Here is a 126,263-nt window from a genome sequence, read left to right as displayed (position 1 = left end):
ATGCCAACAGACCTATGCTCTGCAGTTCGTGCTACACATTAACTATTTCTGTGTGGTTCAAAGCACTGTAACGTCTACCATGCATTTCACTTTGAAGGTGGTGTTAACTGTTATAAACTTAATTTTTAAGTGTAATTTGAGTGCAAATAATTGTGATCTCCCTAAAGTCAAAAAAGTTGATGAAGATCATGTAGAAAAAGAATGCACCTTTCAAAGAATGACTCCCCCACATCCTCCTTTGCTACCCACCGTCGAGCTATTTCTTCCTCCTTTGGAGAATATAATAAATCTTCATCATGTAACATTTTCTTATGACCTGTTTATATACTTTATAGTTGTTTTGTTACTTATATTTATATTATTCAAATGATTTTTTTTTCTATCTGTGAAAAGTGTTTCGTTATCTCAGGTTGAGATGACATACACTGTAATTTTCCAGTTAAGTTTCACAGAAAAAAATTTAAATTAATGCCATAATTTTAAGATATACTATTTAAGGATATTTATTTATCTCTCTCTTTTTTAACTGTCTGATCCTGTCATTTCCTTTTTCTACTGGGGTTTTAGTCTCTTTTCACTCCTTAATTTTCTAAACTGAAAAAAAAAAGCATTATTTAGCTATAATTGACATACAATAAGTGGCACACATTTAAAATATTTAACTTGATGAGCTTTGACATATGCTTATGTATAACAGTCACATCTATTCCCCCCCCCACATGAAAAGATGCATAATTTCACCTAAAATTAGAAATGCCAAATACTAACACAATTTTTCACCTTTCAGATAGGAAAAATTCAGGAGCTTTTCTATACACATTATTAATGAGAAAGAACAGGACACTCTCAAACTTTTTACATAGCACTACAAAATGAGGTAATCTATTAGGAGGATATTGGCAAATTGCATGTGCATTTATTCTTCGTTCCAGCATTTTTACTTCTAGGAATTTACCCTGAAGATATACCTCCCCAAAAATAAAAGTTTGTTGAATACAGCATTACTGGTAATGGTAAAATATTAGGAATGATCAAAATGGCCATGCATAGGAACCTGGTTGAATAAACAAGATGGAGTGTTGTGCAGTTCTAAAAGTGAATTTTAATAAAAACAAATGAACCTCACTAGATATCAAATTGGCAACATGATCAGAAAAAAGGAGAATTAAGGTATCTTTGTAGTACAGTAATGTGACTGCATCTTTGGTGTGATTCTGTAACCAGGTTTTTTCTTGGGTGCTGTTGAGACACAGCTCCCCCAAGAGAATGCTGTGGGTTCTTGGCCTCCAATGTCTTAAAGAATAAGTGATGGGACCACTGCAGTTGCGCCGTATGCTCATAAAAGTAAATATCAGACCCAAGAAGTGTTGCAGAAAGGTGATTTTATTTAGGTAGAGAAAAGAGAAGAAAAGAAGAAGAGAAAGACTTCCATGAAGTGTGTGGAAGGGGATTCCAGAGGGCAAATCCCAGAGCAGAAAGGGAGCTCCCACCATGTGGGAGGGGATTCCAGAGAGCTGGAAATCCACTGTGGGAGAAGGAGCAGGGGAATTTATCCTGGGAGAAATGCCCATCTTCCCAATTTCCTCTGGCCAATGAAAGGAGTTTCTTTAAACTTCCGCTGGGGTGATTGACTCTTAGTTTCTTCCTGTGCCCACAAAATTCAAACATAAACCGTTAACTCTCCTGGATGGAGAGAGATGGGAGGAGAACATGGCGCTGGGAAATTCTTGCCCTTAAAACTATGCCCGCTCGTGGACCCGGAAAGAGAACACATTCCCTTGAGATACTGTAAGGACAAAAAAACTGCGAACAACTAATGAACTTATAATGACTTTAGCATAATAATTATAATCCTAGTTTATATGAAATTCAGGGAAGAGCAAATGTGTGAATATATTGATATTCTCAGAATTGAGGTTCTCCCTATTGGAGAAGAGAGATGTAAATATGAATTAAGGGAAGGAGAGGAAGAACTTGATGGCATTGTTTTGAAACAGGAGTTGTTAGTATCAACTCATGATTTTTTAAAAATATATTTCCTAGTTTTCTCCATTGAAAAGGCATGGAAGCAATGACACATGAGTAACAATAAACACACCTATTCCCCAGTGTCAAGAACTGTACAGAGTCTGAGATTTTTATCCTACTTGAAACCTGCCAAGCCAGCCGGCCACAGTTTCATAAGTACTGGCAGAACACAAGGAACTCCTGGGTCAGGAAAAAAGGTCTTTATTATTCATGGCAATAGAGTTTCCAGAGTATCAGCATTTGCTCCTGTTCCCCAACCTCAATTCCCACAGGACAACATGAAAAGGACCAGGTGACGTCTGCTCACGCAATAGGTTCTGTTATAGAAAAGAAGCCCTGAACTTAGCCGAATCCTGTAGAATGGGAAGACTGTCTGACATTTGCCCCAAAGAGAGACATTATCTTGATTACACTGGACAGTAAACAAACCTGGCCTTTGATCTGAAGAAAAACATTGTCTCTATCTTCCAAGGCTGTTCACTTCACAAACGCCCTGGAAAAGGAGTCCAGAACAAAGAGCTGGGACTCCCTCCCTCACAAGATAGACAGAAATGAGAGCAACCTGCACAGAATCGTCTCTTTCCCAACACCCAGATCTTGGTGTCTAAATACCACTTCTTACTTTTAAATGAATACATAAATAATTTTTAATGAATTTATTTGATAAATAGTTGATTATAAATTTGGGGCAGGGAAAGTTCAAGATGAGTTTGAAATATTGTATTGGGTTGGAAAGCAAAAGAATCCTGAAAAATTGATGGAAACGTTCAAAGGAATATTGGAGTCAGAACAATTTAAGCATCAAAAAGAATAACTATGGAATGGATTTTAACACATTACATAGAAAAAGAATCCAGGAGGCAATAGTGATCCTTTATAAAGGTAGAGGGAGCTCATCCTTAGAAGAATGCCAGCTAATAATATAAAAGCAATGAGAGAACGGGAAAATAGGTATGAATCTTCCTTGGACATCAGAACTCCTGGTTAAAAAGTTATTGAGGAACACAGACTCAAAACATCACTCCAAAGTTTGTTTATTGATTACAAATGGGAAAACTTATCATTACAGTGGAGAAATCCAGCAACGCCACCTTAACCAAGGGATTAAACTTACCATTGCCAATGACGAGGCAAGTTGACATTATATGCAACCTGAAGGAATGCACTGAAAGCAATATCACCTATGTAATATTCATATTAAAAAATGTTTTGCCTGAAACAGTCATGAGGAAACTATAAGATAAATCCAAATTGTGGGCCAAGCACGGTAGCTCACTCCTGTAATCCTAGCACTGTGGAAAGCAAGGTAGATCACTTGAGCCCAGCAGAACAAGGCCAGCCTGGCCAACAGAGCAAAACCCCATCTCTAATAAAAAATGCAAAATAAATTAGCTGGGTGTGGTGGCACATGTCTGTAGTCCCAGCTACTGGAGACGCTGAGGAGAGAGAATTGCTTCAGCCTGGGAGGCAATGGTTATAGCATTCCAACCTGGGTGACAGAAACCCTGTATATTAAAAAAAAAAAAAAATCCAAATTGTGGACTATTCTACAAAACAACTGTCCTAGACTTTTTATAGATGTCAATACCAAGACCAGAAAAAAAAAAAAAAAAGAACTGGTAGTATGTTTAAGATGAAAGATTAAAGAGACATGAAAACTAAATGCACAAATAATTATTGATTGGCTTTTAGGTTTTTTTTAACGACTAAAATATTAGTGAAAAATTTGGAATTTGAAAATGTGGACCATTTATTAGATAACACTAATGTGTCAGTAATATGATAATAATATTGTGGTTATATAACAGAACATCCTTCTTCTTTGGAAACATGCTAAAGTATTAGGAATAAAACAACGTGATCTCTGTAACTTATTTTCAAATAATTTGGAAAAATGGAGAGTATGAATTTAAAAAATGCTCATTGATGAATTCTAGGTGAAGGGCACATCAAGGGTTCATTTCACCTTCTCTGTAGGTTTGCAGTTTTTCAAAATAAAAAAGTTGAGTAAAATTTAATAAATCACATTCCCTGGTCATCTTTTCAGCCTGTATTATTGATCACTTGCAAGCATTCAGCCCACTATTTTTAGGATCATTTAAATTACCTCTTTGGAAACATTTGCCTATTTTCTTTTTCTTTTCTTTCTTTTCTTTTTTTTTTTTTTTTTTTTTTTTTGAGGTGGAGTTTCGCTGTTGTTACCCAGACTGGAGTGCAATGGCACGATCTCGGCTCACCTCCGCCTCCTGGGTTCAAGCAATTCTCCTGCCTCAGCCTCCCGAGTAGCTGGGACTACAGGCATGTACCAGCATGCCCAGCTAATTTTTGTATTTTTAGTAGAGACAGGGTTTCACCTTGTTGACCAGGATGGTCTCGATCTCTTGACCTCATGATCCACCCGCCTCAGCCTCCCAAAGTGCTGGGATTATAGGCGTGAGCCACCATTGCCTATTTTCTTATTTTTGTTATGAAGTATATTAAAACTGTCCATGGAATTCTGCTATGGGAGCACATGACTTTGACCTAGGGTAGATAATACCCTTTATTTTGAATCAATGTTTTGTTTAAAATCTGGAATTCCTAGGCTGTCCACATTGAGATTATACCTTAACAGATTTTTAGATCCTTCACCTGGTCCATAACTGATAACACATAGATAAATCTAAATTAGATTTATCTATTAATTTTTCATGTATTTTCAATCACTGAAATTAATATGCTTTTTTGTCTATTCATGTAGTTACCAGTTTATTCTATAGTCATTAGAATTCCCAAAATAGCTTAGGAACAAGCAGTATCTTCAAGTATGTCCCTGCCTATTCCTGCTTTCCAGTATTTATAAGTCGTTAAACCCATCCAGTTCTACGTTTCCTTTTGGAGGCCTCTATTAATCACAATTCTATTTCCAGAGACTTTTTGTTTATGTCTCCAGGACTTTTTACACCTTTTAAATAGTCTACCCGCATCATCTTTTCTTATTGTAACAGCGATGGGAAATTTAGTGACAGGCTTTTTGCTTAATAAAACTAATTATTTCCATTGTTTCTGTGCATCCTTATTCATACCTGTCCCCAAAATTAATATGTGAACCAGATGTGATAACCTTGAATAAACCGTGCTGTCTTTCCTCCACAGAAGGCATTTGCTTAAAGTTACCGAATTCCCTTTAGTCCATTAAAGATCAGAACACTGATTTTTTTTTTTTCCTGTGCAACCACTTAATTGGAAAGCCTTATTTCCTCTTAGGTTTCCTCTCATTTCCTTTTATTCTCAGTTATGTGAACACATCATCCTTATTTTTACAACTTCACTGTATCATTAATTACATTTGGATCATGACAGAATAAAAGATACTTAACAAAGGCACTGCATCTTTGTAGCATTTCACTGTCTATTCCTACCTCCTACGCAGGTTCTTACACATTCTTATGCTTATCTTTCATCTGTGTGATGCCATTAAAAGGAGAGTGAAGGGTGATACCATGCATTAGGAGGCAGCATTACCGTTAGCAGCTCAAAAAAACCACACGTCATTTAATAGCATGTTCAAAACACACTCCTGTACTCTAAGACAGACTTGTATCCTTTAAACGAAGACATTAGAGGTTTCGCCATTGGTGCTTATGCCACTTAGTGAATCCCTAGTTCCTGAAGAGGGAGGTATATGCCAGGCCCCAGAAAGAATAGAGCAAAGAAAGAGCTCTTTACGCCTATTTTGTTCTAAGGGTTTGCACACAGAAAGAATTTGAATCCAAGAAAATAAAACTTTTATTTTTTTTGAGGTGAAGTCTTACCCCGCGGCTCAGGCTGGAGCGCAATGGCATGATCTCTGCTCACTGCAACCTCCACCTCCCAGGTTCAAGCAATTTTCCTGCTTCGATCTCCCAAATAGCTGGGATTACAAGCATACATCACCATGCCTGGATAATTTTTGTATTTTTAGTAGAGACGAGGTTTCACCATGTTGGCCAGGCTGATCTCACTACTGACGTCAAGTGGTCCTCTGCCTTGGCCTCCCAAAGTGCTGGGATTACAGGCATGAGCCACTGCACCTGGCCCCAAGCAAATAAAACTTTATCTAACTATCTGCCTACCATCCTATTTATCTATCATTCTATACACAAATTATTAAATGTTTCTGATGAAAACACCTGAATATTCATTCAGGGGTCCAGGAAATGGCAAGAGTGTAGCAACTGGATTTTAGATGCTCCTGCTATGTTCCAGAGAGATAGCAGTGGGACAGCCTGAGACAGGGCAGAGCTTGGTACATCAGAGCTGAAAGCTAACTCCTAAGAAAGTGGCCAGGATTGCTAACCCTGAGGGATGCTGAAAATCTAACAAGATGCCTCATTTGGTTAGGAAGATAGAACAAGAACCAAGTGATACAGGGCATTAAAAGCATTTTTAATGGATGATGCAGTGATTTGCATTTGATAACACTCATTAAATATTTGCTAAATAAATAATATGAATGAGGAAAAGTCAGAAATGCTAAATTGTTGTAACCCTGCCATTATACCGCTCAATGTCTGGAAGGGTACACATGTATAGAGAATTACCAGGAAGAACAGTCGTACCAGAATCCTATCATGAGCAGAGTTAAGCAGGTAAAAACATTTCTTTCCTGTCTACATTACATAGGCTGGTGTGTACCCAGAAGCTCTGTCTTCCTTATTCCTTCTCAGCCACCACCTCACCTCCCACTCATTCCTGCCTCCCCCTGCCAGGTGACCCACCATTCTGGTGTCTTTTGTAGGTAAGGTCTTGTGAGGTGTACTTTCTGTTCCATATTCCAATGCAATGGTGAATCCTCAAATTCTTTAGAAAGGTGAACCTAACTAAAAAACAAAACTCTTTTTAGATAATTAAAAATAGCTCTAACCCATTTATAAGCTAAAAGACCCCTCCTAAATAATGATATGTAAATAAAAATAGAGAAGCCTGCTCTGCCAATTACAAAAACTGAAGAAAGTTAGTCTTTCTAGGTAAAGTAGTAATGACTAGATTAAGATAGTGCTATCATTTTAAAAATCTAGACATTCTATGTGCAAAGCAGGTTCACTGTGCACTAGTTGTTACTTCAGCCCACTGCATCTCGGGCTGCACTTGTACTACTTGTGGGAGTCCAGTGAGATGAACACTCACACATGTTAAGAAGTTACATGCAGGCTGGGTGCCACGGATCATGCCTATAATGCCAGCACTTTGTAAGGCTGAGGTGGGTGGATCACCTGAGGTCAGGAGTTTGAGACCAGCCTGATCAACATGGGAAAACCCCCATCTTTACTAAAAATACAAAAATTAGCCAGGTATGGTAATGCACACCTGTAGTCCCAACTATTCAGGAGGTTAAGGTAGGAGAATCTCTTGAACCTGAGAGGCAGAGGTTGCAGTGAGATGAGATCACACAATTGCACTCCAGCCTGGGTGACAGAGTGCGACTCCATCTCAAAAAAAAAAGAAAGTTACATGAAGCTGATTTATTAGTCACAGATAGTCAGCAAAGGACAACAAAACCTCAGGATTCATGATGAGCCAGTCCCCTAAGACTCAAGAAAGCTGCCCAAAGCTGATGGAGTCTCATCTCCATGTACCCCACTTAAAATGCAGCTGAAGGACCCCAAGATGCAGCCCCCTCTGGATTTTATACCCTGGCAACTACAGAATACACTGGGCTGAAGTGTTGGGGGGGTGTTCTGTTTCTAGGGACACCTGAGCTGTTGTGGCCAATTCCTCTTTATCTCAGGCTGCTGCATTCCCAGCAGTCTACAGTTATTCTTGAGAACTATCTTGTGAGAAAGGAGGGAGAAGTGGGCCAGTCCAAGGCCACCTGGAGAACTTTCCTGACTACATATGTCCTGTCCTGAGGGTAGAAAAACACGAGTAAGTCCAGTGTGTCAAGTGTACTCAAGTATTAATACTCCATTGCATACTTTGACCCATGCTATATCTTCTCTCTAGGGAAGAGAGCACATAAATGGTCACTACATTAAAGCTGCAAGGGTGCAGGAGTGTTGGAATGGACACCTGTAGCCACTGGAAGTGCCAGAGAATAAAAAGAACTTCAGAAATTCTCTAAGGACTCACACTCCATTTCATTTTTCTGTTCAACACTAGATTCCATTAGTGCAATATCCTTGCCAGGGGTCCCGCAACCTCTACTGATGAACCCCTTTAGTGACATAGAGCTCCATCACACTGGTGCATCTTCTTTTATATGGTGTTAGATGCTGTCTCTGCCCCTCTCATCCCCAACTTTAGGAGGGAAGCATTTATTCTTCTACCCAGCTGGGAATGATGATAGCTGTGATTCTCAGCTGAGTTCCTCACCACTAACTTCCTTCAGCTGAAGATAATCACCTTGCCCAAAGTTATGCCTCTTTGCTAGTTTAAATCACAGGTTAAGAGGATACAAGGACCTGTCTCTCTTTCTTCCACTCAGAACAACTCTGCAGGACCATCCCATCTGAAGTCCATGGGATCAGATGCGGTCTTTGTTGAGACTACATTACGATTTGACTGTTCCCTCTGCCCCGTCCTTCACTCCCCCATAGTTATTGATCCTAAGTTTATTGTGATCAATAAACTTTCTATATGGAAATCTCTATCGCAGAGTCCGCTTCTTAAAAAAACCCAACTTGCAGTATATATTAAGTATAAATCTGCCTTCATATGAAGTCTACTCATCCTAATTCTAACTTCAGGATATATACTGAATAAGACAATCTCTCTTCCACATAGTGGCATTTAAAATGTTTGAAGACAATTATTAGATATGTGACTTCTGGTGAAAGTGCCAACCTTTAGAGTTTGGGTGAAGAGAAACCAGAAAATGCATAAGAGCTATAGTCAGAAAAATGTGGTGCCTTGGAAACTATGTCTGCATCAGAGCTGCCAAGCAGTGCTAGAGATGATTTCCACCCACAGGGCCTACTGGGTGGAATTGTTCTTAGGCCATTTGCCATCACCATTCCTGAAAACACCCTATATCCGTTTTCCATTTCTACATTTTAAAAATTGCCACAAACTTAGCAGTCTTAAACACACTCATTTACTAGCTCACCGTCTTGTAGGCCAGAAGTCCAGGCAAGCTCAACATGGTTCTCTGTTTATGGTTTTACATGGCAAAACCAAAGATTCAGCAGGACTAACTTCTTATCTGAAAGGTCTGTGGAAAAATCTTCTTCCAAGCTTATCCAAGTTGTTGGCAGAATTTAGTTCCTTGCAGTTGTAGGATTGAGGTACCCTTGCCAGCAGTCAGCCAGTGGCCACTCTCTGCTTCTAGAAGCTGCCCCTCCATCTCCAAATCAGCAATGCCCCATAGAGTTCTTCTCAAGAGCATCTCTCTAATTTTCTCCTTGCCATTACCTGGAGAAAGTTCTCTGCTTTTCGGGGCTCATGCAATTAGATCTTTCTCACCCAGATAATCGCCCTATCTTAACATCAGCTGTGCCATATAATATCAGATCATTACAAGACCGATACTTCAGCACATTCTCAGGTTCTGAGGATTAGGAAAGAATGTCCTTTGGCGCCATTTTAGAAATCCTGCTGACCAGTGCCCTGAAAATGCCAGCCAAGCTTTTTACATTTATTACCCTGGTCAGCCCTGTTCCTCTCACCACATCAGTATGATCTTTTCCACCCTCTTTTCAAACCTCCATCCCCTACCTGCCCTCTCATATTTAGCAGATGATCCTGCCTCCCATTTCACAAACCCAAAAATAGAATCCAGCTGTCTTAGTTTCCTAGGGTTGCCATACCAAATAATACAAACTGGGTGGCACAAAATGACAGAAATTTATCTTTTCACAGTTCTGGAGGCTAGAAGCCCTAAATAAAGGTGATGAAAGGGCCATGCTCTCTAGGAAGGTTCTTGGGAACAATGTGTTGCATGCCTGCTCCTAGCCTTTGGTGCTGCCAACAATCATCGGGATTCCTTGGCTTACAGATGCATCACTCCAGGGTCTGCCGTTGCTGTCTTAAGGCACTGTCTCCCTGTGCCTTCCCACTGACGTCCCTTTATGTGTGTATGTCTCTCTTCTCCTCTCTCATAAGGACACGTGTTATATTGGATTAGGATGTTGGGTACCAGCCCCAACCCTGTTCATGGATGCCCAAGCCTTGGTGGTGATGAGGGATTGAGAAAGTAAATAAAGATAAAGACACAGAAATAGAATTTCACAGCATGGGTCCAGGGGACCAATGCAAAGTGTGAGGACCGCATTGGCCCCGAGTTCTTGTTTCCACAGATTTTTATTAGGTGTACACATTCGTTAATTGAGGGGTGGAAATCAGGGGAGCCCTTGAAACTATTGTGGGGCAAGATAGCCAGGGCGAGAAGAATGCATCATTAGAATACAATGAAACAGGAGGTTCTTCTAAGAGAAGCTAATCTAGTACACCAGGTTTTACCACTGATCATTATCGATATGCAGCTACACCTGAACGCAGAGGTAGGACGCCGCCAGGTCTGACCAAGCAAAATGCATCAAGGGGCTTTTATCTCCTGAGCACTGTGGACATAGGGCAAACAAGATTACCCCATATTCTGAGAATATAGGCAGAGCAGGAGGTGTTCCACTCTCTCCACCTGCAAGGCCTGACTGCCTTGCCAGCTCCCATCAGCAAAGATCCTCCCACATCTTGTGAGCAGAGATCACCGACTTTTCCCGGGTGCTTATACAAGGCATCTTTACAAGACCCCTGTGCAGAACCATGTTGGAAAGGAGTTCGTGAGACCAAGGCAGTGTTTTCCTGCCTTTCAACCACACCGCGCCTGTGCCACGGTTAATGGGGCACTCTCAGACGATCTAACTTTAGGCCTCCCATTACCGCTTTTACTCGTGCTTTTACAAGCTACAAGCTGTTCTCTTTTGTGCTGTGCTTTTCATTCACTATTGTTTATTTCAGGGTATAAACTTCAGTGTACCGCGAACTCTATAAGCTAATAAGCAAATCAAACTTATATTTGTTTAATCAGTAACAGTAAAGACAAAGTATGTCTGCCCCTGGTCATCTGGGCCCACCTTAGGGCCCACACTAATTCACTGTGACTTCATCTTAACTTGATTACATCTGCAAAGATACTCCTTCCAGGCCGGGCGCAGTGGCTCAAGCCTGTAATCCCAGCACTTTGGGAGGCCGAGGTAGGTGGATCACAAGGTCAAGAGATCGAGACCATCCTGGTCAACATGGTGAAACCCGTCTCTACTTAAAAATATACAAAAAATTAGCTGGGCATGGTGGCATGTGCCTGTAATCCCAGCTACTCAGGAGGCTGTGACAGGAGAATTGCCTGAATCCAGGAGGAGGAGGTTGCCGTGAGCCGAGATCGCGCCATTGCACTCCAGCCTGGGTAACAAGCGTGAAACTCCATCTCAAAAAAAAAAAAAAAAAAAAAAAAAGATACTCCTTCCAAATATGGTCACATCCAGGTACCAAGGGTTAGGATTGCCACGTATATTTTGAGGGGACATGAACCAACCCATAATGCCACCTGACTAGAAGACTCCATTTTCTACCATTTAACTTAGAAACCTTCACACCTGCCCTGTTTGTTGTCCACAGGATACCAGAGAGCAGCATCCTCTCTTCTCTGTAAGACAACTCATTTTTCTTTATGTTCAGCCTCTTCCTCTCTGTTAATTAATAGATTATCCTCACAGTCATTTTAACCTTATTCAAGCCTCTGACATTATAATAAGGGAAGGGAGGGAGGGATAGAAGAAAGAAGGAAGAAATCTGCCTTAACACGATATTAACCCATAACTAATTCTCTTTTGATGCAAACTTTGCAAAAGAGCTATTTCTGCTCTTTGCCTGCACTTCCACCCCTCCAACTCACTCTCCCAGCTATTTCAGTACAACTCCCCACCACCACTACTCCATACAATCAGCACTCAACAATGACCTTTTTGTGCCTAAATTCAGAGGACATATTTCAGGCTTCATCATCCTTGACGTTCTAGCAGAAACATTAGATTCCCTTTGCTTCTGTGATTTCAGTCCTTTCTTTCTCTGGCCACTTCTCTGTGTCCTTTCCAGGCATATATTCTTCTATCCTGCCATTAAATATTGCTGTCCTTCAAGACTCACTCCATTCATAAAGGCAACAACAAAAACAACTAAGACTCATTCTTGGCTATCCATTCTTCATAGCACAAACCAGGGTGAATTTTACAAAATATCTCATCATATCATTATGTCAATCCCCTACTTAAAACTTTCCAGTGACTTAATTTTGTTGCACTGAAGATAAAGGCCATAATCTTTAAGGTGGCATATATAATCTGGCCCCTGCTTGCCACATGTATACCTAGAGACAGAAGTTGGAAGAAGAGAAAGAATTTTTAAAGATGTACCAGGAATTTCTATTATTGAAAAGTCAAAAAAATTAGGACGTGGGGAAAAGAGAATGCTTTTACACTATCATTGAAAATGTGCGTGAGTACAATCTCTGTGGAAAACAGAATGGAAATTTCTCATAGAACTGAAAATAGAATTACAATTCAATCCAGCAATTCCACTTGTAGGTATCTATTCAAAGAAAAGAAGTCATTATATCAAAAAGATACTTGCATTCAAATGTTTATCACAGCACTATTTGCAATAGCAAAGTCATGGAATCAACCTAAGTGTTAATCAATGGATGATTAAATAAAGAAAATGTGGTATATATACACCATGGAATACTATGCAGCCATAAAAAATGAAATCACGTGTTTTGCAACAATATGGATACAGTTGAAGGCCATTAAGTGAAGTAACTCAGAAAATCAAATACCACAACTTCTCATTTATAAGTGAGAGCTAAGCAGTGGATTCTGTACTAGCCCATTCTCACTCTGCTATAAAGACATACCTGAGACAGGGTAACTTATAAAGAAAAGAAGTTTGCCCGGGTGCAGTGGCTCACGCCTGTAATCCCAGCACTTTGGGAGGCCAAGGCGGGTGGACCACGAGGTCAAGAGATCGAGACAATCCTGGTCAACATGGTGAAACCCTGTCTCTACTTGAAATACAAAAAATTAGCTGGGCATGGTGGCACGTGCCTGTAATCCCAGCTACTCAGGAGGCTGAGGCAGGAGAATTGCCTGAACCCAGGAGGCGGAGGTTGCGGTGAGCCGAGATTGCGCCATTGCACTCCAGCCTGGGTAACAAGAGCAAAACTCCGTCTCAAAAAAAAAAAAAAGAAGTTTAATCACTTCACAGTTCTGCAAGCTGTACAGCCTTCTTCTGAAGAGAAGGCCTCAGTAAACTTACAATCATGATAGAGGGCAAAGGGGAAGCAGGCAAGGTCTTCACATGGCTCGCAGGAGAGACAGAGTGAAGGGGTAAGTGCTGCACACATTCAAACAACCAAATGTCATGAGAACTCACCATCATGAGAACAGGAAAGGGGAAATCCAACCTCATTATGCAACCACCTCCCACCAGGTCCCTCCCCCAACATTGGGAATTAGAATTCAACATGAAATTTGGGTGGGGACACAAAGCCAAACCATATCAGGTATACATGGACACTGACAGGGAGTAGTAGACACCAGGTACTCCAAAAGCAGGAAGTGTGGGAGAATGGTGAGGATCTAAAAATTACCTATTGGGTACAATGTTCACTATTTGGGTGATGGGTACATTAAAAGCCTAGACTTTACCACTACACAGTATATCCATGTAACAAAACTGCACACACACACCCTGAATGTCTAAAAAAGAAAAAGAAAACAGGTGCCAAGAATTCTCAGACAATTCTACTGAATGAGGTTTTTTTCCTAACCACCTTTCAAGTAGCAATGCTCTAGAATTTCCAAGAGGGTGACAGACCACAGAAGAAAGTAAAATCAGGAGATTTATGAGAGACTGGTAGGTTTGATGGATCCTAATTCACTCCTTTAGCCACAATGTGTTTGTTACATCTGGTGCACAGAAGACAGAAATGTATATGGTACTTGAGTAGTGTACGATGGTAGCCACTTTAACCCTGTTGTTCATATTGCAATTCAATAATTTGCCTGCATCTTTTACACTTGAATGGCTGCTAAGCCTTTTTGCTTTCCTTTCCTGATCTATTATAATTATTTTTAAAATGTGTGCAATAATACATACACATACTTTTTCTATTTTGAATTAGGTTTCCAGACTCCAGAAATTTTATAAGAGCCAATACATTTCCAATTTTTCATCCACTGCAATTTTAGTGAGCATACCTTCCCTATTTGCATTAATGTCATTTATTAAATTAAATAGAACTAGGTTAAGTATAGAAACCTGTAGCAAGCCAGTGAAAATAGGTCTCTCAAACTTCAGGTCAATATTGAATTGACCCAGGATATTTCCTTCAGAAGCAAGCATGATCCAGGATCCAGCCATTCAATATATATGGATGCTTGAGGTCAAATGATGTACTATCTAATAGATTCTAAAGCTTCTTGACATTATTTGACCTCAGAAAGCTTTAGAATCTAATAGAGGAGACCAGTTAACACATGATGCATTAAAAAATAGTACCAATATTCTATGAGCCTAGAACTAAGGTGGTTTGTTCTTTTTTAAAAAAGGTATTTATATCTCCAAGGCAAAGTCTAAAAATCATTATGGAAACCATTATTGATAAAGGTCAGAAAGGATAAGGATACCTAAAATTACTGAAAAGGTATGGCTCTGTCCTGATTTATCTGGTAGCTGTCAATTTTCATTTAAAAATCTCTATTGTGAAATGCAGAAAATTATGGCAATAATAATAACGGAATGTGCTTCTTCTAGTCCAAGGTGAGACCTGCAGTTGTGCACTAAGATAGCATTTTCTCCTAACTCTGGGACTTTGCAGTACCAATGATCGCATTTTTATATTGCATCATCAACCTCTCCCTCTATACTGGGTGATCATCTCAAAATACACGTTGCAAATATTTTCTCTTCTTTTCCTTATCAGTTGCTATAAGGAACTTTTGAAACAATCCAATTAATATACAAACATAGGCCAGGCCCAGTGGCTTACGCCTGTAATTCCAGCCCTTTGAGAGACTGAAACAGATGGATCAGCTGAGGTCTGAAGTTCGAGACAAGGCTGGTCAACATGATGAAACCCTGTCTCTAATAAAAATACAAATGCTGGGCGTGGTGATGGGTGCTTGTAGTCCCAGCTACTCAAGAGGCTGAGGTAGAACTGCTTGAACCCCGGAGGCAAAGGTTGCAGTGAGCTGAGATTGCACCACTGCACTCCAGCCTGGGCAACAAGAGCAAAACTCCAACTCAAAAAAAATGCATATCACACACACACACACACACACACACACACACGCACACACACATCAAAACATGGCCAGAGTCTTTTAGTGGTAAAAGTTTTCATATAAAATGAATTATTCTGTTATGAGGTATAAGTTGTCATTCTCTAGAATAAATTTAAACGTATAGAATATTTTGTTGCCAAGAAGTAGCTATGGATAAATCCTACTTTAAGAATACATATGTAAATGAATACTTATTTTGAACATGTAATTGAATAGTGATTTATAACATCATAAACTTTTCACACAAAACATTTGTAATGTTTACTACTGACTTCTTTTTCAACTTTTATTTTACATTCGGGGGGTACATGTGCAGGTTTGTTAGCTGAGTATATTAGGTGATACTGAGGGTTGGGATACGAATGATCCCACTACCCGGGTACTGAGCACAGTATCCAACAGTTTTTCAACCCTAGCTCCCTGCCTCCTTTCCCCCTCTAATAGTCCTCAATGTCTATTGTTGCCATCTCTATGTCTATGAGTACAGCATTTTAGCTCCCACTTGTAAGTGAGAACATGGACTTTTCACAAAATCTAAAGTCAGAAGAAAAACTTACCTAGTAGTTTCAAACAAAAGATAAATTATTATAGTAAAAAAAGTAGCAATTATCTGATTTACAAAATAACTTCTCTATATAAAATATTTGTAATGGTCCTTTTTTAAAATGTAGGCTACTTTTATACCCTTAAATGATCAAATATTTTGCAAAACCACTTACATATATCTGAGAATGGCACTCTGAAATAGATAATAATTGGAAATGTTTACCCACTAATTCAGTTGTCATTCTTCAAATCAATCTGGGTTTTTTTTTGTTGTTTTTTAGAGAGGGCGTCTTGCTATGTTGCCTAGGGTGACCTTGAATTTCTGGGCTCAAGGTATCCTCCCACTTCAGCCTCCCAAGTTGGGACTATAAATCATTCTTTTACACATTTACATTTGAATACATTTTTATTATAAAAATAATATATATTTATTGTTTAAAAAGTAACATGGAAAAGTACAAGAAAAAAATAAAATCATTCATAATTTTACTTACAGATATAATCATTTTAAGATTCAGTGCATATCCTTCCAATTTCCCAATTTTTGCATAGCAACACAAAACTGAATATACACTTTTATCACCTGAATATTTACTAAAGTCTAAATCATAAATATTTTCTTATGCCATTAAGCACTGTATTTATACTTCCTTTTAATAAACATATATTGGATCATTGGATGAATGAACTTTAACCTATGTAGGTAGTTATACTAATTTTGGACATTTATACCTTTCATTTGTTTTTTTGCTATAATAATGTACTGCAATGAACATCATGACCCTCATTTTTTATCATTTCCTTGAGATTAATTTTTGAATCAAAAGATATGAACATTTTCAGATTCTTGATGCAGTAGACTTAAGAACACAGGTAGAGTATAGACCAGGGGTAAGGCACCTTATTGAAAACAGGAATTAAGTAAAGGTCTGTATGCTAAGAGATGGGGCCTCCATCATTCACCCTCTTAAGCCACTTGGCAGCCAGGAAGACATTCGTGATTGGAGAAATGGACCCAAGAGAACAGATCTGCAGATAATGACATTTAGAGGTCCTACAGTGAGTAGCCAAGTCCCAGCTAACTACCCTAAAGTTTAAAATTAATCTATTACCATTTGTCATTAATCTGTAATCTATAACCTATGGGAGCTCACATTTTAAACTACTACGCTCCAGTTTCTCTGTTTATTCTCCTTTAATGGTTCCCCTTACCATTCTGGCCAGTTCTGACTTAAGAACAGTCTAGAGTGAGAAGTCACACATGCGTCATTTTTCCCACGATGGGAAAACCACAGGCCACAGAACGGTTCACTGAAATATGTAATTCCCTGGAGTAGAGACTCTCTCTCGGGGTCAAGGATATTTTAAAGCAAATATATCTCCCCCCACCCCCTCAAAGAGAATAGAGTCACAGTAGACAAGTTAGAGTCCACCTTTTATTCATTCTTGTACCTCCAAGGACTAGAACTCAGCCTGGCACATAGCAGGTGATAATACATGTTTGGACGGATGGATTAATGTATAATGTATATGGCTTCTTTAGGCTGAATTCAACTTCCCATTAAGCACAGACAACTAACTTGTCTCTGTTACCCACTCATTTTCGTGTCTTCCACAGAGCAGCCAGAGCCTCAGAGACCCTTGAGAGTTTCCTCCACTCCTCCCATGTTTGTGGCCTTGGAAGCTGCAGGTGGTAGCCTCCTTCACTGGGGGCGGCGCCTGGACGCCGGTGTCCCTGGCCGAGGCGGCCTCGCTGTCCTGGAAGGGAGGGCGAAGAGCTGCATCCCGCACTAGGCGGCGAAAGAGCGCAGCGCCTGGCGACCGGGTCCCGAGACGCTCGACGGCTCGCCCCGGGAGCGGAGACGGGCTGTGTGGTTGGGCCAGTGGAACAGACCGGGGATACCCAGACGTGGTAGAGGTGACAGCCTGGACTTCGCGACCCCTGGCAGAGGTGAGCGCCCACCTGTCCCGGGCCCCGACAGCTAGGAGTGGCCGCGCCGCCCGCCAGTGCGCGGGGCTCCGAGACCGGCGGGGGAGCAAGCGGACGAAGGAGGGGCCGCAGTCGCTGACACTGCCGCCTTCACCCCTCAGCTTCCGCGCGTCGGAGCCTGGCAGCTCCAGGTTCCCCGCGGCGCCGGGGCTGAGACCCGGGTGACCTTCACCGCCCCTGCAGCGAGTCACCAGTGGGCATGTTTCAGGTGGGCAGATCCAGCATCCCCAAACCTGCCCCCCGCAGCCTGGAGGACCTGGACTCCGTGCAGCGCGTCCTGTTACACAGGTCAGTGCAGGGCCCCGGGGCGCGGGGCAAGACCGCCCTCCTGTCCGGGGGATGACGGCCAGGGAGGGGCCGCTTTTCTTTCTGGGGTCTTTCGGGAAGCATCTGACTTGGGATTCTCCTTAGTGCGGCACCGGCCGCGAAGGGTCGTTGGGACCTGCTCCCCACCCTTTCCAGAATCCCGTGCCAGCGATCCACCCGGTCCCGCCGCCGAGACTGGTCCCGTGCGGATCTCGGTCACCCATCTCCTCCGGAAAACGCTACTTTATGAACAAGAGAAAGAAACGTTAAGCGAAGCTGTCTCTTAAACACCTCCTGGCTTCCACCAGGATGCTGAGAGTTTTGTTTGAACTTTAGTTGTGACTGGAATGGAAAAGAGCTGCTTTTTTTTTTACACATCTAATTCTACCCCACCCCCTCCCACACACGCGCGCGCATGCGCTCGCGCCCACACACCAACAACTACACAAAAGAAATTTAAGAGTTTCTCTAGAAAGAATGAGAACCCCAACTTTCCGTAAGCTGCTTGTGCATTAATATTAACTGATGATACTTTGGTCCAACCTTATCCTTTATGCAAAATAGACTAACAAATATTAAATCCCATGGTTATAGTGATGGGTTTATAGAAGAGAAAAAATAGTCCACTTGAAGAGCAAATTGTCTTTCAATTTTAAGAGAGGATGGATGAAATGCCAGGCAGTTAATGCTGCTTTAGCTCAAGGAAGGCCTTGCCTTCACAAGGCGCTGTAGGAGAAAAAAACTCTTTTAGAAATATAGCTAAAGTATCTCTTGAATACATTTGTGGCGAGAAAGATGAAGTGGCTCTTAGTATCTGTCAGGGGGAAGTTTATGTGAGCCCTCTCATCTGTAAACGTTTCAAGTGACCCTTTTAAGTCTTTGTACAAAACCATATGAGCTGTAGAAATCCTGTTCTATTGGAAGTGTGAGTAAAAAAGAAAGACTGTGCAAGGGAGAAATCGGGTGTCTGCGATTTCAGAGCTGTCTTCTGAAACCTGCAATTTTCTGCAGTTGGTTTCCCCCAACCTCCAAAGAGCCCCTGCCATATAAAATAAAAATATTTTTAAATGAGTGGTGAAAAGAGTATTCTGCTAAATTCCCAAAGACAATTCCGTCTGCATTTGATAAAATTACAGTTCAAGAATAAATCCCAAGAAGCATTAACTAAAAACTCATTCACAGCATGACTTTGGGAAAACCGGGAGGGGTGCTAATTTTAAAAGCTTAAGACCTTGCTGCAACAGAATTTCTTCGTATTTCTCATGTTTCAAATGGCAAGTGCCAAAACATTTCAAACTGATTAACACTTTAGGGTTTCAGATCCAAAGCACAAACCCATCCGAATGAACCAGGCAAACGAATATGTTTAAGCTATAGTCATCAAGACTGAGATGATTATTTCGGAAGTAGTGGAATATTTCTAGAATAAACCTGCTCAGTATTCAAATGAAAAGCTACTTTATCTGAATTGCAAATAACTGCTCCCATATGCCGGAGGAATCAATGGAATCTGGAACTATAAATGTGTTTGTCAGTATCATGGCTAACAGTGCTTTCTTTTCAACATTATACAAATATATTTTTGCTACTACAATGCATTATTCTTATTAGTGGTTATTTATTATTTAATGTTTTCAAGCCCACATTTAAAAAGCTTAGACATCTGAGAGGTTTCTCTTTCATTTAATGAAGCTGTATTTCACACAAGCTCACATCTAATTAAATATTTTTTGCTTGTATATATACAGATTTGTTTAGACATAATATTATAGAAATTAGGGAGATTTGATAACCCTTAAATCATACTTGTACTTATCATAGTTCTCATGAACTCTATCAATGTATGGCCTATTTTAAAAGTATTACTGTTACAAAATTTTTATGTTTTTTCTTTAAAACATCCATTGTAAATCATCCACAAAATTTTGACAATTGCATTAAAAAGACTAGTAGCCATGGGCCATGGAAAATTCATAGACAAGATAAAATAGCAGACTATTCTATTTTATTTTAACATATTACTTTAAAGGGTAAATTTTCTGAGTGTGTACTTTTTGAAATTACTTGTATATTTTCCATTGCAAATAAGATTTTTTAAATGTAAAGCATTAAATTGCTGTGCTTTTGAAAAAGATACTTCAGCCAAACCAAAATTGAAGCAAAGCTGCAAACTTTTCTCTGCATGAGGTGCTAACTTCAAAATGTCAATACTAAAATAACAATAACTCAGCAAAATAAATTTAGCTATTCTGGTTTTTGAAAAAAGTTACACATAGGTTGTCTGAGTCAAGGAAAAGCATCAGTATTGCATTTCTCACTTTTGCTTAAGTAAGTTATTTTTTTGTCATCTTGATTATAACAAATAACCAAACAATCCTCTTAACACTCAGTATTTTGCAAATATTTTTTACAAACATATGCACAAGACTTTAATAATTTCCTTGAAGTCCTATTTCTTCTGTTGCAAACTAGTTGTGTAACTTGGCAAGACTTTTGTTTGTATTTTCCCCTGTTCTTTCTGTAATATAAAGGGATAATACCCACCTCATAAGGTGTTGGTGTAAATTTCTGATGATATGGAAGTGCTCTACAAAACTAAAGTTCTGTCAGTTATATAAGGATTATGTTAACAACAGTTCTATAATAAAAAACTAAAACAAAACACAAAAGGATAGCTATTCCTAAAGGTTCTGAGAAGATTCAGCCAAGTAACTTTGCCCAAGGCCCAATAGCTAATGAATGGTGCTGGTCCAGGCTAGAGTGTTGTTTTTTTGGCACCTAAGCCAGTGGAGAGAGTGAACTAGAGGTTAGTCTCAAAATTTTTGATGACCCAAATTTGATACTCTTGCCAAAGCTGAAAACATACATATTTAAAATACTGCAACTATCCACAATTCTCAGGGGGTATACCCAATTAAGTAATATTTCTGTTAATAAAAGAGTATGTAATATATTTTAAGATCTAAAAATAAAAATTAAAATGAATAATTATAAAACCAAACGTTTTTGAAAATATATAGTACACACTGCTCTATTTCTTAAGGTATAAGGTACTAGATTTCAAGGGTTATCGCATTTGATTTTCAGCAACCCTATATAGTAGGCAGAGATTATTATTGTTGCCTTCAGATGAGAAACTTTGTCTACTTTCACTTGGTTATTGGTGCCAAAAATCAGGATGAGAGCTTGGATCCCATGACTGCAGAATGCATGGCACTTACAGATTATCAAGTATTTTTTATAGTCAATGGCAAATTATTGTAGGATTTAAGAGTGCTGTTAATTTTTTTTTAGGTGCTACTTAGGGTATTTGGCCCTCTCTTATAAACTGTGATTTTTTGGTAATTCTCATGTCTGCCTTTTGTTTTCTACTTTCCTCTTCATCAGCAGATTGTCAGCCATCAACAGTTTCCAGGGTGGTTGTATTCCTGGTTTAACGGGGTCTTCTTTCCTTCTGATTGGCAGCTATTGATCTATAGTGGTAAAACAGTTTGCCAAATTCATTGTAATTTATAAATGAAGATATAAAATGGAAATAAATAGGAGTAAGTGAATTGGGTTTTGGGCTTGAGCTTTGGCCATCTATTTTAGTTTTCCTTGTGCTTCTGGATTCTCATCTGTACTCCATTACTATTTAAATGTGGAATATATGATCTTATTGCAGGTAAGTTCCATGCATTTTAACAAGTAATTCAACTTTTATAGAAGAAAATGAGAACTTTAATCCATAATGCAATTCTGTACATTTAGGATTGCTGAAATGTTATTTTGATATATTTTAACTCTATCTGAAATTTGAAATCTTCTACATAATAAAGTCTCAGTTTCTAAATGCTATTTTGTTGGTCTATCAAGTTATTTATTCATATTTTTAAAAAATTATGGTTGTCACTATTACAACATAGTCCATAAAGTATTATTATTTCTGTGTCCACAATTAAAACAATATTAATTAGTTTTTAACAAAACTCTTACATAATTTTTACCATGTAGTTTAAATTTTTTTAATGAATATGACCTCATGTGGCCCTATTTTCATTTACTTCTCATTGCTAGCTTCTATTACTACTAGAGAAAGAGTTCCTGAACCTGCTAACGATACTAAATATTTAATTATGTCCTTATCTGGTGTATTTTGTGTCAGAATTGTATTGCTTGCCTAATCAAGATGGTAATATATGGAAGTAAGAATGTTATGTCTCATATGCATTAAATTAAGTCTATTTGGGCTTCAGAAGATGGCTGGTCATTTTGTAGTGGAAAAGAGAAAATGAAAATATACCCCAGTCTAAATCTTTTAAGTCTTCTTACAATTGCTAATTAGGAAAGAGAGTATTCATCTAAAGGCCCTGAAAATGGTATCCTATTCCTTTCCTTTCTTCATCCTTTCCAAAATATCTAAGCTTATTAAATATTAGTAAGGTGAGTAGAAACATGATATGTAAATTTAGAAATATGACTAATTGATACTACAACCTGAAAATTAAAATAAGGATAAAAATGATCGCTATGATTTCTTCCTTGATGAAAGATCAAGCAAGGTGGTAAATTTTGTGGTTGCTCAGTTTAATCCATTAAACTAAGACATGGAAGTAAATTAGTCAAGGAAGTTGACGTAACTCGGGACATAGCTAAGTTCCTAGAAGATATATTTTCATTTGGCATTTTTTGCTTCAGTTCAATCTTGTGACAGATGAAAGACTGAAGAGAAAAAAAAAGATCCAGTCAGGTTCTCGAGGAGAACCTAAATTATATAGGAATACATCTATCAGTTGGTGGCAATGATAGATGTATTCCTATATAATTTAGGTATAAGACAGACTGACATTAGTTATAACAGAATTTTATGGGATAGATTATGAGGAAAGAGTAGAAAAAGGAGTTCTTACTGAGGTAGGAGATGTGTCTGGGAAGGTTTTTGGGAAAAGGTGCTATTTGAATTGGATCTTGAAAAAAGATGTAGTATTTCAACAGATGAATTTTAGATAAGTATCATTTCACAGTAAGAGAACTGTGTAAGAAAATAAGATAAAATAGCTGCTTTATTGACACTTTGTGTGCTTGGTATTTTGCATGCATTAACTCATTAGATTCCAAACAGTCCTGTGAAGTTCCATTCTCTGAAATTACAGATAAGGAAAGTGAAGCCTGTAGAGGTCATTTGCTCAAGGTTATTTGAATGATTCTAGAGCAGGGAGAGGAGAGAGGTCTGTCTCCCAGGCTCAAATTCAGGGGGTGGAAGTGAGTTCCTGCCTATTCAGGGAATGACCAATGGGTCTGTATGCATAAAGCACAGAACTGAGGGAAAGTCTAGGGCAGTTTCCCAGGTTTGCTGAATCACTGGGGGCACTTGTTTAAGAGAGAGATTTCCAGGCTCCTCTCCTGGAGATTCTGATCCTGTTGATGTAGACCAGGGCCTCAAAGTCTCTATAACAAGCTCCAGTTGATTCTTTTGAATAGGCAAGTTGATCAGCTTGATTAACTTAAGATGTAGCATGGAATAAAGCATCTAATTCTGAATTGGTGTTCAGTTGTTTGTAGAATTGGAGAAAAAAATTGCAAAGAAACTACATAGTTTGGACTTTATTCAAGGAGGTGTTATGCAAGGTTTATGAGGCAGGGTATGAAATTATTAGATGCTTACCAAAAACTGGAGGAAAAATTTGTAGAAAGAAAATGTGGCATTTTGTGAAAATTTGTAAATGTCCTTTTTAAATTTATTTTATTTCTCACTTCCAATAAGTTGCTTTTAAAATAAGGAAAGATTAGCTTATTAAAGAGCTACCTAAAGCACTTTTTATTTTGGAATAGAATCTTAAATCATTTCTAATGTTTAAGATTGTGGTGAAAGTAAGCCTGTATATTTTACCATGAAATCTAAAATAATGATTATGGTGACTCCAGCTTTTTAAAATAATACTGTTTCTGTGATTTTAAAAGTTAATACATTTTTTGTTGGATCTTAATGATAGTCGAAATATTTGCTTCCCTTCCTTCCTGTCTCCACTTTCTTCAAACTTCTGACCCCATTACTTCCTCCATCACTTTCAGCTGGCAAGGTTGCAGCCTACTTACCAGACAATAAACACTATCACATGCAGACTGCCTCAGCTTCCTGCCTGAAACTGGCAAGTCATCATCTACATCACACCCTTCGTTGGCTCTTCCCTAAAGTTTTAGAGAAGAGGTGTCCAGGGAGGTCATATCCCTCCATCTGTGCCTTGGATGCTAGCCCCTCCTACTACCTCAAGGACCCCGTTACCAGAAACGGGTCTCAATCCAGATGCCGAGAGAGAGAGAGTTATTGCCCCAAATTCTTTCTTGGGTAAGGAAGAATTTCTTATAGTAAATTGAATGCAAGTTTATTAAGAAAGTAAAGGGAAAAAAAGGACTACTTCATAGGCAGAGCAGAAGCATGGGCTGCTTGATTGGGTATACTTAGTTATTTCTTGATCAAGGGGTGAATTATTCTTGAGAAAGAGGTGGGCAATACCCAGAACTGAGGGTTCTTCTCTTTTTTAGAATATATAGGGTAACTTTCTCACATTGCCATGGCGTTTGTAAACTGTCATGGTGCTGATGGGAGTGTCTTTTAGCAACTAATGCTCATTATCCTCACTGCTCACTATATGCAAATCATAATTAGCATATAGTGAGCAGTGAGGATGACCAGAGTTCACTTTTGCAGCCATCTTAGTTTTGGTAAGTTTTGGCCAACTTCTTTACTGCAGCCTGTTTTATCAGCAAGGTCTTTGTGACCTGTATCTTTTGCCAACCTCCTGTCTTATCCTGTGACTAAGAATGCCTAACCTGCTGGGTATGCAGCCCAGTAGGTCTCAGGCTTATTTTACCCAACCCCTATTCAAGATGGAGTCGCTCTGGTTCAAATGCCTCTAACACTCCTTTGACCCCTTTGTGAACTCCTTTCCTGTTCTTCAACTTTTAGACCTCTTTTAAGGAAAAAACTCTTGTGGATTTCCAGGGATGACTTGTTGTTTAATTATAATTTTAAATAAATGAGGTATCAGCTGGGTTTTATAGACCCTGTATAAGATGAAAACAATTTTATGAATTAATACAAATAAATTACAACATTCAATAGCTGTTATAACACTATAAAAAGCACATTTAGAAATAATGCAACTAAAACCATGAAACCTAGGAGATTCAAATGTACATAGTTTAATGTGACAACTACAACTAAACTTCAGCTTAAAAGTATAAGCTGCAAACTGCAGCTTGTCTGGCTGTGAGGGAGGTAAAATATACTCTGCTGGCATATTGACCATTTAGGTTGAATATACTTAAAAAACAGCAAGTGCCTTTGTGCTGTTTCTTAAAAGCAACAGATGAAGCTCCCATGTGAAAGACACCCTCCTTATACTAGAAAAATGTAACATTCTTATTCTCAAAGGCATGAAGTGAAACCAAGAGAATTCTGTAAAATAACTTATCTTTTAAACTTCCCAATTTAGTTTAGTTGCATTTTCACAACTAACTATTCTTTGTCCAATCCAGTATATAATTTAACCGACTTGAACTACTTCTTTGGGTCTTCACTTCTTTATGAGGGCTCCCCTGCCATGTAAAACTTGGATTCTAGAGCAGAGAGAGAAGTGTGCCTGCCAGGCTCAAATTCGCCAGTTGGGAGGGGGTTCCAGCCTATTCAGGAAATGGTCAGTGGGCCTGTATGCATGAAGAACAGAACTGAGGGAAAATTTAGGGCAGTTTTTCAAGTTTGCTGAATCACTGGGAGCATTTGTTTAAAATAGAGATTTCCAGGCCCCTCCCCTGGAGATTCTGATCTTGTTGATGTGGAGCAGGGCCTCAAAATATGTATAACAAGTTCCAGTTGCTTTTTTGTTGTTAATCTATTTTATGTAAGTTTAATTCTCAGGCCCAGCTGGGACCCTAAGAAGATGGAAGTAGAGTTTTTCTGTCCCTGCAAGAGCTACAATCCAGATTCCTTTGAGTTCTCTATGCATCCCCTACTGGCCATGTGATGACTCATCTCCCATTACTCTTTCTCTGTTGGAACCATGCCATAATAACAACATAAATTAATAATTTTTCTAATAAATTTGTTATGGCACCACATATACCACTTTGTTTTTTTCTGGGTATTCCATTAGAATCTTGTATTTATTGTAATACTTATTACTATAATTACCCATTAGAGAATACCCAGCACCCAGCCATTGAGATCATAAAATAACACTATATCCTTTTTTTACATGCTGCAACATGAACATTTTCCCCATGCTTTACTCTTTGAACACATTCTAGTTAAAATCATAATATTCATCACATTTTATATACAAGTATATTTAACTTTTCCATTATTCAATATTTTAAGATTGCTTTCAGCTTTTCATGTTTATGAATTTTATAAATTTGTGTCCTTTATTTTCCCAGGGTAGATCTCTAATAGTTGAATTACTGGGTTCTGCGGGAGGAAATTTCATGTAATGATTATTGACAGGTTCATTACTTGGTTGGCTTTTTGACTGCTAGCCATGTAACGATTAGTGAGATGCATAACTTCCCCAAAGCTCAGTTTCCCTATATTAATATAGAGAAAATATTTTGTGAATGTTCAGCATTGTATATGAATAAAGTACGTAAGCAGAGCAAAGTCTGACTCTCAATCAATGCTATTATTTTGTACTTAAAAAATACTTGATGAATAAAACAAGAAGGCAATATTAGAGAAAAAAAGAGTGAAAAGACATGAACAAAACCTCGAAGAAATGTGGGATTATGTAAAAAGACCTAATCTACATTTGATTCATGTACCTGAATGTGACAGCGAAAATGAAACCAAGTTGGAAAACACTCTTCAGGATATTATCTGGGAGAACTTATCCAACCTAGCAAGTCAGGCCAACATTCAAATCCAGGAAATACAGATACCACCACAAAGATATTCCTCAAGAAGAGCAACCCAAAGGCACATAATCGTCAGATTCACCAGGGTTGAAATGAAGGAAAAAATGCCAAGGGCAGCCAGAGAGAAAGGCCGAGTTATCCACAAAGGGAAGCCCATCAGACTCACAGCAGAAAACTTTGGCAGAAACCCTACAAGCTAGAAGAGACTGGGGACCAATATTCAATCAACATCCTTAAAGAAAAGAACTTTCAACCCAGAATTTCATATCCAGCCAAACTAAGCTTCATAAGTGAAGGAGAAATAAAATCCTTTACGGACAAGCAATTGCTAAGAAATTTCGTCACCACCAGATGAAATCTTTGTGGTGGTCTCTGTATTTCCTGGATTTGAATGTTGGCCTGACTTGCTGGGTTGGATAAGTTCTCCCAGATAATATCCTGAAGAGTGTTTTCCAACTTGGTTTCATTTTCCCTGTCACATTCAGGTACATGAATCAAACGTAAATTAGGTCTTTTCACATAATCCCACATTTCTTCGAGGTTTTGTTCATGTCTTTTCACTCTTTTTTTCTCTAATATTGCCTTCTTGTTTTATTCATCAAGTATTTTTTAAGTACAAAAATAATAACATTGATTGAGAGTCAGCCTTTGCTCTGCTTACGTACTTTATACCAGACCTGCCTTACAAGAGCTCCTGAAGGAAGTGCTAAACATGGAAAGGAACAACAAGTACCAGCCACTGCAATAACATACCAAATGGTGGAGACCATTGACACAATGAAGAAACTGCATCAACTAATGGGCAAAACAACCAGCTGGTATCAAAATGGCAGGATCAAATTCACACATAGCAATATTAACCTTAAATGTATATGGGCTAAATGCCCCAATCAAAAGACATAGACTGGCAAATTGGTTAAAGAGTCAAGACCCATCGGTGTGCTGTATTCAGGAAACCCATCTCACATGCAAAGACACAGATAGACTCAAAATACAGGAATGGAGGAAGATTTACCAAGCAAATAGTGAGCAAAAAAAAAGCAAGGGATGCAATCCTAGTCTCTGATAAAACAGACTTTAAACCAACAGAGATCAAAAGAGACAAAGAAGGGCATTACCTAATGGTAAAGGGATCAATGCAACAAGCAGAGCTAACTATTCTAAATATATATGCACCCAATACAGGAGCACCCAGATACATAAAGCAAGTTCTTAATGACCTATAAAGAGACTTAGACTCCCACACAATAATAATGGAGAGTTTACCACTCCACTTTCAATATTACACAGATTGAGACAGAAAAGTAACAAAGATATCCAAGACTTGAACTCAGATCTGGACCAAGCGGACCCAATAGACATCTACAGAACTCTCCACCCCAAATCTACAGAATATACATTATTCTCAGCACCACATCACACTTACTCTAAAATTGACCACATAATTGTAAGTAAATCACTCCTTAGCAAATGCAAAAGAATGGAAATCATAACAACCAATCTCTCAGACCACCGTGCAATCAAATAAGGACTCAGGATTAAGAAACTCTCTCAAAACCACACAACTACATGGAAACCAAACAACCTGCTCCTGAATGACTACTGGATAAATGATGAAATGAAGGCGGAAATAAAGATGTTCTTAGAAACCAATGAGAACGAAGACACAGTGTACCAGAATCTCTGGGACACATTTAAAGCAGTGTCTAGAGGGAAATATATAATACTAAATGCCCACATGAGAAGTGAGAAAAGATCTAAAATTGACACTCTGTCATCACAATTAAATGAACTAGAGGAGCAAGATGAAATGAACTCAAAAGCTAGCATGAGACAAGAAATAAATAAGATTAGAGCAAAGCTGAAGGCGATAGAGACACAAAAAAACCTTGAAAAATCAATGATTCCGCAGACAGTTTTTTTGAAAAGGTCAACAAAACAGATAGACTAATAAAGAAGAATCAAACAGATGCAATGAAAAATGACAAAGAGGATATAACCACTGATTCCACAGAAATACAAACTATCATCAGAGATTACTACAAACACCTGTATGCACATAAACCAGTAAATCTAGAAGAAACTGATAAATTCCTGGACACTTACACCCTCCCAAGACTAAACCAGGAAGAAGTTGAATCCCTGATTAGACAATAACAAGGTCTGAAGTTGAGGCAGCAATTAATAGCCTGTCAACCAAAAAAAGACAAGGACCAGATGGGTTCACAGGCGAATTCTACCAGAGGTACAAAGAGGAGCTGGTACCATTCCTTCTGAAACTATTCCAAGCAATAGAAAAAGAGGGTATCCTTCCTAACTCATGGTAGGAGACCAATATCATCCTGATACCAAAATCTGGCAGAAAGGCAACTAAAAAGAAAATTTCAGGCCAATATCCATGATGTAAAAATCTTCAATAAAATACTGGCAAACCAAATCCAACAGCACATCAGAAAGCTCATCCATCACAATCAAGTCAGCTTCATCCTGGGGATGCAAGGCTGGTTCAACATATGCAAATCTATAAATGTACCATCACATAAACTGAACCAAAGTCAAAAGCCACATGATTATCTCAATAGATGCAGAAAAGGCCTTCAACAAAATTCAACAGCCATTTATGCTCAAAATTCTCAATAAACTAGGTATTGATGGAACACATCTCAAAATAATAAAAGCTATTTATGACAAATCCACAGCCAATATCATACTGAATGGCAAAAACTGGAAGCATTCTCTTTGAAAACTGGCACAAAACAAGGGTGCCTTCTCTCACCACTCCTATTCAACATAGTATTGGAAGTTCTGGCCAGAGCAATCAGGCAAGAAAAAGAAATAAAGGGTATTCAGTTAGGAAAGGAGGAAGTCAAATTGTCTCTATTTGCAGATGGCATGATTGTACATTTAGAAGACCCCATTGTCTCAGCCCAAAATCTCCTTAAGATGATAAGCAACTTCAGCAAAGTCTCAGCATACAAAATCAATGTGCAAAAATCACAAGCATTTCTATAAACCAATAACAGGCAAACAGAGAGCCAAATTATAAGTGAACTGCCATTCACAATTGCTACAAAGAGAATAAAATACCTAGGAATACAACTAACAAGGGATGTGAAGAACCTCTTCAAGGTGAACCACAGACCACTGCTTAAGGAAATAAGAGAGGACAGAAACAGATGGAAAAACATTTCATGTTCATGATTAAGAAGAATCAATATTGTGAAAATGGCCATACTGCCCAAAGTAATTTATAGATTCAATGCTATCCCCATCAAACTACCATTGACCTTCTTCACAGAACTGGAAAAAACCCCTCTAACTTCACATGAAACCAAAAATGAGCCTGCATATCCAAGACAATCCTAAGCAAAAGGAACAAAGCTGGAGGCATCACGCAACCTGACTTCAAACTATATAACAAGGCTACAGTAATCAAAACAGCATGATACTGGTACCAAAACAGAGATATAGACCAATGGAACAGAATAAAGGCCTTGGAAGTAACACCACATACCTGCAACCATCTGATCTTTGACAAACCTGACAAAAACAAGCAATGGGGATAGGATTCCCTGTTTAATAAGTGGTGCTGGGAAAACTGGCTAGCCATGTGCAGAAAGCTGAATCTGGACCCCTTCCTTACACCTTATACAAAAATTAACTCCAGATGGATTAAAGATTTAAACATGAGGCCTAACACCATAAAACCCCTAGAAGAAAACCTAGGCAGTACCATTCAGGACGTAGGCACAGGCAAGGACTTCATGACTAAAATACCAAAAGCAATGGCAACAAAAGCCAAAATAGGCAAATGGGATCTAATTAAACTTAAGAGCTTCCACACAGCAAAAGAAACAAACATTAGAGTGAACCGGCAACCAACAGAATGGGAAAAAATTTTTACAATCTACCTGTCTGACAAAGTGCTAATATCCAGCATCTACAAAGAACTTAAAATTTATAGCAACAAAACAAACAACACCATCAAAAAGTGGACAAAGGATATGAACAGACACTTCTCAAAATAAGACATACATGAATGAGGCCAACAAACATATGAAAAAATGCTCATCACTGGTCATTAGAGAAATGCAAATAAAAACCACATTGAGATACAATCTCACACCAGTTAGAATGGCGATTATTTTAAAAACTGGAGACAACAGATGCTAAAGAGGATGTGGAGAAATAGGAACGCTTTTACACTGTTGATGGGAGTGTAAATTAGGCAACCATTGTGGAAGACAGTGTGACAATTCCTCAAGGATCTAGAAATAGAAATACCATTTGATCCAATATCCAACCTGGGTATATACCCTAAGGATTATAAATTGTTCTGTTATAAAGACACATGCACATGTATGTTCATGCACTTGTATGTGGCACTGTTTACAATAGCAAAGACTTGGAACCAACCCAAATGCCCATCAATGATAGACCAGATAAAGAAAATGTGGCACATATATACCATGGAATACTATGCAGCCCTAAAAAAGGATGAGTTTGTGTCCTTTGCAGGGACATGGATGAAGCTAGAAACCATCATTTTCCACAAGCTAACACAAGAACAGAAAAATAAATACTGCATGTTCTCACTCATAAGTGGGTGTTGAACAGTGAGAACGCATGAACACAGGGAGGGGAACATCACACACCGGCCTGTTGGGGGTGGGGGGCTACGGGAGGGATAGCAGGGGGTGGCAGGGTTGGGGAAGGATAACATTAGGAGAAATACCTAACGTAGGTGACAAGGGGATGGATGCAGCAATCCACCATGGCATGTGTATACCTATGTAACAATCCTGCACTATCTGCACATGTACCCCAGAACTTAAAAGTATAATAAAAAAAAATACTTCATGTAGGTATTCATAAATGACAGGTAGATTTTACCAGTTTACACTTCCAACTCTAGTAATGAGAACACTTAATTGGATTATAAAATTTTGAGTTAGAAGATGAACATGAAATTGATTCCACGGTATTGCCACTCATTGTGGCCCTCTACAATACACACTTGGGAAAACTGAAGATTTGCAATTGGGAAACAATATAAAACCAATTAGAAAACCAAAGAAACAATGGAGCGAGTTTACATTAACACCTAGATGGCATTGCTTAAAAGCGTTTATTACTTGCATGGATGAGGCCCTAAGGAAAGGTAAAGTGCGGTTGCCTTCACCTGGAAGGAAATCCAGGCTGACCAGCAGCTGTTCGGCATTAGAAAGAAACACAGGACAAAGAGCAAACTGGGAATCCAGCACTGGAAGAAAAAGGGGAAAATCCAGGGGATCTCCGTCTGTTTTAACAAGTTATGCTGCTCCAAGGAAAAGCATTCTGGGGAGCGTAAGCGGTGAAGTTTTTGCTCTTTCTATTTTTCTAAATGAGACGCCTTCCTCAAAGTTTCAGCTCATTGGCTGCTTCCAATCCGCCTTGTTTTGTCTGGGAAGCTTCTCCGTCTCCCTGGCAACCCGAGCTACCACCAATAGCAGCTAAGGATTGGTGGTCACATGGCCTCTGTCCCTTTCCCAAGCAGAGGCAACATGGCGGCCTCAGCAAGCTGTAGCTGCGAGATTTGAATTATTCTACCAGTAGCCGTTGCATCCCTGACGATGGCCGCTGTGGCTTCGTGCGATTCGCGTCGGAGCCCAGACGAGCTCCCTGGAAACCCCTCTTCACAAGAAGAAGACGAGGACTGTGATTCTGAAGATCGGGTCAGCGACTCGGGTTCATATTCCTCAGCGAGTAGCGATTATGAGTAAGGTTCTCAAAGAGGGACGATTAAGCCCATCCCTTCGATCCAAAGAATATACACGCGGTCTGGGGGAACTGCAAAGATTTTGGCGTGGTTGGAATCGAGTGACCGAGGTTCTATAATAAGTGGGATTGAACTGCACCACGTTTCGCTGTATGGTGGTGTAAGGAGAAATGAGGATGCCAGTCTTTGCTACTATAGGTTTTTTTAAAAAATGATTCTTAGATGAGGAGAATCTCCTCTTTCTGGTCATAGGGTCTGTCTAGGCCATAGGAGGATGTATCTGTAACAGTGTTCAAAAACTCTTTGTTCCAATTGCAGTGTCTTCTTGCTTCTTTGGTGTGATCTTTGTGACTTAATCTCATTAGTATTTGAAGTGGAGAGACACCCCACTTTATAAAACAACTGTTTTATAAGGCAGTTGTTTATGTAGATTTTTTTCTGTTATGGAAATGGATAGCTATATAACAGAAGGAATGCCCACCCATAGTCTCACCATCAAGGACAACCTCTCAGCACTTCTGGATATGTCTGCTGTATTTTCCTATGCATTTCCATGGTTTTCTTGTTTTCCATTTTACGCTATAATTTAATTTTTAAAAATATTGATACCTAAAGGTTTTCACTTTTTTATTACTAATGCCATGAAAAGGTCATTTTGATTCAAAGTACTCAGTGCTACATCATTTTTAAGAAAATCTATCCCTTACTACTATGGATTAAGAATTAGAAAAGTCAATTAGCAGTAGTAGCTTGAAGTGAATGACTAATCGTGAAACGGTTTTGAGGCTAAAATGTCAACTAACCCAGTAATGGACAACCATATCTGGGCAGTTTTAGGATAACATTTTATGTGTATTTAGGAACAACAGTTAACAAATAATTTATGTGTGTGTAGAAGTAACAGTTATTTGGCAATTGTTTTTACCTAACAGTATATTAAAGATTTTTATCATTGTCTTTAAAAGTATGGTGGAGAAACCTCCTTAATATATTCTTGAAGACTTAAACAAATTTTAAAATATCATAGTTTTTTGTAATCTGTTGTGGGCATTTAAAAAATAATTTAAAAATTCATGATTATTACACAACACTGCTGGAAAGAAATATGAATTACAAAGAACCTTATTTGGCCTCGGTATGTTAAACCATAGACAGTTGAAACAATAGACAGTATACGCTGTCTATGGTTTCACATACCAAGGCCAAATAAGAGTAAAACTTTAATCAAGTTTTACTCTTGGCATCTCCAATTTTAGAGTCACATACTTTTAGCCCAGAGAGAATCAATAATTCCTATGTGGTTGCACAGCTGCATATTGTCAGTGTGAGAATTCAATATGCCTGATGTTTAATGGGCCACCACGACTTTGATGGGATTAAAATAGTGATCTTTGTTTCCTAGGAAATGACCAATCTGAGGACCTTGTGATAGGAAAACTTGTCACTTCAAAGTATTTTATTATTCAAAATATATGTATATCTGTGTTATATTTTAGCTTTAAAAAAATCATTAAGCTTTTCACATGTTACTAATCACACCAAATATTTTAGTGTGTTTATCCTCTTAATAATAAAAGTATAGCAAATCCCTATCATAACATGTTTTGCTGGTCTGTATTTCAAGTCCTACCAAGTTTCAGATTTTAAGTCTGTCCCTTCTTGATCTGTAGGACATGAGGATTAATTTGCTGATGACCTTACCAGAAAGGCTTATGTTCTGTTCTTCCCTTATGGTGTTAGATGTTTGCTTTTCTAAGCTACAGTCATCATTAAAAGAAGTGGCCTTCCCAACTTGTACAGAACCACTCTTTAATCAAAGGCACAGGAATGCCAACCTTAGTCTTTCTCATCAAAGCAAAGACATGAATTTCCTATTGTATTTCATGGACTACATGAAACTTATTAAGGAAGTCGTACTATGATTGATTCACATAAAATATCCTAAATTTTCAAGGTTTCAGGGTATGGGCATTTTTGGAATATACTGTTTCATACATGCTTTATACCTGAGCTGCATGTGATTGTCAATGTGGAATTTAAAAGTTTATCATCTGTGAGATGAAATTACATTACGGTAAATTCTGGTAGAGTTCTTGTAATAGGTTTGTTTTGGGTTTGTTAAAGAAGAAGAGTTTATATTGCTGCAGTATGTCTTAATTTGGCACATGTGTATGTCCCGTGGGAGACCTCAGAGATAATATTGGTGGGTTGGTTGGGTTGAGGGAGTCATTAGCAAGTTTATTAAGATAATGGAAATCATACATTCACATGCAACAGTGCCAAGTTACTAGGTAACGTGCCTAGTTCATGTTACCCAGAAGTTGTCAATTTTATGACTTGGATTTTTCATTTTTCGAAGTGAATTTTTTGTTGTTGTTATGTCCATTTTAAAACTGGCTGATAGAGAGAAACAGGAATAATTTTAAATGAGATAAATTAGCTGTTAAAAGCAAGGAAATTTCTACCCAAAACACAAGGATTGTCTGGAAAAGAAGGGAGATATTTCCTTTAAATTTTTTCTGGGACTTTAAAAATAGCTTCATTGAAGGATAATTAATATACAAAAAAAAACTGCACATATTTTAAGTATAGAATTTTATGTTTTGACATGTACACATTTGTCAAGATAATGAACCATAAACCATTTCGCCTGAGTCTCCCCGTATGCCTGCTGAAGTCCATTTATGCCTCTTTTGATAACCATTTTATCTGTTTTTCATTACTCTACAGCAGTTTGTAGTTTCTAAAGTTTTGTAAAGATGGAATTGTACGTATGAATGTTCTTCTTTGCCTTCTTTTACTCAGCATAATTACTTTGAGATTCATCCGTGTTGTTGCCCCCATTGATAGTTCATTCCTCAGCCAGCTATGGTGGCTCACACCTGCAATCTTACCATTTTGGAAGGCCAAAACAGGAGCATTCTTGATACCAGGAGTCGGAGACCAGCCTCAGCAACATAGTGAAACCCCATCTCTAAAATAAAAGATTAAAAAATTAAACAGGTGTGATGGTATATGTCTGCTGTAGTCTTGCAACTTGGGAGGCTAAGGTGGGAGGATCACTGAAGCTCAGGAGTTCAAGGTTGCAGTGAGTTGTGATCACATCATTGCACACCATCCTAGTTGACAGAGCAAAACCCTGTCTGATGGGGGACAAAAAAGTCCTTTTTTTTTTTCTTTGTATACCAAAGCCCTATCACCATTGTAGACTAAAGACCTATTCTGAGCTGGGCTCATACCTGTAATGCCAGCACTTTGGGATGCTGAGGCGAGTGGATCACCTGAGGTCAGCAGTTCAAGACCAGCCAGACCAACATGGTGAAACCCCATCTCTGCTAAAAATACAAAAAAATAGCCAGGAGTGGTGGTGTATGCCTATAATCCCATCTACTCGGGAGGCTGAGGCAGAAGAATCACTTGAACCCAGGAGGCGGAGGTTGCAGTAAGCCAGAATCACTACATTGCACTGCAGTGTAGTCTCAAAAAAAAAAAAAAAAGGAAAGGAAGAAAACCTAGTCTGTACAGTAAAGCTATACCATAAAATATTTTGCTGCTCTATGGTTTTTGTTTTGCCACAGTTACATCATATCTCCAACTCGATGTGTAGAAATGCCCAAATTTCTCTCTTTCTTGAATTTTTGACATGGGAACCTGCTACTTGTGAAGAATCAAAATATATTTCATTTAAATTGGATGCCATGCTGTTAGCATCCAATTTAGGATAATATTTCTTACTTTTTCTTCTGCTCTGAAACCTTATTCTTTTTACTTTTAATATAGATTAAAAAGACACATGGTATATAACTAGGGTTTATGATGAAAAAATGTTAATTCCCTGCTGTCATCTCTACTTGCAGCTCAGTGTCTGAAGAGAATTCATTGTCTCCCATTTCTCCTCTAAAGCTGCCCATCTCATTTACTGACATCACTGTCTCCTGACTCTTGTCTCAGATCTGACATCTCCAGTACTATTGACTTCCTTCACTGGTTTTTTCCCTTCTCCCTTCTCACAGGCACTGCCTTACTTAAAAGGCTTGCCTCTTGCCTCTTGCTTGTTTCCCATGCCAGTGGAGTTGCCTCCTAACTAATCTGCATGCCTCTGATTTCTCCTGTTTCTGGTCTATCTTCCATACCAGTTCTAAATCATTTTTCTACTCTACTCAAAAGTTTGGTGGCCTTCCAAATAAATTCTAGGTTCCTTAAGGTGATTTTAAAACTCTTTTAGAACTGTCCCAAGTCTTTCCTATCTCATTTTTATTGATCTCCCGGTCCATTATTGAAAAGGTTATCCACTCATTCTCAAACTGACCATGTGCTTTCACACCTACACCTTTATGTACTTTGTTCTCTCTGTTTGAAATACCCTTTCTTCCTATCTCTACTTGTCAAAATCATTCAAGGTCCCACTTAAGTGCTACCTTTTCCTAGAATCTTTTCTGATCCCTCTTAGACTCTTTCTCCATCCTGTGCTCTCCTGTAGCAGTCTTTATTCCTGAGTGTTGGCACTTGCATTTCAGCCCTTTGATTAGCTCTCTGTCCCACTTGACATCTTTAAAAGTACAGTAAAGTCCTATCACAAAATGTTTTGTTGGTGTATGATTTTTGCTCTGCTAGGGTTAGATTGTATCACTAACTTAGTGATGCATGGGAATGACCCATTTCACTGAGGGGGCTGGTGGTAAGAAATGTGACCTGGGAAATGAGGTCACTATTAGATGTATTACCTGAAGTGAATGAACAGTTATGCATTTATTGACTGATCCCTTTGCCTTCTCTGACATGCTCAACAGTTATTCTAATGTTGACTGGCCAGAAGAGCTTCAGCCCATCTGAGACTCCCTACCCCTAAGCTGCTGTATCATCTAGGATATATTTTAGTGATTGAAATTCATGGTGTTTCTTTAGAAAATGATCAGAAGACTATCAAGAGTACAAACGAGATATCATTGGTAGACAGAACACAGAAAAGAAAACAGAGAAGCATGGGCAGGCCAGTGCTTACTGAACAAGTGCCAAATGGAATCCATATTAATTTGTCACCATGTTTTTTTATTCTGTGTGGTTTTTCTCTGTTCCTAGAATTGTCCTTTTTACCTATTAGCACCACAAAACTATATGTGTTGCCACTAGTGTGCTTTGCCCACTAAGATAAAAAGAAAAAAGTATAATGTATCAGATTTGGAATAGTAACAAATGTCTATTTTCCTTAAATAAAAAATGTGGCAGTAGGACTGGCTGTTCTATAACTCTTTTCTTGTGGTAGTTAAGGAAATTGCTGTACTATTGCAAATGATGAAAAATGCTGGCATTAATGCAATAAAGACCTGAGAGCTTCAAATAACTGTTAGAGGGTATTAAAAGATTTAGTGGTGACCTAGATATTCTTGAATACATCAGGAATGAGAAAATTATTAGCATTATCTGAAGTTCATTTTCTTTAATATATTTATGTTACGGCTTATGTAAGTGAACTTGCTTATTTGCAAATTAACAAGTCTTTCTTTGGGAAGGACTCTACTTATGTTTAGCACATCATTTAGGCCCTTGAACACCAATGAAAGTGCCCTAGAACATTGCAGGCAGGCCATAAACATACAGTTATTCTGCTTAAATCAAAGCAGAATAAACAAAGCAAGACTTATTGAAAGAAAATTTAAAAACATTTACCCAATGAGAATTCTGCAGCTTTTACCATAGGGTCTTAGGAAATGTGGAAGGAGTATTTATATTTGTGCTGAAATATGACCCATGTGTCACAAAGATCTGAATTAAAACTGTTAGATTTAATTCCTTTCATTATTTTTTTATTTTTGGTTAAGTTTAGATTTACACAAGAGTTCCAAGCTTTCCATAAATCCTTCACCCAGTTTCCCCTGATGTTAACATCTTACACAACTATTACACATTTGTTGAAACTAAGACATGTACATTGGTCAATTCTATTAACTCCAAACTTCATTTGGCTTTCACCACTCTTCCGTTAATGTTCTTTTTATATTCCAGCTTTCAATTCAGAATATTGTATTGTGTGCTTAGTCTTCTCTGGTCTGTAACAATTTCTTAGTCCTTTCCTGTACTTCATAACCTTGATCACTTGGTTATGTGAGGTGGTGTCTTCTAGGTCTCTTCCCCGGAAAGTTACTGTCTTTCCCTTTCCATACTTTGTTCTCTGGAATAATATAGTCACCAAGTCTATACTCAAGGGGAGGAGGGATTAAATTTTATCTCCTGGAGTGGGAATTATCTATACGTATTAATTTCTTTAATTTGGGGAAGTTGTAATGAAAGGTTAGGTTTTTGTGTTATTTTTGCTGTTGTTATTGTGGTTAATACATCCCCTTCTAGTAGTACTAGAAGAACTAGTTTGGTACAACAATTGTTAGAATTCTATTTCTTAATATACTAATCATTTATCCTCTTTTTAAGAAACTGACACAATAATTGTACATATTTATGGGGTACAATGTGATGTTTCCATACATGTATATATACATTGCGTAGTGATTAAATCAGGGCATTTGACATATTTATCACCTCATACGTTTACCATTTCTTTGTGATGAGAACATTCAAACATCCTCTGTTCTAGTAATTTTGAAATATACACTGTAATATTGTTAACTATAGTCTCCCTACTGTGCAGTAGAACACCAGAGCTTATTTCTCCTATCTAACTATAATTTTGTACTCGTTAACCAATCTCTTGATGCTTATCTACCTAGGAACTTATCCTCTGGAGTAGGAATAAGGAAACTTCCAGGAATATTGAACTGTAGGGTCCTTAAAAGCAGTGCCTAGCTTTGATTCTCGTGTCACTAGCACCTAACCTAAAACCTGGCAAACTGAGATCATTAGAGACATCTTCATTTAATGCCAGAAACACATTCATTTAATGCAGAAACACGAGAGTTATATCTAGTAAAGGCAAGAGGAAGGGAAGTGACATTTATTTGGAACGTAACTATGTTGTCAGGAACATTATTATATTTTCTATTGACAACAGTCCTATGAGGTAGCTGTAATCTGTTTTCAAAAAGAGGAAAACTAAAGCAATTGATCATTCTTAGGAAAGTTAAAATCATAATAGAACAAAATTTGAACTCAGCTCTTCATAATTTTTCAGTTTGTTTGCTTTTCAGTATAAGTTGCCCTTCTGTGTGGAGTCTCTTAATGTACATTTCCCTGTCTCTGCCTCTTTATTTTCCTTTTAGTTTCTTCCTCTTTTTTAAAACTGTCTTTCTTAAAATGATGTATTTTTACATTAAAATTATATTACATTTTTACATTTAAAATACATTAAAATGATATCTTTTAAATGATGTATATTTTAAAAATCTAGACATTAAGAGAATAGATCCCACATATTGCTAGTGATAATATGAATTAGTATACTTTTTTGGGTAAAGACCTATATATACACACATGTGTATATGGATGGTTCCTATAACTTTGTGGTGGAAAAACAAGAACTGAACACAAAGCTTATCAGTAGGTGAATGACCAAATGTCCTACATCCTTGATTTGGAAATCACGCAGCCACTGGTGATTTCTAAGCTGTATTGTTAAGGGAGAAATTATAAAGTTAAGTATATACCTTTATGTAGGTATAATTCCACTTTTTCAAAACAGTGACAGAATAACCCTATATATGTTTTTATATGCTTATAAAAGCATGGATTTTTACAGTGTTTATGTGAGAGGGAGATAGTAAGAGAAAGTGACTTGTATTAAGATTGTGTTCCCATTTATGACAGTAGTCTGCACATGCACAAAAGGACGCATGAAAGTACAGTCCCCAGCTAGAAATCTGCAACATTAATCCCTCCCTCTCATCTCCTCACCTAATCAGTCTCAAAGTTCTGGTGATTTTCAAGAGTCTCTCAAATGTTTTTTCTACTTCCCATCTCTTCTACTATTGCTTTGTCATTTTTGCCTCAACTACTGAAACAGCCCCCCGACTAGTCATCCTGCCTTGAGTCTGGTCCATCTCAAATCCACCAACCATTTGCTTGCCAAAGTAGGCCTATCCAGGGATATTTAACATGTAAACTCTCTGCTTAAAACTCTTTGTTGATGCCTTCCTACCTGAACTACGAAAGCCAAACCTGTTAGGGTGATCTAAAAAGCCTGGCAAAACTAGACTTCACCACTTCTGTCATTCCCCATCTTTCACATTTGCTCTGGCAACTGCGGACGACGGCCAGTAGTTCTCCATGTAGGCAGTAGGGACCATCCTCAGGTCTCTGCTTATGCTGTTACTCCTGTTTGAAATCCTCTTCATGGCTTTCCTTTCAGCTCCCCGTCTCTTTTCCTCCCCAATTTATCCTTTAAAACTGATTTCTGGGGTCTCCCTGATCTCCCCTCAACCTCCAGCTAGGCTATGCTAGGTGACTCTCTTGTATGCCTCTGTCTTATACTTACCCTATGTATGGTCACAAATTATTTCTCACTTTCTCTTTACTAAGCAAGGGCAGGAACTGACGTTCTCATCATTATAATTCTGCTACTTACTACAGTCCCTGGTGCTGTTCAATCACTCCACAATTGAATGCCAAGATGCTATCCCCCTTAGCCCCCACCTGCATGGATCTTTGAATCATAACCAAGAGTGGTTTCACATTCAAATTTTAGGGATTGAAATGAATCATCTTCATATTTAGCAAATGGAAAAAAATATTCTTTTTACATGTCTCTAATACAAATAACTTACCAGATTAAAAGGGTGAGATAATAAGGCTGATACACTTTATTCATTGTTTAAATTGATATATATTTTGGTAAGAAATTAATGTGCAATCATGGTATTTACACTCTAGCAATTAAAACTAAAGTAGCTTTGTAATCTAAATGATTATGGTGGGGATATAGTTATTTACATTCTCAAGAGTAGAACTGCAGACTTGTTTAAATATTGATTCTGTGGGTACAGATAGGTATGGTTGAAATAAGCAATACTTGGTTCATAATCTGTATAATAAGTGATGCTTAGTGCCTATGATGATACCATATACTGGGAGCCAACAAGTCCCAAAGAAATATTAGTTTTGATATTTTGAGCTTGTTAGGCCTTTTAAAAAATGATTCATATATAGTTAAAAATTCTGTACTAATGACCAGCCACAGACCATGGCAGTAGTTAGTTTGAGTTGAGTAATAGAATAGTATATTCTGGGGGCTAATTTTCAAAGTATTTTGAAAGAGACATTTGACATTTAGTTAAAAGAACTGGAGTTGTTAATAAACAGTGCAGAAAACAGAAATGTCTTCTGATTTAATGATTACAACACAAATTAGACCCTTTCAGGCCAGGATATTACAGCTCATGTTTCTGGAAAGACTCTGTACACATTCATTTTTCTACTATGAGTAGTTTCACTTTAAAGAATAACAGTTGAAAAGGTAAACAGTTCATAACATTGAACAGGGTAGAGTTTAGATTTGTTACCATGAGTATTTTTGCCTCTTATGCTATTTTAACCATTTTAATAGCAGTAATTTTGATTTTTTTCCAGCAGCATACTTCTCAGTCAAAAATATTTTTTTAATCATATAATATATGCTTTGGTTTTCCTACTATAATTTTTCATAAAAAGGAGTTTTATGGAAATTATAGACTGTAAAGTGATCATTACTATATTAGCTGTGATTATAAACTGTTTGTTTTCAGGACAGATTTTAGTTCCTGGTGAAGTAAATGTTTCTTTTTGAAAACTTATTTAAAAGTCTGTTAAAGCTGGTAGGCTTTAGCTTTCATTTTAACCTGACAGCCATCCTCAATCATTTATATGCAAATAATGTATTTTCATGTACAGTTTCCAATTGACATGCTTCTGTGGGTATAATTGCATAATCAACTGCTAATGCAAATTATCACTCAGTGAAATTGTTTAAAGTAAGCAATAACCATACAGTGATTGAATTAATTTTTTTCAACTCACAGATTCTATAAGGGAACCACCTCTTTTTTCATTGGTTTTCCTTTCTATTGCTATGCCTTTTTTATTCCTTCTCCCCCAACTCTCATTCTTCAAAGCTCTACAGAAAAAGCATCCTACAGGAAATAATGTTGAGGCTCACAATAAATTAGAAATAGTAAGGATAATTTGAAACAATAAAGAAGTTTCACCCTTTCCTATCCCTGCTCCCCAGCCCCTACCCTCACCCCCATGCCAGGATAACATACCTATTTTTTTTATATTGGACTGCCATTATCTTTTCTCTCTTTTGTAGTGATCTTGAGCCTGAATGGCTGGACAGTGTGCAGAAAAATGGAGAGCTGTTTTATTTGGAACTGAGTGAGGATGAAGAAGAAAGTCTCCTTCCTGAGACACCAACTGTGAACCATGTGAGGTTCAGTGAAAATGAGATTGTCATTGAAGATGATTACAAGGAAAGAAAAAAGTATGAACCCAAACTCAAGCGATTTACCAAAATTTTAAGAAGAAAAAAGCTTTTACCCAAGCGCTGTAAGAAAAAAAATAGCAACAATAATGGGCCTGTATCCATTCTAAAGCATCAGTCCAATCAGAAGACAGGAGTCATTGTCCAACAGCGGTACAAAGATGTGAATGTTTATGTAAACCCCAAAAAGCTAACTGTCTTCAAAGCCAAAGAACAGCTCAAGCTTCTAGAAGTGCTGGTTGGAATTATTCATCAGACCAAGTGGAGCTGGAGAAGAACTGGAAAGCAGGGTGATGGAGAGAGGCTTGTAGTCCATGGCCTGCTACCAGGGGGATCTGCTATGAAGAGTGGTCAGGTACTCATTGGTAAGTGTTGCTGGTACACGTTCATAGTTGTTTACAGAGATACATGACTAATGATGACACCTTGCAGGAAATGTGACAAAAGCTATTATATACAGTCTCCACAGATTAAGAGCTGATTAACGATGTTTGGTTCAGTCGTGAAATGGTTATGAATGGTGCACCAGAAGGCACAGTATTCTTAAAATAGCCAGTTCAGTGTGTTGAATACATGTGTGCCTTCTTCAGGCCAAGAAATCGCTTACCTAATTTTCAAGTTTTGAATTATGTAATTTTATTTCATCTTGGTTATATTTTCTGACAAGAAAAAAAACAGTAGATTATAGAGTGATAATTTAGGTTTGAATGGCTATATCCAGTAACAGGATACAAAAATATATAATTTATGAATAAAAATACTTTTAAATTGTATGTTTGCACTTGGGTACACTAAGTTCTTGGAGTGGTTTTCAACTGTTTCATTTGGCATATTTAGCACAGTGGTGTTATACACAAATTTCCTTTTAAGGGCATGTGTCATAAAATATCCCTCCAATTTTCAAGAAAAAAAATCCACAAGTTATTCTGAATATATATTAAGATGAGGATTAAGTAGCAGTCTTATTACTTAAAGATAAATGAGTCAAATGTGAGGATATATTATTACTAAAATTTAAAAGTAATAACAGTTCTAAAAGCTAACAGTCTTTTAAGTTTACTTAGCATAAGAGATTTAGATGAAGAACATTTACCGATATTCCCAGCTTTAAATCTGACTTTCATTTGTTTGTTCACTGATATGACAGTTTGTTTTTTTAGCATCTGCTAAGTGCCAGGAACACAAAGATTACTTTACTGATCCAATTATTTCTTGAAAGGAGCTATGTTTTAGTGGAAGAGATGGGTCACGAATAGGCAGGCAGTTTTTCACCGTGTGATAAGTGTCATCATAGGGGTTTACAAGGAGGATCATATTGAATCTTTTAGGAAGGACATCTGTGGCAAAGTATGTGTTCCAGAATGGTCTCAACAGGATCTGCATATGTTCTTAAAATGTACTGTTGATACTCCTCCCATGGACAGTTGTACTCTGTGTCACTGAATCTGGGTGGGCCAGTTACTACGGCTTAATGGGTGCCATGTGACTCAAGAGGTTGGATCATAAAAGGTGATGTAGCTTCTGCCTCATTATTTTGGGGATGCTTGCTCTTGGAACCTAGTCATCATTGTGTGAAGAAGCCAGGACACCAGTGATCCAATTGATAGCCCCAGCTGAAGCCCTTGCCACCAGGTGTGAGTGATAAGCCTTCAGGGTGACTCCAGCCCCAACCACCATCTGGCTGTAACTGCATGAGGAACCTCAAGTGAGAACCACAGCTGACCCCAGTTAACCCCAGAACCAGGAGAGATAATGAATGATTGTTTTTTTAAGCCTCAAAATGGTTTGGATAGGCCTGGCATAGCATAGCGACGTACACTTATAATCCTAGCACTTTAGGAGGCCGAGGTGGGCAGAGCACTTGAGGCCAGGAGTTTGAGACCAGCCTGGCCAACGTGGTGAGACGTGGTGTCTACTAAAAATACAAAAATTCCTGTACCTGGTGGTGCATCCCAGCTACTTGGGAGGCTGAAACACAAGAATCACTTGAACCTGGGAGGCAGAGGTTGCAATGAGCCAAGATTGCCACTGCACTCCAGCCTGGGGGACATAGTGAGACTTTGTCAAAAAACAAAATTGTGTGGATGACTTGTTTTGCAGCAGTAGGTAACTGGAACAGGGGCTAATACATACTTACATTCCCTTGGGTCTTCAACTTTCCTTCTAGTGAAATGATAGGATTGAACTAAATATCTCTAAGGTTTGTTCTTTTAATTCTATAAAAGGATCCAGAATTCATTTAACATGCTCCCCTTTCAGTGGTATTTCCTGTAAGTTGGTAGTTAGATCTTGAGGCCTCTTCAAGCATATTTTATAGGTGGTCTGTGTACTTCCATCAGGAGCAACATATTATCTGTTGTTTTTCTTTTTGTGATAGTAACAGCTATTGATAACCATTGCCTAGATCCATCAATTCATTAAGGGACTGCAAAATGGTGATATTCCAATTCTGTCAGTCTTTCTTGATGCTTCAGTTAAAATATTTTCATAAAAACAAGCTCCCCCTCACCTCTGTTTGGTAACCTTGACACATGGTTCAGACAGGAAAGGCAGGATAAATATTGATTTTTCTTCATTTAACAGTTCTCACAAAAAATGAGTTGATATCATTATTCAAGGACTTCTGGAATGGTAGATAGGAAGGAACCTTAATTCTCTCCAGTTTAGTGCCCACATACTATAGATGAGGGATTGAGACTGAAATTCGAAAAAAAGTATAACAAAACTTACTGTTAGTAAATGGATTGGCAGAAAACATTGAGTTTTGAATATGTAAAATGGGAATATGGTAACTTTGTCAAGTAATATAGTAACTATATAGAAATACAGTAACTTTGTCAAAAACCAGATTCCCTTTCCCTGAAGTCAAATTTGGCTTGATTTAAAGGATCAATTTAAATTCACAATCTGATTACATTCTTCTGTCCCATACATGTTTCCCATTTCTTCTGTCCATAAATCCCTGCCTCTAACAAACAAGGCTGATTTATTTTTTTCCTAACTGACCTCCAGATGCACCTTGTATGTCCATCTTTGTTCTTTAGCATTCATGGTTCCTTTTGGTACATCACAAGTATTTCTTTTTTTTTTTTTTTTTTTTTGAGAAAAGGAAAGAAAAAAATGAGTAAAGGAGAAGAAGAAAGAGGAAGAGAAAGAGGGAGGGTGAACGGAAATATTGCTTTATTCTGCAAAAAAAAAATGGGTATTAATAATGGCCAATCAATGTTTTATTTAAACCTATGAGTAGGTGTGATGTGGTATTGACAAGAATGTATATTTTGTGTATTTGAAGTGGAGAGCTCTATAAATATTTATTGTTTACTTGTTCCGGATCTGAGTTAGAGTCCTTGATATCCTTATTAATTTTCTGTCTCATTGAATCTAAGTCTCTATGTATCTGGGTGTTAGAATTGTTAGCTCTTGTTGCATTGATCCTTTTACCACTATATCTTTGTTGCTTTAAAATCTATTTTATCTGACACGAGAATTGCAACTCCTGCTTTTTATTTATTTATTTATTTATTTATTTATTTATTTTTGCTCTCCATTTGGTTGGTACATCTTTCTCCATCCCTTTGTTTTGAGTCTTTGTGTATCCTTGCATGTGAAACAGGTCTGGATGTAACATGCCATTGGGTTTTGGCTGTGTCTTTTGATTGGGGGATTTAGTCGATTTAAGTTTAGGGTTACTGCCATTTGATGTTAACTGGCTGTTTTATCCATTCGTTGATGTAAATTCTTCTTTATGTTGGTGCTCTTTACCTTTTGGTATACTTTTAGAAAGGCTAATACTGGTTGTTTCTTTCTGTGTGTAATGCCTCTTTCAGAAGCTCTTGTAAAGCAGGCCTGGTGGTAATAAAATCTCTGAGTACTTGCTTGTTCATAAAAGATTTTATTTTTCCTTCAGTTGTGAAGCTTAGTTTGGCTGGATATGAAATTCTGGGCTGAAGGTTCTGTTCTTTGAGGATGTCGAATATTGGCCCCCACTCTCTTCTGGCTTGTAGAGTTTCTGCTGAGAGATCTGCTGTAAGTCTGATTGGCCTGCCTTTATGGGTAACCTGACCTTTCTCTCTGGCTGCCCTTAGTATTTTCTCCTCCGTTTCAGCCCTAGTGAATCTAACGATTATGTGCCTTGGGGTTGCTCTTCTTGAGGAATATCTTTGTGGTGTTCTCTGTATTACATGGGGTTGAATATTGACCTGCTTTGCTAGTTTAGGAAAATTTTCCTGAATAATATCCTGAAGGGTATTTTCCAGCTTGGATTCATTCTCTCCTTCGCATTCAGGTACACCTATCAAACGTAAATTTGGTCTTTTCACATAGTCCCACATTTCTTAGAGACTTTGCTCATTCCTTTTTATCCTTTTTTCTCTAATCTTGTCTTCTTGTTTTATTTCATTAAGTTGGACTTTGACCTCTGATATCCTTTCTTCTGCTTGAACAATTCGAGTGTTTAAACCTGTGCATACTTCTCGGAGTTTCTGTATTGTATTCTTCAGTTCCATTAATTCACTTATATTGCTCTCTAAGTTGTCTATTCTCAATAGGATTTCATCAAACCTTTTTTCAAAGTTCCTGGTTTCTTTACATTGGGCTACAACATGTTCTTTTAACTCACAGAAGTTTCTTATTATCTATTCCCTGAAGCGTGATTCTGTTATTGGGATGCACTCCTTCTCCATCAAGCCTTGTTCCATTGTTGATGTGGAACTGTGATCATCTTTAGAGGGAGAGGCGTTCTGATTTTGAGTATTGTCAGCCTTTTTATGCTGGTTTCTTCCCATCATTGTAAATTTATCCTCCTGTCGTCTTTGAAATTACCAACTTTCAGATTAGGTCTCTTGAGTGGACGTCCAAGTTATTAGTTCCCAGGGCCAGAGCAGCGGCATTAAGACTGATGGTGCTTTTCTGCCCAGGATTCTCCTGTCTGGCTTCCTTCTTGTGTCCGTAATAGGTGACTCTGACTTCCCAGGGCTCCAAACCTCGGTCAGAAGGGGAACTAGTCTCGTTTACTCTGTGCTGAGAGCTGCCGCACCGAGGTGCCGGCGAAACCGCTGCGCCGGCCACAAGAGTCGCGCTGGCGACCCATGTGATTCCTCCACTGGGGATCTTCTGCTCTGTGAGCGACCAGAATTTGTCTGAAAGTGTGGCGTCCTCTAGTTCTCTGCGCTTTCACTGAGAGCTGCAATCCCGAGATGTTAGCGATAGGCCATCTTGGATCGTTCTCCCATCACAAGTATTTCTTTGCATTATTAAGATAGGGCATTCATCTTCTATTGCTGCTGGGATACATTACCACAAACTTAGTGGTTTTAAAAAATACAAATTTATCATCTTTCAGTAATGTATGCTGGAAGTCTAAAATAGTTCTTCTTTATGAAAATCAAGGTGTCCACAAGACTACCTCCTTTTGGAGGCTCCAGGGAAGAATCACATGATTCTTTGACTTGTGGTCCTGTCCTCCATCATCAAAGCCAGCAGCGTAGCATCTTCCAGTCTCTCTTATGCCGACCCTGACACTTCTGCCTTCCTCTTATAAAGACCTTTATTATTACCTCAGGACCACTCAGATAATCCAGGATAATCTTCCAGTCTTTTAAGTTAATTACCTCTGCAAAGTCCTTTTTGCTGTGTAAGGTAACATATTCAGAGATTTCAGGGATTGATACATAGACATCTTTGGAGGGCAATTACCACAGTTGGGGGTTTTTTGGTAAAATATGAATTTTTTTCTTTTTGTAATAGTAACAATATATGTTAATTGTAGACAATTTAGAAAATACAATTAAGCAAAAAGAAAAATTCCATATACCCAAAAGCAACATTTTGATATATATTTTTTCTTTTTCCTACATTTGTGTACAGTAATTTTGTTTCAAAAATATTTAAGTCATATATTCATTTTATATATTGTATAAACACAGCAGTAAACCAACTTTTGCATATATATTTTCATAGCCCTTGGTGCCTTATGCAGTAGCCCTTTAGTACACATATGTTGTTTGATGTTAAGGATATATTGAGAAATTGATGGTTTTTCTCACACAATTAACTTCACGTTAAAGAACTGTGATAAACTGATTTCTTTTTAAAAATATTTTGTTTGTTGCTTAAATATATCTCTTAATAAAAAATTTGTTTCTACCCATCAATAATTCCCAGGCCATTTCTTATTAAGCAATGCAAAACAATCATATAGTTCATTTCCTTTCAGCCTTTGAAATGGTACAGAGCATATTAGTGACTCCCATGTACTTATTGAGAAAGACCTTTCCTGGAGTGTAGGATGTCCAGTGCAAGGGTGTGATGTCCAGGAAGCCGGCCATCTCTGAGTCGCTTCAGAGAAGTGCTCAGAAACACTAAAGGAAAACAAATTTCTGGGAGAATGAGAAGTATATACAAATACTGCCTTTCTAGAATGGGAACATTTCTCTATTAAACATTTTTAAATATTAGATATACTACACTTGATTTTAAAATTTATTTTTATATATTTTTGTGATGAGACTTCTCTTTTTAGAGGTTTGTTAGACTTAATACTTTTAGATGATACTCCCTATAACACTCAGAAATGTATTCATTAGGATTTGGAGAAAAAAGTCATTTGGGACATCATCCAATGGAGTTTTAGTTTGAAGTAACAAATTTAAAATGGTTTTACTATTTCTGTGCCCTGAGAATAAACTATAGACAATAGAACTAATCATTAGGGTAGTCCAAAAGTGGCTTTATTTTACATTGACACAGCTACACAGTGTTCATCATTCCTTTATTTTTTTTAAAATCACTACAGCTCTAAGTAATTTGATATAGTACTCTTGTTTAATCTCTTATATAGGAGAAATTAAACAGGCATATTGTTGTGGGTTTTTTTATTTTTTTCCCGAGTAGACTTAAAATTGAAAGTTTTAGTCTGCAAGTTTTTACTTTTAGGGAAAGTTTACCCAAAGTGCTATAATAGTTAACCATCATAATGACTTGGTGCCCGTGCTTGCAACACTCTCATCTGAGTTGTATCTCTTGAGCATGTAAACCTAGTTCAAGCCTTCACAGATGGCCTAAGAAACTACTGCTCACTCTGCACTTAACCCCTTTCCCATATAATAGAGTATCCAGGAGAGGAAGGAAAAATGGAGGAATAGCAGTAATGGAGGAATAGCAGTACCTAAAGTGTCAACCTTTTCATCTGTTTGCCAACCCTGAAGATGGCCAAGTGATGCCTAATAATGGGTTGCCTTAAAGGAAAGGAACTCTGAACTTAGGGAACACCAATCTTTTATAAAGAAAAGTTATTAACAATAAGATATTGAGCACAGCATTGACCTTATTATACCATTCAATAAACAAGCTTGACCTTAGCTCAGGATGGAAACACTATCTCTATTGCCCAAGGGTGTTCATTATAGGAACATCTTTGAAAAGACAGTCTAGAACGAAGTCTTTCAGTGCCTCAGCTTATAAGATGTACAGAAACATGAGACTCATGAAGAATTGTCTACCAACATGATTCTACATATACAGGTTGAGTCCTTCTTCTTCAAAATACTTGGGACCAGAAGTGTTTCAGATTTGTTGGTTTTTTCTCTTTCTTTTTTTTTTTTGAATATTGTATTCTACATACCTCTTGAGCATCCCAAATCTGACAATCCCAAATCCAAAATGCTCCAGTGAGCATTTCATTTCCTTTGAGGGTCAGGTTGGTGCCCAAAAAGTTTTGGATTTTGGAGCATTTTGGATTTTCATTTTTGGATTTGGAATGCTCAACCTGTATGTTTATTATCCATCTTTCACAAAGAATAGTAAGCTCCCTGAGGGTGGAGATTTTGTCTTTGTTTAATTATTTGTCTCTAGTGCTTAGAACAGTGCCTGGTACACAGTAAATGCTCAGTAAATATTTGTTAAATGAATGGATGAATATGAATTATTTCATCAATTTCCTAATAACATATTTAGAAACGATGAGAAAAATAACTTTGGTATGTCTATATTTCTATTAATATAGCTCACTGGTATTTTGATAGTATCTTTAATTATGGTCTGAAAGTAAATTTCCACTTTAACACTGATTTTTATTTTATTATCAGATTTGGCAAACATAACACATTTTTCTAAGTGCATGGAAAAGAGATTTTTACCAAACATGCAGTGTATTTTGATATGGTTGGGGCCTTTGAAGCAAAAAACTATGTGTAGACATAGATCAGTAACAGAAGTGAATACCGTAGCATATTGAGTTACGATGTGCCACATGGATTTAATATGAATTTCAGCTGGTTTTCTTTGTTTTGTTTTATTATTTTGTTTTGTATTGTTTACTGTGGGTCTAAGTGGTTAGATTCAGTTTTGTCAAGTACAGTATTTGGTTCATGCCACAAATTTTCCTTTTGTCCTTTGGGTTTACATAACTCTCCCAATTGTATCAAGAATGAAAATATTCATCTCTTAAAATATTTATAAGTTGTATTTAGTTATGGTGCAATGTTGGGCAGTATTATAGATTAAGAAGAGTAAAGTTAGATTAGCCCTGCCACCACTGAGCTGTATAAACCTGGACAAGTTACTGCTTGTCTGTACCATATTTCTCATTGTACTTTGAGGAGGTCAGAGTAGCTGTTTAATGTTCCAATTCTAGACCTCTCTGGTTTTCGGATATTCATACATCTATCTTTTATTGTTATTCTGGATTCAGGTGATGTCCTTGTTGCTGTGAATGATGTTGATGTTACTTCTGAAAACATAGAGAGAGTTCTGTCTTGCATTCCTGGACCTATGCAGGTATGGACATTCTTTTTCTATATTTTTCAATGTTACATAAAAGAAATACATCCTGTACTATTTTCTTTTTTAAGCTACTGAAAAGTATCATGTATAATGGATGAGTTACATTGACACTTGGCTATTTAAGAAAATTTAGCTCTTGCTAATATTATTAGCTTTTGGAGATTATTCTAAAAAGAGAGAAAAATATCTACAAATAAAACTTTTCCTACATAAAGCAGTAACAGCCACAGTAATGAAAACATATATAATTACAAACTTGCCATCATAACTACCATATATGCTTTTGACAATCTAGTTCCTAGAGGAGTCATTTTAAATAGTCATGGAGTTTTCTGTTCTCTGACTTATTAAGATCACTATTGCTATAAAGTTTCTTTTTCCAATAAGATTTTGTTTTAAAATCTATATAAGTTTCTTGATATTTTTTAAAATTTAATTAAGCTTTTCTCCTAGACTTTTGTTTGGCTACTTAATGAATTATTTTTCAATCCTTTTATATAAAAATAAATTTATTTCATAAAAAGCCATTTTGATACCTGAACACTGACACTGTGTATCATAGGTGACATTTTTCAGTTATTAGGTATATTTTGCAAATGCTGTACCTTTTTCTTATGAATACTCTGTTCCAGATAGCATCAGGAATTAGCGTTCTCTTTTTGGGAGGATACGGAAGATGATATGCTTTGTATGAGTTAGAGCAGCGTTCCCCAAACCCTGGGCCATGGACTGGTAGTGGTTTGTGGCCTGTTAGGAACTGGGCTCCACAGCAGGAGGTGAGCAGTGGGCAACAAGAAAACCTTCATCTATAGTTACAGCCACATCCCATCGTTCACATTAGTGTCTGAGCTCCACCTCCTGTCAGATTGGCGGTGGCATTAGATTCTTCTAAAAACATGAACCCTATTGTGACCTGTGCATGCAAAGAAGGGATCGAGGTTGCATGCTCCTTATGAGAATCTAATGCCTGATGATTTGTCACTGTCTCCCATCACCTCCAGATGGGACCATCTAGTTACAGGAAAACAAACTCAGGCTTCCCACTGATTCTACCTTACAGTGAGTTGTATAATTATTTCATTATGTAATATAATGTATTATAATAATAATAGAACCAAAGTGCACAATAAATGTGGTATGCTTGAATCATCCCAAAACCATCCCCCACATCCTGGTCTGTGGAAAAATTGTCTTGCATGAAACCAGCCCCTGGTGCCAAAAAGGTTGGACACTTTTGGGTTAGAGGACCCATCAGGCAGTGAGAGGATGAAGTCGTTTTTGGATTGGTCAGAATCCCTGATAAATCAGAATCTTAGCTGCATCTGATTTGAGATTCTGAAATAATAAGGCACATGATGAAATTCCTCATTTTCGAGGAAGCAAGATTTCCCTAATGCCCATTTCTTTCTTTTAAACACACTTTGTATGCACGTGTATGTGTGTGCATGCAGGCATGCCCACACACGCATGCACACACACACATACACAGGTGCTCTGTAAATTTAGCTGTCCTCGGAAATGTAAAATGAAAGTGCTGGGATAACTATGGCAGCTGAGAACAGCAATGCCTAGGAATGGATAGCGAGATGGAGATGGAGGTGGGGTGGTGTTTGAAATAGTAACAATCAAGTGGACATCAGCCAGCCATGGTGCCAGAGTAGGTTGTGCTATTATCTACCTTAGTCACTAGATGTGGGGAGATCTCAGGGAGGGTACTGGGGTATTTCAGGGTGCTCAGAAAGCAGCTACTTATTGATCAATAGTGAAGAACTGCAGTATTTTAACGAGTCAGCTTCCTCCAAGTCGAGTAGCTATGTATTATCCCAAAGTGAGTGATCCCCTTTCCTTGCCTATGTTGGTTGCAGGTGTGCTTCCAGTATTGCCAGAGTTCAATCATGTCTATTCTGTCTTCAAAAAAATGAAAAGTTATGTGTATAGTGGAATCACATTATACTTACATTTAATTAGCTTTTGCAAATTCAGCTGTGCATACTTAGCAGAAGAAAAAAGGGGGGAAAGAAATAAGGATTTAAATATTTTAGATCAGTTCCGTCCGCAATTAACCTGTCCTTGTTAAACACACAAGAGGTGTCAGGTATCTGCTATTTGCCCAGTTTGCCTGTACACCATGAGCATCTTGCTGCAAAGTACAGTTCTGAATTTAAAGATATATTTTTTAATACAATGTGGCTCTTAAGTTCCAGTTCTTACATCTGGTGCCTGAAGAAATAGTTTGTCTTGAAGATGGAAAAACCTGACTATGTGAGTTAGATTTATCATACTGAGAAACTATGTTGTATTTCAACACAGCAATGTCTTCCTAATATAATTTCAAAGGGATTTTGACTATCTATACCTTTAGAATGTAATCCCTTTGTAAGTGTATACTATTAAAATCTTTGTGTTATTTTAGAAAAATAGGCGTAACTCTTTTTGTTATCACAAAAGAAAATACTTGTTCATTGTAGAAATTTTGAAAACTAGGCCAGGCATGGTGGCTCACCTCTGTAACCCTGGTATTTAGAAAGGCCAAGGCAGGATTGCTTAAGCCCAGGAGGTTGAGCCTACCATAAGTCACGATTGCCACTGCACTCCAGCATGGGTGACAGAGTGAGACTCTGTCTCTTAAAAAAAATACAAAGAAATTTTGGAAAAGAGAAAAAAGTAAGGGATAAAATCTCTTAGACTTTCATACCTGAAGAGACTATTAACATTTTTGCATATATCATTCATTCTTATTCCTTCCCCTCCCTGCTTCACCCCCATCTCTAGTATAAGTATAAACATGCATGCATTTATTTGTTTGTTTGTTTGTTTTACTAGCAGAATTGGTGTTATAGCTGTTTTTCTCAAAAGCAAGAACTGCATTTAAGGCAATATATTTTTAATAACTATGAAAGATAGTTAAAATTCCTTTGACTAGAAATCATATTTAATTAGTAAACTACATTTTTCTTACTTTGTTCATGTTGAGAGGGGGTATAAACTATAAGCTTTTCACTACCAGCCATTTCCCTGAGGCTGTGTACACTAGGAGTTCAGGGAGGCGGGAGAAGGACTGGGAAGGGAAGTCTAGTGTTGCGTGTAGCAGACACTGTCGGGTGCTTTGCTTCTGTTGTTCCTTTAAGAATTTTATCTATTCCTCACAACAACCTGTAAGATTTCAATAATTAGTACTATTTTATACATGAAGGAAAAGAATCTAAGAGAGGTTTAATGATTTGCCCAGTGTTACAGAACTACTCAATGAACCGGAACCCATATTGACTCTAGAGCATGATCTTTGCATTTCACACACAGCTTTGTGGAGCTTGGTGTCTGCATCCCTTTGTTCTTGCTGGGCCAGAACTAATGAGATGGGTCTGTCCCAGAAAAAGTTGCTTGACCTGGTTTATATCTGCGGCATTTGAAACAATTATTCAAGCAATTAGAGAAGAAAGCTGATCTGTAGAGAATGCCATAGGAGACTTTCGCATTTAAATTTGGAACTATCTAACAGTAACATTTTAAACATATAGTCAGACTATAAAAGAGGTCTAAAAGCCTCTTTTCACCTAATAGAACATGGCCTAAAAGATAGTGTAATGTGGCAGAAAGGTTACTGAGGAGAAGGAGGTCAGATCTCCATTTTAAGCCTCACTCTGAACAAACTTCCAAATTCTTCTGGGTTTCAGTTTCCTTGTCTATAATCAGAAGGGATTTGAGAGGGTGATCACTGAACGCAATTTCAACTTTACAATTCTGTGTTTGCTTTTTAAGCCATTTCTGTAATAAATACATTCAGGATACCAGAATGAAATCTGGAAGTGAAGCCTTTATACAAATGAAGTAAAAGCCCAAATCATTCCTTTTCAAGCCAAGTTTTAACATTTTCTAAAACAGGTGTCTTAAATTCATCAAAAATGTTAATATAATGAAAGACAAAAAAGGACTGGAGAACTGGTCTAGACTAAGCTAGACCAAATGACGTACAACTAAATGTGGTGAATAATCCTGGATTGTTGCTAGATTGCAGTGGGAAATATCGGTATTAGGACAACTGGGGAAATCTGGACTTGGACTGTATTAGGCAAGAGTATTATATTTGATGTTAAAATTCCTAAGTGTGATAATTACATGTTTTATGTAAGGCAGCAGTTCCCAACGTTTTTGACACCAGAAACCAGTTTCATGGAAGACAGTTTTTCCCTAGATCATCAGTGCAGATGGTTTCAGGATGATTCAAACATAGTACATTTATTGTATACTTTATTTCTATTATTATGAAATAATTGTACAACTCACCATAATATAAAATCAGTGGGAGCCCTGAGCTTGTTTTCCTGCAACTAGATGGTCTCATCTGGGGGTGACAGGAGACAGTGACAGATTATCATGCATTAGATTGTCATAAGGATTAAACGACCAAGATCCGCCTGCGTGCACAGTTCACAATAGTTTTTGTGCTCCTGGGAGAATCTAATGTCACCACTGATCTGACCAGAGGTAGAGCTCAAGCGGTAATGTGAGTGATGGGGAGTGGCTGTAAATATGGACGAAGCTTCGCTCACTGGCCACTCCCCTCCTGCTATGCCACCGGGTTCCTAATGATTCCCGTACCTGCCTGTGGCCTGGGGGTTGGGGACCCCTGGTGTAAAATGATGCCCTTGTCCTTAGGAGATACATGCTGAAGTACTTCGGGATGAAGTAGTAAAATATCTGTGAGTAGTTTTCAAACGGTTCAGCCAAAAAGCTTAAAAAATACATATAGAGAAGGGAGGAGTATGGAAGGAAAGGAAAAGAAGACCAGAGAGAAGAGACAAAATGAAGCAAATGTGACAAAATGTTAATAGTGCCATTAGGTGTGGGATTATGGGCAATCATTGCACTCTTTCTTACAACTTTTCTGTAGGCTTAAAATTTCTAAAACAAAATGTGTGAATACCCACGTAATTGCTGACTTTTGCAACCTGATCTGTTGCAACAGCTCTGTGCTCTCATTTATTCAACAGGTACATATAATCGTGCATGTAGTACATTACCCCCTCCCCTGACTTTATCTGAGAGCTTGGGTCCAAATTTTACAGATAACCAAGACTGATTTCATTTAGCACTGGGCTGTAGCTGGCTTTCCTAGAACTTTGGAGAAACCTAACTCCTTTTCTAGGAGAATAGCCATAAGATTAGTAGTCTTGGACTCCTCTCTCAGGTAGTTGTTAGGCCTAAAGGAGGGGACAAAGGCTTCCTAAAGGAGATGATTCTTGAGTGGAATGTTTTAACTTTTATTATTTTCTCGTTACACAAAAATAACATATACTGTGGAAATATTAGAAAGCAAACTAGTAAAATTTTAAAAATATTTGTAAATCTCTATTCTCAGAACCCAGAAGAAACCATTTATATCAACATTTTAAAGTGGAGGACTTTATATGACCAGATTTCCGTTTTAGGACTATATCACTCTGGATGAGGGAGACAGATGCAAGACTGGAGGTCAGGAAACAAGGTGGCTGGGTTTGCAGTAGTCCAGAAGAGAGGTGATAAAGGCCAGAGCAAAGGTGTTTGCCAGAGATGGAGGAGGAAGAGATTAGATTAAGATACAGAGGAAGGAAGGGGCCGGGCAGGGAGGCTAACACCTGTAATCCGAGCACTTTGGGAGGCTGACGCGGGTGGATCACAAGGTCAGGAGTTCAAGACCAGCCTGGCCAAGATGGTGAAATGCCATCTATACTAAAAATAGAAAAATTAGCTGGGCATGGTGGTGGGCGCCTGTAATTCCCAGGTACTCGGGAAGCTGAGGCAGAGAATCGCTTAAACCCAGGAAGTGGAGGTTGCAGTGAGCCGAGATCACACCACTGCACTCCAGCTTAGGAGACAGAGTGAGACTCTGTCTCAAAAAAAAAAGGATATAGAGGAAGGAAAGAGAACCGTACTTTTTACAGGAAAGAGACAGAATTCCAAGAAGCCTTCCAAGTTTTGTCTTGGGTCAGTCAGTGAGGTGACCCAAGAGGAGAAGAGGATGGAGGAGAGATAATCTGCTAAGCGAGTCAGACTCGATTCCCTCAGAATTTTGACCAAGGAGCATTGAAAGCATCTGCCAGCTGTTAGCCAACGGGGAAAGGATGAGACATGCAGAGAGCAGTGTAAATGATGGGAGAGACAGTGCAGACTGAAGCAGAGGTGGGAGACTTATCAGCTTCTGGAGCTGCTTCAGATTCTGACAGCCTCCCCAGGTCCCATCTGTGAAGAGAATGGTAGCTAAAGGGGAGTCAGAGGATTTCTTTGTTTGGTAGATGATTTCTTTGTTTGGAAGAGATGTTGCTTTTTAAATAGGATGGGCCAAAGACTGAAGTAGAAAGAAAAGACAACGTGACAAGACTTTGGAAGTGAAGAGTCATAGAGAGCACAGCCTCGGGTCTAAGGAAAGGCTGGGCAAACTGCACAAAGAAGAGGGACACAGGACATGAAGGATCCTGAACCTTGTCCCAGGTTAAAGTCTCACCAAGTAATAAGAGAAAACCCTTCATACGAAGCTTCATATAAACTAACTGACGTTAGATATCATTTAATAAAAGTTTTCCCCTATAAAAACACATAATATCCCTAATATTTATGTATATCAACCCATTTTTAAAAACAGCACTTAACTCTTAATTTGGTTATCTGTCTCACCCTTTACCATTTTATCAAGGCAACCAGATTTCCTTTCATTTATAGCTACTTAACAGGTCAGCTTTTAAAAATGTCTTTTTAAAATATCATTTTCTTTGTATTATGTAGCCAACTTTACTTAAATCAGAAGAATGGTGGCTGAAATAGTTCCTTAAAGAATTTTAATGGATGGTTCTGTGGTGTGTGTTTTTGTTTGAGTTTTTGTTGTGGTGAGACAAAAAGGTCCTTGCACCACAGAAAAGAAATGGCGTTGTTTGCCAAGCATAACATTAGTTTTCAAGTATGTTGTTTTTAACCAAGCGTAGCAAACCAATCTGAAATTTTAGGTTGTTGCTGCTACCTAAAGTAAAATAGTGAATTTTTAAGTCTATTTTTAGTAGACTTAAAATTTTCTCTTTTATATTTTTGGTAGGTTGCACCCTATCTTTTGACCTTTCCACCTATAGGAATCTCAGCTGGGAAAAAATGCCTTCCCTGTTCTGAGATGCATTTCTTTTTTCTGAGGAACCACCTTCTTGTCACCACCGCTTATGCATAACTCTCATAGACACCCAGCTTCATCTCTGTGACACCTGCTTCCCCAGGATGTGACTCATCTCATGCTCCCTCTGATCTGATTTCTCCCCTTTCATACCGCTCACACATCTCCACTCAGAGTTATTCCTAAAGTCCAATGCCAGGGGACAATCTTCAGAGCTCTCATCTGTCTGTTACAAAGTCTGTACTCAGGAATTCCCCAAGGAGTTCTCACATTTCCAGAGCACACCGCCAAAGGCTTCCATATATTTTCTTGTGGATACTCCTAAATCCTCATTCTCAGATAAAGGAATTCGGGATAGATACCCAGTAGTGGCATTGCTTTATCTAGTAATAGATCTGCTGTTAGTTCTTTTAGAAGTCTTCATACTGTTTTCCATAGAGGTGGTACTAATTTACATTCCCACCAGCAGATCATAAGCGTTCCTTTTTCACCATGTCTGCTCCATCTATTGTTTTTTTACTTTTTAATAATATCCATTCTGGCTGGAGTAAGGTGGTACCTCATTTTGTTTTAACTTGCATTTTCCTGATGATTAGTCATGTTGAGCATTTTTTTTCATATTTCATTTGTGTATCTTCTTTTGAGAAATGTCTATTCAAATCATTTGCCCACTTTTTAGTGGGATTACTTTTTTCTTGCTGATTTGAGTTCTTCATACATTCTGAATATTAGTTTTTTGTCAGATGCATAATTTGCAACTATTTTCTCCTATTCTGTAAGTTGTTTACTCTGTTATTTCTTTTGCTATGCAGAAGCTTTTTCAGTTTAATTGGGTCCCATTTATTTATTTTCATTTTTGTTGCATTTGCTTTCAGAGTCTTAGTCATAAATTCTTTGTCTAGGCCAGTGTCCAAAGAGTAGCTTTTCTTTTGGAATTGTTATGGTTTCAGGTCTTATATTTAAGTGTTTAATCCATCTTAAGTTAATTTTGTGTACAGTGAGAGTTACAGTTTCATTCTTCTATGTGTGGCTAATTTTGGTGCTTCTTTGAAATGAACGAGCTATCTTTGACCAACTGGCATCTAGGCAAATATTTCCTTTTTCAAGGATAGGTAATTTTAATATTTCATCCCTAAGTACTTGGGCATGTATCTCCTAAAGATAAGGGCACTTCTTACACCTGGGGTCCCCAACGCCAGGCCACAGACCAGCACCAGAACCGTTAGGTAATTGAGAAGTGGAGGCTACCTTTCCATACCTGTGGAAAATGGCCACATTCTGGACTCTTACCAATTTTGACATCAGGCCATGAAATTAAAACTATCTTGATAAATGATAGATAATCTTCTTAGACCATGTTGGTCTAAGATCCAGCATGTTGACAGTGTTTACTCCCCTTGGCCTTTGTTTAAAGAACCAGAAAGAGTGCCTGAGATAAAGATATTTGAAATACCACCTTATTTGGAAGGAGAGTTAACTTTGGTTGTGCGAAGTCACTCTTAATGCTGAATCTCTTCCTTCTATCTTCCTAGATGACCCAGTACTGTCAGCATTCATATTGTGGTGTTTTTTTTTCACTATCAGATAATACTAATTTCTGGTTTTTGATGGCCTTTCTTATTTTTATAGTCAATAATTCAAACTGCAGTGATGATTTTTAATTAAATAAATTTTTATACAGAACATTATACATTCCTATTCAATAAATATTTGTGGTAATATATATCAGACATTCTGCTAGGAGCTGGATATACAAATATAAATAGAATACACAGCACCTGCCATCAGGAGCCCTCACTCTAGGATGATTTATACAAACTGTACATACCTGGGTGTATGTGCACACATAGATCCTTCTTTGTGAAAACTGCAGTTGATTTTCCCTTGTTGAAAAATCAACACACTGTTTTAACTTTTAAAGGTAAAACTGACATTTGAAAATGCATATGCTGTGAAAAAGGAGACATCCCAACCAAGACAGAAAAAGACACGGTCGAACACAAGTGATTTAGTCAAGCTTCTCTGGGGAGAAGAGGTTGAAGGTACCCAGCAGAGTAGCCTAAACACTCCTCATATCATTATGTATCTCACACTACAGCTCGACTCAGAAACCTCCAAGGAAGAGGTGAGTATCCTCAAAAGTACAAAGAAAAAAGTAAGGACCTTTTATCGTATTCCCAGTGAATGGGGAGTATATTTGATTTAAGGAAAAACAAAAATGAATTAACTGTTGTTCTTTAAAATTGCATATCTAATACTCTGTTACAGATTCGAATATTTCATACTTCAAATGTTTTTAAAATGAAAAATTATTCAGTTATTTCAGTAGAAAAAAAGAGGAAGGTATTGTTGCAATATCTTTTAACTTAGAAGCTAAGGTCTCTAGCTTTTTTTATATGTTTCATTGAAGTATTAATTGTACATAATAAAATTCAACAATTTTAAGTGTACAGTTTGATGAGTGTTGACAAATATATTTTAAACCAGCATCACAATCATGATATGGGACATTTTTAACACCTCAAAAAGTTTCCTCTGTGCCCTGTTACAATCAATCCTCTCCTGCTATTAATAGCTTTTAATGCAGGAATATGTAGCATTAACTTTCTTACATAGGTTATAGTTTTTATGTTTTACATATTTTTTAGTCACTTTTGATTATTTATTGAACAACTACTTTTGTCTAGTTTTAGATATTGGTTATTTTTATTTGCGGGTAAAGGAAACAATTCTAGTAAAGATAAGTAAAATGTATAAGTTCACATGGCTAGTAACTGACAGAATTTCTATTTAAGCTGAAATGTTTTGCTTTCCAAATTCTGTGCCTTTCTTTCAACATCAGTGTTTTGAGGCTGTTAATTGTTTCGTTCAGTTTTATCTTTTACTAATTTCTTGTCTGCTTTTCCTATTTATAATTAAGAAAAACACCTGTAATCCCAGCACTTTGGGAGGCCGAGGCGGGGGGATCACGAGGTCAAGAGATCAAGACCATCCTGGTCAACATGGTGAAACCCCGTCTCTACTGAAAATACAAAAAAAATTAGCTGGGCATGGTGGCGCGTGCCTGTAATCCCAGCTACTCAGGAGGCTGTGGCAGGAGAATTGCCTGAACCCAGGAGGCGGAGGTTGCGGTGAGCTGAGATCATGCCATTGCACTCCAGCCTGGGTAACAAGAGCGAAATGAAACTCCGTCTCAAAAAAAAAAAAAGAAAGAAAAGAAAAACATAAAATCACCCCCTCTGATGGGGATTTGTCCATTTTTCCCTCCCTTTCTAAATATTTTTTCTTTATCTATTTTGAGACAATTAATGTTTAGAATTATTAAATCTTCCCAGAGAACTGAACTTTTTGATATCATGATATGATCTTCTCTACCCTAGTTTGTTTCTGTCTTAAAGTCCTTTTTTAACATTAACATTTTAAAAATAATATTTAATATCATAGAGCTTTATTTTATAAGTATTTGACTTTTTTTTCTTTCTTTTCTCAGTTCATGTCTTTATGTATTTTACATGTCTTTTACACACAGCTTATTTCCAATCTGGCAGTCTCTCTCTTCTAACAGACAAACTCAGTAAGTCCATTTATAGAGATTACTGATATATTTGAATTCATTTCTGCTGTCTTCTTTAAAAATTTCTATTGAAACTGCTTTTTCTGTGATATTTCCTTGCCTATTTTTGGTTGCTTGTATCATTATTCTTGCTATATGCTCTATTTTTAAAATGATTACACTTAAAATTTTATCATGATATTTGTCTTTACAGATTCTAAACACTATTTTAACTCCTTTTCAAATAATTCAAAACTCTTAATATACCTTAGCTTCAGTTACCCTTCTCTTTACTACATGCTATTGTTGTCAGTATTTTAGTGCTCTTTTCTCCATCATTCACAGTTATACTACTACTACTTATAATTGTTACATTTTATGCACCACAAAATTTATAAATTAAGGCCGGGCACAGTGGCTCACACTTGTAATCCTAGCACTTTAGGAGGCTGAGGTGGGTGGGTAGATCACAAGGTCAGGAGATCGAGACCAGACCATCCTTGCCAACATGGAGAAACCCCGTCTCTACTAAAAATACAAACATTAGCTGGGTGTGGTGGTGCACACCTATAGTCCCAGCTACTTGGGAGGCTGAGGCAGAAGAATCACTTGAACCCGGGAGGCAGAGGTTGCAGTGAGCCGAGATTGGGCCACCATATGCCAGCCTGGCAACAGAGCAAGACTCTGTCTCAAAAAAAAAAATTACAAATTAAGTATATTTTATACCCATATATAAATTGTATATTATAAAATGTATAAATATAATTATATATTACATATATTTGTCTTTATGTAACTATATATTTCATACAGCTGTACCTCGTTTAAATTTATAATTATGCCTCATATTTTCTTTACTCATCATTCTTCTTACATCTGAAACTGTCCTTATTGGATCATTATCTTCTTAAAACATGTATTTTAAACATTTCTTTAGTGAAACTGTGATCAATTCTTTTTGCTGTTATTTATCTGATGATGTTTTCTTTTACTTCTTGAAAGGTAGCTTGATAATTCTAGATTGTATTCATTTGAGTAGGCTAATTGCTATAACAAACAACCCTAATGTCTCAGTGTCTTCACATGATGAAAGTTTAGTTCTCATTTCATTTAAACATTCCTGGTCTTGTGGCTCAGTGACTCCAGCCCTTCTTCTAGTGTTCTTATTATTCCCAAGGACTTGGGAGTCCTCTGCTAGATCTTTTGCATCTAACTGGCCAATGAGAGAAGAGAGAAGGCAGGCAGTATCACACGGGACATTTTGGAGACCTGACTTGAAAGAAGTAACATCATTTTTGCTCATGTTCCATTGGGTAGGATTAGTTGCATGGTCTAGCCATATGCAAAGAAGTAAGAAATGTAGCCTTCCTGTGTGGCCAGGAAGAAGATCAAGTGAATACATGGGATTGCTTGTGCCACCTATGCAGATAGTTATTTTCTCTAATCTATTTGAAGATGGTGTATCCCTTTGCTTTTGACCTCCATTATTGCTGTTAAGAAGTCTACTGTCAGTCTGTCATTGCTTTGTAAGGAATGTGCCTTTTCTTGTGTTGGTTCAGCTTTTTGCTTCTTCTATGCCCAAACTGTTGTTTAATCTCTCCATTGTGTTTTCTATTTAAACAATTACCTATTTATTTTTAGAAGTTTCTGAAAAGTATTTAATCAGCATTTCAAATCTGCCATGATATTCCTGGTGGTCCCTTGTTACTTGCTCATCTTTGTGATTCTATACCTTGAACATTTTTTACATAGCTCCTCTCTGTTCTGTATCTTCCCATTCTACTAGCTCTAGTCCTGAGAGGATTCTCACTTGCCTTCTTATGTCCTTGGGGATCTCTGACTAAACTTATTGCTTGATTTTATCTTTGGGAGTTCCATGGTTCTAATGAGCAGGTGCTCTCCTGCAGAGATAATTTGTTTCTTATGATTTTGCCACTGACCTAGGCTATTTCAGCCTTAATTGAGGCTGTGGGCTTAACACAGTGGTTCTAGGCTCAGCTCACCCACCTGACGGACAGCCCTGCTTCTGTCCTTCTGCCCACCGCTCAACTCCCAGCAGAGGCCCTAACTTGCTGTGCAGTAATGGAGGCGATTGGAAGGTTGTCCTTGGAAACCTCTCTGCTTCTTGCATGTCAGCAATTTGACAAGTATGTTCTGGCCATAGACCTGGTTTTACAGCACAAGGGTCTCTCAGAGGATCTAGTCAAGCATAATGCTTTGAACAGAAGTGAGACTTAAAAGGTTTTTAACTAATCAGTAGCTCTTTCTTCTTGAAATCCTTCCAGTGCGTATTCTCAATGTTAAAGCTATTTTTTCTAAAAGGACGCATTTCCTTGTGTTGCTTCATATATCAGAATTTCGTGAATAATCCAAATGGCAAAGAAGGAATTACTTAAACACATTTTTGTTATTTTCTGGGTTCTGAACAATACATACATACCTAAAGTTAATAATTCTAATTTTAGGTGTGTAGTACTACTCCTTTATATTTTTAAAACAAATGAAATATTTAAGCATTTGTTATATAAAACATACAACAAATTTCTGGAATGATAACATCCTGAATCTTTCTAAGACATTTTGGAGTAGAATACTGCTAAGACCTTTTGTCAACCTTGCCTTTCTTTCCATGGGAAAGTATGTAGACATTTCTCAAAAAAACAGGTTTCTGTCTGTTGCCAAGCCCCATATCAACATTGTAATTAAGAGAGGCTTTTTCTTCTTATTGAACAGAGTGGAAGCTGCTGCCAATGCATGCTACTAAGAGCTCAAAAATACAGCTAATTAAAATTGGTTAGGAACCGTAGAGCTTGCCAGGAGGTCTTTAATAGTAAAATTTTAATGACTGGAAGAGAGACCTTCTCAAATGACTTCTTTTAACTGGTATGGCTTAATTTATAATAAAATGTCATAAGGTCATTTGTTTTCTGTGAGTTACATATTTAATAACAGCTTATCTTCTTCAGGTTACAAGATTTGAAATTGTAAAGACCATAAGCTTGGAAATTGCAAACACTATTTAGAGTATATGGGCTTTTGTTTGTTTGTTTGTTTAATGTAGTGTCTGGTAGTTTGGCTAAATGCAGTAAAAGTGTTCATTGGCCAAGATTCATATCTATTAAGTAGACATAACAGAAGATCTTAACAGAAATTTGACTTAATTTCTAGATATAAAATAATGTTTTATAACTGTTTTTGCACTAGAATTATTGCAATAAAATTTTAGTTGTTAGAGTTTGGCCAGCATATTCTATAGCAACTTGCATATATTGAATGTGCTTACTAAGTATAAAAAGCAGAAGTGTCCAATTTATTTATATTTGTCATAATGTAAAAGTTGGCAAGACATGAAGACCATATCATGTAATTATTTATTATATATCAAGACCACAGAAAGGTATATAATACTCTTTAGAGAGATGGAAAACCAGAGAAAAGATGTGATCCTATTTAAGAAGTTGAGGTTTTCAACCAAACACCACATGTTCTCACTCTCTCACTGGGTGGTTTTGAACAATGAGAACACATGGACACAGGGAGGGGAACATCACACACTGGAGTCTGTTGTGGGGTGAGAGGCTAGGGGAATGATAGCAGGGGGTGGGGAGATTGGTGAGGGATAGCATTAGGAGAAATACCTAATGTAGGTGAAGGGGGGATGGAGGCAGCAAACCACCATGGCATGTGCATACCTATGTAACAATCCTGCAAGATCTGCATGTGTACCCCAGAACTTAAACTATAATTAAAAAAAAAGAAGAAGTTTGGGTTTTCAATAGTGGCAATGTTAATATTTATGGATACAGTCATTAAACAGGGCAAATAGAAGCCACTCTGAATTCTTCATGGTTTCTACCTTGACATTTTCATTTTGCCTTGTGAGAGAAATAAATGTTGCTTTAAGTAACAAGAAAAAGTGAGGTACAGAGTGGTTCATCTCCTTGTATGAAAGTATTAGAACAATGCACATCATGATTTTGAAATTTGTCATTTTATTTTGTGAAAACTATGTTTCCTGGGACATGCTTTTCTTGAAAATAGAAAAAATATGAGGCATTTTGTGAATTATCTTGTACATCTAGTATTTTCCATGATTTAAAATAAAATATGCTCTTTTAAAGTTTGAATTCAAATTCATTTGTGGTATGCACAGTGTTTCAAATTTGATAGATAAGATTTTATAATATTGTGACACTTTTTTCTTTTTATCTACATTAAAATTTAGTTCTGTATTCTCACTTTGTAAATTTTATTGCTGTCTTGACTTGGATTTAATGATTTCACTAAAAATGTTTATTATTGTCTTTTAAAAAATAGTATAAAAGTAATTAAATTTAAAGACTCCTAATAGTTACTTGTGGTACCTGTGTAGCTATGTAACTACAGAAGACGAGAATAGCTGTATAGTATTAACAAAATATAATAAAATATTAGTATATAAATTATTATTAAAGAGATTAAAGTTTAAAACAGTGTTTGAAATGAATTGTAATTTAAATTAATCAGTATCCTACTTAGTATCTTATTTGTTATCATGATGAATTTTGGCAGTCTATAATTTATTTTCAAGTGTAGTATTTAAAATTCTAGTTAATGTGTTACTTCTCCCCTTGTAATTTGACTAAAATTTCCACTGAAGATGAAAGGATTCATTTTTTTTCTTTTCTTAATACAAAGTTTGAACTTTCCCTGACAAAAATAATGGTTGAAACATTGGGTGGTTTGATCATTTGTTTTATTTAACAGCAGGAAATTCTTTATCATTATCCAATGTCTGAAGCATCTCAGAAACTTAAAAGTGTAAGAGGGATTTTTCTCACACTTTGTGACATGCTGGAAAACGTAACTGGGACACAAGTTACTAGGTAATAATTTTTATTTAGCTTTAATTCTGTTTCTTCCAAGTTCTTTAACCTCACCCTGACAAATAAAGTGCTAAAATAAGTATCTGTTAAACAAATATACTTCTATCTATAATTTATGTGTATACATGTATATATCTATACATTGTAGATACTAGATCTGCAGAAAGTCTGTGGATTTCTGCTTCATCTAAGTTATTTCTACCAGTTATCTGTTTGAAGCATAGATTCTCAACACAACTATAATCTGGGTATTTTGGCACATTTTAAATAACACTTGGGACTATATTTATTATTTCTTCATGAAGGTATATTTTTTAAGCATGGCATTATTATGAGTCTCAGCTTTTTCATGTCTGTATCTGATTGTTAACTTGCGAGGCAACACCTTTGTGGCAAACAGAATTGGCAAGAATGACTGAACACCAGAATTGGTAATATAGTTAGGACGTATTCTGTTCTTACAACAATGATAGAAAAATACAGAATGTTCTTTAAGAGGGCAATTCAGAATCTGTGAATTTTCCTACCCTTCCACCCTTCAAAATCACCCATGTCTGTTATTCCATACTCTATGTCCATGTGTACACATTATTTAGCTCTCATTTATCCCTTTAATCTAACTTGAATTAGGTTAAAGGCTTAAAAGTAGGACTTGCCACTATGAAAATGCTAGAGGAAAACCTAGGAAAAAAACTTCTGGATATTGGCCTAGGCAAGTAACTCATGACTAAGACCTCAAAAGCAAATACAACAAAACCAAAATTAGATAAATAGGACAGATGCATTCGTCATCTGTGTAGTTATTCAGTGATGGGTGAACAAAATTGATATCAAATAATTTTATATTTAGAACACATAGGCAGTTATAGAGTCAAATACCCATTCCATTGATTTATTAAGCCCTGACATTGAAATGCCATAGTTAATTTATGGGAGAAGAGGCTCAAAGCTTTTAGTTTTGTTTTGTTTTGTTTTTTTCATATAATAAATCTAAGAATTATAAATAATTTTTTCCTTAATATTTCAGCAATTTTAGACTTTACAAAGAAATTTTATCTCAAATTTCAACAATCTCCATAATACTGAGAAAGTATCAAGTTGGATTTTCTAGGCTTTAACAATTTTCCCCCCATTCAGGTAGAAATGACATTTCTATGATTTTAAAAGAGGTAGAATCTACAAGATAATAGAAAGAATTTTCTTTTTTAACTAAGTAAAAGTCATGTTTAACTCTGTGACTTTAATATAGTGTATAAACAAAATGTTAGTTTATTTTCAATACAGTGGTACGAGAGTCTCCATTTTGTTTATAAATTTGGGTTGATAAAAGCATATTGTAGGTCTCTTTTTATTTTTTAAGCATCTTTATTGAGATATAGTACATAAGTGATACAGTTCACCCATTTGAAGTGTATGTGTAATCCTAAAATTGGTATGGAACCAACAAAGAGCCCGAATAGCTGAAGCAATCCTCAGCAAAAGGAACAAAATTTGGCCAGGCATGACAAACCCCTAAGGGTTCCTGATCACATCGCCTGGCTTCAAATTTTACTACAAGTCTATAGTAACCAAAACAGCACGGTACTGGCATAAAAACAGACATATAGGCCAATGGAACAGAATAGGGAACACAGAAATAAAGTTGCATGCCTACAGCCAATTGATCTTTGACAAAGTTGACAAAAATATACGCTGGGGAAAGCACATCCTGTTCAATAAATGGTGCTGGGAAAATTGCATAGCCATATGCAAAAGAATGAAACTGAACCCAGCTCTCTCACCATATACAAAAATGAACTCAAGTTAGCTTAAAGACTTAAGTGTAAGGCCTGACACTATAAAAATGCTAGAAGAAAACATAGGAAAAACTTCTGCACATTGACTTAGGCAAATAATTTGTGAGTAAGACCTCAAAAGCAAATGCAACAACAACAACAAAAAATAGATAAATAGGACTTAATTAAACTGATAAGTTTCTACACAGCAAAAGAAAGAGTCTAGCATCAATAGATAGCCTGCAAAATGAGAGAAAATATTTGCAAACTACACATCCGGCAAGTCACTAGTATCCAGAATCTATAAGGAACTCAAAGAACTCAATAAGAAAACAACATATAACCCATTAAAAAGTGGGCAAAGGACATGAACAGACATTTTTCAAAGAAGACATACAAATGGATAACGTGCATTTGAAAAAATGCTCAACATCACTAATCATCAGAGATGCCAATTTAAACCACAATGAGATAACATCTTATATACCAGTCAGAATGGCTGTTATTAAAAGGTCAAAAAATAGCAGATGTTGGTGAGGATGCAGAGAAAAGAGAATGCTTTTGCAGTGCTGGTGGAATTGTAAATGAATATACCCTTTCCGGAAAACAGTACAGAGATTTCTCAAAAAACTAAAATTAGAACTACAATTCGATCCAGTAATCCCATGACTGGGTATATATCCAAAGGAAAAGAAATTATTATATCAAAAAGATATCTGCGTTCCTATATTTATGAGTGCTATTCACAATAACAAAGCTAATGGAATCAACCTAAGCATCTATCAACAGATGAATAAAGAAAATGTGGTTTATGTATATATGATGGAATAGAAAAGAACAAATAAATAAATAGAATAAATTAAATAAATAAATGGAAGAAATAACTAAGAATAAAATCATGTCATTTGCAGCAACATGGATAGAACTGGAGGCCATTATATTAAGTGAAACAACACAAACAAAGTCAAATATTACATATTCTCACTTATAAATGGGAGGTAAATAATGTAAACACATGGACTTAGAGTGTAAAATAACAGACTTTGGAGATTTTGAAGGACTGGAGGGGAGTCAGAAATGAGAAACTACTTAATGGATACAATGTACACTCCTCAGGGGATGGTTACACTAAAAGCCCAAATTTCACCACTATGCAATATCTATGTATCAAAACTGCGCTTGAATGCTTTAAATATATATAAATAATAAATGTAAAAGTATACAAGTAAATGGTTTTTGGTGTATTCACAGATATGCGCAATCCTCATGAAAGTACATCTTAAAACATTTTTCTCACCTCAAAGAAATCCTATACCCTTTAGCTCAACCAACCCAACCCCTGGGCAACTGCTCCTCTACTTTCCATTCCTATAGATATCCCTGTTCTGGACATTACATTTGAATGAAATGATAAAATGTGTGGCTATTTGTGACTGGCTTCTTTCATTTAGCATGATGTTTTCATGTTGTACTCCTCCTTTTCGGTCCTATTAGAAAGAAAATTTAATTTTTTTCTCTGTGTGTGCTTGCTTTTTTTTTCTTGACTTTATTTTTTCTACTGTAAAGAATAGGTGTTATTTTACCTAATATTTAATTTTGTTATTAACTATGAGAGAGGAGTTAAATGTGGAAAGCAGTAAATACAGTTAGAAAAACTTTTTTGAGAGGATGATGATATGAAAATTATTATGTTAGGGGTTCCCTAGCAATGTGTGTATCTTTTGTTGCATACATACTTTTTTTTTTTTTTTTTTGAGATGGAGCCTTGCTCTGTCACCCAAGCTAAAGTGCAGTGGCGTGATCTTAGCTCACTGCAGCTTCTGCCTCCCAGGTTCAAGCAATTCTCCTGCCTCAGCCTCCCAAGGAGCTGGGAACTATAGATGCCCACTGCCACGTCCACCTAATTTTTGTATTTTTAGTAGAGACGGGGTTTCACCATGTTGGCCAGGATGGTCTTGATCTCCTGACCTCGTGATCCGCCCACCTCAGCCTCCCAAAATGCTGGGATTACAGGTATGAGCCACTGTACCTGGCCAACACTTTTTAAACTGTAGTAATATTAGTATACTGTAAGAGTCTAATATTTGTCTAAAAGTATATGCATTTTAAAAATGTGTTAAGACAAAAGTAAAGTTCTGTGTGAAAAATTCGTTTAATAATTTGTATTTAAAATTCCACACACTTACGTTCTCTATATTATCATAGTTCATTATTGTATCTCTTTTTAGAACATACTAAAATTTTTAAAACTTCATTGAAGTACCATGAGGTAAACTGAACATATGTAAAATGTACAATTTGATCAGTTTTCACATAGGTGTGTACCCTGAAATTATCAACACAATGAATATATTCATCACCCCCAAAAGTTTTCTTGAGAACACATTTAAATCTGACTTATATTTTGGTTATTTGTTTATATATTTGTGTCCCATATTGATTGTTATCTCAGCCAGGACCATGCCTTCCTTTAGCAAACTTCATAAATAGGCAGTCACAAAACATTTTTTAAATTAACCAACTGAAATGAAGCTTTCTTTCTTTTATATTTTTTATTTTTTTATTTTTGAGATGGAGTTTCGCTCTTATTGCCCAGGCTGGAGTTGCTCGGCTCACCGCAACCTCTGCCTCCGGGGTTCAAGTGATTGTCCTGTCTCAGCCTCCTGAGTAGCTGGGATTACAGGCATCCACCACTACGCCCGGCTAATTTTGTATTTTTTACTAGATGGCTAGGCTGATCTCGAACTCCCAACCTCAGGTGATCCACCCACCTCGGCCTCCCAAAGTGCTAGGATTACAGGCATGAGCCACGGCACCCGGCCCTTTCTTTTTCTTTCTTTTTTTTTTTTTTTTTCTTTTTTTTTGGGGGGGGGTGAGACAGAGCCTTATTTTGTCACCCAGGCTGAAGTGCAGTGGTACAATCATGACTCACTGCAGCCTTGACCTCCTAGCCTCAAGTGATCCTCCCATCTCAGTCCCCACCCCAAGTAGCTAGGACTATAAGAACATGCAGACACGCCCAGCCAACTTTTTGTTTGGAGAGATGGGGTCTCACTCTGTTCCCCAGGCTGGTCTCAAACTCCTGGGCTCAAGTGATCTTCCTACCTTAGCCTCCCTTAAGTGCTGGGATTATAGGTGTGATCTACTGCACCCAACTTTGAAGCTTTCTTTTGGAAAATTAAAATTATATTTAGTCACTTAATGTTAGCAAGAGAATTTTAACTTTTAGTTGTTTTTTTTTTTTTTTTTTTTCTATAATGGGTCTACTTTTGTTTGGCCTAGAGTTTTCTTTTTCTTTTTTTTGAGACAGAGTCTTACTGTGTCACTTAGGCTGGAGTGCATGCAGTGGCATAATCTCAGATCATTGCAACCTCTGCCTCCCGGGTTCAAGCAGTTTTCGTGACTCAGCGTCCCAAGCAGCCAAGATCACAGGCATACACTACCACACCAGGCTATCTTTCATATTTTTTAGTAGAGACAGAGTTTTGCCATGTTGGCCAGGCTGGTCCTGAATTCCTGACCTCAAGCAATCCACCTGCCATGGTCTCCCAAAGTTCTGAGATCATAGGTGTGAGCCACCACACTCAGGCTGGCCTAGAGTTTTCTGTTTTAGTTTTTCTTAATATGCTGAAGTATATTTTTATTGTCATATAATTCCTTGTCTTTTCTGTGTGACAGGTATATGAAAAGAAATCTGCTTGTTAAGTATGCAGTTCTTATATCATATGCAGTCTTTTATGAATACTTATAATTTTATGACATTTAAAGATATTCTAACCTTATTTTGAATTTATTGTTTCTTAGTTCATCCCTCCTTTTAAATGGAAAACAAATTCACGTAGCTTATTGGAAAGAATCTGACAAGTTGTTGCTAATTGGCCTGCCTGCTGAAGAGTAAGTTGAGATTTTTGCTTACCTTAAAATCATTTCCAATAATGTTAACTTTGGTTTTGTCAAAATTAGACATTTTTGTCAAAAGACAAACTCCTTGAACAGTTATACAGCTTAAAGGTCTATTGCACTAGTAAAATAGTCAGCTGTGTTCATTTGGTATGAATAATGCTGAAAGGTGCCATGAAGCCTCAGTTGGGCCAGTTAGTAAGGGTGAGGGCTGTCAATACACCTGCCTCTTTTGTTGTCAGCAGAGAGATGGCTGAGAAATGAGCTCTTCCTCTGCTTAACTTTCTGACAATACTGTGATTTGGATTTTGCATATTTACAGTTTTTTACTGTTGGAAGTTTTGGAGAATTAAGGGTCAGCGGAAGGGTATTTTGCCCTGATGTTAAGCATCTTTGAAAAGCGACTTCTCTAATAGTATATCTTACATTATCATGGTCTCCCTCTTAACTTTTTTGTATATATTTTGAAGTATACAGTATTTTCATAGTTGTAGGTAAAAGCAGGATTGGCATTTATAATAAACTAACCTGGTGCTCCAGGGACTACATTAGATATCTTAAATTCATTAAACTCATTTAATCTTCAAAATCACTTCCAAATGTACTTAGTGATTACTGGCTCCATTTTAGAGATGAGGAAAGTAAAATCAAAAGAGGGTTCAATAACTTCCCAAAGTTCACATAATCAGCAAGAGGCAGGATTGGAAATTGATTGAAAGTCTGTCTGAATTCTTTCTACAACATCGATTCCCTGATGTCACAGGACATTGAAAACCAAGGGAGAAATAGACTACAAGTATGGAGAATGGCCTCAAGGAGATGGACTTAACTACTATTATAATAGTGTTATTTTCTTGTTCAATGATTTTTAAAACTTGTAATTTAGACTTTTGCCTACTTTAAAAGATATGTGGGCAACTTTTATTAAATAATTACATACTTTAGTTTTCCCCTTTTATCTGTAGAATCATAGCATATGGTCTACAAAATAGGAATCAAATATCAAAATAAATACTATAGTATGTGACTGATACAACTTCAGAGAATACAAGTTGAGATAAATTTTCTCGGTGTTGCTTCAAGCTTCCCAAGAAAGAAAAAGATGTACCAGAAAAATGCATTATCTAGCCAATCTGAGCATGAATATGACTATTTTTATTACTAATGATTTTGTTAACTAGATTTCTTTCATTATATAGCAGTGCATTCATTTTTTTATTGCTGTGTAACATCGTTCCCAAAAACATGGGGGTAATTTAAACTTAAATAGTAAACATTTATTAACACAGAGGCGTTTTGGTGGTTTGGGAATGCAGGAGCAACTTAGCAGGTCATTCTGTCTCAAGGTCTTTCTTGAAGTTACAGTCCAGTGTTGGCCAGAGATAGACTTATCTGAAGGCTTTAACTGGAGCTGGAGAATCTGCCTCCAAGATGGCTTACACACCTGGTCATTGTCAGGAGGCCTAGCTTCTTGCCTCATTGAGCTCTCCATGTAGCTGTTTGGGTATCCTCGTAAAACGTCAGCTGGCTTCCTCCAAAGTGGTAAGCCAAAAGACAGAAAAAGGGGGATGCTACAAGACCTTTTATGGCTTAGCCTTAGAAGTGTTACACTGCCATTTTCACAGTATTTGTCATTTCCACCATTCTGTTTGTTAAAATTGAGTTACTAAGCCAGCCCACACTCATCAGGAAAGGAATTAAGCTTCACTTCTTGAGGGGAAGAGTATCAAAGAATTTGTGGACATGTTTTACCGTTGCAAACAGGAATGCCAAAGATGGCTACAGTGAAAAATATCAAAATAATTATGTTTTTAAGGTAACTTTAATTTGGACAGAAAGAGATAGAATCTATCATAAATACGGGGTTGAAATCTTTTAACATGAGGGGATAATGGCACTGTGACATATATTATTAGATGAGGGCACTCTTTAACCAGCCACACAACAGAAAAATGTGTGTTTTTCTGTCTAAAGTAGGATAATGAACCCTGCTCAGAGACTGTCCTACGGGTTTGGATTATGAGAAACAAAGGAGTTGTTTAAAAAGCATGTGTTTGTAGCTGGGCAGTGGCTCACACCTGTAATCCTAGCACTTTGGGAGGCCAAGGCTGACAGATTGCTTTGAGCTCAGGAGTTCAAGACCAGCCTGGGTAACAGGGTAAAACCCCATCTCTACAGAAAATAAAAAATTAGCCAGGCATGGTGGCATGTGCCTATAGTCCCAGCTCCTTGGGAGGCTGGGGTGGAAGGATTGCTTAAGCCTGGGAGGCAGAGGTTGCAGTGAGCTGTGATGGTGCCACTGTACTCCAGCCTGGGTGACAGAGCACGACAATGTCTCAAAAAAAAAAAAAAAAAAAAAAGAGAAGAAAGAAAGTAATTATGGATTTACAAGAATTGGAAACATCCAGAATAAGATGATATAGGATGTAGCATGTGTCTTGAAGACTTCTGTAGCAGCCCAAAAGGCAAAAGAGAAGAAAGAAAATACAGTGGTAAGATAAAGGTAGCATAGGCAGTTAGAGAGAGGAAAGGCAGACCTGGCTAAGGAACTGAGCAACGGCTGTTCAACCACAGTCTGATGACACCAGCTGAATCAGCTAGGCAGAGACAGTTTCCAGGTGAGGTTATATCCTGAAGCCAGCAAAGGACTGTCACTGCTGAGCTCTGGATCAAGGTTGTACCACATGAGGGATGCTCTAGCCAATTTCTCACTCTATTTATCAGAATGGAGGAAGGGAGGCCATCTTCCCTGAATATTTACATCATTCCCATCCTAAATAACTTGGCTTGATAAGTTAGAATTAATTTGAAGTTCCTCTTTATTCTCTTTCCTGAGCTTCCAGTGAAAAGTAAGCTTGAGCCATCTGTTTATCCTTCTCTTAATGCTCATACCAACCCACTGTTCCAGATTATTTTCCTTCTCCATCTCACTTCACATAACTATAAAAGATAGGTAGTATTATTGTCATTTATTCAAAGTTGGAAATAGAGTATTTCAAGATCATACACAAGTACCTCCTCAGTGTCAACTTACGTGTCTTCGTATCACCAACATTTTGTACATGCTTGGTAATCGAACTCAGCCCTGGGATTTTTCTCCTTGTCCATCTCAGTGCCATAGACTGTGTGTTTCCCTCCTTGCCTCTATGCCTTTTATAAGCAGGGTGAAAAAAATGCTGTCCCACAGAATTCAGGGTGGGGCACATGATCGAGGCACATGTGTTTTCAGATGGGACAATCACACTCCCATGATGGCTGCAGTGAATAGCGGAAACCTAACCGGGAGGACACTGTCGGATAGTGGGAGAATAACTTTGGGTCTAAGAAGATGAGTGCTCACTGGCAGGCTCTACTCCCTTTCTACCCCTGCACAAATTATGTAACTTCTTGGACTTCCATTTACTGATTCGTATAATCAGAATAATAAGACCTACCTTATAGAGTTCTTATAAGGCTTCAGTGAGAAAATATAAGTCCATTTCTTTATTTCCTTTCTTCTATTTTCTTAAACCCTTTCTCCATTTCATTTTGGAGTGTGTTTTTGTTACAGGATTTGGAGACCCAGTTGATACATGGGTAATACTAAAAAGTGTCAAGAATATAGCATTTCTTTTTATGGGCTCAGGTCATGTAAAAACTAGTTTATTTGCAGTAATTTCATTTAATCCTCAGAATCAATCTGAGAGGGACTTAGTGATTATTGGCTTCATTTTACAGATAAAGAAACTGAACTTTAGAGAGAGTTACATGATTTTCAATAAATGATGTTATAAAGTCCCTGTTAGATTCATGCTGGAATGAAATCTAGAATAAAGTGATCAATGGTTGTTGAAAGCGACCATTTTACATACCTTTATTCAGAGTTGACACATATACTTTTCATATTCCATATGTGTAAAATTCAAAGATGTTCTGCTTCTTTTAGATAAATATAATTTAATTATGCTATGAATTCATACATATAATTTTGCTTTTTAGAGTTCATCTTCCTCGGCTAAGGAGCATGATAGAAAATGTAGCCCAAACCTTAAAATTTATGTATGGTTCTTTAGATAGGTAAGTACTTCTTCAAATTGAATCTCAAGTTTTAATTATGTGATTCCAAGTCACCTTTTGCATTTAACACCATTTCCTGACAGTTCAGTTGTTTGTCTCCTCTTCCTCCTCCTTTCCCCTTTCCTCCTCCTCTTCGCTCCTCTTCCTCCTCCTTCCTTTTCCTCTTCCTTTCTTCTATTTCCTTATTCTTCCTCCTCCTTCTTTTTCTCCTTCCTCTTCTTATTTTCTCGTCTTTTATTATGGGCTTTTATGTTACAACAATTGGTAGTTTTCATGTGATTCATTTCCTTCTTTTTCTTTTTTGGTCTCATATATTACTTTAGTGAAATTTCTTAGTGAATTAGTGACATAACCACAACTGTGTTCTGATTTGAAATATTCCTGCAGGGGCAAATGTAAAAGTATCTCTTAGTAACAGATACAGAAAAGGGAAAGATTTAAACTACATTTTTGTGTTTTTCTTTGCTTATAAGACGATCAAATTCACTATCCTGAAATAGGATGCTTCTTTCTCAAGAAAATTTTTTTAGTAAAAAATGTATACACTATAAAAAAAGACATACAGTAGAGATGGTATTGATTGGTTTTGTGTCCTTCCATATATTTTCTATACAATAAAAAATATACATACTCCTTTTTTAACATAAGTATGCTTTTATGTATATTTTTCTGCTTCTTGCTTTCTTAACCTTCATGATCAGAAGACAGAAATTTGAAGTAACATTTAACATTTGAGCACACAAAATTAGGTATAAGAAATCGATTTTTCTCTTAGTGACTTCTATTCTTGTATTTCTGAGGGCCGAAATGTTATCTTTGTATTTAAAGCCTTACAAGTATATCAGTACAAAAATCCAAAAGCAGTTTGTACATTTCTCCAAACCATAGTGATATCAGCTCTGTTTATCTCTAGTGGATCTTTGTTATCATTGTTCTCAAAGCGTCATGAAGTAATTTTCTGTAATTGTATCATCTGGGAAAATTATCTACTTTGCAGTGTTTTCTTTTCTTTTTTTTTTTTTTTTTCTTTGAGACGGAGTTTCGCTCTCGTTACCCAGGCTGGAGTGCAGTGGCGCAATCTCGGTTCACCGCAACCTCCGCCTCCTGGGTTCAGGCAATTCTCCTGCCTCAGCCTCCCGAGTAGCTGGGATTACAGGCACGCGCCACCATGCCCAGCTCATTTTTTGTATCTTTAGTAGAGACGGGGTTTCACCATTTTGACCAGGATGGTCTCGATCTCTTGACCTCGTGATCCACCCGCCTTGGCCTCCCAAAGTGCTGGGATTACAGGCTTGAGCCACCGCGCCCAGCCCTTTGCAGTGTTTTCTAGAGGAATCTCTGAGGAGGCACATCCCTGTCAAACCTGATTACTTACCAACATTTTCCAGATGAGTGAGATACAAAGAACTTGGCATCCCTACATAGCGCTTTTACCTTTTACTAATAAGGAAATTTTTAAACAATGAATACTAAGAATGTGGTTATGAACTGCCTCCTTAAGTTTACTTGAGAGAAGCAAACTTTGCCATATTTTGCCCTAATTGAACCTTTTGTTTTCATAAAATCAGAGATTATCAAAGATTAAATTTTTGCAATGAGTTTTATACATGAAAACAGTCCATTGGCGTTGTTCTACAAATTCCATTAGAGTAGACTGGGGACAGAGGGACTTAATTTCTCTTTCATCTTGAAATTTATCTTCCATTGATTGTGGAAGTATCTTTTTGATGGCAGCAAATTTAACTCTTTTCTACTTGTTCAAGTGAAGATTTAAAGAGCAAACTACAATAATAAATGTGAAGCTCCACTGAGTTCTTAAAACCAAGAAGCAGAGTGAATCCAGGATGTTATTAATAGACATTTTGTGATAATTTTTATACCAACTTTTTTTTCTGACTATGAAAGATATTAAGGGCCCATTGTGAAAAATTACAAAAAGACCAAAAAATATAGAAACTTAATTATTTTTTTAAAGTTGTGAGCTGGTTAGTTCTCTATGAGTCACAGAAAACTGACTATATACTAACAGTGTAATGTTGTGACCAAATTAAAGCTATAAAATTTCCTTCACCATTCCCAGTGAATTCATCAAGTCCTGATCAGTCTGTCTTCAAAACCTCTAATCCGCCTGTTTGTCTTTATCTTTACTATTCCCCTGTCCAGCTACGCCATCTCTCACACACTACAGTAGCCTCTTAACTTGTCTGCTTCCCATCATTCTTGCCACTTGAACTCATTTTCATATAGCAGTTAGAGTGATCTTTCTATATTATTATCTGGCTCCTACCTACCCTTCTGACCTCAGATTTCAAACCACACATGCCCCTAGAGACTGTATTGCAAACACCCTGACAAAGCTTTTCCCCACCCCAGGCCTTTTTTACATTTTCTTCTTGCCAGATTTCCTGACATTGGAATATCAGCTTAAACGCCCTTTCTCAGAGATTCTTCTCCAACCATTCAATCTAAAATAGCCAACCTGTCATACCACCCATTCACATTGTACTATTTTCTGCATAGTCCTTTATATGAATCCATGTTTTTTACTGTTTGTTCAATTGTTGTCTTTCTCCATTGGAACATAAGCTCCAGAGGAGCTCATTGTCTTTTGTCTTAATAGTTTTACTGCTATACCTCAGCAATGCAAATAGTGCCTGGACTGTGGCAGTCACTCAAATATTTGTTGGATGAATCAGCAAATATTATTTTGATATGCTAATAGCATATGTACCTGCTATTTTGTCATTCAGTGGGCTGTTCCAATCAATGGTCGCAGTGAATGCTGTGTTACTTTTATATGGCTAAAAGCAAGCATTTCTTTTTTTCTCTCTCATTTTGTTTTTTGAGTTCTTCAATGTTATACCAAGACGGAAGAAAATAACTTATGCTTATTACGTACTTACTTATTATTTGTGTACCAGTAAATAATAAGCATAATAAGAACTTATGCTTATTATGTTCTAGACATTCTCCTTGTGAGTTAGATTGTATTAACCCTAGTTTCACAGAGTTGGAAACCAAAGTTAGAGAGAGGTTAGGTCATTTGCCTAGGATAGCTACCTAGAAAGAGCTGTGATAAGCCAGATCTGTTCTATTACAAAGTTCAAAATCTCTTTATCATTCCACATTGCCTGAAAGATATTGGGAATTATAAATGGTTGAGAGATAGTCAGAGGTAAAAATAACCTACATTTTTTACAAAAAGGGCACTTCAGCCCTTACTGTTGTAGATGTGTCGCTTGTATTAGTCCTGTGGTTCTTCCATAGAACATCTACTCAGTACATTTGAGAGTAGGTTTTAGGGTAAAAAATATGGACAGGGTGAATTTCTTTACACACTCCATCAGTAACATTCTAGCAGTGATTCTATTAAGTGAGGAGAGGAGTGAGGAAGATAGCCTATATAGTCAGGAAAGATCTGGTCCCCTTAGGAGCACACAAAAAATGACCTCCATTTCCATATGTCATTCTAACTTACAGCTCTTATGTCTCCAGTGCCTTTTGCCAGGTTGAGAATGTTCCTCGTTTGGATCATTTTTTTAACTTGTTCTTTCAAAGAGCACTTCAGCCTGCGAAACTGCATTCCGGTACCAGTCCCAGTGCTCAGCAGTATGATGCTTCCAGTGCAGTACTTTTAGATAACCTCCCTGGAGTCCGGTGGCTCACACTTCCACTGGAAATCAAGGTAATCTTAGGTATTATAAAGAAGAACCAGAACCAGGTGCCTTATTATAATCTTTTATATTCTCTTTTTTTCTTAGAGTCTTTGTTATTTGGGAATTATGGTTAAAAATTAAAGAGGCAATTGGTTGACAAAGTAGGAGGTCCAGTGCAATAAACCCAGAAAGAGAAATTATTCTTTATAAATAGAAATTAGCTTTTTCCTCTTTAAATTTAAGCTTTGTGCAAGCTGGGAATACCTTTCAGAAATCGTAATTAAATGGTGTGCCTTACTTTGGAATTTTGTGACTTTGGTTTTATAATGTTAGGTTATCAAGTTAGAATTATGTTTCTGTACAAAAAAAAATGGATGACGTGTTGACTAACAGTATTCTCAGTTAAAATACAAAGTTCACTAGTCTACCAAAACCTTTTTTTTTTTACCATGAACATATGTGATTACCTTTTGGCTTGTCCCATAGATAGCATACCAACAGTCAGACTGCATGACAGTTAAGTATTATCAATATGATTTTAGTCATATCTGTATACCTACAATAACTTCATTATTGAATGATTGACAAGATTGTTTCAGACATTTTCATCAATGCAGATAACCATATAATCTATTCGGTTACAGCATTTGTATTAATATAAAATGGGGCACTATACCATAGCCACTTCTCTGCCCATGAAGGAACCTAGGCTATGTTACAATAGAAACCTAATTCAAGTTTCTTATCTTCATTAGACTCTACAATGTATGATCAAATAAATGCCTTTTTGATAGTTTAATAATTATTTAAATTGATGTATCAATCACTTTGCTCAGTTTTCTTATCCGTAAAATGGAGGAAATAATAGTACCTACTTCATAGAAGAGTTGTAAGTTATTACACGTGAAGTACTTAGACCTGTGCCTAGCACATTGTAGTTGTAGTTATGGGAGCATTATCATACGATTGCTATTTGAAAGGAGATGAGATGTTAGAGCGTGTTCAAAGGATGCTTTGCCTTCTGGTATTTTTATTTTGTCCTTAGCTCTATCAACTGCCTGGTGATGTATCTTTTGATATCTCAGGACAATAATTACCTTTTCTTTCTTTCTTTCTTTCTTTTTTTTTTTTTTTAGACAGAGTCTTGCTCTGTCACCTCAGCTGGAGTGGGAGTGCAGCGGCATGATCATAGCTCACTGCAGTCTCCACACCCCAGGCCCAGGTGATCCTCCCACCTCAGCCTCTCGAATAGCTGGGACTATATATGCACACCACCACACCTGGCTAATTTTGTATTTATAGTAGAGACAAGGTTTCTCCATGTTGTCCAGGCTAGTCTTGAACTCCTGAGCTCAAGCAGTCTGTCCACCTCAGGCTCCTAGAGTGCCGGGATTGCAGGCATGAGCCATGCTACCTGGCCTACCATTTTCTTAAATTGTATAAAAAGTAAAAAGTCTGAGATATATAATTCTACCTCCCTAATGTTTTCATAAGAATATATAAGCATTGGCTGGGCATTGTGGCTCATGCCTGTAATCCTGTGCTTTGGGAGGCTGAGGTGGGAGGATCACTAGAGACCAAGAGTTCAAGACCAGCCTGGATAACATAGGGAGACCCTGTCTCCACAAAAATTTTAAACATTAGCAGAGCATGGTGGCATGTGCCTGTAGTTCCAGCTACTCAAGAGGCTGAGGTGGGAGGATTACTTGAGCCCAGGAGTTGGGCTCCCCACTCAATCATAGTTGTAGTGAGCTATGATTGCACCACTGTACTACAGTAGGGCAACAGAGTGAGACCCTATCTTAGGAAAGAAGAGGGAAAAGGAAAAAGGGAAGGTAAAAGGAAAAAAGAAAGGAAAGGAAAAGGTAAAGGAGAAAGAAAGGGGAAAGGAAAGGGAAGGGAAAAGGAAGGGGAGGGGGAAGGAAAGGATATAAGTGTTTAATAAAGGTAGAAACATAGAAAGAAAGTAACTAGATAAATTTACTTTTAAAAGAGAAACACCCTGGTTCTAAAGACTGTCTCATGTCCATTTTGGGGTCTTTTTTCCTCAGATAGTCACAGGGCCCATGTCCACGTCATGAGTCAGAAGGTACTATCTCATGAGGCTTGCCATTCTTCCTGGCCATTACCCAGGTTCTTGCCCCTCTGTCATAATTTCTTCATTAAAGAAACCTCTTCCCTCAAAATATATAGTCCCTTCTTTCTGTGATAGTAGAGGTAACTTACTGTTTTAGGGGCATTGTGTTTAGAATTTAGATACATTAAGACTAAATATTATCTTCCCTCTAAGAAGTTTAAGATGTTTAAAAATAAAGCCTATTTTGGGCTTACAAATTCCATGTGAAGGCTACCTCTTATACTGACTTCTTTTTCATTGAGATTTTTGTTAATTTAGCATACATTTCATTAAAAGATTTATATGTTTTTCTTTATTTCACCCAAAAAGAATATCAAAGTAAGAAATCACTGTGAAAATTGTGGTATATATTTTTTAATTCATTGCCTTAAACTGTAGCTGTTGCTTATCTTGTCAATGCTTTGGTTGCTTTTATCCTTATTATGTCTAACACTACTGTGTGGAGATCAGTGTTGTTCATTGTGCTGGTTGCTCAGGTTTGTCCTGTGCTTTCCAGAATCCAGAAAACCCTCTAGATGTTCACAGTCAAGTTGAGCAGGTGAAATTAATACACGGGAAACAGTAAGGATCTGGCTTAGATGTTTTCTACATTTTGTAGTCCGGTTAGGAGATTAAGAACACTTTTGGGAAGAGAGATAGATTCCTTCTGCTAAAGTAGTCTAAAAGTCTATTTGATTAATGTAAAATTTGAATAACAGTAACATTTGAAGTCTTTTTTTCAAAAAAAAAATGTTTTTTAACTGCAGTTTTAGGTTCACAGTAAAATTGAAAGAAAGGTACAGATTTCCCACATACCCCTCCCCACGTACATCACACATACATAACCTCTCTATTATCAACATTCTCCACCACAGGGGTACAGTTGTTATAATTGATGAACCTACATTGACACATCATAATAACCCAAAGTCCATCATTTAAATTAGGGTGCATTCTTGGTGGTGCACATTCTGTGGATTTAGACAGATTGAATGACATGGATTCATCCTTTTAGTATCAAACAGAGTAGTTTCACTGCCCCAGAAATCCTCTGTGTTCTCCTTATCCCTCTCTTTCATCCCTCCCTTTCCATTAACCCCTGGAAACAATTGATCTTTTCAATGTCTCCATCATTTTATATTTTCCAAAATGTTATGTAGTTGTAATCATATAGTAAATAGCCTTTCCAGATAGACTTCTTTCACTTAGTAACATACATTTTAAGTTCCTCTTTGTCTTTTTACGGCTTGATAGCTCATTTCTTTTTAATGTTGAATATTTCATTGCTCAGATGTACCAGAGTTTATCCATTTGCTGGAAATCTTGGTTGCTCTCAAGTTTTGGCAATTAATTGTTGGTCAGATAGCAAGAGAATGTTTAGTATTGTAAGAAACTGCCAAACTGTCTTCCAAAGTGGCTATATTTTGTATTCCCATCAGCAATGAATGAGAGTTTCTGTTGTTCCATATCCTTGTCAGAACTTAGTTTTGTCAGTATTTTGGATTTTGGTCATTCTACTGTGTCTAGTGCTGTCTCATTGTTATTTTAATTTGCATTTCCCTGATGATCATATGATGTGGAACATCTTCTCATATGCTTATTTGCCATCTGAATATCTTCTTTTTTTTTTTGAGACGGAGTTTCGCTCTCGTTACCCAGGCTGGAGTGCAATGGCGCGATCTCGGCTCACTGCAACCTCCGCCTCCTGGGTTCAGGCAATTCTCCTGCCTCAGCCTCCCGAGTAGCTGGGATTACAGGCACGCGCCACCATGCCCAGCTAATTTTTTGTATCTTTAGTAGAGACGGGGTTTCACCATGTTGATCAGGATGGTCTCAATATCTCGACCTCGTGATCCACCCGCCTCAGCCTCCCAAAGTGCTGGGATTACAGGCGTGAGCCCCCGCGCCCGGCCCTGAATATCTTCTTTGAGGAAGTGTCTGTTAAGGCCTTTGGCCCATTTTTTTTTTAATTCAATAGGTTTTTAGGGAACAGGTGGTGTTTGGTTACCTGAGTAAGTCCTTTAGAGATTTCGGTCGACCCATCACCCAAGGAGTGTACACAGTACCCAGTGTATAGTCTTTTATCTCTCACCACCCGCCACTCTTTCCCCCAAGTTCCCAAACTCCAATGTATCATTCTTACGCCTTTACATCCTCATAGCTTAGCTCCCACATATGAGTGAGAACATATGTCTGGTTTTCCATTCCTGAGTTACTTCACTTAGAATAACAGTCTCCAGTTCCATCCAGATTACTGCAAATGCCTTTATTTTGTTCCTTTTTTGGCTGAGTAGTATTCCATGTTATACATATACACCACATTTTCTTTATCCATTCATTGATTAATGGGCATTTGGTTCCATATTTTTGCAATTGTGAATTGTGCCGCTATAAATATGTTTGTGCAAGTATCTTATTCGTATAATGACTTCTTTTCCTCTGGGTAGATACCTAGTAATGAGTTTGCCAGATCAAACAGTAGATCTACTTTTAGTTAAGGAATCCCCACAATGTTTTCCATAGTGGTTGTACTAGTTTACATTCCCACCAACAATATAATAGTGTTCCCTTTTTGCCACATCCATGCCAACATCTATTATTTTTTAATTTTTTTATTAGGGCCATTGTTGCAGGAGTGAGGTGGTATCGCATTGTGGTTTTGATTTGCATTTCTTTGATAATTAGTGATGTTGATCATTTTTCCATGTGCTGTTTAGCCATTTGTATATTTTCTTTCGAGAATTATCTATTCATGTCCTTAGCCCACTTTTTGATGGGACTGTTTGTTTTTCTTCTTGCTGATTTGTGTTCCCTGTAGATTTTGGATATTAGTCCTCTGTCAGATGTACAGATTGTGAAGATTTTTCTCCCACTCTGTGGGGTGTCTTTTAATGCTGCTGATTACTTATTTTGCTGTGCAGAAGCTTTTTAGTTTAATTAAGTCCCATCTGTTTTTCTTTGTTTTTGTTTCATTTGCTTTTGGGTTCTTGGGCATGAAGTCTTTGCCTAAGCCAGTGTCTAAAAGGGTTTTTCCAGTGTTATCTTCTAGAATCTTTATGTTTCAGGTCTTAGATTTAAGTCTTCGATCCATCTTGAGTTGATTTCTGTATGAGGTTGAGAGATCAGGATACAGTTTCATTCTTCCACATCTGGCTTGCCAACCACTCCAGCACCATTTGTTGAATAGGATGTCCTTTCCCATTTTATATTTTTGTTTGTTTTGTCAAAGATCAGTTGACTGTAAGTATTTGGCTATATATCCAGCTTTTCTATTATGTTACATTTTTATACCAGTACCATGCTGGTTTTGGTGACTATGGCCTTATATTATAGTTTGAAGTTGGGAATGTGATGCTTCCAGATTTATTTATTATTATTATTATTATTATTATTATTATTTTTTGCTTAATCATGCTTTGGCTATGTGGGCACTATTTTGGTTCTAAATATGAATTTTAGGATTGGTTTTTCTAGTTATGTGAGATTGATGGTGATATTTTGATGGGAATTGCACTGCATTTGTAGATTGCTTTGGCAGTATGGTCACTTTTACCATATTCATTCTACCCATCCATGGGCATAGGATGTGTTTCCATTTGTTTGTGTCATCTGTGATTTCTTTCATCAGTGTTTTGTAGTTTTCTTTGTAGAGGTCTTTCACTTCCTTGGTTCAGTATATTCCTAAGTATTTTTCTGCAGCTGTTGTGAAAGGGGTTGAGTTCTGATTTGATTCTCAGCTTGGTCACTGTTGCTGTATAGCAGACCTACTGATTTGTGTACATTAATTTTGTATCCTGAAACTTTGCTGAATTAATTTACCTGTTCTAGGAGCTTTTTGGGTGAATCTTTACGGTTTTCTAGGTAAACTATCATGTCATCAGCAAACAGTGACAGTTTGACTTCTTCTTTTTTTTTTTTTTGAGACGGAGTTTCACTCTTGTTACCCAGACTGGAGTGCAATGGCGCGATCTCAGCTCACTGCAACCTCCGCCTCCTGGGTTCAGGCAATTCTCCTGCCTCAGCCTCCTGAGTAGCTGGGATAACAGGCACACGCCACCATGCCCAGCTAATTTTTTGTATTTTTAGTAGAGACGAGGTTTCACCATGTTGACCAGGATGGTCTCGATCTCTCGTGATCCACCCGCCTCGGCCTCCCAAAGTGCTGGGATTGCAGGCTTGAGCCACCGCGCCCAGCCGACTTCTTCTTTACTGATTTAGATGCCCTTTATTTTTATCTCTTGTCTGATTTCTCTGGCTAAGACTTTGAGTACTGTTGAATAAAAGTGGTGAAAGTGGACATCCTTGTCTTGCTCCATTTCATTGTGAGGTGTCCCTGGTTGTATTTTTGTTTTGTGGTGTTTGGCCTCCATTCAGGAGGTGGCACTTTCAAGAGAACATCAGCTTCAGCCCCTTAGGGAGGATGTAAACTTGCCCTAGGGACACCTGGTTAAGTATTCAGGTTTCTTAGACGGTGGTCAGAGCCACAGAGCTCCCAAGAGATTATGATCTTTGTCTTTGGCTACCAGAATGGGTAGAAAAATACTACTAGGTAGGGGCAGGGATAGGCAGGTCTGAGCTCCAGCTCTTCTTGGACAGGGTTTGCTGTGGCTTCTGTGGGGGTGCGGTTCCAAGTCCAGTGGAGTTATATTCCCAGGGGGATTATGGCTGCCTCTGTTGAGTCACACAGGTCACCAGGGAAGTGGGGAAAAACCGGCAGTCACAGGCATCACTCATCTCCCGCATAGCCCACCATCATAAAGGCCAGTCTCACTCCCACCATGCCACCACAACAGCATTGAGTCTATTTCTAGGTAGCCGGTGACCATGGCTTAGAACTTGCCCCAGACCAGGAGCCTCCCCATTGAGAAAACAAGCAGACTCACAGTTTTTCAACATCTCAGGGAGCCTGCAGCTGTGATCCAGTTCCTTCAAAGGGTCTACGGATTCTCACAGCTTTCCTGGTATGTTTCTGCTGTAGTTCTTGGAGCAAAAGTTCATGATGTAAGTGTCCACATGCTGCTCTGTTGATTCGCACAAGAGCTTCAAGTAAGCCTTGCCTCCTATCTGCCATCTTAATCCTATTCTGGACCATTAAAAAATTTTTTGTGCATGTTCCTACTGTGGAGTTTTAAGAGGTCTTTGTATAGTTTAGATAACAGTTCTTTATCACATGTGACTTTTTCAAATATTTTCCCCCAGTCTGTGGTTCATCTTATTCTATTGACATTGTCTGTTGGAGAGCAATAGTTTTTAATTTGATGAAGTCTAGCTTATCAGTTTCATGGATTGTGATTTTGGTGTTATACCTAAAAAGTTATTGTCATACCCAAGGCCATCTAAATTTTCTCCCATGTTATTTTCTAGGACTTTTATAGTTTTGCCTTTTACATTCATATTTTTCAAATGGGTGTTCAGTTATTCTAGCACCATTTGTTGAAAAGACCATCTTTGCTTCTTTACATTGTATTTGCTCCTTTGTCAAAGATCAGTTGACAGTACTTATGTGGGTATATATGTGGACTCTCTGTTCCATTGACCTATTTGTCTGTTCTTTGACCAATAACACAATGTCTTGATTACTGTAGGTTTATATTAAGTCCTAAAGTAAGATAGTATCAGTCCTCAGATTTTGTTGTTCTCATTCAATATTGTACTGGCTGTTCTAGGTCTTTTGCCTCTCCATATAAACTTTACAATACCTTGTTGGAATTTTTATTGGGATTGCATTTAATATATAGATCAAGTTGTGAAGAACCGACATCTTGACAATATTGAGTCTTCCTATCCGTAAAAACATGGAATATCTCTCCATTTGTTTACTTCTCCTTTGATTTCATTTATCAGAGTATGGTAGTTTTCCTCATACAGATATTGTGTATATTTTGTTAAATTTATAACTAAGAATATTTTATTTTGGATATTGCTAAGGTACATGGTATTCTGTTTTTAATTTCAAATTCCACTTATTCATTGCTGATATATAGGAAAGCAATTGACTTATAGGCTGGGTGCGGTGGCTAATGCCTGTAATCCCAGCACTTTAGGAGGCTGAGATGGGTGGATCACTTGAGGTCAGGAGTTCATGACCAGCCTGGCCAACATGGTAAAACCCCTTATGTACCAAAAAAAAAATACAAATCTAAGCAGGGTATGGTGGCACATACCTGTAGTCCCAGCTACTCAGGAGACTGAGGTGGGAGAATCACTTGAATGCAGGAGGCAGAGGCTGCAGTGAGCTGAGATCATGCCACTGCACTACAGCCTGGATGACAGAACGAGACCTTTATATATTTATAAAATATATTAAAGAACGAGACTTTTATATATTTTATAAAATATATGAAATTTTAATAAATGAGATTTTGTCAATTCTTTCAGATTTCCTATGTAAACAATAATGTCAACTAGGAACAAAGACCGTTTTATTTCTTCCTTCCCAATCATGTATTTCATGTTCTTGCCTTATTGCATTAACTGGGCCTCCCAGTATGATGTGGAAAATAGGTGGTGGTAGGGGACATCCTTGCCACTTTCTCATCTTAGGAAGCACCTCACATATCACCATTAAGTATGAAGTTAGCCATAAGTTTTTTGTAGATATTATTTAACATGGTGAAGAAGTTTCCCTCTATTCCTAGTATACTAAGAGTTTTTATTATGAAAGCGTATCGGACTTTTATCAAATGCTTTTTCTGCATATAGATAGAATCGTGTGTGGGTTTTTTTTTTTTTTTTTTAGCCTATCGATCTGATGGATTACATTAATTGGGTTTTGAATGTCAAACCTGCCTTGCATACGTGCAATGAATCCCCTTTGTCTCTGGTGTATATTTCTTTTTAGTTGGAGTCCCTCTGCTAATATTTTATTGGAGGTTTTTGCATCTGTTCATAAAAGATACTGGTCTGTCATTTTTTGTTTGTTTGTTTTTCTCTTGTAATATCTTTGTCTGGTTTTGGTAGTAGGGTAATGCTGACCTCATAAAATGAATTAGGAAGTATTCCCTCTGCTTCTGTCTTCTGAAAGAAATTATAGAGAATTGGTATAATTTCTTACTTAAATGTTTGGTAGAATTCACCCGTCTACCCATCTGGGCCTGGTGCAAGTTGATTAATTATTGATTCAACTTCTTTAATAAATGTAAGCCAATTTATAGTATCTTTTTCTTCTTGTGTCTTTCAAGAAATTTGTCCATTCCATCTAGGTTATCAAATTTGTGAGCATAGAGTTGTTAGCAGTATTCTTTTTTTATCCTTTTAATGTCCATGGACTCTGCACTAATGCCCCCACTTTCATTTCTGATATTAGTAATTTATGTCCTCTCTCTTTTTATCTTAGTTAGGCTAGAGACTTATCAATTGTATTTTTTTTTTTTTTTTCAAAGAACCAACTTTTGGTTTCACTGATTTTTCTCTATGGCTTTCCTGTTTTCAGTGTCATTGATTTCTCCTCTAATTTTTATGATTTCCTTTTTTCTGCTTATTTTAGATTTGATTTTTGTTCTGGTTTCCTAAAATAGAAACTTAGATTATTGGTTTTAGATCTTTCTTCTTTTCCAATGTATGCATTTAATGCTAGAAACTTCCCCCAAGCACCACTTTTGCTGCACTACATAAATTTTGATAAGTTGTGATTTCATTTTTTTTTAGTTAGAAATACTTTTAAGACCTTAATTTTATACTGAAACATTCTGAGACATGATGGTAAATTATTAAACCTCACTGTTTTAGACCAATAAAGCCCTATCTGTTTCAAATGCCAATTACTTCATTTAAGGCAGTATAGCACAGCAGTTTAATAATCAAGACTTTCTCTTGAGTATTTTAAAAAATTTCAGCTTGAACAATAGTTATATGAACTTAATCAAGTTCTTTTTCCTTAATGGCTTCATTGAGATATTTTACATGTCATAGGATTTCCCATTTAAAATGTACGATTAAATGTTTTTTAGTCTGTTCACAGAGCTGCCTAACCATCACCACAATCAATTTTAGAACATTTCATCATCCAATAAAGAAGTTCCATGACCATTAGTAGTTATTCTTTACTTTTCTCTTTCCCTCTCAATTTCTTCTCCCCACCCTCCTAGCCCCAGGCAATAACTTGCCCAGTTTTCATTTCTATAAGCTTACCTTTTCTAATTTAAAAAAACAATTTTACTCCTCTTATCTGTGATTGTATATTCTTTGACCAATATTTCCTCATTCACCCTCTCCCCTAACTGCCCAAGCCTTTGGTAACCACCATTCTACTCTCTCCTTCTGTGATATTAGCTTTTTTAGGTTCCACATATGAATGAGATCATGTGGTGTTTGTCTTTCTGTGCCTGGCTTATTTTACTTAACATAATGCCCTCTAGGTTCGTTTGCATTGTCATAATGAAAGGATTTTGTTCTTTTTTATGGCTAAATAGTATTCCATTAAGTATATTTAGCACATTTTCTTTATTCATCTGTTGATGGACAGAGGTTGATTCCAGTTCTCCTGATATTTCTCATTATTAAAAATTGTAGGATTTATTGACTATCTATCTTCTAGTGGAAAATGTTAAGGAATTTAATGCCTTAAGAAATCTAGTTAAAAACATGTGTATAAGGTAACTTATACCTGCCAATTTTAGGTGGAAATAGTGATTTTTGTTTGTTTATTTTTAAAAACAAAATAAATCATCATTTTTAACTTGGAAAAAAATGTATTTGTTCCAGTTTTAGTATATAACGAAGTCTTCAGTTTTCCTTCTCAGGCATTTGAGAAGTTTTTTATTTTGATTTTTTTTTTCAATCATATTTTCCTAGGGTACAGTGAAATAATTAAAAGACATTTTATGTTTTCATTTAAGGAATATAAATAAACATATATATTACAGTAATCTTGTACATTAATTGTCTATAGAGTTTAGCAGCAGGAATAGCAACTCATTGAACAGTTTTTGAGATCAAAAATCACAAATTGGTAATTTTTTCCTGCAGTTTTTCACAATACAGACTAATAACCACAAAAAAGGGAACCTAAAGTATTTGCAAGATGCAGAAAAATGTAGGTCACAAATGAGTAATAAGTCATACTGTATGAAAAGCATTGAAAGGCATGACTAATATTTCAAAAGCTTTTTGAAATTTCTCAATAAGACATAATTTGTGTGTGAAACAGTCCTGCAGAGAGTGTTTTGGCATTTAAAGAAAAAAAGAATTCTCTGGGAGGCAGAGGTTGCAGTGAGCCGAGATCGCGCCACTGCACTCCAACCTAGGTGACAGAGTGAGACAGTCTCAAAAAAAAAAGGATTCTTATTCACAAATAGTATGTATGCCACAAAAATCAATTGCCAGCAGTTTTGATTTATATATATATTTGTATTATAGATTAAACTTCAGATTAAATTTATGCTATTTTTAAATTTGGGATGCTTCAAAGAAGAACAAAGGTGATACACAAAAGAGTTAAGGCAATTTCCATAGAAACAAAATCCAAATCCTAAATAAGCTATTTTTTTTCTAATAACTCTGTGGGGGAGTTGAACTATACCAGATTCCAGAGGGCGTTTTAATCTAGGAAAAGATTGACAACTCTTGAATGCAAAGCATTGTATCCAATAGAAAGACAGGGAAGAATGTTGATATTTTTCGAGAATCTAACTATTGAGTAATATACAAGAAATGCAGAAACAAGAACAACTCAAAATAAGTTAGCTACTTTAAGACTGATTTTCATTTTCTTCTATGAAATCAAATGGATTAATTTCTAACTTAAAGCTGGAAAGCAACTTTTGAACCTCATAAATTTACTATGCATTGAATATATGGTAAGGACCATTTTGTAGTTATTGAGATTTAGTTGAAATATGCTATGTTAAATGAGTAAGTTGTTTTATATTTGCAAAGCTTAAAAACAATAAGTTAAATAAGTTAACTTTTATAATTGCAAAGCTTAAAAACAATATGTTCCATTTTAAGACATTTCCTAAGTAACACAAAAGAGAAAGAAACTCAATTTTTCAAGTAGTATTTAAGCTCTTTTTATATGGCCATTAATAAAAAAGTAACAATATAAGTCAAATGTTTATGTTACTTTTTTTTTTTTAACTTAGATGGAATTAGACATGGCATTAAGTGACTTGGAGGCTGCAGATTTTGCAGAACTGGTAAGAGAAGGAGTGGGTTTTATAAAAGGCTCAATGTTGAATTTTTATTTTGTATACCAGTCATTATTCTAACTATTTACCAAGTCGATATATAATAATCTTGAAATACACATTAGGCCTCTGTTTTGACACTGACAAAATCTATTTTGCTTACCTTAAGATTTTCTACTCAGTTGAAATATTTGTTACACAATGTATATTATGGGATTAAAAATGATTCATTACACTGGTGTCACTAAAAACTAAGCTTTTGAGGAAGATGAATATGGATGTAATACTGATTAAGTTAATTAAGAATCCTCTAGAGCTGTACTTAAATTGGAAGTATCACTATGGGTTTTAATTTTTAATTATTGTATTTCCTAGCTATGTCCAATGAAAAGGTCTAGCAATAGTGACCATTGCTGTACCCAGGATATGGTGTATAAATAACATTTCTCACCAAAAGGAACCAGGACTCCTCAAGAATTGGCTCATCCAAAATTGGGGTTGAAAATGTACAAGATGGCCGGACGCAGTGGCTCAAGCCTGTAATCTCAGCACTTTGGGAGGCCAAGGCAGGTGGATCACGACGTCAAGAGATCGAGACCATCCTGGTCAACACGGTGAAACCCCGTCTCTACTAAAAATACAAAAAATTAGCTGGGCATGGTGGCGCGTGCCTGTAATCCCAGCTACTCAGGAGGCTGAGGCAGGAGAATTGCCTGAACCCAGGAGGCGGAGGTTGCGGTGAGCTGAGATCGTGCCATTGCACTCCAGCCTGGATAACAAGAGCGAAACTCCGTCTCAAAAAAAAAAGAAAGAAAGAAAACGTGCAAGATAAGTCTAAGAACATCTTGTCATATCAGAAATCCAGAAAGCTTTCCAAAAATTAATAGGGTTATAGTAGAACTCAAATTGTCATGAGACAACTTGAAGAGGCTCCGTCTTTAACATCTATAAGGAAATACCTACAAAAGATTGAAACACATCAGATATGTATAAGTCCATGAGTGCATAATGATACCAAAAAAAAAAAAGGATTCTTATTAGTCAACTTTGCACAATATGAGGGCACCAACTTGTTTTTGTGAAAACTGTTAAATGAAGAAAAATCAGACATTTATCCTGCCTTTCCTGTCTGAACCATGTATCAATGTTACCAAACAGAGGTAACCTTGAAATATCAAGAAAGACTGACAGAATTGGAATATAACCATTTTGCAGTCCCTCAATGAATTAATGGATCTAGGCAATGGTCATCAATAGCTGCTAATATCACAAAAAGAAAAACGGCAGATAATATGTTGTTCCTGATAGAAGCACACAGATGACCTATGAAATATGCTTGATGAGGCCTCAGATGTAACTACCAACCTACAGGAAATACCACTGAAAGGAAACATGTTAAAAGACCCCATTTGGGAAAGAAGATTTGCAGTCAGCAAAATCCTGACTGGCAAATACTGCAGGACACTTTCTTCTCCAAATAAATTAGAAAAAGGTGGTGATGTGAGGGTGAGGAGAAGGGAGAGAAGTTGAGAGAGGACTCAGAACAAGAGACTTAACATTATCAATGAAGTCTATGTATGTCCTTTCTTAGATCCTCATTCAAACAAACTTTTAAAAACATCTATGAGTCAAGGAATCTCATAAATGAGACAGTCTATTCTTGGTTCTCATACATTCAAGGAAATGTAAACACTAATGACTGGGTATTAGATGAAAACAATTCTTTAGATTGTGATAATGGTATTATGATTATATATATTTTGAGATTCCTTTGGTTTTATGCATACATTCTGAAGTGTTTACAGATGAAATGATATAATATCTGGGATTGATTTTGAAATAATTCAGCATGAGGAGGGGAAGATGATGATACAGATGAAACTAGATGAGCCAAGGACTGGTCATAGTCAAACCTGGGTGACAATAGCTATGCAAGAACTAATTGTACAATTTCCTCTTAGTATACACTAAAATTCTCAGTCATAAAAGTTCTTTTATGAAGTAATGGGAAGTAAGGAACTAGAAGCCATGAAGTGTAGATTATCCTCAAGAAGATTGCAGGTGAAAGTGGGAGGAGAAAATTAGCTTGAAGGGGCGACTGAGTCTTAGCAAAGACCCTAAACAAATGGAAGCATGTTTTGTCTGTACAAATAACAGAAATTTAAGCATGGTAAACTCTTCATGGTAAGCTTTTCGTGGCTCATAATTTTTTTACTAATGAAAGTGTTTAGATGGATATTAATCATTAGGAGCAGTTCAGATCTAAAGTATTAAAATATCCATTGTTTTGGAACTTACATCCAATATGTTTAGTTTAAAAATCTAATTCATGCCTTTATGGAACATTATTTTAATGAGCAGTTGAGTTAACAATATTTTCTATGGTTAAAAAAATGATCTATTGGGATTCCTTGGATACAGAAAAATAACACAATTCATAAAAGAAATAAATGGATGAATTGAGAATGTAAAATGGTACAATTACTTTGGAAGACAGTTTGGCAGTTTCTTAATAACCTAGACGTATACCTACCATATAATTCACCCAGTCTGTTCCTATCTTTTTAAACCAAGAGAACTGAAAGCACATGTAGTACAAAGGCCTGTATACAAAGCAACTTTATTTGTAATAGCCAAAACATGGAACAACTCAAATAACTTAACTGTCCATTAGCAAGGTTGAATACCAGAACAAATTTTGGTATATTCAGAAATGGACTACTACTCAGAAAAAAAGGTGTAGGGAGGTATCGAGGGAACTGTTCTACATGTCAATTTTGGTAGCACTTACATAACTGTATGCATTTGCCAAAACTCACAGAATACAAATTTTGCCTTAATTTTTAAAAATATGAAAATAAGGATTTCTTCTAAATGTTTTGGTGAAATTAGATTTAAGATTTAATCTTATATCCTGGTGCTGTGTTTTCCTTAGTTTTTAAAAATTATTATTAAGGTATAATTTATGTTCAGTAAATTCTTCTGTACCCCTTTACAGTCAACCACTCTCCATACCCCCAACCTCTTTGTGTTCTGTCCCCATGATTTTGCCTTTTCCAGGATGTCATATAAGTTAATCATCCTGCTCATCCTGGCCTTAATGCTGCTCTGGCTACTCAGCTGACCTCCTTTTACTTTCTGATACCTGAACATCCCTGCGCTGTTCAGCTCCACAATTCCCAACTCTTTGGTTCCTGGTCCATGACTGGGCCTCTGACAGCCACTTAGAATAAAGCAGACATTCCACATGTGTCTTGAGAATTTAAATAAACAATCATATAGTAGTTAATTTACTGTGTCTGGCTTTAACTTAGCATAATGGATTTAAGATTCATTCATGCTATTGTACAGGCAGTTCAGTCCTTAATATTGCTGAATAGTAGTATTCCATCATATAGATGTGTCACAATTTGTTTATCCATTCCCCAGTTGAGGAATGGTTAGTTTATTTCCAGTTTTTAGTTTTCTTTAGGTTTCATTGGGTTTAAAAAAAAAACTTATAAAAGTAATAGCTGGCTCACACCTGTAATCCCAGCACTTTGGGAGGCCAAGGTGGGTGGATCCCGAGGTCAAGAGATCAAGACCATCCTGGCCAACATGGTGAAACCCCGTCTCTAGTAAAAATACGAAAAATTAGCTGGGCATGGTGGCATGTGCCTGTAATCCCAGCTACTCAGGAGGCTGAGGCAGGAGAATTGCCTGAACCGAGGAGGCGGAGGTTGCGATGAGCCGAGATCACGCTATTGCACTCCAACCTGGGTAACAAGAGTGAAACTCTGTCTCAGGAAAAAAAAAAAAAAGCAATAGCTGTATACTGGGTGAAGACCCAAGCATGGTTATTAAAAGAAAATATCTTCGCTTATCCTTTTCTATCATTTCCATCCCCAGGTGTAACTGCTATTATGGATTGGAATGCATCCTTCCAGACCTTTTTCCATATACATACATTCCCACACACAAACACACAGGTATATAGTTGGTGGGGATGCTATTTTTAACAAAAATCAGATGATAATATATATTTTGTTCTGCAGCTTGCATGATTTGCTGAGCAGTGTATCCTAAAAACTTTTATGCCTGCTCCAATAGATCAGTCTTATTTTTTTTAACATATGTATGATATTCTGTGGTATATCTAGTTTTGCTGGCCATGCCTCCATTGTTGTTTTTCATGTTATCTCTAATTTTTCTATATTACAAATAATCCAACTGATTCCACTACTTGAGTATTCCTGTGGATTTCTATAAGTAGAATTACTCAAAGGGTATGTAGACTTATTTTTTTTTTATATACCACTTAGTTGCTTGCAAATAGGTTGCATCAATTTGTGCTTTCAAAAATAGCATATGGTAATATTGGATTTTGTAGATTATATAGAGTAAAAGCTTTTTGTCCTAAAAAGATTTGTTCTAAGAAATCCCTCATAGAGTAACAGATTTTATGTTCTTAATGTCTCTAATCAAGAGTCTTAAAAGAATAAAAAATAAGGTTGTTCTCAATGAAATAAATATATGTGTATTATATTTCATCCAAATACTCTGGTATACTGGTTTCTAAAGATGGCACTATGAAAAGTTTAGTTACTAAAGCATATAATTTTCATTTTAACTATTATAGCTTAATTGGAATTTTTATCACAAAAAAGTTAAAATATAAAATCCACTATGAATTTTTCCCCCAGTCTGAGGATTACTATGACATGAGGCGGCTATATACAATTTTGGGCTCTTCTCTATTTTATAAGGTAAGTTAAAGCTTTAAGTTGAAATGTCCAGCTGCTATATAAACAGACCTAAATTTTCAATACTTTTACAAACATGAAAAATACATTTCTCTCTTTTTTTCTGAATATAGCTACCATAGATTAAGATCTTTCTTATTTTAGAGACAGGGTCTTGCCCTGCCACCCAGGCTGGAGTGTAGGGTACAATCATAGCTCACTGCAGCCTCCATTCTCAGCTCAAACAATTCCCTGGCTCAAGCAATCCTTCTGCCTTGGCCTCCCAAAGTGCTGGGATTATAGGCGTCAGCCACCATACCTGATCAGATTAAGACCTTAAAACAAGATTTGCATCTACATATATGTAAATAATGGTAAATATTTATGATTTCATTGCATTCTAAAGCATTTATAAAGTATTTGCAAATGTGCACAGGAGAAACAGTACTCAAAGAACTAAGTATGTAAAAGGGAAGAACAATACTTTCCTTTTCAAAGAATGTGTTTTTTATCCTCTGCTGAAAAGTTGGCCGGGCATGGTGGCTCACGCCTGTAATCCCACCATTTTGGGAGGCCGAGGTGGGCAGATCATCAGAGGTCAGGAGTTTGAAACCAGCTTGTCCAACATGGTTAAACCCTGTCTCTACTAAAAATACAAAAAAAAAAAAAAAAAAAAAAAAAATTACCTGGGCATGGTGGTGCATGCCTGTAATCCCAGCTACTTGGGAGGCTAAGGCACAAGAATTTCTTTAATCCAGAAAGCAGAAGCTGCAGTGAGTCAAGATTACACCACTACACTCCAGCCTGGGGTGGGTGGTGCATGCCTATAATCCCAGCTTCTTGGGAGGCTGAGGCACAAGAATTGCTTTAACCCAGGAAGCAGAAGCTGCAGTGAGCCAAGATCACATCACTGTACTCCAGCCTGGGGTGACAGAGTGAGACTCAGTTCAATTAAAAAGAAAAAGGAAAAAAGAAAAGTAACCTACATCTTTTAAATAAATCTTATATAACATTTAGTTGATGTCCATGTAAAGCAAATGAGGCATCGAATGAATTTAAGTATTTTTATTTTTAAAAAAGGATTTTTAAACACAATATAAAGCACATCTAACAAAGAATCAAGCAGTAGGGAAGGGTGCACAGTGAAAAGTGAGTCTCTGTCATGACCCCTGCTTCTTGACTTTCCATTCTCAGAATTCAGTTCTTTTTTAATTTTGCTAAATACTGAAGCTGTACTACACAGAAGTGATCTTGATCTTACTTTGTGCTTAAGTCTACCTACTGGTAGACCTTAAGTTATCATTTGATCTCTATTTTGACCTCAAGAAAAAAATCATTTGCTTTTACTGTATTTATCCCATTTGAAACTAGAATATTCTAAACCAACTGAAGAAGTGTTTATAAAACTCTTAGAAATATATTATGGCATTAATTGCTTTATATCACTGGTAGACTTTTGCTCTTTGTGATTAAATTCAAGGGTTATTTGATATGCAATCATTTGCCCAAGGAAGATCTTATTGATATTACTGTATACTGTCGCCACTATTGTCTGCTGCCATTAGCAGCAAAACAAAGAATTGGTCAGTTGATAATATGGAGAGAAGTGTTTCCTCAGCATCACCTCCGACCTTTGGCAGACTCAAACACTGAAGTCTTTCCGGAACCTGAAGGAAGATATTTTTTGCTAATTGTTGGCTTGGTAAGTTTACCTCAGCTTCTTTCTTGAGATTTTTCATCTTTTTTTCTTTTTCTTTTTTTTTTTTTTTTTTTGGCTGGGGAGGGATGCAGGGGTGGGTAGGTATCTATTGACTGTCTAAATAAATACACAAACATGCTCATTTAAAATTAGTATGTCTAATACTAGTATTCAAAGAAATATTACATGCCCCTTATTCCTTTTCTTTTGTATCCATTTAATACCAATGGACAAATAATAAAATCTAAGAAAACATTTTAGCAGGTTTTTAAAGTCTTTTGTTCCCCTTTCTATAGTGGTTTTATCCAGTCGCTTGTTTTGGGAGATAGAGGGAGACATGAAAAGAATATAGAATCAGAAACAGAATAAATATGTAATTGTAGATGAAAGGACTTCCGATAACTGAGGCTCTTTGACAGCTATCTTAGGGAATTCCGTGTCTCAAAAGAAGTGGTTTGATGTTATATCAAGATAAGGCAATGTAAGATTGTTTTCAACTGAGATCAAGAAGCATTGATAATAACCAAAAAGGAAAGATGAGGGAGGAGATTTTTATAATCATCATATTATTATGCCATATGCCTCTGTGTCTTCAGTATTTATAAATTTATACATGTACATTTTATGTAAATATTTTCATGGTAACTAAACCTACATTTGTAATTTTTTTCCCTTTAGAAACATTATATGCTATGTGTACTATTAGAAGCTGGAGGCTGTGCATCCAAAGCTATTGGGAATCCAGGACCAGACTGTATATATGTGGATCAGGTCAAAACAACTCTTCAACAGCTGGAGGGAGTAGATTCTCGCATAGATGAGCGACTGGCATCTCCTCCAATCCCCTGTTTGTCTTGTGCTGACTGGTTCCTTACTGGATCACGTGAAAAAACAGATAGCTTGACCACTTCACCTATTCTCAGTAGGCTACAAGGTACTTCCAAAGTAGCAACCTCTCCAACATGTAGAAGAACGCTTTTTGGTGACTATTCCTTAAAGACACATAAGCCCAGTCCTTCGCGAAGCAGTGAAGGATCTGACAATGGTTGTGAAGGTGGAGAAGATGATGGCTTTAGCCCCCATACTACACCAGATGCGGTACGGAAGGAAAGAGAATATCAGGGCTCTGTTGGTTTAGAAGAAAGTGGAACCTCGTTTAAGGTGTGTGTTCATTCAAGTGTGTACATTCTGGGAGCTAAGCTGTCTCTCCAGTCCTTATTTTATAATTGCAAGACAGTTTTTTTTAGTGGCATACCATTCTGCATTTGACATGGTGGATGTTTCAGTCACTGCTGGCAAACCAATGATTTTGAACCAAAAAGAAAAAGAAATATCAGGCCAGGCATGGCAGATTGTTTGAGGCTGGGAGTTGGAGACCAACCTGGCCAATGTGGTGAAACCCAGTCTCTACTAAAATTACAAAAATTAGCCAGGCATGGTGGTGCACACCTGTAATTTCAGATACATCTGGAGGCTGAGGCACAAGAATTGCTTAAACCCAGGAGGCAGAGGTTGTAAATGAGCCAGGATTGTGCCACTGCACAATCTGTCACTCCAGCTTGGGTGACAGAGTGAGACTCTATCTCAAAAAAAGGAAAAAAAGAAAAATACCAAGTAATAAGACAGGAGCCCCTTGACCTCGTTTTCTGTTTAACAGTACTTAGAGATAGGGAACTTTAATCTTAATTTCCATGTTCATCTCTTTCTTCCCTATTTGCAATGATAACAGAGAGCATGCAAGCCATGGGGCCTGTTGTGGGGCGATCTGACTAAATAGCCAATGAAGTGTTCAGCAAAGAGAATCAGAACCCTAAATGTGTGTATGTGTATGTGTCTGTATATGTCTCTGTGTGTGTGTATTATCCTATTTTTATAGATTTTAAAATCTGAACCTGTATAATACTCAAAGATTTAAAAGTTGACTGTAAAGAGGATGTTTATTTTTCAGATTATCATTTTTCCTGATTTTTTCCCCATGAAAATACCATAAAATATCCAAATGATCATCAAAACATTCACCCTGGGAGGCTTTGTACTTATTCTAGTGATGCTGCCGTCTTTCAAAACATTTTTGAAACTTGTCATTTGGGTGGATGGAAGTGATACCAGATGAGAAGTCTGAGAAGGAGCACAAATAAAATATGAGATGCTAGTAGCGTGGCATAAATAACCAGATGCAATCTCCTCATTCCAAACAACAGAATACTTTTGGAGCCCTAAGAGAGGTGTATTTGGAAATACTGACATCAGTACCATACCTATTATCCCAGTCAATGAAATTGGTAGAAATAGTCTAAAAGGATTTGGACAGATTAAAGAATTACCAAGCCCAGAACAGCTCCTAAGAGAAACTGAGTTCACCTTTAAGATTCAGCCATTTAGCTGGATGAGGTGGCCCATGCCTGTAAATCCCAGCACTTTGGGAGGCCGAGGCAGGCAGATCATTTGAGGTCAGGAGTTTGAGACCACAATGACTAACATGGCAAAACCCTGTCTCTACTAAAATACAAAAATTAGCCTGGCATGGTGGCAGGCACCTGTAATCCCAGCTACTCAGGAGGCTGAGGAAGGAGAATCACTTGAACCCAGGAGGTGGAGGTTGCAATGAGCCGAGATCACGCCACTGCACTCCAGCCTGGGTGACGGAGTGAGACTCTATCTCAAAGGAAAAAAAATTCAGCCATTCAACAAATGTTGATTAAATACCTACTAAGTGCCAAGGGCCATACTACACAAAAGAGATACAGAAATGAATAAGACACAGCCCCTGGCTTTGAGGAGTGCAGAGTCTAGGAAGGGAGACAAGTATGCATACATACAAACTTGGTAATGGCTCTGGTAGGAGGTTTTCAGGGAATACCATAATGCCATCCCAGAACATGACCCTGGGATCCATAAGTGAAGAGGTACAAGTTAGTATCAAAAATATTTAAAGGAAGCATTGCAAAATGGTAAGTAGTTCTCTTAGAAGGATGTTTAGTTTTTAAATTATTTCTGCTATATCATTCCATTCTTAGATATAACCCAATCTACTTAACTATATTTTTCAGGTCACTAAAAAGAAGTCTACTCTTCCAAATCCATTTCATTTGGGAAACTTGAAAAAGGACCTTCCAGAAAAAGAATTAGAAATATATAACACAGTGAAGTAAGAAACTTCCTTATTCTTGCTCACTTAAACTCTTTCAGGAAGTTTTACAGTGATAAAGTACAATTCTATAACATATATTTTACTCAACAAATGTAATTCTGATATATCTTACATATTAAAGATAATATCTGTGGTATTTCTTTAATATTTCATTATACATTTAGGAAAATGACCATGTACTGTAAGAGAAAAACACAAAGTAGTGTTTCAAAATGTGAAAGTCCCCCTTTATTTCTCTTCCACAGGTTACCTCCCTTTTGTGTATTTAATATAATTTTTAAATTAGAGTTTACTATTTTTAGAGTGTTTCGTGGATACAGTGGTGTGCTGTCCAGTACCATAGCTCAGGGTATTCCTTCCCAACACTTGAGAGTGGTGGCTGCTAATGCCTCACAGCTCCCCTAGCCATGTCACTCCCCTAGCCTTGTCCTACATGGAAGCTTGTTGACTCAGCTAAGGTTACACTCCTTCCTGGGAGGAGCCCACTTCCAATGACTAATAAATAAATGAGTACAAAGGCTTGGTCCCTTGCCTAAATTGAAGACAATTCTGAAAGGGCAACCAAGTTTCATAGTACCCGGTGGTATCCACTGAGGCTTGTTGCTGCCACAGCACATTTCACTTTCTCCCTCCGCTTAATCCTGCTCAGTCATTCCACCCCTACAGCCGTTTTTCCCAAGAGTACTTCCTAATGTTTCCTTCCGGCATAGCTCACTCTCAGAGTTTAGGTCCCAGGGAACTGGACCCATTACACTCTCTTTAAAAAACAGGTAAAATTCGAACTTGCATTGAGTAGGGAGTTCTGACATAAAAGAAACTGAGTGAGGCTTCACAGGCTCTCCTGTTTTAAAAGATGCCAAAGATGGGTGTTTATTCTCATTAGACATAGAAAGGTGTTTTGATACTGTGTAGTTCATTTAAAAAGCATAATTATTATAATATGAAATGTTATACATTCACTTCTTATGCAGTTATCATGTGGTGATGCGGATCTGCCTGGATCTTGGCAGACATTTCATTATGTGTGGGATCAACTGGTGTAATAAACTCATCACAGACTCTCCTGTTTTAAAAGATGCCAAAGATGGGTGTTTATTCTCATTAGACATAGAAAGGTGTTTTGATACTGTGTAGTTCATTTAAAAAGCATAATTATTATAATATGAAATGTTATACATTCACTTCTTATGCAGTTATCATGTGGTGATGCGGATCTGCCTGGATCTTGGCAGACATTTCATTATGTGTGGGATCAACTGGTGTAATAAACTCAATTGCATACTTTTATTTGAACAACTAGACATGTACAAATAGAATTCACACACATATAGTACAGAGCTACCACATTCTTAATCATCGAAACACTTTATAGTAAGTTCAAATATATGTGTTACAAGGTTGTTAGGAAATTCTTTTTTTCTGAAGTCAAGACAAAAACAAAGTAACTTGTCTGCATAAAATATGTTTGAAATCTGAAGTGTTAAAATTTGGTATTTAGTGCCTCTAAATATGAATGTTTAATTTTTTGATAGTTAAACATGATTTTTAGATGAGTAAATTGGAACCAAACCCTTTATGGAACCCAAAAGTACCTTCACAACACTTTAGTCTTCCATTTAACAAAAACTATTGCTCTGAAATTTTATTACCTCCATATCATGTTATGTTGGCATTGTCTCTAGTAAAAGGAAACTCTTTTTTCAAATTCAGTGGTTTAAACATAAATTCACATGTGGTGTAAATCACAGGCTCTCCTGTTTTAAAAGATGCCAAAGATGGGTGTTTATTCTCATTAGACATAGAAAGGTGTTTTGATACTGTGTAGTTCATTTAAAAAGCATAATGTAAAACAGGATGTAATATACTATCCTAAACTATATACACCTATCTTTGTAAAATAAAATATATATAATATATTGAAAATAACATATATAAAACATCTCATTCAGTAAATAAGTCCTACCCATTCTTCCAGTAGTTCTTGAATCCGTTCACTCCTCTATTGACACTACCCTGGTTTAGGCTCCCATTTTCTTTCACCTGGTTTTATTGCAACAATGTCTCAACTCCTAGCCTACCCTAAACCCATTCTCAACTACAGGAGTAACCTTTCTGAAGACTAACTCTGACTTAATCTGCTTTCTTATACAAATCTTTTGTCTTCCTACTGGGTAATTGCTTAATTGGTGATTTTTAAGACTTTTAGTTAATATAAACTAAGTGGGCCGGACTCAGTGGCTCACACCTGTAATTCCAGCACTTTGGGAGGCTGAGGCAGGCGGATCACCTGAGGTCAGGAGTTTGAGACCAGCCTGACCAACATAGAGAAACTCTGTCTCTACTAAAAATACAAAATTAGCTGGGCATGGTGGCACATGCCTGTAATCCCAGCTACTCAGAAGGCTGAGGCAGGAGAATTGCTTGAACCCAGGAGGCAGAGATTGCAGTGAGCTGAGATTGTGCCTTTGCACTCCAGCCTGGGTAACAAGAGCAAAACACTGTTTAAAAAAAATATATGTGTGTGTGTGTGTGTGTGTGTGTGTGTATACACACACACACACACACAGACTGAATGAGTTTATGGTTTTTTGAACTCCCAACCTCAGGTGATCCACCCGCCTTGGCCTCCAAAGTGCTTGGATTACAGGCATGAGCCACCACGCCCAACGTTTATGGTTTTTTAAGAGCTAAACCTGTTTATTGTATTGTGGCTTATTTTTTAGAGAAAATTTGAAAGATAACAAAAATGTTAATTCTATCCCCCCAAAAGAAATGTATTAATAATTCTTTTGTAAAGAATAATTTTGTTCCATACTTTTTAAATCTGAAGATCTCCAGATTAAAAGGTATATTTTAAATTATTTTCCTTTTAAAATAACCATAATTTCTTTCATCTTATTTAAGTTATTATTTCTGTAAAGGTTGTCAGCCACCAGTTGTTAATGAGCCAGTTGCCCTATGGAAAAGTGAGAAAAGAATTTGTAAATAATTTCATTCCCTCTCTATCACTGGTCTCAAAAAAGAGTACCAAGGCCATAAATCAGTGATAAGAAGTTTATTTGGATCATGCTGCTTAATTAACTGTTTAACAAGAATTTAATCTGCATGGATGATCTAGGTAGTATCTAGGCTAAGAGCTAAAATATGCCTTTTTCTTGCCTCTATGCTTATGGCTGGAAAAAAATCAACTGAAGATATTTTTTAGTATAGACAGCCTTTTATCACAGAAGGATTAAAATGGGGCAGCTTGAGTATTTGAGATGCATGTGAGGAATTGCTGCAATCAGAAGTGAGCCCTGGAGAGAAAAAAGCAAGGTATCACAGAACAAGTTTCAGAGTCAGCTAAAATCTGCTATTTGGCTATGTGACCTCTCAAGCAAGTTAATCCAAGTCCTCTTAATGTTGATTTTCTCATGGTTAAAGTGAGGATGGTAATGGATATTATCTTGCAATATCATTATAAGAATTAAAACTAAGGTATTTTAAAGCACCTACCCTGGTATATAAAGGGCATTCACTATATGTTAATTATTATTATTATTTCATTGTTGCTATTACTATTGTTCTTTTGCTTATCTTACTGCTGATACAAATTAACAGTATTTATAGGTCCTGCTGGCCTGTCTGAGATTAAACTAGGAGGAAAGATGGGGAAGAAAGAAAAAATGAGTAAGAGAACATAGGAAAGAAAGAAGATGGTAATAATGAGAAGTGGTAGAATACTACCAGGAATTATCATGGTATTATGTAGAATATTAATCTAACTTTTGCAGTCATAATAATAATTTTATTTTTCTTCAGGAACATCAGTTTGACTATCATGAGAAAAGACTTTAATGCTACTAACTTAAATGTATTTAGTTTGTTGGAAGGTACTTTTATATGTGCTCCTCCCTAGACTGATACCTTGTTTATGGCTTTTAGCTATCTGGACCAGACAGCTGAGTCATTTAATACCAACCATGGAAAAAGAGGCAGTTAACCAATTTGGGTTGTTTAGCAAAGGAATGATTAAGTTACTTGAAAATGAGTTGATGTTTATTTATCCTTGCATAACATGTAGTATTTGTCTTCATTAGCTTGTATTTCAGTTAAGGATGAAGAGAGAATTAAATGTTTAGCCCAGTCTTCCATCCCTAATTATACTATTAATATTATATTGTAGATAAAAGCTTGTAAGAAGTCTACTAAATTCAAAATGAACCAATATTTTTAAATTTACTAAAATTTCATCTTTCTTCTTTTTTTTTCTTCTTTTTAAGACTGACATCTGGTCCTGAGAACACACTTTTCCACTACGTTGCCTTAGAAACAGTGCAAGGAATCTTTATTACTCCTACCCTTGAAGAGGTGGCACAGCTAAGTGGCTCTATCCACCCTCAGCTAATAAAGAATTTCCATCAGTGTTGTCTTTCCATTCGTGCAGTTTTCCAACAGACATTGGTGGAAGAGGTAAGGCACTGCTATAAATATAGTTTTCTGCCAGTTTAATTTCCACATCTCTAAGCATTCTATTCTCTAATCAATATGTCCAGCATTGTTTTCATTTAATTAAGTTTTTAAAAAATATTCACTCAAGGCCGGGCGCGGTGGCTCAAGCCTGTAATTCCAGCACTTTGGGAGGCCGATGCGGGTGGATCACGAGGTCGGTAGATCGAGACCATCCTGGTCAACATGGTGAAACCCCGTCTCTACTAAAAATTACAAAAAATTAGCTGGGCACGGTGGCGTGTGCCTGTAATCCCAGCTACTCAGGAGGCTGAGGTAGGAGAATTGACTGAACCCAGGGGGCGGAGGTTGCGGTGAGCCGAGATTGCACCATTGCACTCCAGCCTGGGTAACAAGAGCAAAACTCCGTCTCAAAAAAAAAAAAAAAATATTCACTCAATCTAACTTGGGTGCCAAAACAGTTATTCTCACAGTATTTCAAGGTTTTATTTTATACTGAATTTGAAGACTTGAGTTACGATTTCAGGAAATGGTAGACCTGTGTTTTCTACAGCAAAATAGAAAACAGTTGTTAAATATAAATTAACCTTCCACATTTGATATTTGTGACTCAACCATTACTTGGGTAATAATATTTACCAATTGGTTCCTAAAATAACTCTGATAATTCTTTAAATATTTAGCCAACAGTATAAGGCATTTTGGAATATAATGGATTAAGGCAGGGGTCCCCAACCCTGCTGGGCTACATACCAGCAGCTCTCTGTGGCCTGCTAGAAACCAGGCTGCACAGCAGGAAGTAAGTGGTGGGCCAGGGGACCTACCGCCTGAGCTCTGCCTCTTGTCAGATCAGCAGCGTATAGGAGTGCAAACCCTGTTGTAAACTGTGCATGTGAAGGATCTAGGCTTCGAACTTCTTATGAGAATCTAATGCCTGATGATCTGAGGTGGAACAGTTTCATCTTGAAACCATCCCTCCCCCAGAAATTGGTCTCCATTTCAAAAAGGTTGGGGACCACTGGGTTAAGGTACAGCTATAGACACAAGACTAATGCAAATGTTTTGGCATTTGGTTGGTTGGTTGCTTGCTTTTCTATCCAGGATGAAGTTTCATTGAATGTGGTTATCTGTTGAATAAATAATAATGCTGTATACAGTTACAGTATCAGATTGTTTTAATGGCAGGAAAAGATAGGTGTTGATTTCTTGAAAAGGATCAAACACACAGAGGTTTACTTGTGACATTATACAGCCAAAAAACCTTTCTGAAAATGGTTGTAACATATACAGCAATACGTGTATTAAGGATGCCAAATTTGTGAAGAACTTGGGTTTAAAAGTGGAAAAACATTGGACAAAGAATAAGGAATCCTGTACTGAGCCTTACTTCCTCCTATTTCCTCAGCTATGAAGCAAGTAGGCTGAATTACATCATCTCTCTGGGCTCATTCAGCAGTAAAATTCTGCGTCTTATAGGATTTTTCTTTGAGTCCTCAGAAATTATTATTTTGTAAAACTACTGTGTTTGGCCATATATTCCTATATGCTTTGGGTACTTATGCTCCTATTTCCCTATTTAACATAACTGATAAATTTTATAAAGGAGTATTTCATTTACTTACTTGATAATATTTAGTAATAGAAACTTGTTTTCCCTGTCTTATTTAAACACTGAAGTACCTACTCTGCACCAGACACTATTCTAGGAGCTTGGGATACAGCAGTGGACAAAACAAAGTCTTTTCCTTTGTGAAGCCTATTTTCTAATGGGGGAGAGAAAAGCATTAGAAAATAATATGCTGAGAAGAATCGGTGTCAAGCAAAATAATAACATATGGTAAGGATGAGAGTTAGGAGTGACTGTTTTAAAAGATCCCTCTGATCATATCAAGTGATACTTGAAGAGAGACCTGAATGAACTGAGAGAGCAAGCCATGTGGCTCTCTAGAGGCAGAGCTTCCAGAAAGAGGAACAGCAAATGCAAAACTGCAGAGCATTACTGCCTGAGCTCCGCCTCCTGTCAGATCAGCTCAGCATTAGATTCCCATGGAGAACAAACAACTGTTCATGCAAGGGCTCCTCACCTCTTATGAGACTCTAATGCCTGATGATCTGAGGTGGAACACTTTCATCCTGAAACCATTCTCTAGGGGCTAGGAGAGTGCTGGAGCAGACCGAGTGAGAAGAGAGTGGAAGAAGAGATCACGCAGGTAGCAGGGCCAGCTTGTGCATGGCCGAATGGACTATGATAAGGACTTTGGGCTTTTTTCTGAAAGAGATGATACATTCTTGAACAGTTCTGCCCAAAGAAGGGACATGACTCTAATTTTTTTTTAAAGGATCACTCAGGCTACTGTGGTTAGAACAGAAAACAGAGTAGCAAGGGTGGAGGCAGGGACCAGTTAGGAGCCTTTTGAAATTCTCAAAGCAAGAAGTGATTATGGATTCTGGAATCTGGATATATTTTGGAGGATGAACCAAAAAGATTTGTTGATGAATTAGATAAAAGTTATAAGGGAAAGAAGAGAATCAAGGATCCCTCCACTGTTTTGGCCTGAACCTTATAAGAAGTCTTTTAGTCCAAATGAGTCATTGTTTTGCTAACGCTTTAATCAGTATGAAAATTAAAGATTATGTGTCAAAGGAAGAGAAAATAATGCTTTAAATATATATATTTTTTCAGTTAATTACAGAATTATCTGTTCATTTAGAACACATTTATTAAGCACCTACTCTGTACCAGGCACTGCTGATTTTAAAACACAAAAGAAGATTGTATATTGTCTCTGCCCTAGGGAAAAAAGCCTATAATTTTCTATCTTCCACTGCAGAAGACAGATCTATAAACTGCTAATATAATGTAATGTACATACTACTAATAAGGGCTGTGAACAAAGTGTTCCCTAGAAAAGTCAAGGTACACTTTATCCATGAAGTCTCCTTTAGGATATGTTATTTAAGTATTGAGGAAGAATAGAAATTTTCCTGCAGATAAGAAGAATGTCATTGCAGGCACTTAAGTATTCAGATCAGCCAATTCAAATTAACCTGTGAAAACGTTTTAAAGTAACAGCAGTAATACCAGTTAATACTAACAATACCTATTAACTTACAGAAAAAGAAAGGACTAAATAGTAGAGACCATTCAGATTCTGCAAAGTCGGTGTCTTCTCTTAACCCTGTTAAAGAACATGGTGTATTGTTTGAATGTTCACCTGAAAACTGGACTGATCAGAAAAAAGCACCACCAGTTATGGCCTACTGGGTAGTAGGGTAAGTGGGGAAGAAAATTATTTGAAACTGAAGTGTTAGAAAAGTGAAAGAAAAGTGGTAAAGGAGAGTAACATTTTAAAATGTAGATATAGAATTGTTAATCTAGCTATAATATTTTAATATATTTTATTTGTTAAGTGTCTCCTTTAAATCCCTCCCAAGTATTTTTCTATTAAAAATTAGCTTACAAAATTATATTAGTAATACACTGAAAGAATAATTTCACAATTTTTCTCCTCTTCCTTTTTTCCCTAGTTCCTTCATTTCTTCCCCCTCTCTTCCCTTCCCTCTTCCATCCTCTCTTCTTTCTTCTCTTCTCCTATCTCTGCCCCCTGCCACAAGACCATGCCCAATCAGGACCCTCCCCACCTTTGTTTCCATCTCCTATCTCCCTCCTCTTCCATCCACTGTGCACCAGCTGCATGAGCACGAATCAGATCTTGCTTCTGCTGTTCCTTCTGCATGGGATATTCTATCCCTTGACCTTTGCACTTCTGGATCCTTGATATTCAGACTAGTGCTAACAGGTCATCTTGTGAGAGAAGATCCATAATCTCTTTCCCTCATCAAAGTGGCCACTCAGTTATTCTCTATATCACTCTTTTATTGTTGATTTTCTTGTCCTTTTCCACCCCCACCTGCATTAGAGTGCCAGTTTCTTGAGGTCAGGAATTGTATCTGTCTTGTCCACCACTGGCACCTGCAACAGTACCTGACACATAATATAGTCACTTGATAAATATGTGATGGCCGAGTAGGTGAGACTGTGCCTGGCAAACACTAAAACACAGTCATTGCCTCTAAAGGCCCTACATCTAGCAGAAGAAATATGAAATATGATTGAATATATATTTATATATATTATATAGAGAGAAATCTTATATATATGTGTGTGTATGTATACATATTTGTAAAATGAATTAGATAATACAACCACATGCTATAGGAATTCTGAGGAGGGGGCAAAGTCTAATGAACAAAGACCCAAACAGTGGAAATTATAAAGCACAGCAGTGAGCAGACTGGTTTGCCAAGATGGTACAAGAATGACATATACAAAGATTAAGTGAACGATCAAGTCGGGAACCTAAGTTAGGACTACTGCAGAGAGCCTTCATTGAAGGTTCTTTGAGTTGGAGTAAAAGTTGGTGGAGGAAAGGGCACAGAATTAGTTGGAAATAAGGATCGTGGATACCTACCATGTAGTATTAAGCTGTATGACAGATACTTTACAGACATTACGCAAAGCAGAAATTGCCATGTGCTCGTCTATGGGATTTAGAATCACCTGAGTCACTTGTTAAAATCAGAGATGTCTGGGCCCCAGACCTACAAATCAAAATCTATGGGAGTGAGAATCTGTATTTTTAGTAAGTTCCCTTGTGATTATCATGTGAACCAGGCTTGGGAACATCAGTGTAAATTTAATTCCATGTAGTGTGATCAGAGCTGTACTACTGGAATATTAAACTGGGAGCAGCCAATGGAATGATGTGCACATGAGAGAGACTAGAAATGAGAAGACTAGTTAGGTACACATGCAGTTGTTCAATGGAGTTTTAACTGCATTCATTACAATTGGAATAGAAAGAATCAAAAGGTGTTGAATTATAATAATGCAGATTTATGCGGAAGAGAAATCTCAGAAAGTCAGGCAGAAGTATCTCCAATTTAAATAGATCAATTTATATAAATTTGTATTGATTAAATAAATTAAAATTTTACCACATGTTCTCACTCATAGGCAGGTGTTGAACAATGAGAACATATGGACACAGGGAGGGGAGCATCACACACTGGGGCCTGTTGGGGGTAAATAGGGGAGGGATAGCAGGGGGTGGGGAGTTGGAGAGAGAGAGCATGGGGAGAAATGCCAGATATAGGTGAAGGGGAGGAAGGCAGCAAATCACGCTGCCATGTGTGTACCTATGCAACAGTCTTGCATGTTCTTCACATGTACCCCAAAACCTAAAATGCAATTAAAAAAAATAGCCTGGCATGGTGGTGGGTGCCTATAATACCAGCTATTTGGGTGGCTCAGGCAGGAGAATCACTTGAACCCAGAAGGCAGAGGTTGTAGTGAGCCAAGATTGTACCACTGCACTCCAACCTGGGTGACAGAATGAAACTCTGTCTCCAAAATAAATAAATAAATAAATAAATAAATAAATAAATGCTTTCTCTCTTAAAAAAAAAAAAAAAACTCTTTAAGAAAACCAAATAAAATTTCAATGTTGATTCCAATTCAGTTCTATTTGCAAAAATAAAGCTACCATCTTTAATGTTTTAATAAAAATTAAACATTAGAAAGTAAATAGCAATAAAATATTTAATAACTATTGTGCCTGTGATGCTAGTGCTACTGGCTTTATTGTAGTAACTAGATTTACTATTTAAAAACTGAGTGGTATCATAATATGTATTGATAAAACAGTATTATTATAGTCTGGAACAATAAAAAAATAATTGACCTAAGGCATGTATTATTTATTTAGAAATAAATCTAGCTGCTTTCTCCCTTCTGCAGATTCAGATTCATGGATTTTTAACTTACTACTGATGCTTTCAAAAACAAAAATTAATTAATTGGAGGGTTAGAGTTGTTCTTGTTGTTTTAATTTCTGAAATGAGTGTGTTCTTTTCTTCTGCAGGAGACTTTTTCTTCATCCAAAACCTCAAGAACTTTATGTCTGTTTTCATGACTCAGTCACAGAAATTGCCATTGAAATAGCTTTTAAATTGTTCTTTGGATTAATCTTGTAGCCATACTTTCTTGTTGTGTAGAAACACGTGCACAGAGGATTAAACACTGTCAAAATTGCTGAAATCAATACACAAAGAGATAAAGTTTAGCTTCTTTTTACTTTTCAATATTGAACATAGTATTGTTAAATATTGAAATGAAATGCTGTTGTATTTGGTACATTAAATCTTAATGTAATATTTCTTTTTAGAATATACTTGATCAAAATATGAAAGAAGGGATTGTTAACTTGTTGCTACTTTGGTATATAATGTTAATTTATTGACTGGTTTGAAATCATGTGAAGTGTTTTATATAAGATTAATATAGGAAATGTTTATTTTGGAAGAATACCCAATTTGTTGTTTATTTTTCTCAAAACTCATACTGATATCTGTTGAAACAATCATGAAATTGGGAGGAGGTGACCAGGTTCTGTAACTAAGTAGTGCTATGACTATGAGCAAGTTTTTGTACCTCTCTAAGCTCAGAGTTTTCATGTAAAATGAGATGATTGCACTGAGGTTTCAAAAGTCCCTCTTAAGTAAAATGTACTACTTTTATTTTATTTTTAGTTCTAGGGTACATGTGCAGGATATTAGGTTTGTTACATAGGTAAATGTGTGCCATGGCAGTTTGCCGCACCTGTCAACCCATCACCTAGGTATAAAGCCTAGCATGCATTAACTATTTTTCCTAATACTCTCTCTCCCCCAACCCGCACCCCCAACAGGTCCCAGTGTGTGTTGTTCCCCTCCCTATGTTCATATGTTCTCATGGTTCAGCTCCAACTTATAAGCAAGAGTATATAGTGCTTGGTTTTCTGTTACTGTGTTAGTTTGCTGAGTATAATGGCTTCCAGCTTCATCCATGTCCCTGCAAAGGACATTATCTCATTCCTTTTTGTGGCTGCATAGTATTCCATGGTGTATGTGTACCACATTTTCTTTATCCAGTCTATTATTGATGGGCATTTGGGTTGATTCCGTGTCTCTGCTATTGTAAATAGTGCTGCAATCCACATATGTGTGCATGTATATTTGTAATGGAATGGTTTATATTCCTTTGGGTAATGGGATTGCTGAGTCAGATGATATTGTTGGTTCTAGAGCTTTGAGGAATCACCACACTGTCTTCCACAATGGTTGAACTAATTTCATTTCCACAAACAGTGTAAAAGTGTCCCTATTTTTCCACAGCTTCACCAGCATCTGTTATTTCTTGATTTTTTAATAATGGCCATTCTGACTGGTGTGAGATGGTATCTTATTGTGGTTTTGATTTGCATTTCTGTAACCATCAGTGATATTCAGCTTTTTTCATATATTTGTTGGCGGCATGAATGTCTTCTTTTGAGAGGTGTCTATTCATGTACTTTGCCCAGTTTTTAATGGGGCTGTTTGCTTTTATCTTGTAAATTTGTTTGAGTTCTTACAGATTCTAGATATCAGATCATTGTCAGATGGAGAGATTATAAAAATTTTCTCCCACTCTGTAGGTTGCCTGTTCATTCTGATGATAGTTTATTTTGCTGTGCAGAAGCTATTTAGTTTAATTTGATCCCATTTGTTAAGTTTTGCTTTTGTTGCAATTTCTTTTGGTGATTTCATCATGAAATTTGCCTGTGCCTATGTCTTGAATGGTATTGCCTAGATTTTCTTCTAGGGTTTTTGTAGTTTTGGCCTTTACATTAAAGCTTTTATTCCAAGTTAATTTTTATATATGAGGAAGGGGTCCCGTTTCTATTTTCTGCATATGGATAGCCAGTTCTCTTGCACCATTTATTAAATAAGGAATCCTTTCCCCGTTACTTGTTTTTGTCAGGTTTGTTGAAGATCGGATGGCTGTAGATGTGTAATCTTATCTCTGAGTTCTCTGTTATGTTCCATTGATCTATGTGTCTTTTCTTTGTACCAGTACCATGCTGTTTTGGTTATTGTAGCCTTACAGTATAGCTTCAAGTCTGGCAATGTGATGCCTCCAGCTTTGGTCTTTTCGCTTAGGATTGCCTTGGCTATACAGGCTCTTTTTTAGTTCCTTATGAATTTTAAAATAGTTTTCTCTAAGTCTATGAAGAATGTCAATGGTAGTTTAATGGGAATAACATTGACTCTATAAATCACTCTGGGCAGTATGGCCATTTTCATGATATTGATTCTTCCTGTCCATGAGCATGGAATATTTTTCCATTTGTTTGTGTCCTCTCTGGTTTCCTTGAGCAGTGAATTTTGATGAAATCACCAAAAGCAATTGCAGCCTTTCCTTGAAGAGGTACTTCACTTCCCTTGTTAGCTGTATTCCTAGGTATTCTCTCTGAAGCAGTTGTGAGTAGGAGTTCATTCATGAGTTGGATCTCTGCTTGCCTGCTGTTGGTGTATGGGAATACTTGTGACTTCTGCACATTTTGTATCTTGAGACTTTGCCAAAGTTGCTTATCAGCTTAAGAAGCTTTTGGGCTGAGACAATGGGGTTTTCTAGATATAGGATAATGTCATCTGCAAACAAAGACATTTTGATTTCCTCCCTTCCTGTTTGAATACCCTTTTTTCTTTCTCTTGCCTGATTGCCCTGGCCAGAACTTCCAATACTATGTTGAATAGGAGTGGTGAGAGAGAGCATCCTTGTCTTGTGCCAGTTTTCAAGGGGAATGCTTCCAGCTTTTTCCAGTATGATGTTGGCTGTGGGTCTGTCATAAATGGCTCTCATTATTTTGAGGTATGTTCCTTCAATATGTTCCTTTAACATGAAGGGATATTGAATTTTATTGAAGGCCTTTTCTGTATCTATTGAAATAATCATGTAGTTTTCATCTTTAGTTCTGTTTACATGATGAATTATGTTTATTGATTTGTGTATGTTGAACCCCTCACATCCCAGGAATGAAGCCAACTTGATCGTGGTAGATAAGCCTTTTGATGTGCTGCTGGATTCAGTTTGCCAGTATTTTATTGAGAATTTTTGCATCAATGTTCATCAGGGATATTGGCCTCAAGTTTTCTTTTTTTGTTGTATCTCTGCCAGGTTTTGGTATCAGGATGATGCTGGCCTCATAGAGTGAGTTATGGAGGAGTCCCTGCTTTTCTGTTGTTTGGAATGGTTTCAGAAAAAACGGTATCATCTTCTCTTTGTATTTCTGGTAGAATTCAGCTGTAAATTCATCTGGTTCTGGGCTTTTTGTTTGGTAGCCTATTTATTACTGCTTCAATTTTCAGAACTTGTTAGTGGTTTATTGAACGATTCAACTTCTTCATGGTTCAGTCATGGGAGGGTGTGTGTATCCAGGAATTTATCCATTTCTTCTAGATTTTATAGTTTATTTGCATAGAGCGGTTATCGTATTCTCTGATGGTTGTTTATATTTCTGTAAGGTCAGTGGTTATATCCACTTTGTCATTTTTTATTGAGTCTAGTTTATTTGCATAGAGCTGTCATCGAATTCTCTGATGGTTGCTTATATTTCTGTAAGGTCAGTGATAATATCCACTTTATCATTTTTTATTGAGTCTATTTGATACTTCTCTCTTTTCTTCTTTATTAATCTGGCTAGCAGTCTCTCTATTTTGTTAATCTTTTCAAAAAAACAGCTCCTGGATTCACTGATTTTTTTTAAGGGTTTTTCATGTCTCCGTCTCCTTCATTTCCATTCTGATCTTGGTTATTTCTTGTCTTCTGCTAGCTTTTGGGTTTGTTTGCTCTTGGTTCTCTAGTTCTTTTAGTTGTGGTACTAGGGTGTCAATTTGATATCTTTCTAGCTTTTTGATTTTGTTTTCACTGGTTTCAAAGAACTTCTTGATTTCTCCCTTTATTTCATCATTTACCCCGGAGTCATTGAGGAGCAGGTTGCTCAATTTCCATGTAGTCATGTGGTTTTGAGTGAGTTTCTTACTCGAGTACCAATTTGATTGCACTGTGATCTGAGAGACTGTTACGGGATTTCAGTTCTTTTGCATTTGCTGAGGAGTGATTTACTTCCAATTATGTAATCAGTTTTAGAGTAAGTGCCATGTAGCACTGAGAAGAATGTATATTCTGTTGTTTGGGGCTGGAAAAGTCTGTAAATATCTATCAGGTCTACTTGATCCAGAGCTGAGATCAAGTCCTGAATATCTTTGTTAATTTTCTGTCTCAATGATCTAATATGGATAGTGGGGTGTTAAAGTCTCCCACTCTTATTGTGTGGTAGTCTAAGTCTCATTGTGGGTCTCTAAGAACTTGTTTTGTGAATTTGGGTGCTCCTGTATTGGGTGCATATATATTTAGGACAATTAGCTCTTGTTGAATTGACCCCTTTATTAATATGTAATGCCCTTCTTTTTCTTTGTTGGTTTAAAGTCTCTGTGAGAAACCCCTCCTTTTTTGTTTTCCTTTTCTTGGTAGATTTTCCTCCCTCCTTTTATTTTGAGTCTATGTGTATCCTTGCATGTGAGATGGGTCTCTTGAATACAGCACACCAATGGATTTTGACTCTTTATCCAGCTTGCCCTCTAGGGCACTTAGTGTGCTTATATTTTTAAAGTTAATATTGTTGTGTGTGAATTTTATCCTGACATTGTGATGCTAGTTGGTTGTTTTGCAGACTTGTTTATGTATTTGCTTCATAGTGTCACTGATCTGTGTATTTCAGTGGTTTTTATAGTGGCTGGTAACAGTTTTTCCTTTCCATATTTAGTACTTCCTTCAGGAGCACTTGTAAGGCAGGCCTAGTAGTGATGAATTCCCTCAGCATTTGCTTGTCTGAAAAAGATTTTATTTCTCCTTCTCTTATGAAGCTTAGATCAGCCAGACATGAAATTCTAAGTTGGATATTCTTTTCTTTAAGAATGTTGAAAATTGGCTCCCAATCTCTTCCAGCTTATAAGGTTTCTTCTGAAAGGTCTGCTGCTAGTCTGATGGGCTTCCCTTTATAGGTAACCTGGCCCTTCTCTCTGACTGCCCTTAACATTTTTCCCTTCCTTTCAGCCTTGGAGAATCTGATGATTATGTGTCTTGGGGTTGATCTCATGGAGTATTTTATCGGGGTTCTCTGGATTTTCTGAATTTTAATGTTGGCCTATCTTGCTAGTTTGGGGAGGTTTTCCTGGATGATATCCTGAAGTGTGTTTTCCAACTTGGTTCTCTTCTTCCTGTCTCTTTCAGGTATACCTATCAGTCGTAGGTTCAATCTTTTAACATAATCCCATAGTTCTCTGAGGTTTTGTTTGTTCCTTTTCATTCTTTTTTCTCTAATCTTGTCTGCTTTTCTTATTTCAGCAAAATAGTCTTCCAGCTCTGATATCCTTTCTTCCACTTAGTCTGTTCAGCTATTGACACTTGTGTTTGCATTATAAAGTTCTCGTGTTTTTCCGCTCCATCAGATCATTTATGTTCCTCTCTAAACTGTGTATTTGGCTAACAGCTCCTGTCAGGTTTTATCATGGTTCTTAGCTTTTTTGCAGTGAGTTAGAACATAATCCCCTAGCTTGACGAAGTTTATTTCCCATCTTGGATGGACGACTGACATTCATCCATCTCAACCTCAGCCCAGTTCTATGCCCTGCTGGAGATGTGCTGCAGTCTTTTGGAGGAGAAGAGGCACTCTGGCTTTCTGAGTTTTCAGTATCTTTGCAGTCTTTCTCATCTTCATGGGTTAATCTACCTTTGATCTTTGAGGCTGCTGACTTTTGGATGGGGTTTCTGTGATGTCTTTTTTGTTGATGTTGTTGCGTTCTGTTTTTCTTCTAGCAGTTAGGCCCCTCTTCTGTAGAACTGCTGAAGTTTGCCTAGGGTCTACTGCAGCCTCTGTTCACTTGGGTCTCTCCTGTCCCTGGAGATATCACCAGTGGAGGCTGTAGACCAGCAAAGATGGCAGCCTGCTCCTTCGTCTGAGAGCTCTTTCCCAGAGGGGCACTGGCCTGATGCCAACTGGCACACTCTTGTATGAAGTGTCTGGAGACTACTGTTAGGAAGTCTCAGTCAGGAGGAGTGGGGTCACAGACCCACTTAAATAAGCAGCCTGTCTGTCCCATGATAAAGCCTTGACAGGGTGGGTGTGCTCTACTGGGGGAAATCCCCCTCATCTGGGCTGCCCTGATTCTCCAGAGCCAGCAGGCAGAAAAGACTAAGATCATTGATCCAGGTACTACAGCCATCCCTCCTCTTAGGGGTTCTTGTCAGGGTTATCAGTGTTCTGTCCATAAACCCTTGACTGGCGATGCTGAAATTCCCACAGGGAGGCCCTGTCCAATGGGGAGGAGTGGATCCTGGTCTGGCCCCATCTCTCTGGTGCCAGCAACAAGGGAAAGTGACCAACCAGAGCCACAGACGACAGCCTTCCCTCCCCACTCCCCCACTTCTGGAACTCGGTCTTCTTAGGCAGTTTCTAGCTGGCTGGGGGTTGGGCGGGGGAAGGGGCTGATTCCAGGCCAGTGGGTTTTAGCTTGTGAGTTCCATGAGAGCAAGATTGCTTGACTCCCTGGCTTCAGCCCCCTCCCCATGAGAGTGGACAAGACCTTCTGCCTCACCAGAGTTCCCAGAGTGGAGTATGCAAATACTCCTGCATCTCAGTGCCTGCTGGAAGTGGCTGTGAACCTGAGTAGCTGCTGTGATTCTCCAACAGCTTTGTGCTTGGGACCCAAAGCTCTGGTAGCATGGTCTCAGGAGGGGACCTCCTGATCTACAGGTTGCAGGGATCTGTGCGAAAAGCCTGGTTTTCAGGGAGGGGAAGCAAAATCCTTCACTGTCTCCCTTGGCTGAGGGAGGGAGTTCCCTTTGCCGTGCGCAGCTCCCGTGTTGGGTCTTGCTCCACCCTGTTTTTCCTCACTCTCCGTGGGTCATGCTAGCCACCTAATCAGTCCTAATAAGAGAACTTTGGTACCTCAGTTGATGAAGCAGAGTTCACTCACAGTTTTCATCCTTTTCAGTGGGAGCTGCAGAGTGGAGCTGCTTCTATTTGACCATCTTGGCTCTCTCTTTGACTTTTTGTGAGTTTTTTTGTTTGTTTGTCTTGCCTCTTGCGTGTTGGTCTCTACCTAAGTTAGTAATGTCCAAGTACTGATTCCTTATCAAATACATTTCATTAGTTTAACTATATTAGTACATACCTCACTGTGGGAAAAGATGAAAATTATTTTTTATTTATTTGATTCTCTTTAAGTTTCAGGTAAACTCAGTTTTGACTAGGGTGTGTGGGTGTGTGTGTGTGTGTATAAGTATTTTTTAACTATTTAGCAACTTTCTTTGTTTTTGTTAAAATACATTCAGAAGCTGGGCTTGGGTGGCTCATGCCTAATCTCAACACTTTGGACGGCTGAGGCAGGTGGATCACTTGAGCCCAGGAGTTTGAAACCAGCCTGGGCAACATAAAACTCTGTCTCTACAAAAAATTAGCCAGATGTGGTAGCACTCTCTTTTAACAGTGCCAGCTACTTGGGATGCTGAGGTGGGAGGACCACCAGAGCCTAGTAGGTTGAGGCTGCAGTGAGCTATGATCATGCCACTGTACTCCAGCCTGGGCAACAGAGTGAGACCCTGTCTCAAAAAAATAAAATACAAACAAAGAAACCAAAAAAAAAAACCACACACATTCAAGTATATTACACATGCATTTTATATATTTCATGAACTTCAGGAAAGCTTCATGTAAATCTTTTTTTTAAAACTAAAGCATGTTAAAGACACTGAAAAAGTTAACTAAAATTCTATGGTGACTTCTTGTATAAAATACTAATTTTTATCTTAGAAATATAGATCATTATGCATTGGGTTTTCTCAAAGGGGGAACACTTTAATAAACAGTAGTTTACTTGACCTTTAGTAGAAAAAGAAAACTAATGGTGGAGATTTTTCTTTGGCTGTGAGAATTTGGTAGATAGAAAGAAAGGAAGAACATAAATACTACATTTTAATTGACATTTACCCTGTAGATCATCCTAGAGGTTCGATGCCCCCAAGACACTACAACACTGAGCTGTTTCTTCTTCAGGTCTTAAGCTTTGAAGACAAGCTATACCAGCACATCTAAAATTGGTCCCTCCATTTTTCTACCTTAAACATGAGCTGTCCAGCTTAGTGAAAAGCAACTGCAAAACAGTGGGTACCATTTGGGTCATTTGGTCTTAAAAGAAACACTATTATCACTCTGTCATAGTTTCAGAGATTTTCACCTAAGCATTTAAGATGCAAACCACTGCATATTTGTCCCATTAATGACTAGTGGGCCTTAATTTTGGCATTCAAATTAGGGTAAAAAACCTTGGTTCTTGAAATGCTATAGAAAACAGCTTGAGGCCAGGCACAGTGGCTCACACCTGTAATCCCAGCACTTTGGGAAGCTGAAGCAGGTGTATCACTTGAGGTCAGGAGTTTGAGACAGGCCTGGTCAACATGGTGAAATCCCATCTCTACTAAAAATACAACAACAACAACAAAAAAATAGGTGGGCCTGCTGGTGGGGAAGTCCCTGTTACCTGGGAGTCTGAGGTGGGAGAATCACTTGAACCTGGGAGGCAGAAGTTGCAGTGAGCCGAGCTCGTGCCACAGCCGCTCCAGCCTGGGCAACAGAGTGAGGCTCTGTCTCAAAAAAAGAAAAAAAAAAAAAGGTGTATTTTGGATGTCTCTCTCTCCCCTTGCTTCTATTTTAAAAAAAAAGCCTGAAATATCCTCCCCTTAAGGTCACGATATTGTCATATGCTATCATTTGACTCTCAACTGCTCTCTTAGGACTGCTTTTACACACATATATATATAATATATATGTAATAAGGCACATTAGCTAAAACAATTTATTAAATGTCTTAAATTTCTGAATATATCCCTGAAAATACTATGAGCTATTTCTAATACTGACAGTTATTAATAAATGTAGCTATTGATCACCTCAGGATTTCATACAGACTAAACTAAGATGGCACTTTATCATAGGGGACTTTTTTGTTTCATTTAATTAAATTTTGATGCGTTGAATTGCTTTCCTGGTGTCAGAGAAACATGAGAACATTGCTCAAGAATGGAAATAAAAAGGCAGAGCAGACTACTGATCTCAATGAAAGGAAAATTATTTGCTATATCATAGATGTGCACTGTAATTTCCATGTTAAAGAGGCACTGCATTTTTAAGAAATAAAATCACACATTATCTTATTTTTTCATCTCTAAATGGATACAGAAGTACTGTAAGTAAACTTAGCTGCCTATTTTTCCAAATATGTTCAGATTCACATCTGAAAGATCAATCTGAATATGAGATAATAAAGTGCCTATTACTTTATTAAATAAAGGGGACAAGATGACAATGCAGATATCCAAGAATTATGCTTTACAAGACATAGAAACATTGTTAAATTGGATTTTATTAGTATCATGCAAATGTTCCCTTCCACCAAGTACTGTTAATGTGAAAAATTATATATAACTAGCATTTAAAAAATATCTAATACTGTCTCATTATCATATGTTTTCGAGCCCCAAAATTACATTTTAGACTCTCTTACTTTCTCTTCCTCTCCCCTTTCTTTAGCTTTTGTTTGTTTTTGTCTTGCCAGAGAAGTGTACCTAGTAAGGGAATGTTTCTTATTTGTGCCAAGGGACTATTGATGATGCTGTATAATAGCAAGATAGTATTTTGTAATGCCTGCTTTTTTATATTTCTAATACAAATGGGCTAAGCTGTGAAACCAATTCACTAGGTTTATCTGCTTTGAACATTATTGTACAAGTCAAATTCTCTCTAAACAGTGCCTGGCACCTAATACATGCTATGAAAGTGTGGGCTACGGCCGGGCGTGGTGGCTCACACCTATAATCCCAGCACTTTGGGAGGCTGAGGCAGGTGGATCATGAGGTCAAGAGATCGAGACCATCCTGGTCAACATGGTGAAACCCCGTCTCTACTAAAAATACAAAAAAATTAGCTAGGCTTGGTGGCGCACACCTTTAGTCCCAGCTACTCGGGAGGCTGAGACAGGAGAATTACTTGAACCCAGGAGGCAGAGGTTGTGGTGAGCCAGGATCATGCCATTGCACTCCAGCCTGGGTAAAAAGAGCAAAACTCCGTTTCAAAAAAAAAAAAAAAAAGTGTAGGCTACTACTGCTTTCATTTATTATTATCATTATTAAATATCCACTGGTTGAAAATCAGGGAGTTAGCTAAATCATACCTGCTACTGTACAAAATGTTGGGAAAAGCTGAGAAAAATCATTCAGTAAATAGTTTTGAGAACAAGAATTTGTTCCTTAGATATTTTTAAATTATTAAATGTTATTGAAACTGCACCAAAACTGTGTGAAATAATTTAATTTTGCAGAGTTCTATGTCTATATTCTATGTAATTAAAGCTATTTTTATATTATTTTGATAGTTTTAAATAAAAAGGTTTGGAGGTTTGTTTGCGGTCATATTGCCTTTCCATGCATTCATCCAACATGCAGTTATTGCATTTCTACCCTGTGCCAAGCGCTGATGTGGATTCCGAGACTACAGCAATGAATAAAGCAACTAAAAATTCCTGCCCTCATGGAGTTTATGTTCCAATGGGAGAGGTATACCTCAGACAAGATAAATAAGTAAAATATATAAATGTTAAGAGAAAAAAATCATGAAGCAAGAGAAAGGGATATAAGATGCAGCAGACAGGGTGACCAAGAAAAGGGTTGCTGAGGTGACTGCAGACCTGAAGTGAGGAAACTAATGATGCTGATTTCTCCGAAGAGCAGAATGAACAGAACAAAGGTCCAGAAACTCTACACTTTTAATATTAACATAAATTACCAGAATTTTTTTCCTTTCCTAATTAGTAAGTAAAATCAATGCAGCAAATTATTCATTTTCAGCTCCAACCTATTGAAGAGTTGATTTAGTCCTCTTAATAAGGTTAAAAAGTTATTGGGTGTGGTGGCTTACTACTGTAATACCAGCATTTTGAGAGGCTGAGGTTGGGAGAACTGCTTGAGTCCAAGCCTGAGCTTGTCTTGCTAGGGAGACCCCCATCTCCACACACACACAAAAAAATTAGCTGGGCTTAGTGGTCTTTGCCTGTAGTCCTAGCTACTTGGGAGGCTGAGGTGGGAGAATCACATGAACCCAGGAGTTCAAGGCTGGAGTGTGCCGTGATCTTGCCATTGCACTCCAATCTGGGTGCAGAGTGAGACCATGTCTCAACAAAAAGTTTTTTGAAAGGTTACAAAGCTACATTTCTAAGTTGATACTTTCACTTTTGTCTGTCTGCTATCAATGAATACATGTCAGAAATAAGCTCAGTATCATAAAGAAATATGATATAAACATTGTCAACTATCAAATCAAATGTTAGAGAAGGGTAGAAAGAGAAAATTGCCCTGGAGAGCAGAACACTTCCTTTCTGTCCTCAGAAATGCTTACATTCTCGTTGACTGGAGATGGGTTCTTTAACCTTTCTTGGCACCTTAAAAAGACACTTTTACCTGTAGTGTGATTCAAGTAATTTCCCCCTTAAATTTATCCCTGTGGGTCTGCTAATGTTTCAAATTCCCTTGAGAATGAGACCTTTCATTTTTCAGATGTTTGCTAATAAAGCCAATTGTTTATTGAAATTACAATGAATTTCACAAAGGATTTTGAAGTCAATGCAATGGAAAGACTATCAATTTTGTTTAAGCCTAGGAATTAATGAATGCTTTAGACACATTAATCTGACTGCTGCATGTGAAAGAGAGAAACAAGAGATTCAAGTTGGAAAACCCAGTTAAGAGTTGAATAAGCCAGCCAGGCATGGTGGTTCACGCCTGTAATCCCAGCACTTTGGGAGGCTGAGGTGGGCGGATCACTTGAGGTCAGGAGTTCAAGACCAGCCTGGCCAACATGGTGAAACTCTGTCTCCACCAAAAATACAAAAATTATCTGGTCGTCATGATGGGCACCTGTAATCCCAGCTACTTGGGAGGCTGAAGCCGGAGAATTGCTTGAAACCCAGGTTTCAGTGAGCTAATATTGTACCACTGCCTTCCAACCTGGGCAACAGAGTGAGACTCCATCTCAAAAAAAAAAAGAGAGAGTTGAATACACCATCATGGAAAGGAAGTACCACCAAACATATGACATCAGTAGGACTTGCCAACTAATTTTATGTGAGATAATCAAAAGACTGACAACATTTTTGGTCTGGAATCCTTAGGCCTACTTGGTTTTTTACTAGTGACAAATAATAGTAGAAGGGTTACAACACAGTTAAGACAAAGGAAAAATTAGAACCTAACATTCAAAAAAAGCTAAAAACTCATCTCACATTTTATAGATGTGTTGTAAGAATCTGCAGGTCCTACAGAGTAAGAGTTGAGAAGATGGGATCTCCATTTGTTTAAAACCACCAAACAAGCTGTAAAAAGGGATATATTAAATGCTACTATAGAAGGATCTCCATGATATATTAAGTGAAAAAAGTGAGGTGGAAGAAAATAAAGACAAACATTATGTACAGGCTAGATGTAACTCTACTGAGTATTTTTGCCAAAAAAAGTCCATCAAACCTGAATCTGCCAACCTCCTCTAAATGAGTTCTTGAAGTGTAATTTGGAAGACCCTTCTGTGTCATGGAGACAGGAACACCATAAGGTCAAAGTATTTTCTTAAGGATACTATTATTTGCCTTTTTCACTTTCATTCTCTCCTGAATAAACAGTGGGGTTTTCCAGTGGCTATATGTGTGATTTCGCAGCAGACCGAATGCAAAAGCAATAACGTGAATCTGGTTGTCTTTTATTCAGCCAGACATTAGAGATTCAAAAATATAAAACAATAGCATTTTTCTACTACATTTTTTTATTTAAAAGTGTTACTTCTGCTATCCTGTAATGGATTATTTTTATTTTAAATGAATTGTTTGTAAATTATATTTTAATTTCTGAGTACATAACAAAAACAGAAGCTTCATTGTATCTTCAATAAATTTTTTTAAGAGACAGGATCTGTTACCCAGGTAGGAGTGTAGTGGTGAGATCATAGCTCACTGCAGCCTTCAATTCCTGGGCTCAAGAAATCCTCCTGTCTCAGCCTCCTGAGTAGCTGTACTAAGCCCTATAGGTTTGTGCAACCATGCTCA

The 126,263-nt window shown here is 37.3% G+C and overlaps 1 protein-coding gene and 1 long non-coding RNA gene across 4 annotated transcripts; one reads left to right on the top strand and one right to left on the bottom strand.

The window, feature by feature from the left end:
* The first annotated feature begins 17,661 nt into the window (after window positions 1-17,661).
* INTU (inturned planar cell polarity protein) lies at window positions 17,662-113,567 on the top strand. Of its 3 annotated transcripts, none has more exons than XM_078366533.1 (16): window positions 17,662-17,823; window positions 43,047-43,582; window positions 51,907-51,992; window positions 61,052-61,255; window positions 67,430-67,548; window positions 73,128-73,217; window positions 77,202-77,279; window positions 80,775-80,964; window positions 93,134-93,187; window positions 97,861-97,923; window positions 99,380-99,601; window positions 100,277-100,759; window positions 102,649-102,746; window positions 107,012-107,201; window positions 110,314-110,471; window positions 113,123-113,567. In XM_078366533.1, the coding sequence occupies exons 2-16, from the start codon at window positions 43,558-43,560 to the stop codon at window positions 113,232-113,234; spliced, it is 2,172 nt and encodes a 723-aa protein (XP_078222659.1). In that variant the 5' UTR covers window positions 17,662-17,823; window positions 43,047-43,557; the 3' UTR covers window positions 113,235-113,567. The 3 variants fall into 3 exon arrangements, with proteins under 3 accessions (XP_078222659.1, XP_035148870.2, XP_002806688.3); XM_035292979.3 differs by lacking the exon at window positions 17,662-17,823 and adding an exon at window positions 32,577-32,815 and having other exon boundaries at window positions 67,433-67,548; XM_002806642.7 differs by lacking the exon at window positions 17,662-17,823 and adding an exon at window positions 32,577-32,815.
* Window positions 32,149-43,245, bottom strand: LOC144581754 (uncharacterized). Its single transcript, XR_013532906.1, has 2 exons — window positions 43,000-43,245; window positions 32,149-35,789 (listed from the first exon to the last, which is right to left on the bottom strand). It is a non-coding gene; the product is annotated as an uncharacterized LOC144581754 (long non-coding RNA).
* Window positions 113,568-126,263: the final 12,696 nt, after the last annotated feature.

The sequence above is a fragment of the Callithrix jacchus genome, chromosome 3 (genome assembly GCF_049354715.1).
Source record: "Callithrix jacchus isolate 240 chromosome 3, calJac240_pri, whole genome shotgun sequence".
Classification (NCBI taxonomy): domain Eukaryota; kingdom Metazoa; phylum Chordata; class Mammalia; order Primates; family Cebidae; genus Callithrix; species Callithrix jacchus.
This window is presented reverse-complemented; position numbering and strand designations above follow the sequence as displayed.

Bases quoted from the DNA above. Each gene is read 5' to 3' on its own strand.
- INTU (XM_002806642.7), top strand. From the start codon at position 32,670: ATGGCCGCTGTGGCTTCGTGCGATTCGCGTCGGAGCCCAGACGAGCTC. The intron at 51,993-61,051 runs GTATGGACATTC...TAACTTTTAAAG, and splicing joins GCATTCCTGGACCTATGCAG to GTAAAACTGACATTTGAAAA. The intron at 100,760-102,648 runs GTGTGTGTTCAT...TATATTTTTCAG, and splicing joins AAAGTGGAACCTCGTTTAAG to GTCACTAAAAAGAAGTCTAC.